At 39.4% G+C, this 115331-nt stretch overlaps 5 protein-coding genes across 10 annotated transcripts; 2 read left to right on the forward strand and 3 right to left on the reverse strand.

Annotated features, from left to right (window-relative positions):
- Nucleotides 1-2226: 2226 nt before the first annotated feature.
- arxa (aristaless related homeobox a) lies at nucleotides 2227-10470 on the forward strand. 2 transcript variants are annotated; one of them, XM_055037611.1, is made up of 5 exons: nucleotides 2227-2657; nucleotides 2967-3537; nucleotides 4850-4895; nucleotides 6355-6686; nucleotides 8696-10470. In XM_055037611.1, the coding sequence occupies exons 1-5, from the start codon at nucleotides 2261-2263 to the stop codon at nucleotides 8964-8966; spliced, it is 1617 nt and encodes a 538-aa protein (XP_054893586.1). In that variant the 5' UTR covers nucleotides 2227-2260; the 3' UTR covers nucleotides 8967-10470. The 2 variants fall into 2 exon arrangements, with proteins under 2 accessions (XP_054893586.1, XP_054893587.1); XM_055037612.1 differs by having other exon boundaries at nucleotides 8670-8822.
- An 8025-nt stretch (nucleotides 10471-18495) lies between these two features.
- Nucleotides 18496-72956, reverse strand: pola1 (polymerase (DNA directed), alpha 1). Of its 2 annotated transcripts, XM_055037614.1 has the most exons (38): nucleotides 72420-72956; nucleotides 71756-71788; nucleotides 70840-70967; nucleotides 70067-70163; nucleotides 69909-69983; nucleotides 69716-69831; nucleotides 69505-69567; nucleotides 69296-69397; nucleotides 69031-69175; nucleotides 68784-68955; nucleotides 68043-68215; nucleotides 67806-67918; nucleotides 67603-67713; nucleotides 67440-67514; nucleotides 67219-67357; nucleotides 66969-67123; nucleotides 66401-66485; nucleotides 65995-66056; nucleotides 65546-65635; nucleotides 64863-64979; nucleotides 64578-64753; nucleotides 64342-64471; nucleotides 63840-63959; nucleotides 63656-63746; nucleotides 63456-63580; nucleotides 63211-63360; nucleotides 62391-62513; nucleotides 50631-50663; nucleotides 50324-50416; nucleotides 50017-50222; nucleotides 49759-49891; nucleotides 49550-49681; nucleotides 49283-49457; nucleotides 48442-48623; nucleotides 45464-45595; nucleotides 36854-36970; nucleotides 27416-27512; nucleotides 18496-19438 (listed from the first exon to the last, which is right to left on the reverse strand). In XM_055037614.1, the coding sequence occupies exons 2-38, from the start codon at nucleotides 71772-71774 to the stop codon at nucleotides 19302-19304; spliced, it is 4389 nt and encodes a 1462-aa protein (XP_054893589.1). In that variant the 5' UTR covers nucleotides 71775-71788; nucleotides 72420-72956; the 3' UTR covers nucleotides 18496-19301. The 2 variants fall into 2 exon arrangements, with proteins under 2 accessions (XP_054893589.1, XP_054893588.1); XM_055037613.1 differs by lacking the exon at nucleotides 72420-72956 and having other exon boundaries at nucleotides 71756-72393.
- A 210-nt stretch (nucleotides 72957-73166) lies between these two features.
- Nucleotides 73167-82262, forward strand: pcyt1ba (phosphate cytidylyltransferase 1B, choline a). Of its 4 annotated transcripts, none has more exons than XM_055037615.1 (9): nucleotides 73167-73423; nucleotides 74033-74169; nucleotides 77067-77166; nucleotides 77762-77878; nucleotides 77979-78130; nucleotides 78493-78571; nucleotides 78675-78817; nucleotides 79004-79192; nucleotides 80524-82262. In XM_055037615.1, the coding sequence occupies exons 1-9, from the start codon at nucleotides 73288-73290 to the stop codon at nucleotides 80746-80748; spliced, it is 1278 nt and encodes a 425-aa protein (XP_054893590.1). In that variant the 5' UTR covers nucleotides 73167-73287; the 3' UTR covers nucleotides 80749-82262. The 4 variants fall into 4 exon arrangements, with proteins under 4 accessions (XP_054893590.1, XP_054893591.1, XP_054893592.1 ...); XM_055037617.1 differs by lacking the exon at nucleotides 73167-73423 and adding an exon at nucleotides 74452-74690 and having other exon boundaries at nucleotides 74114-74169; XM_055037618.1 differs by lacking the exon at nucleotides 73167-73423 and adding an exon at nucleotides 74456-74690 and having other exon boundaries at nucleotides 74130-74169.
- A 306-nt stretch (nucleotides 82263-82568) lies between these two features.
- pdk3a (pyruvate dehydrogenase kinase, isozyme 3a) lies at nucleotides 82569-95225 on the reverse strand. Its single transcript, XM_055037619.1, has 11 exons — nucleotides 94803-95225; nucleotides 90872-91013; nucleotides 90697-90768; nucleotides 89741-89925; nucleotides 89563-89652; nucleotides 87450-87527; nucleotides 87196-87272; nucleotides 86993-87094; nucleotides 86803-86910; nucleotides 86601-86714; nucleotides 82569-85633 (listed from the first exon to the last, which is right to left on the reverse strand). Exons 1-11 carry the CDS (start codon nucleotides 94903-94905, stop codon nucleotides 85484-85486), a joined length of 1221 nt encoding a protein of 406 aa, XP_054893594.1. The 5' UTR covers nucleotides 94906-95225; the 3' UTR covers nucleotides 82569-85483.
- Nucleotides 95226-97217: 1992 nt separating this feature from the next.
- slc51a (solute carrier family 51 subunit alpha) lies at nucleotides 97218-110299 on the reverse strand. The gene is made up of 8 exons (XM_055037620.1): nucleotides 110025-110299; nucleotides 104786-104937; nucleotides 103960-104033; nucleotides 103566-103724; nucleotides 101596-101707; nucleotides 99608-99754; nucleotides 99423-99528; nucleotides 97218-98445 (listed from the first exon to the last, which is right to left on the reverse strand). Exons 1-8 carry the CDS (start codon nucleotides 110095-110097, stop codon nucleotides 98297-98299), a joined length of 972 nt encoding a protein of 323 aa, XP_054893595.1. The 5' UTR covers nucleotides 110098-110299; the 3' UTR covers nucleotides 97218-98296.
- Between the last annotated feature and the right edge of the window lie 5032 nt (nucleotides 110300-115331).

The following is a 115331-nucleotide window of genomic DNA, read 5'->3' on the forward strand; positions in this document are numbered from 1 at the left end:
TTTGCGCGCAAATAAACAATCTCGGGAAGTTTGTGGCGCCACAAAGAAAAAAAAAAGTTAAGGACCTGACACCATTTGTGGAGGTGAAACTAACTGTTTTCGTCACAAATGCGGAAAAGGTCTTGGAGGAAATGTGAGATGTTATAAATGAAGATGTTATTGGTTTTTGGGGGGGTTTCTAACTGATAAAGCACCAAATGTCAATGTAAAATGTGGCGCCAGTGTTACTGGAACATCCTCATTTTTAACTAAACTTTGGAGTTCAATCAAGCGACAATCCCAGCTACAGTGTTTCTTTAAAGTGGAAGAAACGAAAGGGATAAGGGACAGCTCGTGCATTTTTTTTTCTGGAGATATATTTCATTGTTATTGTTCGCTTTTGCTGCGAACCTCTGGGCTGATACATAACGGAGAGAACAGAGGAGAGAGAGAAAGAGAGAGAGAGAAGACGGGAGAGGAGAGAGTGTAAATTGCAGCTTGCTGAAGTTTTTGGATTGAATTCTGAAAATGATCCTTTTAACAGTGATGGGCTCTGAGGCGAGGATGGGGGTCATGCCATTCACAGCGGGTTAAATAGACTTTCATTTAAAATTACATTCTCGGTCCATCTCTCCGTCTCTCCCCCTCTCCACAGCGGAGTCCCCTGCGCTCTATCCCCCCGGCCACCCCGTGCGCTGTCTCATCACCGCCACCCTCACCCCCAATCCCGGCCTCCAGCAGGGCGCAGGCAGATGGACAGAAAGCAAAAACATAGATAGATAGATAGATAGATAGATAGATAGATAGATAGATAGATAGATAGATAGATAGATAGATAGATAGATAGATAGATAGATAGATAGATAGATAGATAGATAGATAGATAGATAGATAGATAGATAGATAGATAGATAGATAGATAGATAGATAGATGGATGGATGGATGGATGGATGGATGGATGGATGGATGGATGGATGGATGGATGGATGGATGGATGGATGGATGGATGGATGGATGGATGGATGGATGGATGGATGGATGGATGGATGGATGGATGGTTTATATTTCTATGTGGCCAACATGGCTTTTGAAGGTGCGTTTCTGGGGTTGAACATAAACTCCTTTCCAGAATTTTCATCCTATTGGCACAAGGATTCAGAAAAGAAATGGTTACATTTGAATAAAGTTGATTCCTATATACATAAATAAATGAAAAAATACATGAATTCATACACACTGTAAAACTCAAATGGCAAATATTTATATTTTTAAGCTGAGTATATGTGAAGAAATAAATAACACTGGATCTACATCTTTGTAAAGCATTATGTGCTACTTATAGGAGTTTTGAAGTAGAGGTGACTCCAAAATGGTATGAAAAGAGGCTACCAGAAGAATATGCAACATCAATTCTGCTGGTAGTTTTATGTTTCTGCTGTTATATTGAGAAGTAAACAAAAATAAATAAACAAATGCATAAGGCATTTCATTCGCTCATATGGGCATTTCTATTCTTTTGGAAACTTTAAAAAGAAAAAACATCTTTAGGTCTTCTGCAATACCACAGCCTTGCTATTTTCCCTCACTGCGTGAATCAAAAATACAATCAACTTTCAGCTGACTTTTGCAACATCATATCCAACGTTTTAGCATTTCAGAAACGATCTGCTTATGATTCACGTTCGAAACACTGACAACAACAAGAAGAAAACATCTCAAAGCATGTTTATTACAGGAGCTCTCAAAGTGAACAGACCAATAAGTTGGGTATTTTGGTCTGTGGTAATTAGACTAAAAGCACAGGTGTTCTTTATAACATAAATAGTGGCCTTGAGAGAGCTGAGTGGAGTTCAGGCACGATGCTTGTTGTTTACACCTGTTATGAACTCTTATGCCAGCAGGCAGGCATTGCAGATTAAGCCATTGTGTTTATGTTCTTGCTGACATTGTAGAACTTCAACAATGACGTTTGATTTTATACTGCACATTGGTGAAAATCCGTTAAATAAATAAGCGGTTTTTGTTTTTGTTTTTTATTTTGTTTTGGGGTTTTTTTTTTTGATCAAACTGAAATCCCATTGACTGTAAAAATGCCCTGGGTGTTTCTTCGCCGAGTTCGTTCCGCGGAGGACCACCGCGTACTCCATGTCGGGTTTTGTCACCTTTCCCTCAAATTAACTTTAATCGTAAAACATATAAAGCAGCTCCGCGCTGTCTCTCTTCAGGCGGACACGCACAGGAGCCAATCAGGCGCGCGGTTCCAGCCTCCTCGCATGTTGAATGAGCGCGCGCGGCACAGGAGCAGAGTGCGGCGCGAGACGGACGAACCGCTGCCTGTCATTAGCTCGGAGAGTGATAGAGCGGCGACAGGGAGAGGAGAGGAGTAGAGGACACGCACCCACACCCACACCGAGCGAGAGGACAGGGGAAGAGGGAGCAGAAGCAGCCCGAGAGGAAGCGGGAGACCGACAGAAGCCAGGCGTGAACATGAGCGCTCAGTTTGAGGACGATATTCTCGACCGGGGTGAGAGAAAGAGCAGCAAATCCCCGACGTTGCTCTCTTCGTACTGCATAGACAGCATTCTGGGCCGCCGCAGTCCCTGTAAGGTCAGGCTGATTGGGGCGCAAAGTTTGACCGGCCTGCCCGGCAGAGGAGAGTTTGACAAGACGACTGACGGTAAGCTGAATCTAAACTTAAAATAAATAAATTTAAAAAAAGAGAGAGAGAGAGACTTTGGAGAGTCAGAGTGGAATTGGTGACGTGTGTGAATAGTAAGTCTGTATGTCTGCTTAAGTTGTTAAATTGTATCAGGTAAGTGCGCACGTTACGTGATTCAATTTAAGTTGTTTCCACTTAGCAGGGCGAATTGCTTAGTGCCATGTGAAATTCCCAACGAGGTATTGACAAATGAATTCCTGCCTGGGTACAGTTTTTGTGTCATTTATTTTTCCTTCCACTGTGTTTCCCGCACTCCAATTACCTCAGGGCCAACGAAAGAGACCCTTTCCCTCGGCGCTGACCTGCACCTGCCTCCCAAACTCCGTCGGCTGTATGGACCCGGCGGGAAATACCTGCACGACCACGCAGAGAAGCTGGAAAGAGAGAGACTGCTCCTGGAGCAGGCCAGCGAGAGCCTCAAAATCAGCCAGGCGCCGCAGGTGAGCATCAGCCGCAGCAAGTCCTACCGGGAGAACGCCTCGCTTCACCGGGGAGACGGCGAGCAGAGTCCCGGGGAGGCCTCGGAGGATGGCGCACTCGGACTGGTGGAGCTCGGGCCCCTCAAGTTCGAGGAGGACGGCGCGAAGGAGGAGGAGGGGAGCTGCGCGGACGCGGCCGCGCTGTCCCCGAAGGACGAGGAGAGGGAGGAGATCTTGAACGCCGGAGACGGGGACGTGAGGGACGGGGAGGACAGCGTATGTCTGTCGGCGGGCAGCGACTCCGAGGAGGGGATGCTGAAAAGGAAGCAGAGAAGATACAGGACTACGTTCACCAGCTACCAGCTGGAGGAGCTGGAGAGGGCTTTCCAGAAGACGCACTACCCCGACGTGTTCACAAGGTTAGAGAATGCAAACGAATAAATATGAATTAAATTCACGAATGATTAAAATATATATATATATATATATATGCAAAATTTAACGAGGATTATATATACAGTAGTACGTGTTTAATATTTGTAAATTAACAATATTACTTAATTTTTCTAGTTCCACGGTATAAGAAACTCCTTGTTATTTAAAAAATTTAAAAGAATCAACAGTAGCGGTACTACTAGTTTTATTAATAGCCTAATAAAATATTACAATTTAACTTTATAAATAATAATAATAATAATAATAATAATAATAATAATAATAATAATAATAATAATGATAATAATAATATACCATTATTATTATTATTATTATTATTATTATTATTATTATTATTATTATTATTGAGGTTTTAACACATTTTGCTATTGCGCAAAAACTCATCAAAAAATCCCTGGAATTTATGTTTATTATTTTATTAACCAAAGTTTTAAATTAATTGCATTTATTAAAAAAAAAAAAAGATCACTTTCTAACAAAGCAATTACAAATAAAAAAAAAATCCATCCCACGCTTCTGTGCGCATCACGTCATAAAACTGCCCACAGTAAACAGGGTTCTTGTCTTTGCTGCTCGTTTTGGGACGTTTGATGAAAACTCGTAAAACGTGCTACTGTCAGCAGGAGGAATTGGATCGGACTAAAGAGCCGACAGGTTCAGGCACACGTCTGGAATACTGGAAAGAAGCGCGGCGTTGTATTGTATTTGTTTATTTATTGTCATTTGGATGTACAGGTTCAATACTTACGTGCAAAACGAAACAAACTCAAAAAGCTTGATACGGTCTTAAGAATATTCTTTTCTGTCCCCTGTGTATTTCCACATTTCCTCTGTCGGCGCAGGATTATTCATATTTTCCAGTCGATTTACTTTAAAGAGAGTCGGTCTAATTTGGACTGCGGGCCCCCATCTCGCTGCTAAATCTGGAGGGAGCGCCAATTGCTTTGTGTCAGGCCAGTTTAGATGTCATTATTCCAACCATTATGTTGTTACAGTGACAGGCCTTGGCTAAGGAAAATCTAACAATCACTAGGCCTATTTCTACCCACGCGTGACAGGGGAAAATAGAATATGGGTATGGCGTCTTTTTGCACAAAAAAGAAAAAGAAAAAGAAAAAAAATTATCCAACCTATTTTGGTCGTCTATTGTTGACAGTTAACAACAGGAGGGGACAAAACAGCAATTCTACGTGCTTCCAAATGATGGCCTGTGACCTCGACTCTTTCCTTTCCACTTTTTCTTCCTTCTATTTTATTTTTTTTATATATTTGCAGAGAGGAGCTCGCAATGCGTCTGGATCTCACCGAGGCCCGCGTTCAGGTGAGTGCTTCCTTCATCTATAAAGTGAATCATGCAGTAATGCAAATCGAAAGAGAGGGAGGGGAAGTGTGTGTGTGGGTGTGGGTGTGTATGTGGGGCGGGGGCGGGGGGGGACAACATCCTCTAATGCTTTATCAGTCCTCTGTGAAATGTCCCCTGGATAATAACCTGCTGATATGCGTCACTGATTGAGGATCAACGATTATGGGCCAATTTGAGGCAATAATTTATTACAGTAAAATGTGTTAAATGGCCCCCAGTCGCTGTGCGGGGAAGGTCCTTCCTGTTATTGAATGTTATTACACGCGAACTGGGGAACGTTTTAGTGGCAATTAAGCCGACGCCGGCGATTCATAAAAGACTCACTTAGTGCAGGAGCAAACAGTGTCTGTATTCCCGGGATGAGTTGGTGTTTGAATTCCCATCAGATGGGGGCACATAGAGGGGGGCGAGGTCGGAATGCGTCCATGTGTGTGTGTGTGTGTGTGTGTGTGTGTGTGTGTGTGTGTGTGTGTGTGTGTGTGTGTGTGTGTGTGTGTGTGTGTGTGTGTGTGAACGAGGGAGAAAAAGGGGAGGGATAATGCTATTTGATTTCCCATTATGTGATTGCAATAGACCTGCATTGATCCGATGCTTTGCACTTGGGAGCGAATGAGAGACCATTAAAGGTGTTTGCACCCCCTCCGCACCCTCCCCACCCGTCCGTGGTTTGGCTCTGAAAGCGTGTCTTGCATGTCCAAAGGCCGGACTCATAACCACAGAGACAGTTCAAACACGATGGGAGCTCCGAGAGGTTATGGCCGACGGTAAAACAACAGATGTCTCTTTAAGGGGAGGCGGGGGCTGGGGGCGAGGGGGGCTGTAGGTGAACAAATCACTTAACGGGCGCCATCAGGAGGTGATAAAAACTCATAAATTCCCGAGGGGCTGTGTAATGCTAAACAGCCCCCTCGGGGAATAATGCACGTTACGTCCCTGTCACTTTCCACATGTTGACATTTTGCTCATTGTGAGAGAGGTTCCTCTGCTGCGTCTGCAGAGCAAACTGTGCAGCGGCGGATGCGTGGGAAAGTTAAATACTCTCCTGCGTGGAAGTTCTGCGGCTCTTAAGAATTTAATTTAAAGCGCATTAATTGTTATTGGAGCCAGTTCAGCGGTAATTTTCTGGATCTTTTGTTAACAACGCTCTTAATTATCTCCCCCCCCTCATCCCCCCCAGAAGCCCGTCTAAAAGGGAGGGAGTTTAATTAGACAGAAAGTAGATTTAAGGAGCCGTGAGCGGCGGGGTTTACCGTGCATGTAATTATTGCTGACTTTCCGCCTGTTGGCCATGCACCTGAACTAGACAGCACTGACAGTGCAACAGAGACTCATTGTGTTGATGACAGTAAAGCTAAATTACTAATCCCTGTAATGATTTCACTCTGTGGAGGACCTTCATCAGCCTTTCCCTCTTTAGGTTTGGTTTCAGAACCGCAGGGCCAAGTGGAGGAAGCGTGAGAAGGCAGGGGTGCAGGCCCACCCATCAGGCCTGCCCTTCCCAGGCCCCCTTGCTGCAGGCCATCCTCTCAGCCACTACCTAGAAGGAGGGCCTTTCCCTCCTCACCCGCATCCAGCCTTGGAGTCTGCCTGGACAGCTGCTGCAGCTGCAGCCGCTGCCTTCCCAGGCCTGGCCCCACCGCCTCACAACAGCTCTGCTCCACCGTTGGCTACCCCACTGGGACTGGGTACCTTCCTGGGCACTGCTGCCATGTTCCGCCACCCTGCCTTTATCGGACCCACTTTTGGCAGGTGAGTTGCTCCTGTAGAGAAATGAACTTTAAGATTTAATCTCCATTTGAGGCATTCATTGTAATGACATTTATTGTAATGGTATCAATTCAAAGTAAAACTTCATTCACATATTGTTTAAACTGCAGACACTCACATGAAACCTTATCATCCAGTATTAATAATTATATTCAGACATATTTTTGAAACATGAATGTAGCGATTGCTGAAACTCTTTTAGAACCAACTCTGAAAAAAAATAAGAAAACAGCACAAGTAAATACAAACTGGTTATTTACTGGTGGTTATGGTATAAATGCCACTCTGGCTGCAGCAGCCTTTCCATCTATTTAACCAAAAAGGAATAGTAACCTAGCGATTACATTACTTAGTTTGTATGAATAAACTGAATGACATTTCATAAATCATCAAAACATCCATAATTCATTGTTTCCACAATAGAAAAATTCAGTTCAGGCTTAGCCTAGCCATGTTTGACCAGTCTTCATATTGTGTTTTCAACATTTGTCTAAATCTAAAGTGTATTTGTAATGCCTTTTTTTTTTTTTTTTTTTTTTTACAAAGAGAAAAGGGTTTTATGAATCTTAAATTGTGCTTTAAAAATGTCTTTAAATCCAGTTCTGGTCTGTTTGGACTCGGTATTTTGTAATTTAAACTAGAGGTTATCAAATGCAGGTTTGATTCAATAGACATTTCTTAGATCTTGACAATTAGACACCAACTTCACCACCTGCAATTTATGATAATATTTTTCTTACAGTGTATGCTGTACACAGTACAGGTGGGAGCCCAATTCCCCATCGATTGGACTTATAAAAAAGCAATAGAAAACTCACTGGGCAACTGACATGCTACCCCATATGTTGTGCTGCCCTGGACAGTGAGCCATAATTGACAACTGATTCCAAGATTTTTATTTGTTTCTGGTTTTTGCAAATATCCTCCAGTAGTTTGTGTTGTTATCATAGTATGATTAATTCTTGTCATGATAATTTTTAAAAAAATAATAACAGAAAAAGATAAAATAATCACTAAACCCCAGTTGATCTGATGCACAGCCCTCCTGCAGCTCTAATATTTGCTTTTTGCTCCTGTTTACATCTCAAGCTACCTATCTTTGCAGCAGGCCGCCAGCCTCCCATGAAATACAAGCCTAACATTCATCCCTGTATTTTAAAGTAAATCACAACAATTGTGCAGGAAAGACCCCAGCAGCAACTCAGCTTAGGATAAACTCCCACTACACAGTGCAGCTCTAATGGGAGGTGGTCTTCAGTCACACTCTTGTCTATGTTTATCTCAGTGTCTGATTATAAATGTGCTGCACTGCTAGCCATTCACAGTTTGGTCTAATCAACTTGTTAAATGTGTTAATAAATTAACCAAATGTGTGAACCTGCAAATCAAGCTGTGAGGAGAGGGTGATGCCCCCCACCCCAACCCTATGAGACTCAATTAGCTTTACCAATATAGAACGCAGAGAACCGTGTTCGCTGCATTTATACTTCCAGTGAACAAAGTAAGGTGAGAAATAAAAAATAAATTATATATATATATATATATATATATATATATATATATATATATATATATATATATATATATATATATATATATATATATATATATATATATATATATATTTGCAAATTAAAACATGTATTAAGATGAAATAAATAAAAAATATCAAATGCACAGCAACTCAAAATATTTAAAACTTTTACATTAGATTAATCAAATAATGCTAAAGTAAAAAAAATAATAATAACATTATAATGTACAAATATTTTGTCAGGATCTAAATTCTGAAGATCTAGTCCCATCATTGATCATTTTTCTGAGAGTGTTAAAGAAAGTTCCTCTTCAGCAACTCTCACACTTCACTCTAATATAAGAGCCAAACACCTTTAGCTTCAAAATAACCACCCTGATGTGCTATCTGACAATGCATAAATCAACCTAAACATGTTTATTTTAATTTAGATGGTTGAACTCTGGTCTTCCTTCAGGCTGTTCTCCAGTATGGGTCCCTTGACAAGTGCTTCCACTGCTGCAGCCCTCCTCCGTCAGCCCGCACCCCCAGTGGAGAACCCCTCCCATGCAGGCTCTATCCTGCCCGACCCTTCCTCTTCTTCCTCTTCCTCATCCTCCTCGGCGGCAGCGGCAGACCGCAGGGCCTCAAGTATTGCCGCGCTGCGCCTCAAGGCCAAGGAACACTCGGCTCAGCTCACCCAACTTAACATCCTGCCAGCGGGAGCCGCGGGGAAGGAGGTGTGCTGAACACTCAGCAGAAGCTCTAGTCCGTCCCGTCCTGGGCTTACGCCCCATTCCATGACACCCCACACCCCTGAGAAAAAACAAAACGAAAAAAAAAAACAAGAAGAGCAAAACATTCATACCTCTAGAGGCTGTCGTCCTGATGATGAGCCCCCCTGCCCCTTGTTAAACCTTCCCAGTTACCTCATGTTTCCCCAACAAAATAGCACGACCAAATGCAGAAGAGCACTGGCTGAGAAAGTGTGTCTGTGTGTCTCTGATAAGCATTGTTACCATTCTTTCATATAGTTTCCAGAAACACATAACATCAAACTCAATATCACGAGAGCTATCAGTTAAAAAGAATATTTTGAAAAACATCCAAAGATTAAATACATTTATATAGCTATCTATTTCAAATACTTATTGCTCCTTCCACGGTCACTCAAACGTGCATTGGGGATTGTTTACAGTGCATACATATACATATATGGTTAACAAAATATAAAGCAAACAAGTCATTAGAGGAGGAATGTAACAAATAAATTAGTTATTAATTAAAAAACAGTTTATAATCTTTCAAACATGAGGTATTGAAACAGCTTTTTGGTGGTTTACCTTTAACAGGACTTTTTTTTTTTTTCATGGTTTCATTTCCTTTCCTGAAGTCGAGACACACACACACTCACCCCGAGCACAGAGCTGAAAAACGGCAGGGGAACCCAGACTTTTATAGAACAGAGTTCCTCGGATGTGGACAACGCGAGTGCTCAACATTAACTCTGCTTAATCTGTATGCATTATTATGTGGGCTGAGCCAGTCTGCATGTTTAACAAAGGCGAGTCGGAGGAGGTCACCCCTCCCTCCCCCCACACCTTCACCCACCCACACAAACACACACACACACATCCACCCACACCACACACACACACATGCACACACACATACACCCTGAACCAAAGGAAAACTTGTCCATAGACCTTCCATAGCCTTCTCGGTAAGCCTGACTCCTCTCCACTGCTCGCTTGTCCGTCTGTCACACTCAGCAGCACCACTGCGAACGTATATCTAATTAAAATTTACCTTCTAGACGCATCTATGTTTCTGTATTTGGTTAAATTTGATTTTCGCAGCAGTGGCATTTCAGCTGACTCTGACTCCAGGACATACGAGCAATGAGACCTGATTGTGTGAGAGAAAAATTGTAAATATTGTGTAAAAAAAAAAGAAAAAAACAAAGAAGAAAAAAAGCTTGAAAAGTAAGAGAAAAAGGATCATTTTCAAAACAAGGTCGTGTATATTTTAAGAGACCCTGTTTTGATCAATTTGCACTCGGTGTAGTGTGTAATGAATGTCGCCCTGTGTAGATTTCCACCTGTGTTTATGAATTATTAGGTTTTTAGATAATTATTTATGTCAAAACTTTTCCCAGAGGAAATGAGTGAAGGATATTTGTTTTTCATATTAAGTGATTGTAATTTCCTGGCTTAATAACATTAATTTGAATAAATGACATTGGTAAAATGAGTTAGTATTATTATTTAAAATTCCCTCGATAATTAGAGGCTTGCTCTAGGAAAAAAAAATATTTTTAAAATATATAAAACAATTAATAAAAGGTGCAAAAAAAAATATGTGCTTTCTGTCTTACCTTGCAATGACAGGTGCTCAAAAGAAGAATATTTTCCCAAAAAGCCAAAATATATTAGTAGGTGTTTTATCCTCCACAGTTCAGTTGACAAAATACTAACCATATATTCATGAGCTTAATCCCTACATAAGAAAGGCCAGACAAAGGCAAGGGGTTTTCAATTAAAGCGCCCACTTTATCTTTGGGGGGCCGTCACAAAACTTGCCTAAAAACCCTTTAAAGGCGCTAAATTGGTCTTAACATCTGTAATGCCTGTAGATGGAAGAGAGTCCCCTTTGTCATTAATGAAGTAACAAACCACTTCATCAAACGGCTTTCACACACACAACCTGGGAGAGTTAATTCCCCCCACCCACCCTCCAAATCCCCACTCTGATGCAGGACTATTACAGCAATCAATGGTTATTCTGCTCAGTTTGACCCAACCATGGTACCCGACCAAACCGCGTGAAATTACCCCACGGATTAATGTAGTCCCCCTTTCTTTTATTAAAAAATATATTGTCTGCATCTGGGAAAAGCCTCCTCTGTAATTCTTCCAGCCCTCCAGTTTTTTTTAAACACCTGTTAATCACTCAGTTATACTGCAGAAAAAAGAAAGACTCATATAATAAGGGGTTGAAGGACGGGCTTAGCGCAGGCGTGCCTCTAGAAACTGGGCAAGCCAATGTTGCACCAAAAGCTGTGGTAGAATTTCAGGAGGTTTAATATTCTCTTTTTATTTACATGTATCAGAGTAAATGCTTGAAAGTAGAACGTGGGGAAAAAAGATTAAATAAACATGAACATTAAGAAATAACTTTTGCAACTGTTTTAGGTTCATTCTGTCTTGACTTCATATTCAAAGGAAAATTATTTGTAGATTTGATGGTACCGCTGATTTACAGCCATTGATATGAACCGATCAGGCCGATCAGTTCTGACTCTTTTTTTTTCTTTATGAAGGACTTTAACACATGAAAAACAGTTTGGTACAGGCACCAATTTTGTAGCTGGTCGATGATTGGTGGGTTTTCTTTGGGGGTCTCACCTGCCAATTCTGATTTTGACCAGTGATTTTTTTATTTATTTTTTTGTCTAACGACTATAACAGATACAGAGGAATCTTAATTAAGCTATATTTGCTTGTAACAAAATATATATATATACAATTGTATAAGGTTTTTTTTTTTCTAAATCTTTACAAAGCATAAAAGAGGAGGTGATTTTTGACTTTTCGTTTTATCCGACCTGTCCGGGACCCAAGGACCAGACTTTTCCTGCATGATATCAATGTTTTGTTTATTAGGTGTGAACTTTGATATTTATATTTTTTATCCAAAAAAACTAGAAAATATCTATAGGGGTAGTAGTTCTTCATTCAACAGAAAATTAAGAAATTGCAAGATTACACTTTTTTTTTAATCCAGGTCTGAGTCCCCGCTCCTTATATATTTATTTGAAGTTAATAAAGAGCAATAAAGTTTGTTGATGCATTTGGAAAGACTAGACACACACAATGGGAGATCCGTTTTGATGCATTTAAAGAGTGGCGAAGATAAAAGAAATGTTTTTAAAACATTTCATCTATTAGGAAAATTGGCCTGTTCCGACATATGGCTGAATGATTGGTGCATTTCTGAACCCCAGCTGCTTCAATGTACAAAAATAATAATAATAATAGCAATAATAATAATAGTAATAAACCCTCCAGTATGCCTCAACCAGCAGACACTATGTGTGAGAGCTGCATGTATTTTTTTAAGCCGTGTTTTGCTGGAACCCAGTGGAGCGTGTGCGCTTTCTCTTCCTCCGTGATGAGACTGTCCGGGAGAACTTGTAATCTCATTGTGAATATAACTAATGAATGGCAAACCAATTTGTCCCTAATATCCGCGGGGGGAACGCCAGGAGGCAGATGACCCGCTGGGAGCGAGGCTTAAAACTTTCTTTGCAGCGCAAAAAATAAAAAAAAAAAAGGCGAGAAAATTGAAATGCTGTCGAAGGTTATAGAGTGGATTTATAAAGTCACACTTGTTGGATTGTGTTCCTTGTCATTCAACAGGGGCTTTGTGTTTGGGATTAAAGCCAGGAGGCTTCTTGTTGCATGAATGATCATAGTGATGACTGTTGATGGGGGGAGAAGTCCAATCAGAAACATGTTGTTGTTGTTGGGGAGGGAGTGGATGACGGGGAATCGTGGTTGGATTCCTCACAGGTAAATCCAGGTGACGGAAAATTTCCACCCATTTTCATCACTGCGTCCCCCACCCACCACCCCACAACCCCACCCTCCAAGTCATCCGGACTTGATTTGGCCCTGATTTGGATTCTCCCGGACCTCGCTGCTCCCACCGCGTCCCTACCGAGGAGAATAGACCAAATCACTCCACAGCCTCCGCCGGATAAAGTCCTCACTCAGCCCCAGTGAGAGGAGAGGAACTCTAAAAGGCGCTTTGATGAACGACTCCCCCCTCTGTTCCTCCCTCAGGCGGAGAACCAGGCCCCCGATGAAAGCCCTAAATAGCGGGGGCCACGGCTCCGCGCTCCCCTCTCGGTTCGCCCCTTGATTCCCCGTCTCTCTTGCTCTCATCCAATTAGCTCAGTGTATTAGGCGGTTTATCGTCTCATAACCGCCCTTTCAGCTCCAACAAGGGAGACATTTTGCAATAGGACCCGCTCTCCTTTTGACACCCTCTCCGGCGCGGCGCTATGAATAACAGGGACAGAATAGGCGACTAATTCCCTCATCAAAGCCTACCTTGTCCATCGCTGGTCAAAACGACAAGCAATAAAGCTTAACGCCACAATACAAAGAGACTTGTTCGACCTTATTAGCTTAGCGGGGTCGAATTAATGCAAGGGACCTCATTTGACTGGGTTGCAGGGGACAAAACTGGGGGCCCCTCACTTAAAAACCTGCGGCGTGACGGCGCACTGAAAAAAAAAAAAAAAAAAAAAACGAGCTGTTAGAGTTTATCCAATGAAACTGCGTCATCCATTCTGTTCCGGGAGGTTTTTAGTTAACTTATATCTTACTGGAAATGATATATAGCTTAGAAATAAATTAGGAAAAGTCCCCCAACTTTTTAAAGACTGCCACAGAATTAAATGTGTTGTGTTTCAGTTAATCTAAAATTAGTTTTACATAAATTAATTCTATTATTGAAATAAAAAGTTTAGTTTTAATTAATTAAGACAGAGTTAGCTGGAGTCAAGAGCAAACTAAGCTGCTGCTTAGATTGCCCAGGGCCCCAGGGGGCCCTCTAGAGGCCAAACACACTTACACAATAATGCAGATGTCAAAACTTCAATTTCTCGCCAAGTGAAACCACTGAAGGGACTGTGATGAAGTCACAGTAGGTGACAAAACAACCGTCTGCCTCATTGTTCAATTCAATGTATTTCTATAAAACCAATTTATAAAAAATGCCATCTCACGGCCCTTTGCACACACAAAAAATCTGAATCAACTCTTAAGCAGTAGTACCTTTAAATAAAGTATGAATAATGTTATTTGTTGTCACATAATAATACCATGTTTGAACAAAAATCTCTTCATTCACAGAACGTTCATTTAATCTGAATCAAGTCAAAGGTGAACTCAAAAATCCTACAGATGATAAAACTTGAAATGGTTCTACGTTTTCTTTATTTGTTCCACAAATGAAGAAAAATATTTGGTTTATGATACCTGTAATGGGACTCCATCAAATTTTATTTTCTTTCAAAACTTTGCTTCCTAATCCATTTTTGTTTCATCCAAACTGCTTTAATCTTCCATGAAGCCTGTTTTTATGCTGATGTCAATCTGGGGAAAGCACAAGCAGAACCGGGTCAAACATGCTGCTGCCTGGAGCCTCCAGTACAGAGGGGGGCCCTCAAGAGCCACGAGGAATCATCCCACTGTGCTGTGTTCTCCAGAGAGCTGAGGGTGATCTGCTCATTGGGGACGAGCTATTAATGAGTATCGGAAATTATTTAAAAATACATAAAAAAAAGAGGAATGGTCATAAGAAGTGTTGGTTCAGAAAATTGAAAATATCAAGTTTTATCAAATGCTAATGCTAAACTCAAAGCATGCGTTGCTTCCTCCTAAGAAATCCAGGGAAAGGGTTGCATCGTGTCAACATGGTAGGACATGTTTATGACCATCTCTGCAGCATTTTATGCTTCAATTACAAACTAATTCATTTTAATAAACACATTTGGAGATGCTCAGTTATGATTCTGCTGCCCAGCAGAGGTTATTGATCCTCTATGTCCTTAAAGCCTGGCGTCAACTGTAAAAGTGTTTCCTTATTGATCACAATTGATCCAAAGTTGTAAGTTTCACATGCATATAAAGATAATTCTGGAAAACACATTTTAGGAACTTACTCTAATCCTGTCCAGCGTTTAACTCATTAAAGTTATTTAGACTTAAGCTTTAGTTATGCAAGATTATTTTAAGAAACATTTAGGTGTTCAATCTAATCAGGCGTAACATTATGACCAACACAGGCACTGTGCTATGCAGCTCTGTAGGCAGTAATCTGGAATTAATTCTGACACTTCTTTTCCGGGACCATCCTTCATTTCGTTTTGCATTTGAGCAACAGCAGCTTGTCTGTTTTATCGGACCACCCAAGCCAGCATCCTGACCCTGTTGTTGGTGCACCACTGTTTGTTCCTTGGACCATTTGGATGCAAACAGGCCCTGCACAAGAGCGTAGCTTTGGAAATAGTCTGAACTCGCGCATTTTCTAACACATCACAGTATCAGTTTGCTGCTGAAAATATCCGCCTGGATTTTTAGCACGGGCCTACAGGGGCCCCAGCCCAGGGCCCCGGCGCTTTGGGGGCCACCGAAAGATGATTTGTATTTTGGTGAATGAATAAGGTTAGAACGCCTTAATTTTATCACTGGCTGAGAGGATTTTGACCGTGTTGTTGAAAAACTGTTTGATTTGTTCTGGCAAACGTAAACCATGAATGCTTGAGCAAGCATGAATGCCAATATTGGTCCAAATTTGAGGCATTTCACGCACTGGGGAGAAGAATCAGTGAATAACTTCTCACAATGGCAGACAACAGAAAGTATGAAACAGAGCGCAGAGACGAAAGAAAAAGAAGAGCGTAACAGAGAGGTGATGAAGAAAATATCCAAGCTGCTAACAGGCTTTGGAGCAGAACCATCGTCCCTCTCCGCTTCTCAAAACGTTAGCCTTGCTAACAGCGGCTTGATGGTCCCACCAGAACCTGGATCTGTGTCTCATCTGGCGCCTGCGAAATCAGAGGCAGCAGGAGGATGATCTTCTTCTAACGATGGTTGATCCGTACAGGTCTGATCCTGTGCTTTGGGTAAAAACTGACGAGTTCGTGTGAGTTTACTGGGCTGAACAAGAAGCAGAGAGCAGTCAAAATATGGAAGCTAATTTTAAAGCAGCGGTACGTGTGTGTGCATGTTAATGTGCAACTGTATAACCAGGGTTCAGTAGGGCCCACACCAGGGGCCCACACCCTCCTAAATCTGGCAAAGAAAAAAAAACAACAGCTTTCTGGATAATCTATCAAATAAACTTTTTAAATATATTCTAATTAGGAGACATGTACTCCGTTTCCCTGACAACACACCAAGGTGTGGTGTTTATTGCTGCAACTCGAAAACTTTCTCAACTTCAAATTAAATCTCCTGAAGTTGAGGAGATATAAACACATCATCCTCACCGCTGAACACGGTGAATTACTGAGCGATACGTTTAGAACAGATGAATAATTTGAATGGCTTACATTTAAAACCTTCCAATGGTTCTTTTTATATCGTGGGGGCCGCACTGTACATTCGGCACTACGCAGTCGACCCTGAAGTTGATTAACTCAAGAAAAGAAAGAAGGAACAAAAAAAAAAAAAAATAGAAAAGCGACTGTGGGAGAAGAAGTGGAGCCAATATGATTTAATAAATATGTAAAGTTCTGAGCAGTTGGATGCAGACGCATGGAGACACTTTCTCACACACAGCATGTTCTATCCGTTGCAGGAGTGAATCACGGTTTAAGTGTTCAGCCCACTTAAGCTTGCCTTTTGCGAGTCACAGAGGTTTGAAGTGATTTGTGAGGCGTGCAGTGTTTATGGAAATGCACACGGCAGGATGGAGAGTTAAAAAAGAAGAAGAATGAAGAAAAAAAAAACAACAGACTATTAACACAAAGGAGTTATTGGGTGAAAGAAAATGCTTACTTTGAGCAGGTGTGTTGAACTTCAGCAGCGGCAGATTAAATCCGGGTAACATTTAGAAATGCAGAGCCATGATATACGACTCGAATGTCACGGTGGAGGGGTCAACTCGCGGATTCGTGTTGTCGGTTTTCATGTTCTTTCACATCAACGGCGTGTATTTGAACAGTTTGCAAAATAAATACAAGAGGAAAATCTTTTATTTGACAACCTACAAATTCAGGAGGTGAAACGTCTAATTGCTCATCGGAGGGATAAGACTCTTTACAATCAGCTCATGAATAAACATATATGTTGCAGACTGATTAGAGCTTATGGTGCACAAAGCAGAAGGGGGCATTAAGGAATGAAACGTCTTAAAATTAAATGTCAGCTATAAGAACAAAAGGCCTTTGACTGTTGCATTTCTAAAGAGATCAGTTTCACACAGAGCTCAGAGACGGAGAGAATGGGTTCTAAATATAGCTGCTAACATTATCTGCCCCCTTTGTTTTAACCAGTCCACCCATCAAATCATTCCAACTGGTTTTCTTTACATTTAGGTCCTTACATTTTCTTAAACCTCTTTCAACATCTGATACTGTAAATATTTGTCTCTCAGAACTAAAAGGATGGATTTACAATTAAATGTAACAAAAGATAATTCCCCTCCATCGAAAATATCTATCAAGCATAAAAAGTGGGAGTCAGTTTGACGCATTTAATGATAGCATTCAGATTTTATCGTATTCGATCTTTTGATCTCTGGCTGGAGCCGACGGGGGGAAAAAATGTGAGATTTTAACCAATGTTCAGTATGCAGGCACATTGTTGTGCATTTCACTTGTTCTTCCATGTTAACTGACAACTCAAGTCACTTCATTTAGTATGGACCCTTCTCTTCACTTTTCTTTTTTTACACAATATAACCATAAACTTCAATTTCATGGATCTTTTGTCTTTTAGACCAACACAAAGTGATTTGTGGTCAGTACTCAAGAAGCAGCTTTTGCAAAGTTCCCTGGTGGATTTTTTTATGTTCTCTCTTTTCCAGGTTTGAACATCTAAAAGATCAAATATTGAATCATTCCTCTGTGCAAAGAGAGGAATGTTGATGTAGAATTTGAAGTCTTTTCATTCGTTCTTAATTGGAATTGGATCCATACTTTGACTAAGCCTTTCCATCGCAAGACCTTCGCTCCGTTAGATGAACCGCACAATCCGCGCCAAGTCTTTCCAGTCTTAACAGATTTTCTTCCAGGATGGCCATGCATTCATTTATTCTGCTGAAAGGAATCCCCGCAGCATCTTTCTGCCACCACCGTGTTGTGAGAGCTATGTGTTTGGGTTGATGTACGGTATTATTACACTCGTGTTGGAAATTTCGGCCAAACATATATTCTCTTTCTCATGGGAAACTCCTACATGTTGGTGGTTACCCCTGAATGATTAGCAGAAAATACAGGGAAAAGTCAGCTACAATTATCCTGAGATGAACTTTCACAAAAAGCAGGATCTTTGGACCAATAAGGTGACGTTCCACATGTTAATGCTCCAATATTAATTGTATAAGATAAGATTGTCTTGTTGCTTTTTTAACAAAACAACTGCATTGTTCTGTTAATATTGTTGTTTTGTTGCATTAAAAACCATTTAATACATGCTTACTGAATAGTAGAAATGAATACATTTATACAACAATAACAAAAGACAGAGTTCTCAATGATTACGTTTTTTATTGAGTTATTATTTTTAAATTTAAAACACCAATATCAAAATATGCCACATTCTGTCCATTACAAAACAAGACTCAGGATTGCTACAGTAACATAGGAAATGTATGAAAACACAGAGAGGGTAGAAGAAGAATGAAAGAGACGACCTGGCCTGAGTTAAACAGAGGCAGTGAGGGAGAAGCAGATCAGATGTTCGATACCGGAACAAAAGAGCCAAGGAGCCGCGCGTGTGGCCTTCCTCACCCCGTCGCTCCCCGCATCCTCCTCAGCCCTTTCTTTCATTCCCTGATCCGACACACACCCCTAACACAGTCACACACACACACACACACGCAGCGTGAATGGTGGTAATCAGAACAAGTGTCCGATCGCTGCAGGCATCCAGTGGTCTCAGTGGCTCGGGGTCACTATCATTGGCTAATTAGCTGCTCCTGGAGTACACCAGCTGCTCTAAGGAGAAGCCATTTTCACACACTCACACACACGCATCTGGGCCCAGCTAGCTTCTGCACATACAATAGACTGTCATTTAGATATGATTGCTGCTCCCCTTTACCATACAGAGTAAGGGTGATGGGGTCAAGTCATGACTGTGAGAGAAAGTGTGTGTATGTGACTGCATGTGCGTGAGGAAGCCGGAGAAAAGGAGAGGTGTGATTGGTGTTTTAAGGAACACAAGAAGCCCATCAGGGCGAAGGAAGAAGATCGGCGGTCCACCAATCACGCTGGTATTTACAAACTGAAGGAGGATTTAAATGTCTGAGGCTCTTGGATGTTTTGTCCTTGCAGATTGTTTTCATTTGAACGACGAGAAAGCTTGGAAGAGTTTGGCCAAGTTAACCTCAGAGTAGCCGCTGGTGGCCAAAGCCTTGTCTGGGACTTCCTTCAGCTTCAGATATGCCTGCCGCATGTGGTTAAGTTTCTTGAAAATCGCTGCAAAGACAGAAAAGAAGCATATTAAGATACAATGCCAGAGTTATACAGTGAGTCTAAGAATCCCACCGCTTGCATCCCTCATCATAAACACTCAGGATAATTTCAGTCGTAAACTGCAAAGCCAACCGATCCAGCTCAGTCTGAAAGTAATGCTATTACTTTGAGGAGCGGATGGATGATCACACAGAATTAGACAGGTGGGTCGATGGCACATGCACCCATGAAGGATCATGAGATCGATGGAAAAGCCCAATGAGAGCATGAAGTCAATACCCCGTCCCTGTTATCTCCTCAGGTGGGCTGTAATAAGGCCAAAGAGAAGACGGAGGGACGGCTCTCCGGGACAGGATGGCAACCACAAGCAAGCAAACCTTTTCAATATACTGACGTAGCAAGTGTGAATGAAACCAAGTAATAACACCATCACCACACAAAGGACATGATGGTGGATATAGCAGTGATCTGAGAGGAGCTGTTTCTTTTTTTTTTTTTTTTTAAAGGAAGTTCTCCATCATAGTAAACATTGTGTTGGGTTTGCCGCATTCCCTACATTACAGTGAAGTTACACTGGTTAAATGAACCATCATCTCCTGGAAATACTTGTTTCAGTGCTGCAATAAACATAAAAAACTACAAATGCCATATCTTCATTTTTCTGATCTTTTGTCAAAACTGAAACATGATTTCACTCGTCAGAAACACGAAAATCTGTGGAGGAAAAGAAACTTATTAAAATGCCACTTTTCTCTGTGTGTGTGTTTATATGCAAGATCAACAAGTTTCAGAAAGCAGTGATGTCACAGCCACACCTCTGGTTTAGCTCTCGACCCGAAGCGCTAGACCATAGCTGTTTGCAGATTCTCCAGGCTTTATTTTTGCATGTTAGTGCATCCATGTGGCGGCCTGGCTCGGGTTTTAGAGTAAAGCTTTTATAAGAAACACTGCTCTGTTTACGTGGATCTTTTTGTGATTGGAAAACAGAAAAGTCATATTTGACTTCTGTTTTGTTTGAACAAAGCCTAAATATTTCTGGCTTTGCACACCACTGATGCAGCAGCACATTTGGATATTTTGACAAGTTTCCAAAAACCCAACTTCCACATGGAAGCACACACCGACCAGAATGACTTTCCTCATTAAAAGGCGATTCTATTATAATGTACCTTTTATATGGGCAAAGGAATGTAGCTGTTTAGACTGGTGAAAAATTAAAGGCACACACATATGTACCTATAAGTCAAGTATTTGTGATTTTTTTCTAAAATGTTTGAAATAAAATCCACTCAGAAGCTGAAATACTGAGTCATAACAGGAAGTCCCAAGCGATTGGTTGCCAATCCAGGAACAGTGTTCATTTTTCTTGCCACTGATTTGCTGCAACCCCAAGAGCGGAGATCAGGAAGACTGTAAATATAATCAGGGCTAAGATGATCTCCATTGTGCATACTGAAGTATATTCAGTGTTTTTATGTACTAAAATAGGCAGTCGTAAGCAATTTTAGAAGGTGACTCAAGTGTTTGCCGATTTTCGTTATTCGTGAGTGACTGTGGTCCTAATGAGACCAAATTATTGTGTTAATCTTTAGAGATGTACTTCAAATAAAGACCAGCTACTCATTTAGAAAAGAGGCCCATAACAGAGTCTGCTATTTGTCTACTGGTCTGTTTTAGTTTCGCTCCAATGTGCACACAAACCAAGTTGTCCATATGGCCAGTTGCTATCTCTTCGCCACCTCCATGTCCATATCTCCCCGTCTCGTCCTTCCTGTCTGCTGCATTAGTGGCTACTGGATAAATACTGGCCCACCGACGGCACAGAGGAACAAAGGTTAGATACACACAGCAGCCACACGCACTAAAAGGACACACACAACAACGCAGGTAGTTAAACACTTAAAAAGCCTAGTAACTCAGCCGCTAAAAAACATCCACGCATCAAACAGCAATCACACATGCATGTGCTCACGTCCATGTGTGGAAGACGGTGTGGTTGACTTAAACGGCAGCAGCAACTATTACCAGATAATCCTCATTTCAGCAGGGAGAGGAGGGGGGAGAGAGGAGAGGAGAGGCAGGGAGAGACTATTTATCCGGGGAATAGAAAGGGGGTGATGATGCATGATCAAGCGAAAGCAATCATGTCATCATTTTCTGAAAGGTAGAAGAAAATAATTCTCCCCTTCCCCTCCCTCCCGCTTCTTCACTCCTTTTTATTCCCCCAACCCAATCACTGTGTGGCGAACAGATAAAAAAGAAAAAAGGAAAAAAAGAACGATTTAAGAGTCACAGAGAAGAAAAGACGGACAGAGAGATGTCTCTGCGAGTCGGAGCACGGTGGGGAGCGTGGTTCAAATAAATAGTCTCCACTGCTGAGGGAGCGGGAGGCGAAAGTAGAGGAGGAAAGGGCCGAGTGTTGGAGAAAGGTTTGGATCAGCACACCGAGGTTTAAAAAAAAAAAAGTAACCGGTTCAAAGACACAAAGATCTTAAGCGACATTCCAGAGCTTCTTCTTAAGGGTGTAAGCAGCACAAACTAGTTAGTGTATTACACCCTTCCCCACCTGTTGCTGCACACTGCTGTTCAGCAGGATGCAGCAACAGAAAAAGGAAAATTCAGCTACTTGAAAGACTTCCAAGTTGCAAAAGTCATTCTGTCGAGCAGAACTAAAGGTAACAATTTTTAAAATATGTTTGTATGATAAAAATTGTTTGTGTGTAAATATCCTGGAGCAAACAACTCAACTAATAAACTGGGCTGCTTTACTCTGACTGTAACTAAAGAGCAGAACAGTAAAACATTCTGTGCGATAAGCACTGAGTAAATCCATGTCAACCTAAACACCATACTTATTATAACTGTTCAAATTGCAAATGGAATCAGGTTTTTATTGACAAATGCTAACTTTCATTTTTCTCTGAGGTTTGATTTGCCAATTCAGACTCGTGAGTTATATTTTTTGGAATCAAAACTGGATGCGAGTGAACAAAGGGGGTTCAGAAAATGGACGGATGCAAATATAAGTTTAGAATACAAATGAAAATTAAGGAATTTTAAGATGATGATCATAAGCGTCACAAGCTGTTTCCTTCAATGCTCTTAATGCACCTTTCAAAGTACGACATTACAAAAAAGGTTGATGAGCTTTACTTTCCTTTTATTGCAGGAAATTAGATGGAAGCATGCCTAATTAGCATTTTTTTGCAACATTTTAAAAGTTTGCTCAAAATTTGCATGACAGTCGGATGAACTTTTAGTAAACAAAAAAGAAATCCAGGTTTCTTATGCAAAACCCAACAATTTTCCCAGAGATTCTGACCATGTTTCCAAGTAATGGGGGATAGATGGATGGCACAGTCAGGCCTTCATATCTTCCCTCAACATACAGACAAAATTGACAAAATGCAATCATTCCTCTACGTTCCATTTAGTCTCAAAACTTGAAAAATACCTCAAACAACGTCCATATCTTAACAGTCTTATTGAAAACCAAACAACATGTCGTCTGATGTGTTCACAGACTGAAGTTTAAAGTTTTAATACATTTAATGAAGAGGGGAAACCCACAACTCTGACATCTATTGTTCAGTAGGAATAATGTAATTTTTTTTCTGCTTTACATACATGCATGTAGATCTTGTCATGTTCAATGTAAACACTGTGATACAATGAAACTTACTTTTCCAGAAGGTGCTGATAGCACTCAATCCTATCTGGGGATCCCCAACCATTCAAATGTGAAAGACAACAAAATCAACAAATGTTTTGGACGCATTATTATGCGCTTCACACGCACGCACACACACACTCATGTTGGGGCCGGCGCGTGCACGCGCGCTCAGTGAGCCTGTCAGAGGTTATCTCTGCTCTAACTAGGTGTTGTCACACACTCGCGCACACTCCGGTGGAGCCGGGCACGAGTAGATCGGGGCTCTGCACGCTCTAACTAGGTGTAAATACAATAACAAGCCTGTAATTAAGTGAGCATGATGAAGTTAATGGAGATCGGCCATTCTGTCGGCCGCCTCCATGAATATTCTATTAGGCTGGTGGCGACGGGCAGCTGGAATAGCAGTTAATTTAATCACTACTCGGAGCACGGGGAAACTTCTTTGTGTGAGTGTAATTGCACAGAATGAATAATTGATTTGACAATCGCACCCGTGGATTTTGCCACCCCGCTTTGTATCAGCGGAGAAAAGGGGAGGAAGACGGGGAGAGGGAAGCGTGGAAGAGGAAGATGGAAAAGGGAAGAAAACAGGGGAAGAGGAGAGGAAAGAGAGAGCGGGAAGAAGAGGAGGAGGGGGAGGAGGAGCGGGACTAAGCGCAGAGCACCCGAGAGGTGGCAGGGAAGCTGTCTGTAAATGGATCATTAGAAAAGCGCAACTCAAGGACAATTTTTATTTTATCAATGCGGCAAAATTACATTATTGCTCACACACGCAATCATACTGCCCACACTCAAGACTGAGACCTAGAGGAGAGGATGGGGGGAGGATGAGGAGAAAAGAAGCAGACAGAGGGAACAAGGGAAGAGATACAAAATGATTTGAAAGTCATTGATACGGGATGTTCCCAGCTAAAGAACGGACAGCGTGCGTTTTTTCCTCTCCATTTCTCTCTGTCTCATTGTGTGCGCACCTCTGTGTGTAATCTATTAGAGATCTCCTGTGGAGGATGAAATTACCTCCATGTTTTACTCAGTCGCAGCAATCAGGCACAAAAACGCAACGTACATGTAGATAAGACAGGTCTGCAGAAGGCACGCACACACACACACACACAGCGGAGGGCTGCAAAAACACACCACTAAATTACAATCTGCGTTGAGTCAGAGCACTTTTGTGTTGTACATACAGTCCGTGCAATTTTCCATTAATGTCTTTTATTATATATGTTCAAAAGCATGGTTGAAAATATACGTTGAGCCTGCATCATGGCTTCCTGCAGCATAAAAACCCAGATATTATATCGAAACTGACGGGTATAGCCATGATACACTTTTACCTTCAGCTAACAGCAGCACATGAAAGGGAAATGCTCACATATTCAGGTCCTTTCTTTCAGATAAATCCCCTCAAAAGACCCAAATCCAGCAACTCTTAAGTCATTTCACCAGCATGTAAATATAGGCATGGAGTGTGTGGCCAGCCTGGAGAGTGACAGATTGAGAGTGTGCTCCTGAGGGGGAGAGCAGGTACAAATACCGGCTCTTTTACCAGTGAGCTTGCAGTTTCCAGTGTTGATCAGTGTCACGGTGTTCCAACACGTTCATAATCACCGCTCTGTCACTCTGCACCTCCATAGCATCCATCCGCCACAGCTAACGCTAAGACTAACCCAACACTCGGAGGAAAATATAGAGTAATGACAGTGATAGCTGAGGCATTTCCAGCGAGCGTGGCTGTTAAAACAAAAGGAAACTGTCTTAAATGGATTACATGTACGTTCAGGAAGCATCCAGCATCCTTAGTTAGCAACATGTGGTTGTTAACTGATGTTGGTAAACTCAAACAGTTTATCAAAACCAGCACCAGAGAGATAAAATATTACTTTTGAATAGACTCCCAGAGTGTGTAGGACTGTATGCTTTCTCCCTGTAATCTAAGTGGTGAGACCCCGGGTGTGTAATGCAGTAATATGGGGTATTACTGCCCCAGGACAGAGGGATAACACCTTCAACCTATACTTTATAGCAGCATGAAGGTGTGTATATGTGTAGCTTTTCTCACTTTGTGTTGGAAATGAATCATTTGGTTTGTGAGTGAGACCGGAGCACTGATTTGTGCAGCCAAAACAGAAGTCATAAAAGCAACAGGTGCTGCTTATTTCTCAACATCAGGGATTTGTACTTTTGTTTTTTGACACCAAACGTTTTCAGGTTTCGCATCTGGCTAGTCAAAATGTTACAAGAGTATCATATATTTATTTAACATGGTTTGCTTTAAAGAAAATTGGTGACACCGCAACAAAAAGCATGCATTTCTGCTTTCTCTTTTTTTTAATCACATTTAAAATATTTCAGATCAGCAAAACTTTCATTTTTTAAGGAATAAAGTTTTCTAAGCCAACCTGGTTTGTGTGTATTTACTGAGGTCATCTTTGTCTTTAACTAAACTTTGTTTGATGATTTGAAACACTTATCAAATGCAAGAACAGAAGACAGAAATGGTTCCTGTAATCAACCAAAGGTCACTGAGTCACTTTGACTGCATTTTCTGATTCAACCACTCCAAATAGTGATTATAGAGTATAGACCATATCAAACTTGTTTGTCCTGTCCTCTATGAAGACCTGTCCAGTATCTCACCTAATGGCTGCAGGAGACAGACACCAGCTCCACTACGAACTTAAGGTCAAACATGTGTAACATAATTGATTGAGAGATGTGAGATTTTAACCTTTTATTAAATATTTATCTCCTCAGGTCTTAGAAAATAGAGGAAAAGAGATGAACTGATAAGCAATGATTGGGTTGACAGTTCAGAGCTGATCAGGTTTAACAGATTTGAAACAGATCATATTCCTGAATTTCTGGCTGCCATCAATCCGGTCCGGCACGTCTTTCTAATAAAAAGCCATTTTTGATTTATTTCCAAGTGAAACTCTTATCAGGGATTTTTCTCTGGGACTTTGACTAGATACAATCTCACAAACTGCTTCATATTGTGCAGCAGGTGTAAAGATTGTTAATGTATGATGATATATGTTGTTAAACATATAGAGTTTAACAAAAGCTCTGGCCTGGGAATGAGGAGTACGTTTCATGCAATGTAGCCCTGAATACAAATGTACTGTATAGGAGTGAGTCTCCAGAAAAGGAGCAGGAAGTGCACACAAATCAACAGCGCCACGTTGCACAAGAGAACCTAAAGAAAAGAGGAAAGTCAGGAATTGATTGGTGATGATTTCTTACATCTGGGCCAAGACGGAAATAAAAGAAAGCAAAAATGGAGGCTATAATCATGTTAGTGCCCCTCCATTCCTCCTCCCCTTCTTCTACCCTGGTCCAATCCCTCTATTTCAGCTCCCTCCATTTTCTGAGTGGTCATCTGTTGATTACACGTTATATTTAAAGTCTGCTGTCTCAATCCTTTGCTGCCTCACTTTGGCCTGAGCTCGCACACTCGCGAGACTCCGGCATACATACATAAATAACATACATACATAAATATTTAATCAAATAAATAAATCACTCGGCCCGGCGGCCCTTTCTAATCAAGTGACATCAATCAGGGAGAACTGTGGGTAAAGAGGCCTTGCGGCTGACGCCTACTGAGTGCACCCGGATCGTTGGAGTAGCGTCTATTTGAGTCCAAGGGGGGAAATATACGCTCCATGTCCCATTACAGGAGAAGGGCTATCCTTTCGTCAGCGCGCCCATTACTCGCCCTATCATTTCCCCAAATCTAAAACCTGTTTTCAATCAACACAGCCAAACGAGTGCCTGTCCAAGAGAGGCAGAGAGAGAGAGACAAAAAAAGAGAGAGGGAGCACGGGCGAGAAAGGAGCAGAGATGGACAGTGAGGGTAGAGGGAGCGAGATGGAGGGCTCTTTCCTTCTTTCTTCCAGTGATTGGAGCGTTTTGCATTCTGTATGTGTGTGTGATTGAATCCGTCTCCTAAATTAGGGCTGTCGACTCGAGGAGCTGAATGTCCTTAACCCCCCTCCCCATAACCAATGCCTGGGTGTCGCAACTTGCAAGTGTGTGTGCGTGTGTCACGTAGCTGGGGAATATTTTAAGTGCAGCCTGGGTAAAAGGTTTATGTTGAGACTTTGATTGCTAATGCTATGTTGTATGTGTGAGAAAGCATTGTTAGGTTATTAAAATTCAAAGTTTCTCAGCGGCTCTGCTAACCTGATTTCAGCTCCAAAGCCATTAAAGCCGAAGAGGCTGGGGGAGACGGTGCAAAAACAAACAGGTATTGTTTCACATTAACTACAAAAAATGGAGTTACAATCAGCCGAGAGTCTTACATTTGTGGCCAGAGTGTGGAGGTTTGGCCGTGGCGTAGTCCCAGTCGAAGATGTAGCTGTAGAAGCAAAGCTGGTTGTACAGGGCCTTCTCCGAGTACTGCGAAGAGAGCACAAGAAATGGTAAATCGAAATTGGTTGAATAAGATCTGTGTATAGTCAATCTTTTCTATACTCCAAAAGATTGACTGATCCCGTCATATTCAAAGTTAGGCACATTCAATGTCACCGGAACGACTTTTCACACTTGGTGAAGGACAGGCCTTCTGTAAAAGAACTGACTAATTTTTTTTTTTTTTATCGTTACATATTCTACTTATATTCCCATAGATACATTGTAGATGTGTTTTTATGTTTTTATTTTTATGTATGATTGTATTTCCTCAACTTATGATCCACTGAAGGATTGTACTGTTTGGTTTTTGCCTCTTCCTGCACTGTTATCGTCATTTTTTTCTTGATGCGTTCTCTCTGTATTTTAATTATGCAACATAAACTAAACATTTACATTTCCTGTCCCGTGTTGCTGAGTAATGCTGGGCTTTTCTCCAACTCCAGGGGCGGACACTCGGGACATAAGATGCAGTGAGCTTATTCAAACACTGACATGTAGCTGATACACACATTTCAAAACACATGTAGTTCTCAGGGCTGTGCAGCTGTCTCTCAAGGTCATATTAGCAGCGGAGAGTATATGTTATTTCATCAAGAGGTTAACAAGTTCATAGCATGCACAAGTGTGAACGCCAGCACTCACCCACCAGATCCAGGATTCAGTTTACTTCAGTCTAACTGTTACCAAAAGTAACATTGATTAGAAATTAATCACTGAGGTTGAAAAAGTAAAATATGTTACAAAAATTTGTCAGTTCGATTTATTTTATAGGAAATACTACGAATGCATACAAATAAGTGTGAAACACAATCTATTTGTATGAACAGGCGTTCTCAACCTGTATAAACTCTTTATGCTCTTTAGGGCCTTAGTTTAACTTCATATTTATGGCAAAGTGAAAAATAGTTCCTGTTTACTTTATTTTATATGATGATATCATTCACTCATTAACATGCAAAACACTGCGTACCCTTCATTCGTCGCTGTTGGGGGTACCTTTCTTTAGCAGTCTAACAAAGCCACTGATGCTACCGTCCTCACAGTTATTCTGCAATGATGTTCTCAATCTGTCACACCTTCATGCCTTAAACGTATAAATGATCCTTATTTTCAAGGATCAAATCAGTTTTATTTGTGACAAATTGTGGATGAAGGACACCATGTATATATGAATCCTTGTTTGAAAAAAATATGTATAATTTTGTATAAAGAGAATAAAGAGTCATGCTAAAATATGCTACCATACTCAATTTTTTTGATTATGAACATTTAACTTGTTCTATAGTCGAACAAGCAGTAAATGGAACTTCCGCATCAAAGATCTTTGCAGTTAAAGCAACTGACCACTTTAGCATTGTGTGTTAACTGACTGGAAAAAAGTCTGGATTTTTAGATTCAATCTGAAAATCTGAGATGGTCAAATTTGTACAGCAACTCGAAAAAACGCACAAAAAAAAATCTAAGTTAAAAAAAGATTTGATGAGGCAAATCAAGGAAGATATAAATGTGAAGCAATGAAAAAAGACTATTCTGATTTTAGTCTATTAATTAGTTGAATAAAGACAAACATTTTACTTTCCATAATTTCTTGAACATAATCATCCAGACTTTGAAAATGATAGAAATTATACCACTCTTAGTGATTATATAAAAGCCCTGAAATGGAGAAAAAAAAAAATAAAAAAACACACATTACAACTTCAACATGTTTTATCAGACCCAGATATAATACGTCATAATGTAAATTCTGAAAACGAGTGTACTAATTTGGACAAAAAATAAATCTGGAATGATTTTTCACTTCTTTAATTTAAATAATGGAGTGCTTTCTATGCTAAATGAAATAAATGAAGAAGCAATAATATTTAGCATTTCGGAGAACATGATGAGCTCTTATTATGGCTGCTACTGTGATAACTATTTCTCTTTAAATCAAAATAATAATAATAAAAAAAAATATTTTGCACCCAAAATATTCAGATCCCTGAAACTTCATGCCTGCTTATAAAACAGCAGTAGCTCACCAGTATTCACCTAGCAAGTAACAAACATTATTTCAGGCTGTTAATAGTGGTTTTGAGATTATGACAGGACAAAAAAAAATCTTGCAAAAGAGAATAATAGACCTGGTAACAAGATTCCCACTCAAATGACTACACCTCCCTGCTAGCATCCCTCTTCCTCTGTGTGACACAGTAAAGCAAGAAAACAAATTTGCTTGCTTTGTTAATTTCCACTGCAATTAAGCGTAGCCACATGACAGCCTGCCAAAGGGAGAGAGGGGGGGAAAGAGACTGAGAGGATGAGCGAGACAGAGCAGTGGGAGGGAAAAAGAGAAGAGCAGCGAAGGAGAGAGAGAAAGACATGAGAGACAGCAAAAACGGAGTGAAGAGGAGAGAGAGAAAGAAGAGGGGGGATCAGACCTGATACACCCTCCCTCATAATAGTTTGTTGTGATAAGCCATTGTGAGAGAGGCATGCGAACAGCCGAGGCTGTCAATTTGATTAGCCATTATACTGCATGTTTAATTGCAGTTATTGGCTTGTCATTTCCCAGCTACACTGCAGAGGGCACGCTAAGCCTCGACCCCACACTGCCGTCAGGTGTGCGCCGAGTGCTTCATTATTGCCACCAGGAAGAATCCCCCGACAATTCCCGCGCGCAAAGCGAGTTTGAGCGTGCCCATTATACCTGCCAATCGGCAACGTGCGTAATTGTAATTTCAGTTTTTACTGCTGTGGCATAATCAAGTGGTGAGAGTATCTAATGCAGCTAAATGCAAACTATGCGATGTGTGTGTGTGTGTGAGCGAGGCCCAGTGTGTGCCTTTAATGGCTTTCTAGCGCTGCCCACATGGCACGCACAGCTGTTGACCGTTGATGCACTGCCTAGTCAACAACCAAACCATGCACATCCCATAATGGAGCCTCGGTTACGGTTGCCAAGGTTGAACGAGCTCAGTCGGCACAAGCGCCGTGCGCCACCTCTTTCTCTCAAAACATAAAACACACGCATGTACACGCACACACACACACACACTACCGTCGGAACAATGTGCTGCTGATTGTGGGCGGGCCGGCCGCTGCACACTGATTGACTGACAGGTGTCAGAGAGGTGTGGCTTAAATGTAACAGGATTGTTATTGAATTTAGAGCCCCGCAACCCCACCTCACTCTCCTCCACACACACACACACACGCACACACACCTACCTCGTCATTCAGCTCGGCGCTTTGTTCCCGCACTGACACCATTTCAATTTGCTCCACAAATCTGCAGCATTTTCAGCCTGACTGCCTAAGGAGCAAACCAGCTGTGAAATTGCCTCTCTCTCGGGAGTGTCGGTACCCCCCAGCCCCCACCTCGTACCCCTTTGCTCCTTTGCCTCCAGCATCCCTGACTCACCACCCCTTACCACCCCTTGCCCCCCCTCAAATACACATATACACATCCTAACCCCTTGTAAGGACTCAAAAACACTAAGATACAAATGTTTAAGAAAGAATGAATAGTATAAAGACAATGGCGAGGAACAGAAAAAGGGCCGTGAAACATAAAAATAATCTAAAACTTTCAAAGCTTCAGGATAAAGTCGCTCACACAATAAAACAACCACTCAAGTCATCTACAGACAGAAAATAACACCTGCTTCTACTAGACACGGCCTGGTTACCAAAACTCAGCTATAGCAAGTTTTTAAAAAGTTGCCCTTTAACATATGCCAAAGAATCATGCCCCATCCCCCACTTGTTGCTGTGCACTGCCAGTCAGCTCGCAAAAAGAAGGCTAATACATTTTCCTACTTGCCTGGTTCCAAAAAAAAAAGCAAAGACAGACTGAAACTCATCGCTATCACTGTTTAGAGTTAATAAAAGACGGCGACTGGGCTTTCCTTTCTTAAAAACAAAAGCAATTGCAGCTGTTTGGAAATCAGAATCACAACGTGGAAACTGAAGGGGTTCCACCAATCACTCTTTTTCGTTAGCTAGCCACCTGCAGAGTCCACCCCACCAGATAAGCCGACAAATTAACCAGCTAATGAATGCTCTTTAGGCTGCCAATGTTATTCTATAAACAGCAAAAACAACTCTGGAAGAGACTCGACACGTCAACCACTGGGTTTGTTTGCTAGTATTTCTTTTGGGACAATATACAAGAATGTATAATAGCAACACCAAGCTAGTCTGCTGCATTTACAAAGGAAAAATTCAAATCTAGGACTACATATCTTAGTTTAAGAAGCTTTATGCTTATTTCTTTCATGAGAAGATACTGTTCCTTTTATGTTAGAATAGAACATCCATTAATTGACTATGCATCAGGTTGGTTTAAGTTATTTGGTTTAATTTCTAAACAAAATCTTACATTGAGAACCACTGCAAAGAGCAAGCTTTCTTAGAAACAACTATTACTACTTATGCTATAACTTTAAGCAGACTTGCATGGAAATGTTACAGGGTAGCATAGCTAATTAGATCAGGTTATACATTTCTAAGCTTAATATACGTTAATACTGTCACATTAGCTAAGAATCTCAGACATGGATTAACACACGACCTGTGAAGATCTTTTCTGCAACATGTTATCTCTCTACTACACGAGATACGCGGTTAATGAAAAGGTAATAACTGACAATGTTTCTGCGAGCAGAGAAAACAAGCTCACGCACCACCAGGTTGAACCGCGTTCACCTCCCTCAAGTGTTCTGCGATTCAAGCACAAACGCGGCCTCTGGCTGCAAGCGTTTTCGTCGATACTCTTCTACAGCGTTCCTGCAAACGTGCCCTCTGAAAATTCTAAAGCTGCAACATCTAAGCCCTCGCAGAACTGCAGCTGCAGGTTAAAAAAATAAATAAATAAATAAATAAAAAAGGAAGAAAGAAAAACGAGAGGGAGGGAGACGGAGGGAAACAAACATACATTTTCTCCCCCTCAGCTGTGAGGCCATGAGGCTTTAAAACTCTTGAGCTTTTCAGATGCGATGAGCATTATTGCCGGTTGTGGTAGTCACGCCGATCAGCTTCACAAGACACCATAATGAGTCAATATATGTAAATCTTTACTAGGCAAACACGGCGGGAAACAAAGGCATTTAACTGGTGCTCTCGCCCGCAAGCCTCAAACGATTCAGCACCGGTAATTTCTCCCCATTGAAAGGCATAATTGCCTGCTATTTGAAGATATTCATGCTCAATTTTTGAAATTAATTTCAATTGGGGGGAAATGTAGAAATGTCAGCTCCAGTGAAAGGGATTTGATTTCAATTATCCTCGCTCAAAGGACTGTGATTTCCAAATACACTTAAGCAAAATTATGACAAGAATTTTTGTTCGGCGAAATTCAGTGTTTAAAGAGCGATTAGGCGATAATGGGGCAGCTTTGAGCCGGCAGTGAATGCAGCCGTCTCCCTCTGAAAGGCACTCAATTATCTCTGATTGCTCCCGCTATAATGTATCAAATAGAGATACCTGCTATTGCCGTAATTTGTGTGAAAATTAACATGCTGCAATTTCCACTAGAGGGAAAAAGGGAGCTCTAATGGGTGCCTGAGCGTACATCAATAAAACGAGGGGAGAAAAAGAGGGAGAGGCAGCGAGGGCGGAGGAGAGAGAGAGAGAGAGAGAGAGAACGTGCCAAGAGAAGACAGAATGAGAATAAGAGCTAAGGAGGGAGGGAAAGAAACGAAAAGAAAGGAGCAGCGAAAGAAAAGGGAAAAGAAAAGGAAAGTCGGGACATATATTTAAGAATGGACAAGGGAAGAAAGGAATTAAGCTCAGAGGAGAGATGGAGAGAGTGAGCGAGAGAGGAAGAGAAAGAAATTTAATTTACTGAAAATATTACAAATTGCACCTGTGCATAACTCCCCCAAATTACCAACCAATCAAGGCAGAGTGCCTATTACTCTCCCATTACATGGAGATCAGATCACGCTCTGAATCTGTGTCCAAAGAGAGAGGGAGTGAGGGAGGGAGAGAGGGGAAAAAAGGGACGAGGCAGAGCGAGAGAGAGATGAAGAGATAGAGGGAGGAAAGGGAAGAGACGGTGGATAATGTACCAGAGGAGGAATGCAGAGACGTAGCTATGTCAGCTCAGATGTTTCTGAACTGAAACTTCCCAGAATGCTGATATTTACTCAATATCCCGACAGATTTCAATAAAGCCAGAGAGCAACAATCAGACGAAGCATTCAAACAACTCCCAACTTCGATTAAAGAAATCACATGTCTGATTGGAAAATGGTGGCTTCGTCTTCTTCCCTTTGAGCAGTCTGACTACCGCCAGCTCAAACAGCCACTGAATGACCTCTTGAGTGCTTCGTATAATTAGCACCAATTAAATATGTAAGCTGCTGGGCTATTACTCTCCGTGCACCGGCTTGATTCAGACAACTGTGTTACCATATACCGAGCAGCCAATATTAGCCGACTATGAGCCATAATATAAATGTTTCCTGGAAAATATGCAACAAGAGAGAGAGTTCGGTGGCAGTAATTAGGGTTTAAGCATTTGGTTTAAGGGCACTTCAGCAGGGCAGATGCTTGTTTTGCTGGATGGCTGATACTTTAAAAAGGAGCATTTAGTGTCCAGATATTAAAGGCTAAAAAGACAAATCAATTAATGAATATTCTGATTATTTGAAAGCTGTAGGTAGTAAGAGGAACCTTTAAATTACAGGGCTGAAAAATGGACTTCAGATTCAAACTGTAGCAGTTGTGTTTAGCAAACCTTGACTACTAAGTTTTAAAGGTAACCTGGAGTTTTATACATTTATGAATGGAGACAAAAAAAAAAAACAATGCTGGAAACTTTTATGTATCATAAAGCATTAGGGATAATTTTACTTCAATTTAAAGACATGCCTTTGAGGGATTTGTGGAAGCTTGCAAAAGACACTGCTCTTCTACGTCAATGTTTAATTTTGAAAACAAATATTGAAACTAAATTATAATACTTTGACTTTATGCTTGTATCCCTCTGCAAAATCTTTAGCTGCAGGTGTTTTTAAAAATGTCCTATTAGTGAAAGATGTAATTATGAAGTTTGTCACAAAAGCATAGAGTAAAACTGATATCTTATGTGTTAATAAAGTGGAAGTGATGGCAGGATAAACACTGAAATAGAGCTTTAAACGGCTGACAACAACATCAGTCAAAGAGAATAAAATCAGAGACAGAAACAGGAAAATTAGGTTACTGATATGACAACTTAAATGTCAAATTGAAGTATTTGGGCTGATTACAGAAGCATTTTAAGAACAAAGCAAATAATCTTTACTCTAAACTTCTGCATATTTATTTGTTCGTCTCATTGTCGCATCTGTTTTTGTTTGTTTAGAAAGTTGTTAAAAGTTTAAGAGTAATTTAGCACAGCGTGATAGTGGGAACTTTCCAAATATATAACAACTATTTATTTACATTCTCCACAGCTGGAAAACAAATAAATCAGATTGTAGAAGGGCTTAAATAAGTAAGTATATCATAACAAGAATTACATTTGGCTGACTTTAAAATTATTGATATCTATATCTGTAAAGATCAATTTCAAGTCTTGCCACAGATTCTCAATTGGGTTTGAGTGTCTGACTGAATCATCCAGACATTGATCTAAACTTTTCAATCATGTCCCTGGCAGAAGGTTAAAGGTCTTTGTCCTAAATGAAAGTTATCTTTGGCTTCAGTTTCAAATGTTTTGCAGCTTTCCTGTGCATGTTAGATGTTTTACCCACTGCATTATGCTGCCACTATTTCGTTTCATAGTGAAGGTGATGCTTTCACAATATTTAGCATAAAATGACTAGTTTGTGTTAGCCCAAAAAAATGATTAATTAAAAATAAAACATACATTGAAGTTTTTGATTGTAATATTGAAAAACGTGAAAACTTTCAAGGAGTACAAATGCGTATACAAGGTGATGCAGGTGGACTGTGTAAGGTTCAGTCCAGCAGTTTAACATAAAATAAAAGAGTTTTTGATGTTTTGCCACGTTAGCAGCATTATAATCGTCAAAATGAATGCATAACACGAATGAACAAATCTAGATTATTCAGTAATTTGCATTAATTACTCCGTGTGAGAAGGTACCATGTCATTCTAATAGGTTGCTGAGTTTGTAAATACAAAAACTGTTGAATTAAATAAGAAAATTGTCTTTGAATAATGTCTCATGATATAGTAAGATTTGTATAACACTGTTTATTTGTGGTTACACTTTCAGCAGTTTGGTTAATGTTTGGGCATGTAAATTATCACCAAATAATATTAAGTCAAATATTTTCTTATTGATTTCAACACTATTTTATAGCAGAAAGAGCATATAAATGTTATGGGATATGTCAAAAAATATCAAAATAAAAAAAGTTCAGACACATTAACTAATGTTAACTGTTAGTTTTATATTTGCAAGGGCAAAATGTGTTAGCCTTAGCGTTTAACTGTGTAACTGTTGAAATAAAACAAAGTCCTCCACATTGGTAAGAGAAATAAACAAATCCAAATGGCTTTTCTTTTTAATAGTCAGTCAAATATGTACATAAAGATATGTCCAAGGACTGAGGAGTTAAAGGAGAAGTCAAATAAAGGCAGCCAGCAAATTTTGGAAAGGAAAATGTTGCATGAGCAAGCAGAGAAAAGTTAAATGTTGTATTCAGCCTGCAGTTTAAAGTGCCACGGCCCTCAGGCACAGCAATGGCCGCCTAAGTGGCTACAGTGACAGCAGAAATTGGCCTTCTGGTTTACAACCTGTCGCCACATCGCTAGACAGAGCAAAGCAGCCGGAATAGGGGGGAGACGCACAGGAGCAGAGCAAATATATATATAAATATATATATAAAAAGACCCTGAAAAGAGAGAGTTAAGAGAGGCGATGGTGGAAACAAGGAGAGTGAGAGTGGGACAGAGAAATGTCATGCTCAAATTGAAAGGAAGAGTGTTTTTCTCAAATCCAGTGGTCAAACTAACAAAGTGTTCATAGGAGCAGAGTCACACAGACAGGTGGTTTTAATGGCTGTACCACCAACCAGCTCTTAGACACACATACACGTGATGCAAGACAAAAAGGATATTATGTCATGCATATGATGAAATGTGACACTAATAAGCAGAGACATCCAGCACATATGAAGAGATGTTAGACTGCAGCTCCATAGCACCATCATCTGGAAAAGATCTACAGAGCACAAAGAGTTCCCAGAGAGCAGCGTCGCCTGAGGAGCAAAGAGGCAGCTTTGTTGTGTTTTCGTGCGCGTTACCTCTATACTAGAGTGCATTTATTCAGCACAGCAGGGAAGTGCAGACCTCCGGTGAGCGTAAAACTGAGGGGCATTACCTCAGCTCTGAGCGTAGCACGGGTGCAGGCAGGGCAGATGGGTCCGTGTCGGGAGAAGGCGATCGGCAGGCGCCTGGTTCTGTTCTGGCAGGCCTGGTCCTCACACACCAACCAGCCCTGTGTGGCGAGCAGACCAGATCAGATTAATTTCTATCTAGTAAGGGAATATTTTCAGGTAGATTTCTGAAAGACCTCAGAAGTTAACATGCATTCAGTTAAGAAAAGGTCTACACACAGATGTTTTCATAGCATTCTGGACATTAGGTGTCAACTTTTGACTGCCTGAACAGTAATTAGGTCACTTTGCTACTTTTTTGGCACCGGAACTAAAATAAATCAACTTAGCTGAAAAATGTCTTAACTTGTAAGCACTTGTAAATAAAGAGTATACTATTCTACACTAAATGCTGATCTTTTGAAGAAGAAAAAGTCTGGTTAGTGAAACATATTTAAAGACAAAAAACAATCATAGATTCAATTCAACTTCATTTTCAGTTTATCAAGACCGCAATAAAAAAGCTCAAAGCAGTTTTTAAATCTCATAGAAAGCATGTACATTCAGATACTAAGTCAAAATGCTAATGTGTAAATCAAACTGTGATGTGGCGACTTAAAGCATAAAATTGAAACATAAACTGACCTTTGTACAAAGTTTGTGCATAACTGCAAAAGTGACACATGCACCAATTTCTTTTTTGTAATTTCTGAATGAATTTCACCATCTGGATATTTTTATTAGTCCAACTTATTTGTCAACCTTAAAAAGAGTATAACTGTTTAAGAAAACACTTTCTTTTAACTGAAAAGATTTTTTTTTTAAAATAAATGTTCCAGCAGCAGCCAACTACTTGCTTATAAAACGTGTTTATGTAGCCATTTATTTGTTCGATAAATATGTTCTACAAAAATTTTTATAAAACTTCTGTTGACTGGAGACACTTAAGGGGAAAAAAAGCAGTTTCTCATAATGAGGAAATTTTGCTGAAAATTGTTGCTTCCATTTAGCCGCTCTAATTCAGCACAACAATCTGACAACAAAAGGACTCTGGAGAAGAGAGAGAAAAAAATGGTTTGTAAATAAAAAAAAAACAAGTGTGTCAAATGGGCAAAGAAAAGGGGAAGAACACAGAGGTGCACGTCTGACTCGACGTCCTGCCTCGCTGTCTTCCTTACGTTTCAGATTATTCAGCGTGTATGAGTGTCAACGTGCTGCTCAGTCACAGGCAGAGCAGTGGACAGCCAAAACGGCAGTAGTTAGGACCCCCTGGGGTGAGGCAGCGACCCTGGGCAGGTGCTACGTTCTAACCCTCTCAATCTCCCCACACTCTTCCAGACTCCTCTTCCCCCTTCTCTGCTTCTTATGCCCTGTCATTACCACAGGGGTTTGGAAAGGAGGGAGCTGGTGGAGGGGGTTAATGCCCAACTAATGACAGAGCATAAGACCCACCGTCATCAACGCCTTTGCTCCTCTGCTGCATCCATCTTCCCTTCCTTCCATTCACTCAAAATAAACCGGAGCACCTGTCTCCCTGTCCACACCCCTTCACTCATAGAAGCTGCACTGGTTCTGTGATTGATTTTTAAGTCTTTGTTTAGTGTCTTGATCAGTTCTGAACACGAGGAGTTGGAAAATAGCGACGAATGTATTTTTGTCTTCAAAGTTTATTCAACCTTCCATACAAACTTGAGTTTCTTTTCATGAAAAAAAAACACCATAACAAACCAGTGCTGATACAAATACAATTTGATTTTTCTATTTTTTTATTATATCAAATGGCATATCATATTTTCTTTTTCATAAAGTTGCAAGCAAAGGGTATAAAAACATTAAAACTTCTTGCTTGATATTTCTTGTCAAAGTTCTTTGCCTGTTGTTAACACAACTTTGGTAAAACACATTTATGTTACTAATATAGCATCCTGATATGGTGCTAGGTGATAAGGTGAGTACTATAAGTTAGAGCTGGGACTCTTATTTTGAAGGAGGGAAGGAAGTCGTTCTCAAATAGCTCCATTGACAGATTCCTGTAAGGCCTAGTCAACAATACTCTGTTATAAGAATGAATTAAAAACCCACAGTTAAGATGTTTTTGATTGAAATGCATTTGATTTTAGTACATGTGACCACTTAATGCTGCACATTCAAAGAATGACCATTTGCAGTTTATTACAATCCATAAAACGTTTAGAAAATCTGCTGTGCATAATAATTTGGAACAGTGCATTTTAAGTTTTTTAGTTTTGAAAAAATTACTGTTCTCATGGGGAGTTTTGTTCAGTAAAATTTGATTTATACTGTAATAGTTCATGACTTGAAAATTATACTGACCATCATTTGCATTGACCATTTAAGAAAATCTGAGAAAATATCACTTGCATAATAATTTGAAACATGGAATAATCGCCAAGTCAGTCTAATCACAATCAAATAAAAGAACACTGTTTTTGATGAGGCTAAAGTAAGTAGTGTGATTTGTTAGGACTGACGGGACGCACGTCTGCTTAAATTATAGCATGCATATAAAAATAATAATAGTTCTTTTAGTGTTAGCACCTAGAAAATGTAAGAGGTATATAAAATTAGCCAACACAGAAACAGGCTGAACACATACAAATACACACGCACCGCCCCACGTGCATGCGCGCGCACACACACAAACACACCAAGCCAATCTCTTCTAAATGAAAACCAAACACACACATGACTAGAATCAATTAGAAAGTCCCAGAGTTCACAGCTTCAGGTCTAATTACCTCAACCTTTAACCACCCTTGTGAAGAAAAAACCCAAAAAACTGGGCATCATGGGAAACAAGGATGTTTCTGCTTCTACAATAAACACAGATGAAGTACAGGGGATCACAAAGATGAAAAAACATATGAAAGTAGGAGGCGGCTGTTTGTAGAGTTTCATCAGTTTTGTGTTGGTGGAAGTACCTTTTGCACACATTCCTGTTCCCGTTATGACACATACACACACAAACAACGTGTTTGTATCACACTCAATCTGTCACCATTCACAGGCATCACAATGAATTAATTAGAACACATTAAAGACTGAGGAGGTTCAAAAGAGGAAAAGCTTCCCACAGTGGCCTTCTGCCCAGCTTCGCTGACCCCACAGCTATTTGCACAAAGCAGAAAAATAAAAATCAAGGTAAGATTAAGTGCATTAGACCTGCGAGCCAGACATAAAGGATTAAAAACAAGAAGCACATCAGTAGTGAGGCAGGATGAAAAGGAAAAAAAAAGAAAAACATCTAATTGAGGCATTTTGCTGGACCGAGGGGGGGATGTTGGGGGGTGTACAGTCGGACGTGAGAGAATAAAGGCTCATAATTGCGTAATTATAGCAGTGTATACCTGACACACTGAATGCAGACGTCAAATGACTTCCACATAATTTAACCAAACAGAGGCAAGACCAGGCCGCGACAGGGCCCACCACGAAATATACCCTCCCTCTGTTCCTCCTCTTTATCCGCATGCTTTCCTTTCTTCCCATTTCCTCCAAAAATGCTTCTGCTCCATCACATTGTTGCAAGTTGTGGTTTGAGATGTGAAAACACTGCATAGTAGTTTTAGTTTTGCATCGCTGTATGAAGCACAAAGTGATGCTCCTGAATTATTCTGTAGTCACAGTAGTCGTCCGTCCGACCCGCAACACTTCACTAAAAAGCTGTTTAAAGCTGACACATTTCACTCGGTTCACTAAAACTTATTTAGCAGTATCTGTAACAAATTGATTGAAATGTATGCCATTTAGTATTTTTGTATTCATGACTGTGAATGGATTTATGCCATTTCTATCAACATAAACTTGTTTTGAATCAATCAACTAATTTGGTTGTGAAATTTTATTATGTTTCTCAAACTGTGGCTCGATAGGCTTGTTTCTTCCACCTACTATTTGGCAGACCTCTGCTGATCCTTTAGTGTGACTTTGTGGCCTTTCAGTCTCGTGTTCTCTTCATTTGAAATGTTCAGTTTTTGCTTTATTATCTCCAAATAGTAATGAATAGATTTGCTGCAAATATGTCTTTAAATATTCTTCAACATAGCAGTAGTAATGCTAATTTACTGCGGTGGTCTTTGTTATAAATAATGAGAACTGATGCAAACTGGTTGTGTTGTGGGTTGGTTGTTCACTTGACAAGCAGATTCAACAAGTTATTTTAAAACCAAGACGTCTGTAATAAATTTGAATTGTTCAGGCTTAGAAGTTAGAAATTCATCTACTGGAAGCACTCAAACTGGGTTCCATGCAAGAGGATCTTCCTTTCCTCGTCACTGTGCAGCATTGCTCATTCTGTTGGCCGGTTGGTATATCTACGTTACTCATCCAAAACCAAACTGAGAGCTGCGATGTCTATTCAAAGGACCGAGAATTCTTCTGTTGATTCTGAAGCATAAAATGATTAAAATGTTCTTCTTTAGATCAAATGACGAAGTTTGAGTCACTGCAGGTTGGCATGTAAAATATTTTCCTCCATTCATCATGATTAAAAAAATAAAAGTGACGCTGAATATCAGATAATTCAAATGCATTTAGTACTCAGAGCCGGTGATGCACCAATCAGACAGCAGGTGATCACAATTTGACAATTTCACCTCAACCACCTGTGACCGGTGATAATCAGATCAAATCTAAAATGAAAAAAAAAAAGTAAAATGGCAATTTGTTTTTAGCTTCTGTGGATAATCTTATGCTCTCGTTATTCTGTTCAACTTCTTCTTCCAGACTTAGGCTTTGTAAGTAACTGGGGAAATATGTTGTATTAAAAAAAGTTTTTGGGATTGAAACTATGATTTTGATATTTTTTCCAAATACGCAACAACAACAAAAAACTAAACCATAGCAGCTAGATTAAACAGTTTTTGGTCAGAGTTCCTCCGAAGGCTGCCTGACAAAAGAAAAAATGGTTTTAAAGTTGTAAGAAATATATTCTCTTAACATGTTCCGTCAATAAAAAAGGACTAATTAAGAAGCTGTTCTCCACTCCTAAAGTGAACCATTCCCACAAGAATCCAACCTGCCAAAGTCCCACACACAGACCAGAAAGACTCCTGTCTGGTTCTTGTGTTTCATCAGTCCACATTTCCAAGGAGATCAGACCTGAAAACCGGTCCACTTTACAAACACACGCTCTCACACAGACAGACCAGCACAGTGGAAAGAGCTCAAACGGCTCCACTTTGTACCTCCTCCGCTTAATCAAAGCTTCACTATTCAACAATTTGACCTTTTGTTCAAAACAGGATTATCACCTTCTCTGGTCTTCATTCACCCTTCTCTTTATCCACCCCTCCCTTTCTTCCCTTGCCCCTCAGCCCGTTTCCAGGGGCGACCCGCATGACGAGGGTAATTGCAATAATTTGTTAAATGCCATGGCAACCGTGGTTAGATGGGAGGGGTTTAAAGGAAAAAAAAAATAGGGGGATTGGGCGGATCAGGAAACAAACAAATCCTTCATTTTGCCAAAGACAGGGGTCCGAGACAACGAAAGGACAGCGTGTGTGTTTGTGTGAGAGGGCTAGTTATGAACAAGTGTTTGCTCTTTCTCAGGGTGCTGGTTTATTGATAATCATGGAGGTGATGGTGAGGAGGGGGATAAGAGGTAATTTCCCTAATGATTAATGTGTCTCTGGTCTCAATTCAAGATGAACACACACACACACACACACACACACCCAGAGGTGCAGAGCTTTCACTCTATCTGGCCAGACAAGCAGCTCTATTTGAACTCTCCCTCGGCCTGAAAGGAATCCTTAATTACACAATATTACCCCTCTTCATTGCCCCGCTGTGTGTGCTATGTCCACTGCAGTGGTGTGTGCATCTAAAAGAGTGTGTGTTGCTGTGTGACATGTAAGTATTCAGTGGTAGCAGCTGTTTCACACATAATAACAAAAGGGGCAGAAGGGGGGAGTCAATCCCCTCACATTCACCACACTAATTGATTTCTGTTCAGCACTGTGGGAGAATTACCCCCCACCCCCACCCCTTCCACACACACACACACACACACACACACACTTTTGCAGACGGTGCATTCCATACACACTGAAAACCAAGGTGTTGGAAGCTGCCCTGGAGAGAGAGGGACGTCACAGGAATCCAGTTTAATTTACTCTCAGGCTGCAGGCTGGCTACAGTCACCAAGCAGTCCTTTATGCTCCTTCATGTCCTATGATCCTAACAAGGTCTAAAGCTGAAGAAAAAAGAAGAATCACTTTATGCTGATAAGTGAGCATAAGCTGAACTAATAAACTAGAGAGAGAGAGAGTAAGAGATGAGTAGAAGACCATCTTTTTTTGCGAGATGCAGATTAGATTTACTTAAAACTGGCCAGCAGATAAGAGCCTCAAAGCGATACACTTTCTGTTAGCCCTGTGCTGGTTTGTTCACTAACAAAATAAATACATTGTAGCCTGATTTTAGTTCTCAGACACTGCAGACTGTCGCTAAAGCTTTGCAACAGACGCTGTGACAAACTTTATAGTGATGCACTTCTAAGTTCTGCCTTTGGCATTTCTCAAAGTTATAAATAACCACAAAAAAACTGAGCTCTGACTATTATTGATCAATTCAGAATTTTCCATATTAGCAACTAAACACAGTAGTGAAAAGTCCCCAATATTTTGTGAATTGATGTTAGATCAATAAACTGAGTTAAAATGAAAGCTTGACTGTTTGTTTTACAATGAAAAATGTTCAAACTGTGGTGTACTTTTGTATTTAGACTCCTTAATGAAATATAGTATAATCTATTGCCTTATAGGTGTGGTTTTATGTATTTTACAGGCACATAGTGCCATTTTATCACACAATCAAGCAAGTATGTTACATTCAGTTGTAACAGAAATGATGTACATATCGAACATGCCTTAAAAGAAACATGACTTCGCCTTGAAATTGGGCCTCTGTCTCTATAAGAAGCCCCTGCTCTGTCCGACAAAAACGTTTCTCCTTTAAGCAAAGAAAGGTGGAATACACTCTGGTCAGATTAGATCTACTATGAACTTTTTGGCAAATAGCTAGATGTGGAGGAAAACTACCAGCCTGATCGTAGCAACCTCCCAGAGAAACATGGCAGTGGCAGGTTTCAACAACCCTGAAATTCAAACCATCCACTGTTATCTAAGCAGTGGACGGTTTAGATAAACTCATATTGATGTGTTACAATGACCCAGTCAAAGTTCAGACGCAAAACCAAATGAAAATCTGTGGCAAGATGTTGCTTAGATACTATCTCAATGCAACATAACTGAGCTTGAGCTGTTCTGCTCTCCAGGTGTGCAAAGCTGGTAGAAAGCTCCCTTAAAAGGCTTGCAGCTGTAATTGTCTGACTCCTTTTATTTCTAATTTTGTTCAGTTGGCAGCTCATCAATCTTCTGGACTGCCAAGTAGATTGGCGGTTATTAAATAAAGCATATAAACATCAAATACAACCTCAAACACAAGAGTAATAAAAGATAAAAAATAAGAACTCACACAAGGTAGAAAAACAAAATACAGCAGCCACTGCTGCCAAATGTGATCACTCCCACAACTCCTTATAGAGCTTCTCCTCATTTTCCACACAGAGTGTGCTCTCTGGCTGAAAATGTCAGCCGTACTGCCCTGCTGGGGTTTTTATCTTTACTGTAACATCTTTATGATGCCTTCTCTTACTGAAGCTGCATCTGTTAGAGCCCCTGTTATTTTAAGCAGTGCTGGAACATTTCAGAGATACTTTTCTGAAAGCATTGGCCCTTTCATTACATTATGCAGTCATTTATCTGACTACTGTAATTTGTCAGTTGGCGCTTTGATTTAATTTACTTAAGAACATGTGTCGCTTGTTATGTGTGCAACATCCGTCGGGTAGAAAAATCCTAATGCTAGAGAGGAAGAGAGAAATTGGCTGGTGACTGAAATGAAACAATTTAGAGCTTGATCGGTGACTAGCTAGTATGAAATTGAAAAATCCAATCGTTTTCCGATGAGTGAAAGCACCACATGTAAATGCTCTGACAACGAAATGACTGAGTAAATAAGAGTTAAACTTAGCTCTGTATCAATTAGATCGCTGTGTTGGAAAAAACTATTCAAAAGGAAATTATGTTTTAAGACAGCTTTGCTTTTCATTTAAGGTTGAGTTAAGTTCTGCCATGTTTTTTTTAGCTTTGGAAGTCACCCTTACTTTGAGGAACTACCATCAAAAATACATGTGAAGACCATCATTTTAGTAATGCTGCTAATTTAAGCTGCGAAAGAAAAATGAATGACGTGCGCAATCATTTAATCAATTTTAAAATATTAAGATGTACCTTGGCTCATACTATAAATTATCTATTGTAATACAGATCAGAAGAACTAAAACAATATTTGAATGCTATTCTTATCTCCCCTTAAAGAAAATCTAAGTAATTGAAAATCAAACTAAATCAGAGTAAATTAGGAGAGAGTATGACATCTGATGGGGAAAAACAGCAGATTCTTTTTTTTCTCAACCCAAGAACAAATAACACAACTGTTGATTAATATATTTGCACTTCTGCATACAAGAAACATGTCTAAATTGTTCATTCATTAGAATTGCTTCAATATCTGTCAAATATACTTACAGAGTAGTATTTTTTGATGTGGCGCCGGATGTCGAGTTGCAGCTTGTTGCTTATGTTGACAATGTTGTTGATGGGACTGTTCGTACAAGGGATGTGACAGCAGCGCATCAAACTGGGCTCAGCCTCATCACCCTGGAAAAGGAAACATGTCAAATCCCAAAATATAAAACAAAAAATTCACTTCGATATTTTTGTAACAGTTCATAAATTGGTTAGGGAATTATAACCCAAAACATCTTATAAGTGCTCTTAAAAATACACTTTAAAAAGAAGAAGAAAGAAAAAAGATGAATAAAAATCCAAATATGTCATACATTTCATTTTTTTAAACCAAGTTTGATTTTAGAGGATGTAAAAGAGAAAGTAGAGCATGCAACACTCATCACAGCTCCATTTTTACTGCAGTAATCAGAAAAAAAACTGTTATGTATTGCAACATGGAAACTAGTCCATTAACTTTAAACCACAACCAAAGAGCATGTCAAACACTGGCAATATAAAAGCTGAAAGTGCCGCCCGCCCATGCCCAGTCAATTTTAACATTAATGTCCCGTGAAGGAAAGAGGTCAGTGTGACCCCCTGAACTGTCCACTTGACAGGACGGTTTATAGTTAATGCAATGAAGAAAGGAAGTCCCGCTACATGACAATTACATTAAATGCTATGACTTTAAACACTTGCCCCTTAGAACCTGAACTCCATTTACCTGTCGCATTGACAGCAGTAAAATAAAAAAAAAAGGTTTCTGCAGAGAAGTCAATGACAGAAAACTAAGCAAGTGACACCCCCCTAGTCAGCCATAAAGAGTGATTTTTGTTTGCTTGCATCACTTCTTTTTAGAGAAAAAAATAGGATAATATTTCACAGTCTGCCTCAAACTTCTGGGCTTTTCTAATAAGAGCCACACTTTCATCCTTCCCCCACGGTTCCACATTATAACCTACTTTTCCAGGTTTAAATTCCAGGTTAAATTTTCTAAACTGTCACTTAAAATAACAGCCAGTTATATTAAAAGTTTAAACCAATTGGGAAGCAACTAACCCAAAAGAACTGGTATCCACGCTGTGTATCTGGGTTCTCAGCAAATAAAAGTCCAGTTCTCTTATTTATTAACTTTAATAAATAAATAAATAAATAAAATAAAAAAAGACAGTCTGCAAAAATTTTTCACCAGTTTTCTTCTTCAGAAAATACATGCCACAACTAGTTTTTTAATTAACTGTCAGGACCAGGACTTGGGATAATATCAGAAATGTTATCCTAAATGAGTTGGATCAAGGTAAAAGAAATCCTGACTGATGCACACATCTAAAAAGAAGTGACAAACTTTTCAAGAGTAAAATCGCTGCATAATATGCTGAATCACAGTAATCGTTGCAGTATCAGGGTATGCAAAGTCACAACTGCAATATCTGGATGTAATATTTGTTAGAATGCAATACATCAAGTCACATCCATTCATATCTAACATATTTTGACTAAAAACCTTTAATGCTGAACCAGATGTATTTCTTTAGTGACTGAAAGTCCTATTCAGAATAGATAAATCATAAACAATATCCTTGATGCAATAGTGTCAAAATAAAATATTTTTTCAGAAATCAAGCAGCCCTAAAGAAACACTTCTTCTCTTTACTTTCCTCCTTTTCTTTTTTTCCAGTCTAGTTTAGATGAAAGAAGACTCCCTTCTTCCCACTCCACAATCTCCTTCCTCTCTTGCTGTTTATCTCTCTTGCTTCATTCCAGACTTCATTTTGATATGCAACCCCCTCTTACTCCCAAGCAAACAAGTTGGATCTAATAAAAATTACACACTATTAACTTGTAAGATAAATTATCAAGAATCAGGTAAATAAACTCGACGAGGTGCTCAGGAAACACAATCAAATGTCCTCTTTGCATTCTGCAGCTTAAAAAGACTTTGGTCTTTTATCACGGTTTGATAATATGCAGCTTTGCATTTTAACTGCCCACACAGGATACCCAACGCTCTTTTCATCCTTCCTCTCTCTAACTACCCCCATCAAACAACCTTCCTCCCCTCTCTGTCCTCCATCGCCCAGCGCCGCCGCCTCCTACCATCTCTGGCTCTGTGTCAGTGCTGGAGTCAAGGACCATCCATCCTCCCCTCTCACAAAGCTGTTAAACCGTGTTCACCACCTTAATTAACTCACAGCCTTATCAGTTTGCAGTGTGTCTGCGTGCATACCAGCCCTCAAACACGTGGTGGATACGGTTAAGATAAACACTGACTTAATAGTTATTTTGAATTTTTGAAATGATTCAGACTGATTATATCCAGGTCATTCTGGTATTAGTAGAAGATTTATGACGCTCAAACAGAAATATGCTTTTCGTTGAAACACGCTCGTTTGTCTGATGGCGTAAAGAGCTCCTCCTTTTATGGTGAGTGCATGCGTGTGTGTGAGATACTCCTCTTTTAATTTAATGCACCTTCTTTCCTCCTGCCGAGGACAGAGGCTCGTCTGTTTTATTAGAGCCTTCCAGACAAGAAAAAGCTGCGCCCTGCTCCTCATTAGAAGCTGATAACACTCCAACTCAGGACCTTGGCCTGACAAATGGTAGGAGATGAGTGTGTACATGTGTACAAGTGTGTGTCCAGAGAGCGGCGGGGTTAGGCTTTTCAAGTTGCAGAGTCCAAGCTATGCCAATGAAAACAAGTCCGCTTCGGAGCCAGGCCGCTATCTAAAAATACAGCCGGAGACACAATATGGAGGACGGCAAAAACATGAATCCCTCACAGGAAGCCTTACTCACAGGCTCCCACACTGAAGCTCCTTATTTGTGTCAATGACATCTTTTTTGGTCAAGGCTTTGTGTGTCCTGCTTCTGATTCTTAATAAAGATATCAACTGATATTGGATTACTACCTGGACCACATAAGTGGCATTAGAGAATAACCCTTTACTTCTTCACTTCGTAGCAGCATCAGAGTGGATTTAGCGTCTGTCACTCACCGCTCCTTCGAAGACGCTGTCGTAGATGTTGTCGGTGCCACACTGGGGACAGGTGAAGGTGAACCTCTCGCAGTCTTTGTAGCGCTCCTCGTCGTTCAGCTGTGCCGCCGACCCCAGCGTGCCGTCGGCCTCCTCCTCCCTCTGATGTTGCTGCTGGGATCTGAACTGACCTGGGTCCAGACCTGGGACACACATCGCCTTTCAATCAGCACGTTTTCACAAACAAGACCTACTCAAGTCTAATCAATATGTAAAAAAAATACCTTTATCTCAACAAAAATTATAGAGAAAAATCCGAATTTATTTATAGATTACCATTTATGAAGACCATTCATTTATATGTTTAGATAAATACCAAATTAGAGAAGACTTATTTTAAGTCAGTGAGTTTATGGTTTTGTAGACTCTAACAAAGCCCTAGAAAAGGACGAGGGGCGGATAATAAAATTCGATTAACTTAGAATTTCATCACAATATTTTATGATACTACCATGAAGATGAAAATATTGACAAAAAACTTATTTACTTATTTTTAGGTAGGTGATAAGAAGATGAATGATAAAAACGATAATTGCCCCTAATTCATTGTTTTATTACAGACCCACAAAGAATGTTTGTTGCAAAAAAAGCTCATTTTTTAGTTCATCTGACCAAATCAGATGGTTCCAGTTAATATATCATACATTTTTATATTCGGGATAGTAGGACAGAGAAAGCGTTTTCTTTGCATGCTTCCCAAACAATTGGGAGGCATGCTTTGTATAGTTACTAACTATACAAAGGTTGAATGTAGCCAACACAAAAAGCTTCCTGAGCATATCATATTGTGTAATGACCTTACCCAACCATGAGGCTATGAGCACCGCATCAATCCCTTCAATGGGGTCGCAAATGCGAGAAACTACAGGGTGAACCTGCTGGGCCAGGTAATACTGTGTGTCCACGCTGAGTCCCTCCTGCTTCTGAAGCTGCTCCAGAGCGTAGGCCCTCTGACTGGCCGCCAACGTGGAGCCATCCTGGAACAAAAGGTAATACACCAATGCATTTCAGGTGGAAAGAAATAGAGAAAAGAATCTGATGAAGATGTTTAGATCTCATATTTAAGCACCTTGCAAATGATGTATGAGATTGTATCTCCGGCTTTGACACGCCGACCTCCCTGTGAGTTTATCCACAGAGCAACGTGCACATGAGGGAGACTCTTCTTATCTGGGTAGTCCTGAGGGTCTTTGGTCAGTGCCTGAAAAAGGAGAAGCAAATCAGAAACGGAACACAAGAGAACTTTGTGATTCCTGCCAAAGTGAGCTGCATCTTTACCTTGTGTATCTCATACTGGTTGAGTGGTATGTCTCCGTTCGCCACTTTCTCTCCAACCTCCACCAGATGCTTCTGGATGTTCTCCACAATGACATCCCGACTCTGGTCTGACAAGATCTGACCAATCACGTAGCTGGGGAAGGAGAAGATGAGTCGAGTTTTCCCAAATCATGAATGAAAACATTCCTTCTGAATTTATGAATGCTAGTTGTGTTTGAATAAAACAGTCACTGGGAACACTGGATCTGTCAAACATACTTCCCACACTCCTTGGCCAGGTCACACCAATCTCTGCGAACGATGTCCAAGCCTTTGAGCTCCTGCTTCACACTGTATCGTCCCTCGCCATGCGGTTCCACCACAAGGGCTGCATATTTCTTCTTCTTCAGAAGCAAAAGAGACTTAAACACTCCATCGATGTCTATCTCCAGGAGTTTGTAGAGCTTGTTGACCTCTGCCTTTATCTAAAAATAAATCAGATTCACAGCAATAACATTAAACACATAAAAACAGCTGAAAACCAGGGACCTTTTCTAAACCAATGAGTGTAAATAAACTCGCAGACCTTTTGTCCAAGTTTGAAGACTTCCTCCAGTGATTTGCTGTTTGTGTTGATCATGATTGAGTCTGTGTCTCCATAAATGACTTCCAGGTTCATCTGAGCCACAAAATCAGCAAATACAGCAATGACTATACATTTTTGCAACAAGTTCACTCACAAAACATAACTAAGAAAAAAAAAATCCAACTGTAAAGACACAAAGGTGGTGGGCAGAGCCACAGAAATGACAACAATCCCAACAAGAAGGAAAAGGAAAAAAAAGAAATGAAACAAACGTGTAGTTCAAGGGAAGAATATGTTTACAACTTACCCTCTGAACCATGTCTTTGGTGTGCATCAGAATCTGAGGGAAAGAAAAGACAACACCATGAATAACAACCAAAATCACACAACAATACAGCTCATACACAAGCTCAGTAAACAAACAAATCACTCAGAGACAAACAATGATTAAATATTAAGCTTCTATGTTATTGTCTGAGTGTGTGTGAGCCTGTGCATTTCCATTCATGTGGACACAGGGAGCAGAGCAGGTGACTTGCTTTTAAATGGGGGATAATTGGCTAAGAGGGCAATTACGAGAGCGTGCTGTGACAGGCATCTTTTCAACCCACACACACAGGCGCGCGCACACACACACCTTGAAGACTCGTAATGGTCTTTATAACCAGCAGGGCGAGTGTCAGAAATAAGAGAATTCTGTTAACGCAGGCCGTCCAATGTGTGTATGAGAGTGAGGAAGGCTCTGAGCTGCAGAGTGATCCTAACAGGTGGGGGCTCCAAGGAAGGAAGGGGGAGAAGGGTTACTGGGTCGATAATCTAGGGGGGGTCAAAGTGACGGAACGCAGTGTGACCTGTCACCAGCAATCTGCTCCTCAATCAACCGCAGCCGCATATATACAACACATCGACTCACACTATGATCCGTGTGGGGACAAGGACGTGACTATTTCAGAGTGTGAGGAAGGGGCGGGGCCGGGCTTCCACTCCCTGAAATCAGAGTGGGATGTAAGCATGCTTTATGGGCTGCTACATACCACCAAACAGTGAGGGGAGTTGGAGTCATTCACAGAACAGCCTCCTACATTAGGGGCTGCAGTCAAGGTCAAGGTCTCACCAAAAACACACACACATCCAAATGTTGGTCTAAGCACAGCACAGACTTCTACCAGTATATTTTATCAAAATCACCCATCATTTTGTTTCAGTAACTTAAAAAATTTACCAGTCCAGGTCGAGTCTGCAAGTGCCAATAAACGAGAAATCGAATGCCAAAGTTGTGCCACATTTATTTATTTATAGGCTCAAAAATGTGAATCTCTGGCCAAGAGGAACACGGTCTTCGCTAAATAAAATGAGGCACATCAAATCACAACGATTTATATTACGACATGCAAAAATTCACGGAAAAGCTATCAGAGTGACCTCATTTAACAGTACATATAATGCACACTAATGAGAAGTTATATGACACTCATTGCTGAGATTCTACTGGCTTGAGAACATTTGACTGTGTTGTCTCAGCAATCAAACATCAAGCAGGGAGCGGTTTAGATTTCATATAAAAGACACCAGAGCGCCCGGACAAGGGTTCAAACTTGAGAGCACGATGTTTGGAGATTCTGCTCGTTTCTGAGTCGGAGCATGGCTGCACAGAGGGTGGACTTTTTTATTTTTTTTGAGTGAAACAGCAGAGGAGAGTTGCACAGTATGTTGAATCACAGTGTCAGTAAATGTTGTATCGCACTTGATAAGTACTTCCCTCATGCAGTCATTGGTAGGCTAATATATTTCAATTGCAAAGCATTCGCACTCTGCGTCCTAATAATATACTTGGCCAACAAGAGGGATTCTTACTGCTCTTAATTCCTGAACCCGATAAAGGTTTGTGTCTCAGTCACTAAAGCACCATGGGAAATGATGATGATAAAACAGACGAGTCAGAAAATTACAAATTAATCAACAAAAATATCAAAAATGCATGTTTTCCTAATTTTGCGCAGCCCTACTGCTGAGTCTTGAAGGTCAGTAGAACAAAATTTGCACTAGCTAAATTTTACCCAGAGTTAATCAAAGTATTTTAAAGGATCGAGGGCGTTTACAGAATCCTATTAGACATGAGTTGCAACACTCAAGTTAAAACGTTTCAGTTTGTTATTGTCATAGGGTACAGATTATAGTGAGGGTAGAAAAAGTTTCAACATGATTCATCACGGTCTCATTTTTCTGAAATTTGACTTTTATACCAACTCGGAATCACAGATTTGGTATTCTACAAATAATGAAACTGAAATAATAAATTTGTCATTTTAAATCAGTATAACTAGCTCATTAAGTAAAATCTCAATAATTTAGTAATAAAAAGTAGCACAACTGGCCATTTGGAATACTTCCCAAAACCATATTACAATCCTGACTGTTTCCAGGTTAACAGCAATACAATTTGGCACAAAAAAAAAATGCAGCCTTGCACAAATTTGACAGGAATCATTGCAGCAGTTGTCAGACAATGTTGTAATTAAAATGATGTTGAGAAAACTGGCAATCGAAATGTTAAATAATTATAAATAAAACACTTGAAGCCAGTCCCATTTGTTTAGCACATGAAAAGTCTTTCACTACGTAATAAAGTGAGGTCAAAGTAAAAGACATAATTATACTATTGGATAATCAATTTTAAATTTAGTCTTTCAGGTTCAACTTGAGGAAAGGATGAGCAAGAAGCCCTGAGGTGAACACATGCGGAGGAGCAAGACTGAACAACAGCAGAGTGAAGCGACGTGGGAAGGCGAGCGAGGCGAGAATGCGACGATGTAATTGATGAGCGGACTCTTTTTGGTTGCTTTTCCATACCCTGTCAGTTCCAGCAGGACGAACGGCTTTAAGGAATGAACTGTGTGAAAGACAAGTCGTTTGACCATGACTCTGGCATGCGTGCGACTGATGGTGCATGAGCGCTCATCTTTAAACACATGCCGACACACACATGCTATACGGACCAATGCAAACACATTTCCCTCGGGGTGGGAGGGCTGGAAGAATTCCTGAGTGTATGTCTTCAAGCCGATGAGTGCCCTCGTCACCACCGGACGTTCCCCCCATACTGGACTAAACAACTGAAAAAGCATTAAAGAGGGCTCTCCTTTTACTTGATGTTAACCAGATATCTAATGTTCAAGGAGGTGACTAGATTTGACTTGAACCAAAATATAAACTCATGTTATAACTGAATCCAACTCTGTTCCGTTTAATTAACGTCAAACAATCTACATGGATCTATAGGCCTAAAACTATATACTTTCAGTGACATTTATTTTTCACTGCTAAATTCCATATATATATTTTTATGTTTGAAATTTAAAAGTTCATTTTGAGTTAATTTAGTGGCAGATGTTTTTTTATGGAAGTTACACTGAAAGAAAGACATAGAAAGAAAGAACATGAAACAGAAAGAAAGAGGAAAATGAGAAAGACAGGAAGATGCTGCAGGTAAATAGATGTACAGAGGAATAATAGGATAAGAATGTTCTCCAGATTTGTTGGTGCTTTTTTGCACATATTTTCATTTCCCATTCTTCTCCAAACTTGAAACTTTTTCCCCCCCAGAGTAAGTAGTTAACAGACAAAGTTCAACATCTCATAAAGCCTTCATGTCTTGTGTGCCGAACATCGCTGGGTTTTATAAGCTGAGAGTTCAGCCTCTCAGCTAGTTGGTGTTAATAAACGGTAATTAGACAGGACAGTAATTGTGCGGCTCACTGAACAACCCAGGCTTGTGAACTGTTTTTTCCCCCACTTGTAGCCACTATTCCTGCTGATTCGGATCATGAAGACAATGGAAAGGGAAGATATTTTTAATCAGTGTAAGTATAATGCCTTTATTACTTATGCCATACGTCAAGTCAGTTTGACATTTCACAAACATGGTTGCCTTAATTATCTTTAATGTAACATGGATTATCCAATTACATCAAATGTTCACTTGAGCTCCAACAAGTAACATAAAAGCATAAAAAGCAAACTGCTAAATTACAACAAGAGACAGGTTCCTTGCAGACCTTATTAAGTTAAAAAACTTGCAGCACACAAAAGCTTCAAAAACATGGCAACCGCAAGCTGTTTTTTTCTTTCCCTTTCAGAAGCACTAAGTTTGGATCAGACATTTCAAACGTGAGTGCTGTGAAGTGTTCTTTTATTACTGCTATATTTCAGCGTACAAGTGACATTTTTTCCTTTGTGCAGCCCATTTTTAAAACATAATGCACCCAACAAATCTACCTTGAGAAAGAAGGGATGCAGGCGTCAAGGCACCAGAAGACATAGTTTGGTTAAGTGGTGCAACAGCAGACTGTGACACTCAGAGTTGCTGCAGAAATAACAGAGACGCATCTACTGGAGTCAAGTTTAATTCTGTTCAGCTGACAGAAAAAAAACAAAACTCCAAATTAAGATTTTTTTAGATGCAATGGATTTAAAGGCTTGATGTGTTAACAAAGCCCCTTAACAAAATGCCTTCCATATTTCTAACACCTGTCCGAATATTTCTCTCTAAGTGCTGCACTTTCCCACAGTCTGCCTTGACTTTTCGCAGCCAGCCATTCCAGTTTCATTTAGTGCTTTTACAATATTTCTTGTGTGTATGCATGTGCACCTGGGTGCCTACTCATGAGCTCTATCCATTAGCTGCAAGTCATTACACCCTGCCGTGCTAATTGACGAGTGCTCCAGCCATATTGTGATAGCTGTCTTTTTCCTCAGTCGCTCCTGAAACTCAGATTTCCAACAGACTTATCTTCAAGATTTGTGTCTCATCATATTATTCGTTTGAATTCTCTTCATGCTTATCTGTATTAATATGCCATTTGTTTTTCCCTGCATTAATGTGACTGGAAAAGTGGCCCAAGCTGGCCTGAGTGAAACAGACAACTGAGCATGCTAGTCGAAAGTCAGAAAAGAGGAAGGAGATCTGAAGGTATTTATGTACACCGTACACCTTTCTGCTAATCAGCAGATCACAAGCGGCTTTTTGAACTTCAGCGGGGCAGAGGGCCCTTGTAAAAAGAGCCTTAACTACTGACGACTGTTTTGAAAAGCACTCAGCTGAAAAGCATTTTGGGATGACAGTCGGCCGACTGAAATAGCACCTGTGGGGGGAACACGGCACTGTCAGAGCCGGGTGGAGGGTGGTTTGGCAACACACATAAAGCCGGAGTATGCGCAGACGAAGCCATGGTTTTAAACACTTATTCACCAAAACAAGCTCACTTACAAAAGTGGAAGGAGGATTTGTAATTTTAAGGTGCATTTTCTTTGTCTGTTTGAAGGTAAAAATCCTTATTTCTTTTGCATGTGATAATGTCTGATCGCAAATCAGACATGTGCGCAAGCAAACACACACAAACACACACACACACCTGTCCTTGCAGATACCATATTTGTGTTCTCATGTCTGCTGCTTGGAAGGTCAATCGGCTGTAAAGCTGCCTCTGATTTAATACAACCGGCTGAGATCACAACAGCCGGCTTTGACTGAAAATAAGCCGACAACGCCAACAATCCTCCTGTTGTTCGCTCAATTAATATGTGTCACTTCCAATGGTAAAGCGGATGTCTTGTGGCATTGCACTACACTGGTTCTGACACAGGCAAGTAAGTCCCAAAATAACGTTTATAGGCTCTGTGTGGGATACTTTATTTATCTTTACATTTCAGGCATTGGTCATTACGTTTAGTTCCTGATGAAACTCATTTACTGTGGCCTCCTGACTATAATTATGCCAGCTAAGCTCCTTCAATTAAAATTGATACAAGCCATTCTGACGAGTCCGTCCCTTCCCTTTCAGTGGCTCATGTGAGCAATAATGGCAGACAAGTAACTAAATCTGGATATTTAAAACTACTGTAAGTGAAACCAAAAAAGCCCCTTTGCAATAATGAATAAATAAAGATAAAACTTGGTTGTTTGTTCCAACAATACAAACATTAACATACCAGTAGCAAAGCAACATCACCCATCACTCTTATTAAGGTCAAACAATTGTCTGTAGGCAGCCTTTTTGAGCAGATACCTAAAACCAGCTTTTTCACTTACAGACTGATGCCCCAAAAGAAATAAAATGAACAAATATGTTATGGTTTACTAAATTAAAACCATTTACTAATTATTCATTCATTTACAGCTCTTTATGTCATCCTGAGAAAGATGGCAGATGCTAGATCAATCTTTTATCAATGATAATCCCAGCCATTAGCCTGGTCTCACATGGCCTCATTAGTAGGTGTTACTAATGTCACAGTTTAAATGCTGAACTCAGCCTTTCCACCGTTAGCCCATCACAGACGAGCTAACGTGGCCAAAATAGCATCGCTGCTGCTCCCATGTGACTATTTGCTAAGTCCAGCTCTATCAGGAGCAAAGCCAGCTCTTTAAGGAGGAGGACCATGGGATCATGGAAACATCACAGCCGCCAGAAACGCACACAAGCATTCAGGTCCAGATCCAGACTCATGAATACCAGTGTGACCGGGCTTATATGCTTAAATCTAATTCACAGAAATGTAAAAATAATTCCTGTGACTCTGAGCTAGCAGTCACAACCGAAACTCTGAATGAAAGAACCGGGTGCAATGTCGCTAAGTTGCAAAGTCTAAAAGACGGCATCGCAAATGAGACGTGATAGCGTGAGTTTAAATATTCCTGGATCTAATTCTGGGAAATGGTTTGTCACTCTCGAGACAAGACAGATGATGGAGCGTCTGAACGATGGACGCCTGGGGCAACAATATTTACTTAGCCTTCATTACAGCTATTTGCACACATGTACGGACAGAGGTTTAACCTAAACCAAACTCTGACCTCTCCCGCCGCCGGGGCTCTGTTACACAAGCCCGCTTCTTCTAGTCTTCCCTTTGCATGCCTCCCTATAAAGTCAGCAACGAGCTCCTGTCAGGCTGTTTTTAAACACAAGGACACAAACTCAATTACAGCAGAATGGCTTTCAGGAGTCATCCACTGTCCTGAGACACACAAACACCTGCTAATGGTTGTCAGATTTGCTGGCAAAAGGGTACAAAGGTCAAAGCAATCTGCAATCCACAACAATCAGCAGCTTCCACAAGCATCAGGGGACATAAACACACGGATGGACTAACAACTCTGCTCAAAGTACAGGAAAAACAACTATTTTGCATCCTGTTTCAGAGAAAAAGACATGAAATTAAGCTGTTTTAGATAAATTATCTATAACAATTGGCCAGAGTTAAACTGTTTTTTTCTACAGCTACAGTGTCCTGAAACTATTCATACCTTAAACATTTTTACATTGAGTCTTTTGAGTTTAATGGTTTAGGATACTATTAATAATAATGAAAAAAACTAAAAAATATTACCCATTTTTAGATTATTGCATGGCTGTAATTACATAGAACAGCATTCATGGCACTACAAATACAAACACTGCTCTTGAAAAATATTCCCATTGAAACAAATTTTTTCAGTATGCCAGAAGTGTAATTTAGCTGAAAATAATAACTGCATTTAAACACTTTTTTTAAATTTACTTATATTTATTGCTGCTCTCTTGGAATAAAGAGTGGAAAAAAATAATAGAAATTTATATTTACGACAAATATGTCAGTTTTGGAAGATTTTTTTTCATCATTAATTCAAATTTATTGAGACAATAAGTCAAAATTCTTAATGTTACAAGAAATTCATAATAAATGCTCATCCCTAATTCCTATGGTCCATTTCTAAAACTGTTTTCTTTTCTCGCTTGTCAGATTTATGGAAAGGAAAATAAATCAATTTGCTCTTGACTCATTAGGTGACTCCTAAGTAGGCATTTACTTTGGAATCCCAAAATAAAGATGGTTGGACAAAAATACTTTATACTGTAAATAAAGATACTATAAATTTTCCTAGACAATAAATTTTCTCAATTATTGCGATAAACAATAACGCTGTTGTTTTGAGTCTATTTTGAAGTAACATATTGATGACGGTATTGTAATGCTGCAAGTCCACTCTATCAAAAACCAATAAAGTGCAACTTTTTAAAGAACACTTCATTGGAACTGGAAGATATTTTAAATATCCAAAATAAAACCTAACAACCAAAAACCATTTAAAAACAGAAATAAAAACACACAATGGAAATCATAAATAAATTTGCCCTACAAAATATTAATCATAAGAATGAAAATTATTAAACTCATTTTAATTTATTATTAAATTAAAATAATAAATTCATAATTGTCGGAATAATTGCTTATTCCGACTGGCTTACAAACACTGAAAACCATCGATAATTAACTCATATTGTGCTAATTTGTGTCTGTTTACCACAAATCTCCAAGAAAGTATACTTAAGCCTTAATGTAAATTAAAACTCAGTAGTTAAACCATCCGGTGATTACAGAGGTCTAATAACCAGCAGTCAGCGGACAATAAAAGTCTGTCTCATGGGATAAATACATTAATCAGCCAGTCGTAACCCACATGTGTGGGAGATATGAGTTACATATATCTGTTCCTCTCTGCATTCAACTGTTCTCTGGCCAACATACAAAAGAACTCAAAATATCACAGAGGGGTTGAGGGGGACATCAATCTGTAGAGGACCCTCAGCCTTGTAATCCTAAACCTTCACCTTCCTCTTAATACCCATCAAGTCCCCCTTTTAATACCCACACATTCCGGGACAGAGTAGGCCCAAAACAAATGGTCCTCCGACAAAGGGCAGAGTTCGGCCAGTAGTACACGGAGGGTGACATGTGTGCGTCTGTGCACATTTCTACAGTCAGGCTCAGAGAAGGGGATAAGTGAGGGGCTTTCGTTACTCTTAAGTAAGCTAATTTGAGGAGCTTCGGCCAAAAGTCTGTCAACTCTCTCTAAGCTTCCACATCTGAAACCCACTGGGGGTCCGAGAAACCACCGTGGCTCCCGGCCCGTTCCGCTCTGCAGAAGCCTCGGTTTAAAACGAGAGTGAGAGAAAGATGAGAGCCGGACCAATCAATAAATACGCGGAACACATGCACATTCACCAGGGACACCCGTCCAAACAGATGAGAGCGGTGGGAGGGGAGGGATTTACACGGCGGACAAAGTGGTGATCAGTGTACATGTTACAATTATAAAAATAAAAAGCCTCCTAAATCATGAGATGAAAGTGGAGTGCAAATGTGATGATTAAAAAGGGGGCAGGAGTGCAAATGGCAATACCCACAAATACACTAGAAACGCAGCTATAAATGCCAGCTGGCTTTTCTGGCTCGCTGCAGATGGAAACTACCGAGAACCACTATTAACTTCAGGCCACCGCAGAAATTCAGTCAAACTTCACCATTTACTCTGTAAATCTGCAGTGAGGGGACACTCAACCCAGTTTCTCTGACTCTTTTAACTTTTACTAACGGAGAGGTCTACCACAGTCTTGTAATAAAAGCGGGAGTCCCTGTGTTGTGTCTCAACATGCAACATAAATAGATCTGCGTGCAGAATCATAGATACAAAGTAAACAAAACACCATGAAGCAGGATCTCCCGCTACATCAGCAAACCGAGGCGCATTTTAAGTACTGAACCCAGAGGGGTTTAGATGTTACTGATGACCTTTTGATGCTCAGCTCTGCAATGTGTCACATCACTCCTCAATGTATGTGATGCACTAATGCAGTAACCCCCCCTAGACCACAGTCCACTTATATTTACTGACCCTTCAGCACACAAGGTAACTTAAGGAAACATCAGAGGTAACCCTGACCAAAAATATACAGCACCCTGAAAAAGTATTCACACCCCTTGAACTTTGAGATTTGTCCCATTAAAAGCACAAACTTTGATGTGTTTTGCTGGGATTTTATTGGTTAGACCAACACAAAGCTCTGCATAACTGAGGAGAAGAAGGACGTCGCCACATTGCCTGAATGTTTTCAAGGAAGACGTAACTAGAAAGTGCAGCATGCATTAATATTCAGTTGTCTTTATTCAGACACCACTAAATAAAATCCAGTGTCGCTAAGTGGTTTCAGAAATGTAATTTATTGCGACTGTCTGTATGTAAGTATTAAATTATCTGTTCTGGGACTTCAAAAGTTTGTTAGAGAACATGGGCAAATAAACAGCATCATTGAAACCAAAAAACATAAGGATAAAGTTAAGTTTCAAGTGGAGTTATGTTATAAAACATTGTTCTTATTGCCAAGTTCTGAACATTTCAGGAAGCTGTGTTCGATTCCCCACAACAAACTTTAGATATTCAAGTTGGGTAACAACATAATTTTAAAAAAAAAGTCTAATTGATAAGTAGGGTTCCTCTATAAAGTGTAAACTACGTGAGGCTGAATTAATAAACATGGCATGCTTTCCAGACTTTAGTTCTGAACATTTCTGAAACTCTCCCATTTATGTGTTAATGTGTGTTGATCTATCAATAAAAATCCCAATAAAATACAAACGTACTTTGTGGTTGTCATGCAACAAAATCAGAAAAAGTTACCAATAGTTCTGCAAATCTCTGTAAATGTGTCCAAATTTATTTTATGGTAAAACTAAAACTCTTAGAGATTACTGTCAGTTTTAGATAAGGGCTCCCTGCAAGACTGTCTAAACTAAATACAACTCAAAACTGTGTAAGACAACTCCTGTGGGAGGAGGCCATATTTTCATTCAAAGGAAAGTGGAAAAATAGCCCACTTATCGTCAAAGACTGTTGATGCAACCAAGATGAAGCAAAGCAGGCAGGAGGGTAAATGTAATTAATCCGTCCACCTCTGGCTGGTGACAGACAGCGGCTGTAAGTGTGCAGGCAGAGAAACTCCCACCTGCACCGGCGAATCAAACACGCAATTTTAACAATGTAGCTCTGTCAGATGAACATCAAGCATGACTGGAGGCACAAATGGACTGACAAAATAACAAACACGCACGGCGAGTTGGTGTCCTGCCCTCCGTCAGACAGCACAATGAGTGTGTAAGGGGATCTTAATGAAGGAGTCCCCCGAGGCAAAGCCTGATGCCTCCGTTGAGGACTTGTACCGTTAGAGCTCATTAAATGAACATGAGTATCATCACTCACATGACGGGAGTGTGTATGTGTGTGTGGTGTTCAGTTACAATGCCGGCTTTAGCTGTTTGTGTCATGCAGAACACACGCTGCTTTGGATACATTTATAGGATGTGCACATCTGTCAGCCCTTAAATGAAGAATGTGAACATTTCCTAACACATCTATTGGCATTTTGTCCCTGGAAAGATGACAGATTCGAAAAATAAAGACACTAAAAACATGGCCTGGGATCTGGCTGAATGGAAGGGGAGAAATTTTCACATTTCATTCAGATTCACACTCATTCAAAGGTGACGAGGACACAAAAAAATTCCTCAAGGAAAATAATACCAAATATGAGGGAAGATAGGCCACACATAAAAGTTCAGAAACCGAAGGAATATATTTTTTTTTAATTGGTGAAAATGTGGACTATGGCTTAACAGTGCCATCTTGTGGATGAAAATCATAGTGCTTCAAGCAAGGTCATTCAATTATTTCATTGATCCCGAGAAGAGGCCAGAGAGGGAGAGATGGTCTAGCTCAGGAAAGGGATGATGAATCAAAAATCATGCAACTTATGTTTCATTTGGAGCTGCATGATTTTAGGAAAACATCATTCCTGCACTTCACAATGCTAACTTCAACAATGTACCCAGGTTTTCACTGGTGCCCTCTATCTTTTTCATCACCACAGAGTTGCCTCCATTTTCCATGTCTATTCTAATCTTGTGCACTTTGTATAAATTGAGAATAAAAAACAAAGTCCTTCTTGTGGCCAAATGTTATTGGTAAGCAGAGTTACACTCCAGGCCACCTTAAAGTGTATTGCTCATTACCATATTATATTTTTTTAATATTATACATATTAAAATTGGTGATGAGGATTTGCTGTTTGATATGTTCTGCAGCTCTAATTCAAATTCCTATGAATATTGTAATTGTCGAAGATTTGAAGGACTTGAATATTAGTTGTGACGCCAGAAGTTAAACACTTATTTGCAGAGAAGCAGCTCAGTTTACCTCTCTTCCCTTGTGGGTGACCAGAGCAGCAAGAGGTTTAGCATAGAAGCGGCTGAAGCTGAATCCCAGACAGCCGTACATGCTGTTAGCTGTCAGCTTCAAGGCCTTCTGACGGATGTCATACTGAGGAGAAAGGAGCAGAAAACAGCTTAAAAACTCACATCTAGTATTTCAACCAGTAAGAAAAACTTACATTTTTTACATTTGTTCCCAGCAGGAAATTATGCTGCTGTGCTCAAGTTTCACCCAGTTAATGTATTTATGTTTTATTATGATACAAACACAAGCTTTAATGTATATTAAAGGGGATTGCTATATTAATTAATGGTCAATACAAAGTTGAACATAATTGTAAAGTGAAAGGAAAAAATGATTTCAGGTTTTCAACATTTTTCTATTTAATAGTAAGTAAAAATAATGTACTGTTAATGCTAAGGATTACTATCAGATTTTTATTCATCAAGTATTTGGATAACTATGCATCCTTTTCTCTCTGCTTTATTATTATCTGTTACGTTAGGCCAGTTTGTCACATAAAATCCAGATGAAATTCATTCATTTTTTCTGATTGTAACATGAAAAAGTAAATATTTAATTCAAGAAAGAGAATACCTCAGAGAGGCACTGGAAATGCTAACTGTTCAAGAAATAAAAGATGGAGCAAATTTAAAGGAATTTGAGAGAATGAATTTAAAAACATCATCAGTCTCTACTTTGCCACACATTGCTAAGTTAAAATGTAGACAAGGCACACACTGATTAAATGCTTACGTTTAACAAGGACTTGTGCATGTGAGCACATGATTATAGAAGGACAAACCTGCATGTAGAGATCTGGATTGATGTCTTGTTGTTTCATGAGCTGCTTAACTTGTTTACGCCGTTCAACCAGTTTTCTGATTTCCTTGGGCAGGATTCCCATTTCCAGGTTAGAATCTGGAATCTCAGGAATCTCTTCTGGCTCATCATCCTGTTACAAAGTGTGCACAAAGGTTGGGACTTATTAATCTGCCTGACGAAGTATATCAGTTGTAATTCATCTGGACGCGAGTGAATTTCACTCACGTCAGTCTTTCTGTGGGAGTTCTGAGCCTGCCTCTGTACAGTGGTGAAGCAAATGTTGAACTCTTGGATGATTGAAGGGTACAAGCTGTTGAAGTCGAGCAGCAGCACAAACTTATCATAGAAACCTGAGTGGACAAATGAGATGGGGTCAGAAAACAGACTCAATTCAAAGCTAATCAACATTTTTGGGAAACGCTTACCGACTTTCGGATCCAGCACCAGACCTCCTGCGTAGGCTGCCTTCTTCTTCCTCTTACCCTTTCCTGCATCTACATCGTCCTCTCCCTCAACCTGGATCAACGCAATCGAAGGGGAAAAAAATTTGTTTGAAAAATGTAATTGAAAAAAAATGTTACATTTTTGTGCAGTTCTATGAGTACTTACAGTGTCCATATGGGCCTTTTTAAAGGACGGTTTGTCTGGGACAATAAAGTTTTTGTCGTGGAAGGCATGAAGCAGCAGGAACTCGTTCCTCTCAGCGCGACCACCCATCAGTGTGCGAGACTGCAGAGAGGCCGCACAGAGAAACTCAGAGTTAGAAACACAAGAGATTAAAATGAGGACAAACAGTACAAAGCCAGACAATAGCTGGATATGTTTTTAGGCAAGATATTTGTCTAAAATATTAACTTTATATCTTTATTTCTCATGTCCAAAATCACTGAAACTGTGACTGCTTTCCTCAATCTAATAATTGTAGTGACTGAGCAGATCATTTGGGTGAGCCTTCAGATCAAAGTTTTATTTAGAAGGATGATTTAAAAAGGTGATTAAAATGCTAATGATCATGATTAACACCAAAGAGACAGACAGAAATTCATAGATTAGGAAAACAAAAGGAACAATGAGTTTTGAAGAGGCATAAGGTTGAATTGTTCATTGTTACCAGGACATTGCCGGCGATGCTGGTGATCTGCAGGGCGAGGGGCAGCACATTAAGCTCACACATAATCTGGAGGATCAGCTTTGCGTCAGTCCATGTCAACTCCAGCAAGTACAGCAGGTGAGGAGAGTCGCTGAGGTAAAAAGAGGCACATTTTACAATAAACAGCTTCACTTCCCTCACTCCGTTCTAATACGGTAGTAGCTCGCTTTGGGTTAGCCGTGAGTTTTGAAACTCACCTGTAGAGATTTCTGATGGTTTCCTGAGGAACTGTGACCCGCTCCACCTTCAGCACCTGAGCTGCGAGCTCCGTCAAATGATAACTTTTACAACGAATCAGCTCTTTGGCCGAGATCTCCACGTCACACACCAGACGGCCACACGTTGCACTCTTCTCAGCAAACGCTCCACGGCCCTGAAAAAGCCAGGAATACAACATAGCAGAGAAAACACAAAATGGAAGATTTATTTATTTACAAATCTACTACGAAAACATATTTCTGCTTCTGATTCGGTTTTCTTACCCCCAATTTGGGCATATTTGCTCTCCTGAGGCGTCCGATCTTAGACCAGTGGGGGACCTTGCACACATTGATCCTCTGCAGGAGAACTTCCAGATCAAAGCCGAAAATATCATGACCCTGCAGGTAAAAGCAAGCGATGATCCAACGGGTCACTGAAAACTGATTTCCCTAAACTCTGCTGTTTAGCTGAACAATAGAAACTTACAGGTGGCACAAAATCTCAGAAAAAATCTATTAGCTGTCCAATTTGTGTCTCACACTAGTGATGCACCAACAAGAGATGTTTGTAGCCCGTAAGTCTGACCCGCCAACAGATTTTATCCAGTTTTATTTAGAAAATTCAAAAATTATTTTTAAGCAGGAAGAACAAGTTACTTCTGCTAAACTACAAGAGATAAAAGAAATCCAGTCAAATTCTGAAGTTTATTGTTGAACAGATGTGTCTGAATAACTACAATAAAAAAATCTATCAGAGAATATCTACGAAAATTAAATCTACCCGATACTGAAAAGGCTAACTGACTCTTCTTTCTCACCAAAGTGTCTTGTAAGTATGGTGCATTCACTGATCAGGAAAAACAGATCATACTTTCAGTTCCCAACCAGATGGACCAGCGTAAATGCCTCCATTTTAAATTAATGTGTATTTTTAGTATCTGCTTGTATGACTGTCTGTTGCTCACCACCAACACATCAGGGTCAATTTTGTGCATCTTGGCCAGGAAGCAGCCGAGCAAGGTCCGCTCTGAAGTTGCCATCTCCACCTTCACTTTCTAAAAAAAAAAAGGATTGAGGTCAGCTGGTCAGTCTATTATTAATTTTATACAGCAAAATGTATTCTTAGTAAAACGTTAGGGCTTCTAGTCGTTATTAGGGTACATCATTTGTTACTGATGTACCCTGCAACTGAGAAATGAGCCTTATATTTAAATGTGTCTTAAAAAAACAGGAGGATAAAAAAAAATTGGCTTAATTATCAGCAGCTGCTTCAAGTGACGATTCAAATTATGCCTACAGAGTATACGAAAATCTTTCTAAGGTATTTATATTTGTCAGTATTGTTCATTAATTATTAAAATAAACAGAAGCAGTGCTGCTGAAACGAGGGTCTTGTCCATGTGTGGTCACTCACCTTCTTCTTGACAGCATCTTTGAAGTCGTAAGGAAAAATGCAGTCAGATGGTTTACTGATCACTGAGGAGAAACATTGTTGCAATCAATGTTTGTTTTATATTTCATCCAAGTTTTCATTGCATTTCATGACAAATTTCTCAACTTCATTCATTAAAAGTGACGGTGGTTCAATGAGGAAAGCATGGCAATCCAAAAACTTGTGGTTAAGTGCCTCGGATCATTAGGCACTTAACCCTAAGTAGCCTAATGACCCAAGCATCCCTTTATGAATGTGTGTTTGTGAGAGTGGCTATGTGAGAGAGTGGAGAGGTCGCTTTAACTATAAAAACACTACTTAAATTCACTGCTTTTTTACCAAGTGAATAACAACAAAATACCAACAGCAGAAAATGTTTAACACATACCACAGAAATGAGTTTGATAGGGAGGCTGAGGAGGAGCTTTATCCATATGGAAGCTGTGGTGGATGAGCGCAACAAGAGACACGATCTGCAGAAAAATGAATGTTGCATTAAGGGAAAATGTGATCAACCCTCTTAATCTACTGTATAAATTACACACACACACACACACACACACACACACACACACACAACACACACACACACACACACACACACACACATATATATATACACAGTTCTATGTAAAAAGGTTTTTTTTACAGTTCTATGTAAAAAAAAATATATTTATGTATTTGGCCACAGAGTTGAAAGCTTCCACCCAAATATTTAGATATTTCTTAGGAATTTCACATATTACTCAAAAAATATAGTATATATATAATTTAAAGACATACATTTGTAATATGAGACTACGATACTATCTAACAAATCGTATATTTGCAAGAAAGCCACTTTATGTGATTATAAAGTCAAACAAATCAAATGTAAATTCATAATGATAAATGGTGACAAACAAAGTTTGACTATTACGTAAATGTTTTCCAAGCACTAAATCGAATATTCCAACCTCATTGTGATGCGTCTTGGGGTTCTGAACCGTCTTGAGGCTTATGGACATTACAGTTATGGGTGGAGGCGGTAGATCTTTAATCACAGAAACCAAGTCACTTCTCACAGCGAGAGCCTCCACCTTACACCAGCTAACCGGTTGGTTCATCAGCTCTAACAAAGACAAGGTAGAGAAGTTAGAGCTGCAGAGAAAATAGTTTAGACGCATGGATCAAAGAAATAAGTGATATTCATGGCATCATTCTTACGTGGTGTCTTTATGTCCAACCAGCATGGGCCTTTAATCTTCCTACTAAGAAGGAAGTGCTCCAGGCTGGAGGTGTTTGTTCCAAAAACATGGGAAAATGTCGTGCCTTTAAGGTCAGATGGCAAAGCAGGAAACTCTGCCTGTAAAAATAAAATTATCCTAATAAACCAGCATCAACCTGGGATGGATTTTAGGACATTTTGCTCATGTGTGTCTGCTTACAGAGTATCTCACTTCCAAGTAGTCGCACTGACTGGGAACGTCAGAAATTTCAAAAGCATAGCTTTTCTCCACTTTCTGCAAAGACAGAATCAAAAAACAGGCATGGATGTCTGTTTTCTAAACTAAATAAATAAGTACAAATCAAGCTGTAACTGACACCGACCTTAGACTTGAACTTCATAATCTTAAACTTCTCAGAAATCTCGCTGAACTCCTGGTAAACCTCCATCCCCACTGGTTGGTCCGACACTTCTCCGGTCTTCGGATTTGTTTTCTTTTTTTTTTTGCAGTAAAAACAGTTTAGTCATAAGCAATTTTCATCAGAAATAAGTCAATTACAGTTTTCACCGAGTCTGTGACACTTACAAATTCCCGAGGAAGGAGGTACATTGTTCTGTCAATGTTCTTCACAGTAACGCAGCAGCTGACATGAGACTGCGCCGACTCGATCCACACTTTCCCGAACAGATACACCACGCCTGGGTTGAAATTTAAAGTCAACCATCAAGTTAGAAAATCTCAACAATGCTTCTTCTATAAAAAAAAACAAAAAACAAAAAAAAACATTTTGTTTATTTTGACAAAAATGCCTAAATACCACACCTGATTGGTTGTATGGGTCTTCAAAAGCGTCCAACCAATAGAATCGGAAGACCTGTTCTCCATCAGGGCCTTCCACTAGTGGGAGCTTGCTGGAGTCGACCTGCACCTCCACTGGGGCTTCACTGACTTCATCTGCCGCCTCCTGTCCCCAAGAGCTTCCAACTCTGTTGGGCCTAAAAACAAGAAAACGCTTTAAGTATAAATATCTTCTAAAAACATAATACATTTCACATGTATTTCAGTAACAGTGATTCTGGTTTATGTCAGCAAGGCGTACAACTAATAAATGACTATTGTTGATTTGGAATAAATGCTAAAAATTCTGAGTATGCATCCTGATGAGACGCATTTGTCAGATTAAAACGACCTATTGAAAAGAACCTTTAAATGGGTATTATCCACTTTTTTATCAAGTCCACAGTTCTGTTTTTGTTTTTCATTGGCCTGCTGTATTTAGACTTTAAATAGTATATTTAATTTGCTGCAACTGGAAAATCATTGTAATTAACCAAAACCGAAGCTGGAAAACATCAGTTTGTGTGTAATTCATCTATATACGATTCTTCTGATAGTGAATTTAGTTATTGAAATAATTTATTGAATGGGACTGTATGTGTCAGATATATCTTAAGAGGACAAATACACAGATATGAATTGAATGGACATGAGAATGAACTTGATCCTTAGGGAAAAACACTGCACTAACTTCTCAGTGCAGCAAAGATCCAGACACAAACTCACAGCAGAACTGGATCCTGACGTTCAGCTTTGTGTTCCACTTTAACTTCAATCGCCGTCAACCCTCTTTCGGGTTCAAGTTTGACTTCATCTTTAGCTACAGCCTTCTGCTCCTCATGCTCAACCTCCATTGGCTCATCAAAATCGACCCCCTCAAAAGCCAGGCTGTCGTCCTCTGCAACAGACAGATTGGTTTTGTCTTATTGTGAAGCATCTCAAGAGTATGAAAGCTCTTGACATTCCATCTAACCTCTGTCTTCGTTTGGCTCTGCTTCATGTTTTTCTGGAAGAACCTCGGTTGTTGCAGGTGGAGGATGGGCTGAAGGCTGGGGAGAGGGGTCCAGAGGCGGAGGTCGCATCACCTTGGGTTTTAACCCTGCAGATGAGGGCTTCTCCTGTGACATTAGGGTGTTTGCATAATTATTCAATTGTGATGTTTGCAGTGATGGATTCTTGCAAAATCTTCACATAAACAGCAATAAAACTGCATGTTGGTCAGGATATGACGGCTTCACCTTTGGCATGTGAGGTTTGATGGAGAAGGGATTCATGCTTGATCCCACTGGCTTCTTTTTCTTCAGGGTAACCAAAGGTGGAGGAGTGAGAGCTGGAGGTTTCTGGAAACACAGATGAATAAGGTATTAGAGAGGTTAAAGGCAGCAGGAACTATTTGTTATTCCTGTCAGTGGGAGAATGTTTGGTCTAATTCTTCACTTATACATACCTCGTTGTGTAGATCTTGTAAAATATCTCCTAACAAGTCATCTTTGGACAGATCCACATCTTTCTGTAAGAGAAAGAAATTACAAAACATGAGAAAAATGTAAGAACATCATCTAATGTCTGACAAACCATCGACAGCATACATGACAAAAAACATTAAGCATCCAGTGAGTTTAGAGAATATTTTGTCAAAGATTCTCAGAAATACTGACCTCTGCAGGTCTCTTAACATTGCTGTTCATGAAGAGACTCTTAATAGTGTTAGGCTTCGCTACAGAAGATTTCTTCAGAGTTTTCTTTGACTCTCTCCCTTTTGCGCCCCCTTTTCCTATAAGCACAAACCAAATACTTAAGCACATGATGTCTGTATTTTTCAATTGTTCCAAAGGATTTTTAGCTTGTTACCTTTGCTTTCTACAACATCATCATCTAAATCATCGTCGAAGATCTCTCGCCCGTCTTCAACATATCCTGTGCCGTCTGAAAGAAGGAAGGCGTTACTTAGAATGAAGAACCCTCCATCAGCCTGTGTTCTGCAGTGGTTTCTCAAAACCAGATCTCACCATCGTCAATAATCCAGTCGTCCTCCTGCCTCTCTCGCACCATTTTCGAGTACTGCTGCTCGTCCACCTCTTCGTACACGCTGGTGATCTCCTCCACCTGCAAAAGGCAAACATCAGCTTAACAAAGACTGAAGAGAAACACAGCAGAAAACCATCTTATGTGCACTACAATTGAGCTTTACAAATTAATATCTGCAAGTATAAATGGGTTTTTCAAAGTTTCTTGAATGGCGAGCACTATGATGAAAGTTGAGTGGAAGAAAAACAGCATAGCAAAAAAATTAAATAAGTACACACGCAGCATCGATAGCCGCAGGTTTGAGTGGATTATGAAGCAAAGTTATAAAGTTTGGGGGACAATTTACAAAACTTGGACTACAGCAGGAGTCAGATCTTTAGAAACCACCACACAGACCTGGGACCAGCAAGCTGATCTGACCTAAGCCTTGTGGAGTCTTTTGAGTACATGAGACTCCCCGGACCAAACCATGCATCTTAACTAGAGGCCACATATACCTGTAACAAACCAAGATCAAATTCTTACCTACACGTAATAAATACCAAAATCAAGAGTAACAAAACGCTTCAAATAAATCACTGTGTTCAGAACCCTGACTTAGAAGTAATTGTTGCTTATTGTAAAATGTTACTGTAAAAGAGCAAAACATTCAAAAAAATAAGTAAATAAAAAAAACTGTCTCAACTTGCCACTGGATTTATGAATTACATAAAGAATCTTCACAAGCAAAACTGAAACAGAATGTCTTTATCACCTCATATTTGATCTTTTCCCCCTTTTTGGCCTTCTTGAGCTGCTCCAGCGCAGACTTCCTGCCCACCTTCTCCCGCTTCTCTCGTCTGGAGCGAGACTTGGCCAGACCGCAGGCATCGACCTTCTCATCTGAGGAAAGTCACACAATGCTTTTATTTATATATATATATATATATAATATATATATATATATATATATATATATATATATATATATATATATATATATAATATTCCAATTCTTCTACATTTACACTCAATTCGAAATAAAATTCTAGAACTCTACATTTTCATGAATAAAAACAGTCACAGTATATTTTTATTCTGATGTGGATTAAGTTAGTGGTGAGTTTCAACAACAAAACTGTCAAAAAAACCCCTTAAAAAGAACCCTAAATTAACATTTACAAAATGTTTGCAAATAGTCTTATGATCCCTACATGTAGCTACAATTGCACTTTAAGGTGACCTTTCTGATTGGCATTGTATGGAAGCACAGCTGTGTGTTTCACACTAAAGGAATTTCTTATTGTCAACCTTAGTAGAAGTTTTTATGACACATTTTTTAATGACTCGCTAACCAGCAAGGTGAATTTGATTAGCAGCGAATGGATGGACACATTGTGTTAAAAATCTTTTGGAAGTAAAGTTGTAATAAGGCTGAAACGAACAATGACGCTGAGTCTGTGTCCTTATGTGGGCCAATAGTACCTTCTGAAGTATCCTAATTGTTAATTTTCCTCTTTTTATCAGATTCACTAATTTGAATCCATCTAATCCTGTCGTAAAGACACAAGCAGTACTCTACGCCAAAGCCTGTTAGCAGGCGTTAAACTGAGCTAGCCATCGTGTTAGCTAATCATTTCATTTTTAACGCCTAAACAAGCAGCTGTGCAAAACCGGAAACACAAACTCACCGCCGTCCGGAACGTCCATGTCTTTATCTGGGTCTGCAACCGGAGCCATTACTTCTGTTATTTGGTCTTTATTTCGACAGCTGAAAGACAGCAGCACAACAACACAACAACCCGCGCCAAAGCGCCTTCCCGGGGAAAGTCATATGCAGGAAATGACGTCACGCTGCTGCTAGTCAATTACCGGAAATGCATTTTATAATGTGGCCAGAAGGGGGCGACATTGGTCTATCTAAATGCAGCCACAAATTGTAAAACGGTTTCACTGTGTGTTATTTATGGGAAATTCACTAGCATTTAATATCATTGTATTAAAATGCAGCTACGCCCAACATCCAAACATCTAAAGATATTATTTTTTAAAAAATTGTATTTGTTTAAGAAATGGAAAGAGAAAATGTTCCTCTTTTGATTCAATCAGAAAGGCTTTTCATTCAGTTGAAAAGCTAATCATAACTCCCCCTTCTCTATTTTGCCAAAGTAAACAAGTTAGTTAAGAGGAAAAGTTTTGTATGCTGTTTAAAGGTACCACTGTAATTGATTTAAAAGAGAAAATATTTTAAAGTAAAATTAATTAAATCTTTACCTTTTACAATCTCGCTGTCTAGTCTATTTCGTGTAATTTTATCCAGTGTAAACGAAGGAAAATATGCCTTTCTTCACATACCATTTGTGACGACAACTTCAGGCTATTGTTCTCCAGCTTTTAGTGTCTGTGTCACTGTACCTCCATGATGTCCGTTGCCACAGAAACGAAGCCGGGCTGTACAGGGCACAATAGATTCCTGTCCCAGACTGGGGCCACAGAGGAACCACAATATAAGCAATAATGAGAACACAAAGCCCAGTTTGTCTTATTCAAGCTGTTCACTTAAGCTTTCTGCGTAAGCACCGTCACCATCTGTAGTACTGTGTTTCACAGCTTATCTAAAAGTTACACACAACAATATTTGATACACGTATTAGTGTGGGAGTGTTTAGAAAGAACAATATGCTCATCATCTTTTTAGCCATAGTATTTTTAAAGAAATGATACGTTTGACTTTCTATCTCATATCTGTTGTTGCTTTTTTCCATGCAGTTTAACTTAACAAAGCATTACTTCTCTCCAGTTTCCTTACCAATATATAGTTATTTATATTTACATATATTGATATAATTGCTCTGATAACCAGGGATATAACCATTTATATAACCATGTATATTTTACAATATTTCATCACAGCACCACTTTTGAATTGAATTACAAGAAAGAGGAAAACAAAAAAAAAAACACTTTTCAAGGATACCCTATTAAGATGAATCTGTGCGTCTCATATGCATTAATAGTTGAAAGCAGTTGCATGTTAACTACAGTAGGAGGAGGATTCGTGCATGTCTGACAGCCGGATTATCTATTGCATGTGGCGCTGTGTGGACTGTGGCCCACACTTATCAGTGGCGAGCAGCTGATCTGTGTCTGGGACGGGCTGGACAGGGAGGGACGTATTTTTTCCTGCTGTACAGGAGCAAAACTGATCAATTCAAATAAATAAATGCATAAGAAAAAGAGGACAGAGCTCACTTATTTCAATCTACCACAGGAGCAGGATGGTGAAACAGCGCCGCGGCAGAGTGAACCCCCGCTGCGCGGCTGTTACTCCTCTTTGTTGCAGAAGAGGATCGTGGAAGGTAAAATAAGGTTAAAACAATGACTGGAAGATTTTTTTTAAAATTCACTAATCTTTTTTAGCTAACAGTTTGACGAGTTTGACGCATTTTCCACGTTTAAGTAAAACTGGAATAAACTGTTTTACCTGGTTTTTTACTGGTTTTGGCAGGGAAGTCGGAGTTTAATATAGTTTATAACGTAAGTAAGTTTATAGTTAGTTCTATATGTATTGAACATTTGACCTAAATATTTAGTATTCATGCTCTGCCTCCTGTTTTGTTTGTAACGGTGAAACAGTTTCGTCCACCAATCACCGCAGTATATGTTGCCAAGGTGGGCGATGATTGGTCCGAATTTGGGAGCTCGCGCCAGTCTCCTCCGTCGCCATAGAAATGGTCCAGATGGTCTCCTTAGACAGACGCTCACTCACATTATTTACCTAATATCTCATATGAAAAGCATAACGCAGTGTTGTGAAGTTGTGACTGTTGGGGTATCTTGAAATTATTGTAGCTCTGATTAATATATTTTTTTACCATTCTCTTTAAATATCAAAATTTTACTCTCAGGCAGGTTGATATTAGAAATAGCCACGGAGTGAGACCTCTTCCATGCGTCTCTGTCTGCAGCAGCTTCGGGGTTACAGTGGGTGCGCCCTATTTATCAACCGGAGAAGCAATCGACGCGCCGTGTATTCGTGGTCGGCACATTCTGTACACATGATGCGCCATACAGACCCAATGGGCAAGAAAACGATTTCGACCATGTGAGTCATAGAAATGCTTGTGAGATGTTTGTATTATTATTATTATTATTATTATTATTATTATTATTATTATTATTATTATTATTATTATTAATGTGTTTTAAAATTATTATTTTTATAAATTTTTTGTGCTTTTTTTAGTCTTTACTTATTGTGAAAGCTTATATTATTAAGTATTTACAGCAATACGATGCATATCTTACATAAATCTCTTGTGGAGAGTGTCTTCTTAAGAAATAAAAATAAGAAACTCCCCTCACTTTGATTCCGCATCGCTTTCAGCCAGGTCTTTCCCCGGCTAACTGTGAAGGACTGCACCCTGTGGGAAGAAGGGCAAGAAGGAGGGAGAGGGAGACAGACAGAGGAGAGAGTGGGCGGGGAAAATAGAGGAGACAGAGTGGTGAGGAGAGCAGCATCTCCTCATTGATGCTGAGTCACAAAACAGAGAGAAATCAGCCGCATCCCATGAGACTTTGGGAATAATGGAGGAGCTAGAACACACTTGCCCTCATCCCCGGACGGTAGGGAAGCTGTGCACGGCTGTTTGCTTGCCTTTCTGTGAGATTAGTGTGTTTACTGACTGTGTGCGTGTGTGTGTGTGTGTGAGTGTGTGTGTGAGAAAGGAAGACAGGAAGTAGGTGGGAAACAAAAGCTTCCTCCTCTGCCTCCTGTTATGAAACAGATCCTGGATTGCATGTGCTTGAGAGAGATGCTCAGAGTGCTGAGTGGACTGTGTTGTTGTTGTTGAGGGGGCTGCCAAAGGAAGAGAAACGTCCTGCTGAGTGAGAACTGTCGCAGTGAAATCACAGAGCCTCCTGCGTTGGGATACTCCGCTTTAATCCTCTCTGACACAAATCATGCTGTCAGCCCTTTTGTCTCCCCTAGTCGTCATTTACCGATTTCTTCTTTGCCTCAGCCTGTTTTCTTTAAGGCAGTCTCTCTTGCATGCAATGGCTATTGGCTTGTGTCCTTTTTTTTTTTTCCTGCCGCTTTAATCCTTCTTAGGCCAGATGCTGTATCTTGTGTCAGATCGGGCTTTGTACTGAGCACGCTCCAGCCGCACGCCCTGATAGGCCGTTGTACTCCCCTGATCACAAAGTTTAACCTTGGCCATCTGCTCTTTGATAACTCTCAATAATCTCACCATGCCCACGGAATCAGGAGTGATGAGGCATCTTCCTGAAGGGATTTTTGTAGCTGGTGCTGTCTGAGCTACGAGTTTTCCTGTTTAGATGACATACAGCAAAATGTTGGAAGAAAAAGCTTCAAGCCAAATGTGTCGTCCGTTGGTGGAGCACAGTCCACAAAATTCTACCCTTTGGACCTAATCGGGTACATTATGTGTTTCAAAAAGTAAAATAATCAGTCCTGCAACATTTATAAGCACCCATATTTTTATGGCATCGGATTTATGTTTTTATTTTCTACTCTTCTACCATCATAAAAGGATTTTAACTGGAATGGCTGATAGAGCTTTTTGGGAATGAAATCTCAAGTTTGGTCAGAGATAAAACAGAAGTTGAACTTCATTCCCTTCATTTGCTAAATAGGATGTGTCAACAGAGCGCAATCGATGCGATTTCTTTTCTTTTTTTCTTTTTTTTTTTGGACTATCGGGATATTTATCTTTTTTTTTGGACTATTTTTATATAAAATCTATGGGTTTTGACTAGAAAAGAGAAAACTCATTTTCAATTAAACATGCAGTCAAATCAACACAGAAATCAGTCTCCTTCTTTGTCCATCATGCTTTCCAGACCTAATAGAAAACCTGTGGCGTGAAAAACGAGCCAGGACTTTGGAGAATCTAAAGAGTTTGTGCAAAGAAGAATCCTCCAAACTACTGAAATATTATAGCAATGTGAAAGCGGAGTTCTATTGGAGGTTGTAGAAAGTACTGAAAGCAGAGTTATTACTTTCTACTAAGTACTAACAGGGGGTTCTGCATCTCCAAAAATGCTCTAATTACATAAAGCAGAGCAAGGATGCACAAAACAAGCGTAAACAAGCTTTGCACCTGTATTACTGTAAAAGCAATGAATTCTATATTTCCATGTGGTGTCGTAATTATTTTTGCTTGTTTAATTACTGCACAACAACAGCTGCGTCCAAACTGCAGCCCATATCTTTGGCTTACTCTGACATTTTTAACTGTATCATCCACAAATTTAATAACAAGCTAGTGTTTCTGCGTTTCTTGCAAAATGCTCGTGTCTAGAACCACCTCGAAGCTTCTGTGCGACTGAAGGTCTATGGAAAACCCCCAACTGATCGCCTCTTTACCCGAAACCCGCCATCGTGCTCCTTGACTTACTCCTGGAGGAGGCGCTGACGTCAGGGGCCTGGCTGAACCTGTTTTCATGTTCTCTTCCTCCTCTCACACTCCCACAGTTTTCTGCTCTGTTCTGTCTCTCTTTCACAGATGAGAATGAGATTTGGTGAATACTCCCCTGCAGTCAACAGATGGCACACACACGCAGTTGTTTTTTTTTGTTGTTGTTTTTTTTAAGGAGGGCTCACATTGCAGCGTTTTGACCTTGATAGTAGTCTTCTTGGCACTTACAAATTAGCATATCCCGTGTCTAATTTGTTCATCTGTGCTCCCTGGTTTTCATTTTCTTTCAGAGAGGGAGAGAGTTCACGTCTCCCTTCAGCGCCACGCTTACCAAGACTTTTGTCCTCTTGCCATGTTCAATACCTGCAGTTGATTGCAGACAGAGGTGAAAGTCAGTGATCAATTGCACTGAGTGCAGCTCTTTCTGTCTCTGCTGTCTCAGAGTGCAGAGTGAGCATCAGCTGTAGTCAATACCTTGATGGTGGTTTGAGTAAGTGGTGAGGGAAGGGGAAAATGGTTGTTCTCCAGGGCCTTCCTTTAACCCAGTCCCTTTCTGACTCAGACTCTCACCGAGCCTGCCATCTTCGCCTCGGAGACCAGCTGCGACTGTCGAGCGCCTCACGAGAAGCTCAGCATCACGCAGGCCCGCAGAGGCACCCCAGGTCCATGTTCACCTTCATGCTGCTTTTATCCTCATTCTTCACTTTGTCTTTGTTTGATTTCCGCCCCTATTTTGAAAGTCATGTTCTACAAGCTTTGTCTGAATCCCTTGCATTCGTAGTGAGTGCCAATCCATTCAAATCTCTGTAACTTTTTCATATCTTCTCACATTACAACCACAGACTTGAATGATTTAGTTTCCACGACTATTTTTTTACCGCCGTAAATATTTCCAAATCTGTATTCCTTTCCATTCGTAGCTTCCATTTTTATCTCTTTTAGAATTTGTATTTTACCTCTAAAATACAAATTTATGTTCATGGGACCAAATTAATTGGTCCCATGAATATAATTATTCTTTATTAGTTATTTAATTGAGTGCAGTTAAAACAACGTAAGTAAGAGCATGAAATAATAAATCATTTGTAAATAATATCAGTATAACCACATTTATACTGATATAGCCACATCAGTTATATGATGTATAACCATACTGATCTTCTCATAACTCCAATTGTTTCCTCTTCTCAGTTTTTCTGAACATTACACCAATTAACTTATGGCGCTGACCGTAGCTGTATTGTTTTTTTTTCCCAGTGGACCGGCCGGTCAGAGTCTACGCAGATGGCATCTTTGACCTGTTCCACTCGGGCCACGCTCGTGCGCTTATGCAGGCCAAGAACTTGTTTCCAAACACCTATCTCATAGTAGGAGGTAAGAGAGGCTACCGAGGCTAACGCTTCCAAACTCTTTCATTAGCGTTTGATGTTTCTGTCTGTGCTCATGTGCTTTCTCTCCATTGCTCCCGGAACAGTGTGCAGCGACGAACTGACCCACAAGTACAAGGGTTTCACGGTCATGACGGAACACGAGCGCTATGAAGCCCTGAGGCATTGCCGCTACGTGGACGAAGTCCTGAGAGATGCACCGTGGACTCTCACGCCGGAGTTCCTGGAGAAACACAAGGTGTGTTTGCGAGGAACATCCAAGTACCAACAAAAACGACACGAAAAAAAGTTGACTCACCACAAATGCAGTTTATGTTGAAATGATGTGACCAAACATTGACCTTTGTTTATTTTACCATCTAATTTCTGAATGAAACGAGTTGGACTGGATGTTATCGAGTAAGGGGGGGTAGAATAAATAGGATGCACTACTCTGAGTTGATGTATCTCACAAAAACCCAAATAAAAAGCATTGAACTGTGAATAGGAACTTAAAGGCCCTACTGCATGTTCCCTTAAGCTCTTCTCATGTTTTATTTTTATTTATTTATTTGTTATTTATTTCTGCCAAACAGTACATGTCCTTTGGTTGTTTCTCAGATCGATTTTGTGGCTCATGATGATATCCCGTACTCCTCAGCAGGATCTGAGGACGTTTACAAACACATCAAAGAAGCAGGTCGGGCGGTGGTCTGTGTGGAATCAGAAAATCATGTCGCAGATTTCGCCACTAAATGAGGATCAGAAATCACCTTCTGCTGGTATCTTTTACTATTAACCAGGGATGTTCGTGCCCACGCAACGGACGGAGGGGATCTCCACCTCTGACATAATTACTAGAATCGTCAGAGACTATGATGTCTACGCCCGACGCAACCTGCAGCGCGGCTACACAGCTAAAGAGCTCAACGTCAGCTACATCAACGTAAGACATTGCAACGGCCAAATCTTAATTCGCTGCAGACAAAGCAAGTTCTGGTCACCTGACTAGAACTTTTACTTATTATTTTAGATTAGATTTTGAACACTTTGGTACTCCTCAAGCATTGTTTTTTGTCACTTTTATAACAATTTTTTCTGAATTTTTTCCTCATTTTTTAAATCCTCTCAGGAGAAGAAGTATCGGCTACAGAACCAGGTAGATCGCATGAAGGAAAAGGTTCGAAACGTCGAAGAAAAGAGTAAACATTTTGTTTACCGTGTGGAGGAGAAGAGTCACGATCTCATCCAGAAATGGGAAGAAAAGTCTAGAGAATTCATTGGCAACTTCTTAGAACTTTTTGGACCTGATGGGACCTGGGTAAGTCAAGCATGGTGCTCAATTATAATGCCACAAACGTGGGAGGCAGACATCCACCACATTAATGGTTCATCATAATTCAAGTCTCCCGTCAAGAAGCTTAAAACTTTTTTAAATTGATCTTTTTACTGTTGTGTATTGAATTTAGTGAAAATGACAGAATTTAGACACTGCTATTTGCTTTAATATTCGCTGACAGATGAAGATGTGTAAAAATTACAGTTGTTACCACACATTGACAAAACATTGGCTTTGTTTTCCTTAGGCCACTTTGTGTTTTATATGGTGCTATGCTTAGGATCATAGTCCGTTTGGAAGATACATTTGATCAACTTTCTGCCAGTTTCTTGCCCGCTTCAGCCGGGACATTCATGAGATCTACTGTTTCAGTTCATACGCACATCTTGCACATCTTTCCTCAGCCATTCCTGAATGGTTTAAACTTGCACCTAATTCTTTTTCAATGGATGATTCTCTGTCTTTTCTGGATGAATCAGACTTGCGAATGTCAACAGTTTTTTTCCCCTGTTGCATTCACTGAGTCATATTTTGTTTTCCATGAAGGAAGCAGTGTGTTTGTGATTTTCCTGTGAAACACATACACACATTTTCCTCTATTTAACTTAATTCAGTTTAAGAAACCCAGTATTATAGACTGAGCTCTTCCAAGTTGTTGACAGGCATTCTTAGTGTATGTAACCCTCTGAGTTAAATTTTTCCCATATTTTTCTTTTCAAGAGTTTTTTTTTGTCTTTCAGTTTTGATTGCATCAGGCAACTTTATCCTATTTCATACCACCAACATACCTAAAACTACATCTGTGCTGTCAAACAACAATCCTCCTGACAAGCAAGAGTTCTGCCTCCTCCTCTTTGTCTTAGCCTTAACCTTTGCAACTCAAATTGTGACCTTTCAGGTGGACAAAATTAAACATCAGTAAGTCGTCATAGGCGTCAAAAGGCAGTCCTCAAGGTTCCTGCTCCATGATAGCTGAATTATGACTTGTACGTTTCATCAAGCTCTGCAGGAGCAAACTAATGAACCAGTCTTTTGATCCAGGCATGTTAAACCAGGGGGGAAAAACGAAAGCATGCAGGACACCAGCCCTTAAGGACCGATTGCGGTTCACCAGTGATTTAGGTGGAATTTTAACAAGCAAGGATCGGAAAAAGAAGCCAGGGGGAGTGTTTTCATTTTTTATAACATCCATCCTGTTGTGTTTACTCATCAGAATTTGTTTCCAGGTCTTTGGGTTTAGAAACTGCACTGCAAATCACAAGCAACACACATACAAACCTTCATTTTCTTCTTCTTCTTTTGCTGTTGAATAGAAACAAGTATTTCAGGAGCGCAGTGGTCGGATGCTGTCCTACGCTCTGTCGCCCAGAGAATCGCCCTGCAACAGCCCCCCGCGTGAACTGTCCCCGCTGCGCTCCCCGTCCCCTCCGTCGCCCCCCGCCCGCTGGTACAACGCCCGGCCCTCGCCCCCCGCCTCCCCCAAAGGCGCATCGGCCTCGATGAGCAGCATGAGCGAAGGCGACGAAGACGAGAAGTAGATGGATTCAGACAGAAACGTTTCACTTCATGGTACACTGCCTGGGAACACCTCACCAAACAGGAACAAAACAAAACAACAGAACCAGGTTTCCTCAAAGACGTTGCAGATTTGCAATGCTGACATTGATCAGGGGAACTGTGGTCCGAACCCGTGGAGCTAATAAAAAAGCCATCGTTCTCTGGAGAGCCAAGCAGATAAAAAAAAAGGGTGAGATGCGAAGACTAGGATGTGGATTTGTTCGATGTATTTAATGACTCTATTTTCTACAAGGACAGGAATCCTGTGCAATATCTGTGAAGAGGACTTGCTTTGGATTGTCCAGGACTAATACAGACACTCAATCAACCTACTTATAATATCACTGGGTTGTTTCTTGTCCTGCTTTTTGTCCTTACTTTGTAAGATGCCATCCTTCCATAAGTTTCACTCTAGAAACCCCCAAACTTAGAGCTTAGAATAGCAGAACAGATACAACGGGCAACACAAAACACATCACAAATGCTAGTTTGGACCATTTTTATTTATATAATACCCCCCCAAGAAACAGTTCAAGCTGTACTAATAAGATCCTTTTGCTTTTTTTAAAGTACTTTTTAATTATTATTCAAATCAAAATTCACATTCACAAATTTGATGACACCACTGGTAAAGATGAATCAAAAGTCCTAATATGCAAAAGCTTAAATTCATAATGAAAAAAAAAGCTGAATGATCCAACCTCTAATTTGACTATTATTTCTTCAGTAAAAGAGCAAATTTTGTGTTAAAAATATTGTTTTTCAACAAAACAATGTCTGGCACAGTACCTCTTTGCACAATCTTCGTACCCAGAGTCCTGGGGTTCTCCATGACGTTCTTATGGATCTCTCTCCTCCAATGGTTTCCTGTGGGTCATACAGTCAAACACTGAAAATGGGAATGAAAGAAGAATGTTTTTGTGTCTGGGGAACCATTTCTGTATTGATTTGGCTGTTTATTTTTGGCTTATCCTCCAGTGAGCGAGATGTTCTTCAGTGTATTTATCCTTGAAGCCAATCCTTTTTACAGAGAAGATCAATGTTAGTTTTGTTGTACCTGATAGCAAGACAAATGCTCTCATCCTAGTGGCGTAGAGATATAGGCATGTGTCTCATGCCATATTTATGCTTAAAGGAAACAAAAACTCACAGAAACTTTTTTTTTAAAGTATTGCATAAATTCAAAAAAAAATCCTCCTTCCTTGGTTGCTATTATTTTAAAGAAATTATTGTCAATATCACAAATTGTGCCTCTGGGTGTTTTGTTGAAAACAATGTCAAAACAAAGTCTTTAAATATGACATCACACTGCTATAATAAATTATTTTACTTTGAGACTTTTTAAGCATCTTTTCTAGGGGTGCCAACCAGATTGTCTGCATCTGTATAATTTATTGCACCATGCATTCTTTTAGTCTTTGAATATATTGATGTCAGCTGTCCATAGAAAAACAGACGATACTTGAATTGTGTTAAAAAAAAAAAAAAGTAAAACTCACCATGTATCTACCTTTAGAAACTTGCATAATATCTGTTTATCTCAGGTCTGCTTGCCCATACCAGCTCAGTGCAGATGAGCTTCCATCCCCAACTAAATTAGAACTTTAAAGCAACATAGACACATTATATGTCCTGTATGCACATGTTAGTCTCCACTATATGTAAAAACTTTGAAATTGTCTTTTTTTTTTAAGTCACCATTGTTCAAAAGGCTTCACGAGTTAATAAAGATCTAGATCAGAAAGTATACTGCCAGACTTGTCTTTCTTACATTACAGCAAAAAAACAAACAAGACAGACGGACCACACAAGAGTTTTCTTTATTGTCAGGTTTGATAGTTTCTACTGTTGATCTCATGCTGACTGACAAGATGAGTTTACTGTCACTTCCAGGTGAATGTGGCGTTATTGGTCTATCTTGCATACAAATATATCATTTAAGCAATTTGTACAGGAGGATGAAAAACACAGTGATCAATCCATACACTATATGTACAGCTTACACGTTAGGTTTATCTGCTTTATATGTATTGTATTCTTTGAAACAGATCAAGTGGATGTTTTGATGACAGCAGAGGTTCACAACAACCGAGCAAGAAAATGGAGGATCTTCTGTGTTGCGGCGTCTTGTTTTGAGTCAAAAAGTACATTTTCTTAGGACCGTTCTAAAGGGAGAGCAAACATTTACCCACACATTTACTGCTATTCAATAACATAGCACTTTTTGACTTTTTTTTTTACAGCAGGTGTGTGATTAAGTGTCCTTTGGTTTGACTGGCAGGTTTCAAAGGTATTGGCAGTGGTGAAATGTGGAGCATCTACAGGAGGTGGAAGGTTTTCCAACACTGCATTCTTCTTTTATTTTACTTCAGGTGACGCTAAAGGAGATGAAAGAAGGAAACTACTTCGGACTGATGGAATTTCCCACAATCTTCTTTTCGAGTAGTTAGTTCAGAACCGTTGAACTTGTGTTCTGTAAAGAGGTAAAATTTTAAGCTCAGTAGGACTCTCTTTGTTTGTATGAAGACAGATTGACTTTGTCCCAGAGGCTGAATGGTGGCGATTCCAAAGGGGGTCTCAAAAGAACTTCAGTCACTAAAATACAAATGATACTTTATGTGCCTGAAAAACATCGCCATGTTTGCAACCACCTTCCTGTGCGAACGCACTCGAAGAGGGGAACATGTAAAGCATTTTTCGATATGCAAAGGAATGTTCAATATTTGCAGATTTTTCTGTGGAACTTTTGAGTAAAGTTTGGAAAGCAACCAATCCTGGAGAGCCTTTCCTTTTTCTTGTTGATTGACAAATGTTAGCTTCTGCTGTAGTCCTAAGATTGTTTCCACTGTTCAAATCTATCCATACAAGAATTTGATGTCTGAACTATTAAAATAGGCAGTTAAAAGCATTTTCAAAGCTGTACAAAACACTCATGAATTTTAACTATTTGCGGGAACCGTGTAAGAAAAAGTGGATGTTTTTATTATTGTTATTTTTATACTGCTTTACTTTTATATTAAGCAGATATACTGACTGTAAGAGCTTTGTAAGCTCTGCTCTCAGCATGTTTCCCATAGGAACAGAACTGGTGATGCAAAACTCCAACCTAAATTTTCTGTGAAAATATTCGTTTCTGCAATCATAAACACCGAATGAAAACATTACGGTGCTGTAATTTTTTTATGCAACTTATATTGTTTTAAGATGGTTTGAGTCTGCATGACAAATTAGATGAGATATTTCACAATCCAGAGTCTTTTCTTTGGACATATTTCCTCTTACTGCCTCTCCAAACAGTGATCTTTATGTGCCGTGTGATGTTTTTTTCCTTTTTCTTAAATAACTTTTTTTTAAAACAACAAAACATAAACTAAATGTTCAAATTATCACCAAAATATCAAAAACGTAAACAACTGCAACATCTAGTTCACTTTAACTCAGCATAAGAAAATGCAAAATTACATTTACAAACTTTGTTCAAACTCATTCAGAAGACTGCAGGGATCAGCAGGAATTCAAGTGAAACACAAGGCCAATCAGATGATGCCAAAAGCACACAAAGCAGTGAGCCTGTGGTTTATCCTCCACAGCAGCATGAAATGATGACAAGCAGAACAGCGTCCGTTGTTCAGGTGCTACAGGTCCATTCGTTCCTATAAACATTGGTACATTACATATTGCTGGTTTTGGGAAAGCTACTCGGCGCACAATGCTGGAATGGCGCGTAAGACAATGTCTTATACATATATGACTCGTTTGGTACTTTTAGTTAATCAGGGTTGGAAGCAGTAGTGTCTGATGAGCGTTATTACTTTTAAGTAATGCTCATTTGTGGCTGGGTAATCTTAGACAATGAAGCTAAGCAAGTCAAATATAATCAATATTTTAGACTACTTTCATTTATATTGCCTCCCTTTAACATTGTTCAAAATCCAATACACCATGAACCATGAAGGCATGGCTATAAAAAAAACAAAAACAAACATATTGTAAGTTCCCAAAAAATAAGGCTTTCTTTCATAGATATAAACAGGTTATGACTTCAAATATGTCTTTGAAGCATTACCTGTTCCATTTTCTTTTTTCAAGAAGGTGCATCTAGTTTCTAATTTATAAATATCTTTTTTAACAATTAACCCTGACTAAAAGTCTTAAAAAGTGCAATCAAAACAAGTAGTTGCCACTTTAACAACAAACTAGCCTACTGGTGCATTTAATCAAACGTGTTTCACAAAGAAAACCACAAATAAAAACCTCTTCCTCTTCTCATTGCACTGAAACATTGCACTGTGTTATGAGAGAAAGAAACAGAATAAGTCTTTCTAAAGCCGAGAAAGAGTCGGGTTTGTCTGGCCAGAGGGAGGAACAGCTTGGTCAGAAAACGGCATGAGACAAGAGGTTAAAGACAGGAGTGTTGCAGTGAATTTAACTTCAACAATGAAATTGATAGAATTTACAATTGGGGTTCGATACGCTGCAGCTACAATACTGAGAATTTTTCACTCTGTTCTGAGCCACAACAACAAAAGCTACGCTAAGGAAGGTTATTGCAATTGGGTGCAAATGTAAATCCGGGTCACAACACCCTAACAAACCTTTCACCAGTGCAATGTGAAAGCAAGTCTCATCCAAAACGAAGCTTTTACCCACGGGCAACATTTCAGCGTGCATGCTCCACTCAGAAAGCAGCAATTTATGCTGGCAGGATATGCAGAGTTATCTGTTGGCTTTGTATATGGACTTGCTGGCATCACGCGGCTCTTTGCTGGGGTTGCTCCAGTCGTCCGCTTCGGGGCTGGTCTTGTAGTGCCGCCAAGCTGACTTGTTGAACACAGGGAGGCGTTCAAAGGACTCACTGGACAGAGCCTTTAAGAGAGAAAAACAGAAGTAGTTCACTGAAAAAACACCGTCAAGAACTAGAAAGAAGCTTGAAAGAGACGAGCTACAGTGAACTTTTTGGTATGTGTTGGTATGCACGGCGTTCACAAGTTATTTTATTTAAGTGCAAATAAAGGCGGACACATAGATTTGAAAGATCAAACTAAAGTTCAAAGGGAACAAATAAATGCTTGAATAAATAAATAACACAAAAAAGCAAAAAGAAATGCATGAAGCCCCACAGAAAAAATTAGGTAAATCATCAGTCCAATGAAAATTAAAATTAATATAAAGTTTAAATTTAAACAATTTGAATGGCTAACATTAAATATCAAATTGTATTCCAGTTAAGAAGTGAGTCGTTTACCAATAACATTCAGTGCAATAAACCAATAGAGTTCAACTAATGTTTGAATCTCAGTGCTAAATACCAGTTTGTCAAAATTCAATAACAATGTAAGAATCGCCGATTGTTTCAGCTGAATCAGTAGTAAAATGTGTTAGAAGTAACTCTTTCAGTCTAAAAAACATATATAATTAGTTAATAATATTTAAAATGGAGACACAATTCCAAACTCTAAAAGTGAAATCAAGCTCATAACATGAATATATTACCTAGAAAACAGGTTTATCAAAATTCCAGACCTTCCTTTAAAAAAAAAAAAAAAGTCTGTTGGAGACTGCCCCTAGTGGCCAGAATACGTTGTTGCACTTGTATGAACTTACAAGTGCAAGGTGAACAAGCAGCAAGACTCTCTAAGAGTTCTGTGCTTTCTAATATTTTTCTGGCTGACAAACAGTTATTGATGTTGCAAACACAAAACACCAGAAATCCTTTCATCCCCATTTTTTTTTCTTTTGGAAACTGAACAAAAGATTCTCTAAACTCCTAACCGTTTACTTAAATCATATTAATAAAAACACTAGTACTGCACATCTGGCTGACCCATGTTACCTTCAGATAGATGACAGCATCTGTGCCCACTCCCTCCATGGAGTAGAGCTTCAGGTCGCCCTGGAAGTATCGAGCATAGAGCCGGGAAATCGGCAAACCGTAACCAAAACCAGCCTGGAATAGAGAAAAGAGAAGGAAAACAAACTTACCATCTAAATGCTAATTTAGATCATCATAAAACCGAATTTGAGAGTGGGTGTACCAATGGGACGGCTCCTGGCTCCAGGCTGGGCGTCGGGGCAGTGGAGTACATGTAGTTAAAGAGTCGGTCTATCTTCCTCAGAGGAACTCCTCCTCCTTTGTCACTGATCTTGACACAGACACCAGAAGAGTTAGAGATGATAAAAACGCGGGAACAAAGCTCGTGTGTCATCAAACACAGATCTGTTTACCTTTATCGACAGATCCTCTTTGCCCAGAGTGACTCTCGCCTTCACTGGCGGCAGCCCCTCCTTGCTGTTTTCATGAAGCTCCACTGTTGCTCTCATGGAGTTCTGCAAACAGCCACATCTATAAACTGAGCTTTTGAGGGAAGAGGGATCTTTACAGAAAATCCAGCCAATTCATTACGTTTAAAGAGAACAGCTCTGCTCACCTTGAAGAGCTCAAACAACATGTGGAACAGATGCGAGGGCACATATACCACCTGGATGGGCTTCTTCGGAGCTTTCACTGGAAACAAAAAGAAAGAAAGTCTCTTTAGTGAACACAGAAAGCTGCTTCTTGGGAAGTTAATGACAGAGTGAATACTTTAACCACTATGGAGCTAAATTCAGAGCATCCAAACACATGTTTTGGTGCAACATCTCCGTGGCAGATTAAAAGAGGCGCAGGGTGTAATGCACTTACTGTTGAACTCCTCAATCTTGAGCTCGGGAGCAGCTAAGTAGTACTTCTCACACAACATCTTGGCAGTGTCATAGGCATCTAGTAGGAGAGCAAATAAATAAATAAAAATAAAACAAAAAAAAAGGCTGAGAACAGAGCAGCTGAATGTCCATTGTTTATATTTGCAGTCATGTTTTGGGTCACTACCGCTTTCTCTGTCCGCTCACGGTTCACTCAGAGTGCAGCTTTGATCCACGCTAATGAAATGTGTTTTGAAACCATCGGTGATGTATGCATGTCTGTGACGGAGGAAGCGACTAATTTCCCAGAAATCCCAAATGCTCAGGAAGCACAGAAATGTTTTTAAACAAGCTCAGGTCAGGCCACATTCTTCACTCCCCCCGATTGCAGGCCAAGAAAAATAAAGGCGATAACAGATACAACCAGAGGCAGCTGTGGCTCAGGTGGAGCAGCAGGTTGGAATAATTGAGAGGCTGGTGGTTGGATTTCCCTTCAGGCAAGGCACAGAGCCTTGTTGGCATTTGTGTGGATTATAAATGGATATAACTATAAAAACAACCGCAGAGCAGTTTGATATACAAAGCAGAGGTCAAAGGTCACCTGTTATGCTTCCTGGAACAGGTTAGGTGGGTCTATGGGCTAGATAAAACATGTTCATAACTTTTTTCATTGCACAAAATTATTCTTGGATTATGAGATTTTCGTCTGTTCAGCTCTGTCCATTTTGAGCTCCTTCCAGAATGAGCTGTTTTAGGGCCTCCTGTCACTTTAAATTCAAATAAGCCCCACAACTCAATGTTTACAATTGCAGGTGAAAATGGCTCCAAACACAACCGTACACCTTTAAAAAAAAACTTTAGTAGAGGGGCCTGCACAACCAGCAAGAATGCAGCAAGTGGTTTCTGAATGGCAAGTCAGCAACAAACCACTCATCTTTTCCAACAGCCATTGTACAGAGCATGCAGCGGGAAAACCAGCTGACTAAACATCTCAGCTCGGGTTGCTAGGTGAGGGTCAGTTCCTGCTAATTTGTGGTATTATATTTCAGAGGTTTTTGAAATGGCTCATTTTCTAGACTCCAAAAAACAGCTGAGTGTGTTTAATTTTTTTAAGCCCCTTGGGCTGTTTCAAAAAATATGCATCAGTATTTATGTATTTAATCAATGGAAAAAAATCAGGAGGAAATTGATTAATTGGTGCATCTCCAGTGACTGCAACTCCAAATAAACAATTATAGATATTCTTCTAGCAGCAGTGAGGAAAGCAGTGGATTATTGTATTTACACTGTAATGCCAGGGGATTTGGAAAGAATATAATCCTAGCGTATTCCTAGTTCTGACAGCTTCTGCTCTGGTCGTCATATTCCCTGAAATAAACATCCAGAAAACAACTTTAGAAATAACAAGAAAGAGTTTACAAGCTGGAATAATTTGCCACGGGGGCCGACAGTCGACACTAACCAGACCGGGTCCCCATTGTTTCTCTTGCAACCTGCAAAGAAACTTAAGAGAAAATGGAAAAAAGGGGAGTGAAGTTCACACCTGGTGGAAAGTTTGTTATTTTCTTTTCTGCAGAGCTCTTTCTCACGTAACCGTACTCTCCTGTATCCTATCCGCAGCTCTGCTGAGCTTTTTACATGCGAGGACTCTGTTCTCTACAACCACATCTGGAAGAAATTTCCTAGAGGTACAGCACGTTATATTGCCTGAAGTGAGCCATTGTGCGAGTATTTTTTTTTTTTTACCCTGTAAACAGCTACACAACACCGTTCTTGAGAGAAAAACAAGAGTAAAGAGCTGAAAAGAGAAATTTTAGGTTGATATGTATGGATGGATTTTGGAAAATAAAACCAGTAATTGATGGAAACCCGTTAATTTGCAGTCTGAACAATAAACAACAAAGTAATCAATCAATCAAAAAAAAAAAAAACTTTCATTACTACGCTTTTGAACATAATGTTTCCATAATAGGCTGTAATTAAAGCCTAATTTAGCCCACAAGTTGGATGGAAGACACTCTTTGTATTTTAAGAAACTGTTCAAGGGCATGTTGGCCTTGGTTAAGTAAACAAAAAACAAACAAACAAAAGAAAAACACAGTTCTTGAACTCACCACTAACAACTTCAGCCACACTGCAGTTGGGATCAATGCTGCCGATGTGTTTGGGATGGGCGGGGTTGGTGTCGTTACCGAACAGCAGAGCTGAACACAAACACAAAGCAGAAATCCAGCTTCGGCTGCAGAGACGGACCAAACGAGGACGTGACGCCGAAGCGAGCGTGAGACTCACTGTGCTGGTTGATGAGCATGCGGAAAGAGATGCGGTTGGTGTAAAAGCGGTCGAGAAAATACTGGATGTTGCTGCTGATGAAGGGGTCAAAGCCAAACTTCTCCTTGTACTCGATGACGCCCTGAGCCATGGTGGGCACGACGTCGTTGTGGCGGTTTCGGATGTCAATCAAGATTTCCAGGAAACTAAACGAGAATGAAAGAAGATAGAGTGAACCCCTCATCAGCTCTGACTTTTTCCATGTTTTGCTACATTGAAACCAAACTCTGGTGTTTTGGAATGGGATTTTATGGATGCAAAAATGATAAAACTCAAAGTATGGAAGTAGGACTTCCTCCATCAATTACCACACTGGAATAAAAGGGCAGATTTTTGTTTGCCTACAAATTCCGGTACCGTGGGTATCCAGGCTTTTTTGTTTTATGTAATAAAAGTCTGATGAATTAGATTTTATTTAGGGGTTCAAGACTATTTGGAATTTTTTTTTAAATCCACTGAAGCCTGTGTATAATGTAATGAGTAAAACTACTTTTTTAATTTTAGAATCCAGAACCATTTAGATTCGTCAAATATGACTTTATGAGAAGATAATCAAACTCAAAAGAAGAAAAAAAACCCTGGGGGAAGGCTGGCACTTGCCTTCCCCCAGGGTTTTTTTCCTTCTTAGTGTTTCTGCTGAGACATTGTCAACAAGCCACTCTTGGAGTTAAGTTCATAATTCAGTCAAGCCTCTCCTTATTCCTTACCATGCTTTTATCAGTCATGTGTGGCTGTTTATCAGAAGGGGTATTGTTATGATATCAATACACCAACGCACACACAGTAAGGGACACAGTCAGCACAGATATATGAGCACAGAGTCAATGTTTCAACTGCTGCTTCTAGATTCGCTGAAAGCTGAACAAACTGTTAATGCATTCTTTAGGTTTTTAATCACAAAGTCAATATTCACTCACTCATTCAGAGTGTGAGGGTCCTCTGCCTTCCTGTTCTCGAAATTCAGCAGCTCCATGAAGCTCTGGATGTACCTGATCACGTCAAACGGAGACCAAAAGTCAACTTTCACACCCTGCAGATCATAAACTTTGTTGCCTGGAACCGACCCAAAAAGAAGACAAAAGAAGACATTACCACTTCTGGACAAGTTTGACAGACGGCTGGCTGAGCAGCTTGTCAGGCAGCAGGTTGACCTCTCTCATGGTGTTGGCCAGCCGTACCGGCAGCTCCTTACGCAGGAACATGTAGGATGTTTTCTCACAGGCATTCTCCCTGCCTGAACAAGAATGAAAAAGTTGCATTTATTAGTGTTAACTCCAATGTTTTCAAATTGTTGTAGAGTTTTCTTAGCTTTTGTGCATACAGAGACTTCCCAGAAGTCACACATTCCAAAGTCACACATTCCAAAACTGCCTGGAAGTGATTTCTATGCAATCCTGGTTTCCAGTTATTTGCTGCAAAATGTCTGCTTCATGGCTATTTGGGCACCATATCATGCTCCAACCAATTAACTGAGCAATCAGTTAACATCCTGACATTCAGGAGAGAATGTTTCTGTCTCTCAGACAGAGACAGAGACAGAAACAAAAGCTCAAAGCGTGTAACCAAAGCTGCAAAAGCAATACCAGTGATTGTGTTCAAGTCATGTAAATATAATCTGTTATGCCCTTATTATGTGTGAAGGAGAACAAAATATTTTTACCCAGGGATGGCCAAAAGTTAGTTGCTGAGGTTCACTGACAAGCTGGTACGCTTAACAAGGAAAGCAGAAATGAAAAAAAGCTTTTGTAAAATAAATAAACAGTTTTAAATGCAGTTTTAAAGACACTTATTTTAAGGAGAGAGCAAACAATTAGTTGTTCGGGCGTTTCCCAAATAAATAATAATAATACGTTCTTTGTTTTTTTTGTTGTTGTTTTTTTTGTTTTTAGCTCTGGGCAATCAACATTAATGTTAGCCAATTAGTTTCTTTCTATTACAATAGATGACAATACTAGAACAGCTATAAAAAATATGATTTTAATACGGCAGATCAGAGGTGAGGTCACACTGCGTGAATCAGAGAGAACAGCTGTAAAAAAAGGGTTAATTATATTTTAAAATTAAGATAAAATGACTGAGTTGACATCCTAAACTGACTTTATGAAGTTATATGAGCAATTACAAACATCATTGCCCCCATTGTATATTGTAGAGATTGAAGGTCATAACTGTGACTTTCGATTTCCAGAACACTCGCAATGTTTCCAAATCCACCTTTTTACAAGACAGAGCCACTAAAAGTCTTGTGCTCTCTCACCGAACCGCAGCCAGAATTATCTGCACACAAGTCACCACATGTTGTGCTTCCTTTCAAATGGCTTAGATTTAGAGTAAGCTGAAGTAAGAAAGCACAAATATCTTTCAGCTTCTGAGATAATATCCAACCTTTGTTATCTGACTGAAGATTCACTCACTCCCTTCCCACTTTAACAGATAACAGATAAAATAAACTGAACTTGGAGATCATAAACCTTCGGAGCAAAAAGAGATGAGGGATCAATGTTTAATTTTGAGTGGAAGAAGCAAATGTCACTCTGCCAGAGTATCTTTCAGATACATCCACAACTCTGTGCACCTTTCACTTTATCTTATTGTATCTGACAGTACACCATGTCCTTCTAGCCCGCCATCTCATGTGTGCAAGAAAGGATTCACGCATCCTACCAAGCCTTTGGAGAGCAAATTTGTGGCACGGTAAAAATCTGCTACTCTCAAGTTACAACCCATTTTAGAAAAACTGCAAACAAGAGTTTCAGAAAACTCTTTTGTGCAGCTGGATTATCTTCAAATAGAGAGAGGCAAAAAAATTTAAGGTAAATAAGCAGAGCTACATCAGATGATGGTTCATCCAGGATCAGCCATATTACTGGAATGTGTGTGGATTGAAAAAACAGAGTCATGAAAAACAGACTGAGCAAGTTTTACTAATGCTGACAAGTTCGTTGGTATTCCTAACTAACTTGAGGAGATGTAGTGTAAAAAAACAAGGCAGTATAAAGCCTGCTTCCAGCAGAATACTCACACTGAAATGGAAAAGCAAATACTAATACTGTGTGTAAAGGACAGAGATGACCATGGAAGATTTAATTTCCATATTGAACTGGCCACATGTGTTGGACATTTATTTTAGTGGGATGTGACCTGAGATCATTAGATCTGAATTTAAAATTTCATGATATTTCAAAATGTTTATGAAATTATGCTTTTTAAGAAGTCTTAAACAGGCCCACAGCATCACACCTCCTCCAACCAATTAAAAATTTTTTCAAACTTAGATCAACTTTGATATGCTAACAATTAAATATATATATTTATTTGCTGACAAGTAAAACAAGGGTTTTGTTGGCTGGGTGACACCAACAAAACCCTTGGTCTTGACTCAACAGCTGTCACTAACTTCCTGTTGCTCAGATCCAAACCGCAGCTGTGGGGACAAATTACATAACAGCTTCTGTTTAATCATATGGATTAAGAAAAGCCTGGAGTGCAAGAGTGTGATCAGAAGAATAACTGTGCTGTATCTTGTTGTATCTAAATCTGAATTTGTTGTTTTTGGAAAATGAAAAGCAGTGACTACGCAATGACTCATGATTTATTTATTTCTTTCGTAGGGGAAACCTATCAGAGGGTTATTAAGCCTTATTGAGTAACTACAACAATGTGAATGGAGGTTCTGTATACCTGCACGCCATGCAGGGCAGTGGCACAGCATGCCACTGCCCTGCATGCTGCTGCTTGTGCAAGCATGGCTGAGTTACAACAGTAACAGCAAATTCAAATCAATTGAAATGCCACCTCTCATTGGGATAGTGTTTCCCTGCAACAGGTGGTGCTCTTATTCTATGTAGAAGTCAATGATTCATGAGAAGTGGGACAAAATGAGTTTAAATTTTCCCAGCATTTTTTTTTATTATTATTATTCCTCAAGCTTATGTATACATAAATAATGTTTTGGAAATGTAAAGATGCTATGTTGCAGGCTCCCAGTTGCGAAATTTTTTTGAAAATTTTATTTTTAATGGACCCGACCGTGAACTTTGTCATCACCATTTAACAAAAAATGAATACAAAATTATTTTCTAAAGACCCTATTATGATGTTTTCACTCAGTCTTACAGACAAATATTTGAGTTTCTCAAGAAACTCAAAAAATGTATTTAAAGCAAAAAAAACAACATATAGTCCATCTGAAGATGTTGATGCAGAACTGAAGGTGGTGACAAACTAGTGAGTAAAAAGAAATACTTCACACATGTGAAATAAAGCCAATTATGTAAAATATGTTAAAATGAACTAACTGCATGCTTAAGTGAGATTTGTGAACACTTGTCACTGAAAGAGTCACACTGTCAGCTAAAAACTGATGGCGTTGACGAAATGCCAAACGACCTCAATTTATATGTTATTCTGAAGGAGGCCATATTGTAGCTCATCAGGTCCATGCAGTCTTTGCAGCATACCAAAATTAAGCATTTATTTCACCACATTTTTTGTAAATTGTGGGTGATGGTGTTGACACATCATAGTTGCGACGAACAACTTGGGAATAAAACAGAAGAAAAAACTAAAGACAGAAAGAAGTTCTGATGCCCCCCAATAATGCCTGATTTTTATTTTTTATTTTTACATTCTTTTTATGTTTCAAGGTGTTGACACAAACTATGGACACATTTTAATTGAGTTGTAAAATATATATTTTTAATTCAATTTATTAGTACTTTTATAATTATCTATGTGAACGCTTATACTTAATTGTCATAATATATTATCTTAGTATTCCTTTAATTGTTTAAAACTATTATAATGTATTGAGTTCTGCTCCATGATAAGGGATTTTAAAGACACGGTCCACCTACTATAATGTTTATTTGTGTACGAAATATTCAAATTTTGTGCTTTATCCATAGGACCGGTTTTGTCCGACTTTAGGAAGAGTTGATATGAGACAATGAAAGGCCCCTGCTGTAGTTGCCATCTCCAATTGCAAGCCATTCTTCAATGTTATTATTATTAGCTTACTCACCAAAATCCAGGAACTGCTTGATGGAGAGCGGAGACGGCGAAAATCGGGAGTAATACTCGATTTTGGGGTTAGTGTATTTCAGCAGACACATGAAGATCCTCATTTTTGAAAGTTTGACGGCGTTCGTCTCCTATTTGTGTGTTTGTTTGGGATGTGACGTTTCAGAGTCAGAAAAAATGACGCGAACGCACCATCGTTGTCATCTTCACCGCCGGCAGCGATGGCAGAAACTCGGCCGGTCCGTGTCTGTCTTCGGCGTCCACATTTCCACCGTCCAGAGGGGACACGAACCGACGGGACTCATTCGTGTGAATAAGACGATGAATGACAAGCGGACACGAAGAGCTCTCGTCGCGGCTTCCTGTGTCTACAATTGTAGATATTCAGGTCGGCTCGTCGTTGTAAAGCCGCAGAGTGGAAGAAACCTGCTTCCTGTTACGTTTTTCAAAGTAAAATGCGGCACGCTGTGACTTTGAAGGAACCAATGACAACCACAAGTCAGTGACGTGCTAGAGTACAGCCTTTTGTTCTCCTGGGGGACAAAAAAAGTGCCCTTCTGAAATTGTTTTTAATTGTATCATATGTAGCTCAAAGTACAATTTCTGGATTTAAAAGCATATATTTCCAATGCCTCAATTCTTTTTTATTTTTTGCATGACAAGATCCCTACAAATAATAAAAAAATAGAGGATAATACACCACTAGACACAATATTCTACATTCTTCTAGCAGTTACGGTCATTTTCATTCTGAAGAAACAGCATATTACCATCTCTTTGTGAAAGGTATTAGGGGACCACTTTACATTTTCATTCTTGTTACTTGATGGAAAATATTTATTCATTAAAGTTTGATCTTATTTACAAAATCAAACTAAATTTAAATGCACATTCCTTTAAATAAGTCCATTATATGAAAGCTGCAAAACCTGTTCTTCATCCAACTAACATTTTACCTCCTATTAAAACACAAAAGTAATCAACCTAATAATTTTTCAAATATATATACAACTGTTAGCAGTTAAAACTGTGTGTCTTTTGTTGATTGTTTGATTATTAAGAAAGAGGCTAGATTAAATAAGCTTGTGTATAATATATTTGGTGTTATATTTATTTGGTTATGTGCTTTAATTTTTACCCCTATTTTAGTGCCTGTTTTTTTTACGTTTTGTGCGTCCTGTGGTGGTCCAATATTCATTACCATATATGATTAGAATCATGTAAATATGGATAATCTTCTGATTCTTTTCTTTATACTCCAGCATTCTCTAACAGTCTAAATATGTTTGTGTAAAATTGTTGAGAAATGACTGGCAAAATGTCTATGAAGGCACTTTTACTTTATTTGCATAAGGTGGGGTCTGCATTCAGTTCGGCAGTGAACGAGACAATTAATTATTTTTCTGTATCTGGATCCAATATTGTTTGCGTTTTAAATCTGACAAATATGACGCCGTGCCCTGTCTCGACTTATTTTGAAGGTCCGACCTATTCAGCATCCGGTCCTGTGGTGACGTTCTGGGAAGCACGTACTTTTCAAGAATGACTCAACCGCACTTGGCGGTGGAGGCGCCGGCTAATGCTGTGCAGTGATTGGCTGAAAACTGGGAAGTGGCCAGCAGAGTCAATTCAATTGGTTAAAAACACGTCCGTCAATATCATTCATTATCACTTGTTTATTTTGTAAAGTAGCAGCTGGTCGGAATGAAGCACCGGTATGGTATGCTTGAATGTCGTCTTGCGGAGTAAGGAAACCTTCATATGGCTTGATTATCAAAATCCGAATCGAGCTTTTTAGCCTATATAAACACCGGGGATATTCAGGTTGTGATCTCTACTTCCCTCTAGTGGCAGAATGGTGAAATCACCAATATGCAACACAAGGGAAAAGCCATTTAGAATCTGACATTTTTATTATTTTAGCTCCTTTTTTAAGAGCAGGTCAAGAGATAATAACAGAGTAAAAGTTAAACAGGGGCGCTTAATAAGTTTATGATAGTGCACAAAAATACGGAGAAATTGTCAAGTTGTTTTATTTGTAATTCATATAAAAATAGACATTGAGGGAGATGGGTTTAATTCCACACTGAGCTCAAGCAGGTTTTGGAGATCATTAATGCATTTACTTCTGTAAATTCTTTTTAGAATTATCAAATGAAATGTCAAAGATATCAAAACAACCTGCATGTGAAGATGAAGTAGAGACATTTAATAGTAAATGTAAAAACAAAAAAAAAAAAATACATGAAAAGTTCTTTTCACATTTAATGCAACTAAACTGAATTCCTCTCTACATCCTTTAAGTGACCAATTTTACTCGATATATTTTATATGGTGTTTTTTTTCTCTTTTTTTGTTTCTCTTATTTTGAGTTGTTTGTTAAAAAACTGGAAGGCAAATGAACCTGAGAGACACAAAGTTTTGTATCCTTTTATTTCCACTCAGAACTAAAAGCAGCACACAAACAAGGAAACAAAATCCTGCGTAAAAATACAAGCAATCTTATCAACAATGGCATTGGTTAACAACTCTAACATGTTCTCCTCTAACAAATATTTGGCTCCTGACTTACACTTTGTTTCGTCATTCGTATGAAACAGCTGTTTCATATGTCACAAAGAGCACACGTCTTTGGAAAATGGAGGGTTATTTAAGGCACAAATTCAATATACACATAATATGCTATGTACTCCCAATAGCAATGAAAAAAAAAAGATAAAAACAAAAACAAACTATTTGATTCTCTTTGAAACATTGATTTGTCATCTGACTAACCAGAGCTGAGAGGGAAAAACGGGGCAGACAGTTGATGTTAGAAAACAACAGCAGGGCAAATATAAACAGTGGACATATTGTCAGAGAGCAGTTTTCTCTGAAGTGTAGTCTTAACTTGATCCAAAGTCAAAATCGGATAATAATAGCAGCGAAAAGTACAGACCAATGACATGCTCCTTGATGAGCTACTAATTCTGCTGTGATGCACAGTGGTGGAGGTGTTATAATTTGGGCTTCACAGTCTGAAGGACTTTAGAAAGAAAGCATGCCTGAGAATAAAACCTGAACAGTTGAACTGAACTTTGAAGGGATCATTTAAAAAAAGCCCATAAGAGCCTCACTTAGTTTGGAAACTAAAGACTAAAACATTTTTTTACATTTGAAAGGTGCCAAAAATTTCAATAAGGTGCCATCAGAGGATGAAGGACAATTATTCACAGCAAATATAGCTAAGTTGGCTCAGCTATATTAGCATCAATAGTGTTTATATCCAAGAGGTTACAGAGAGGAGCTTTCTAACTGAGCTTTCGTCAATCTGGAGATGAAGGCTTACTTGCCAGAACATATTGCTAAAAAGTGACCCAAGTGTTCCAGTTAGCCAGCTGCACAACCTCAAAGTTCATTTACATCAATTTTTATATTTATTGATTGACACAACTTTACATCATTTCCTCATCCAACCCCTGCATAGAGACTCTCAGACACACATTCATCTCGCCCTCACGCAGAAACTGAGAATGTCATCAACTTGGTTTCATTGTCGTCGCCCAGTTCTTCTTCTGGGAGAGGCTCGTACTGTCGTCGATACAGCAGCCGGGTGACCAGAGTGATGATGAACATCTCCAGGATGAGGAGCTGCTGACTCAGCACTGCGGAGACAGACAAAATCATTTCAATGAGTTTGATGATGGAGTGAAACAAACTGACTATTGGTCAGAGTTCACTACAATCCTGGTTGACTTGATCTGTTTCATCCACTCATTTAACAGTAACTCACACCTCTGTTGAAGCAGCGCTTTGCTGCTCGGGCCTAATGAGTTGGACATTTAATTTTTTTACATTATTAAAGTCTTTCTTGCGTTTGCTATGATAACTGCCTGTGCAATACCGCTGAAAAACAAACCAATTTGTTCTGGAGAAAATGTGAAATCTAAAAAAGCTGTCATTAAAATGTTGCACATACGTAAAAAAACTTTGATTTAATTACTCATCTGGTTTATAACATATCAGTTACAGATAATTCTATAAGTCAGACGTCAAGCTTATGCATCCTGGTGACATTTTCTTTAGATTTGCTTAAGGATCGCAATGAAATGATGCCGTTGCACAAAACGTGTCAACATAACAACCTAAAGTTTTACTTCAATATCATAAGATAGAATCCATTCTTTTTTCTTTTTTGGGGGGGCGGGGAATTTCTGAATTTTGTTTAGCAATACCTTTAGCTCCGACAGGATTGATTATACTCTAAAGTGTCAGGAGATCAATAATAAGTAGATGCATTATCTGTGTCGTATCAGACACCATGTCATGGGAGAAACACATTAACTTCACCAAAGAAGGTAAAGTTAATGTGTTTCTCACTAGAGAAACACATTAACTTAACGTTAATGTACGTTAACGTTAATGTGTTTCTCACCAGAGAAACACATTAACTTGGGAAAGTCTTCCTGTTTCTTAATCATTTTAAGAAGAAACTGCTCGGATCTCTGCTCCAACGGCAAACAAATTGGCTGACTGATGAATTAAATCCATCAGCAACGTGTGAGCAGAGAGGCCGAAGACGAAAGCCTGGTTTAACAATGACAAGAGCCCAAAGAAACCGATAGAATATGTTGAGACTCACTGTATCCTCTGGCGGGAGACGAAAAAGGCGGAGAGCAGGCGATAACGCTACTCATGGCCAAGATGTTGATTATAGCTGTCTGCAGCTGGCTCAGGATCAGCACCAGCTATCAACACAAGCACACCGATACTGTTCACTGCTGAGAGCGCGGTGCTGGGAAACTCTGTGTTTGTTTGGGATCTTACCTGATACATGGCATACTTGGGGATGATCCTACGCGTTTGCAAGGTGGTCCTCAGGTGCATGAAAATGATGGAGACGGGCCACAGAGCAATGACAGTCAAGATGCCAACAAGTGGGTTGATCCATGTTGCTGCTCCGGTAATGCTCGTCTGAAAAGATGTAATGCTTAAGTATGCCAACGGATTGGTTCACCATCGCCAAAACTTCTGGGCCTCTAATAAATCGGAAAGATTCCGATTTCCAACAGAGACTAGAGAAAATAACAGTACTCAACATTTTAGGCAGCAATATGATCTCACCACAAAAAGTAAGAAACACAATGCCTTTAAAAAGCATGCTGAAAGAATATGAACAACAACCTTTAAAAACAAAACTAATGACAAACCATGTTTTCTGGGAATATAAAACAGAGTATACATGAAAATCAGCAAATATTTGGAAGTCATCTATGTCTATAAAGTGGATTGTCTCTTTTAAGAAGGAATGACTGAAAGGGATAAATATTTCCTTGGAATTTTATTGGCAAAAAAAAACAAAAAACAAGGCCAACACAAGGAAATGGCTTCTATGTAAGAGCACAATTATTTGCATGTGGATTTTACCAGAAGACTTTACCAGAAATTTGCAGAATGGACAGAATAGGAGCTGAGGTGAATTGTTTTGAGGTTTCTCTCACAGTGGAAGAAATAGATGGACTACAGAACAGAATACCAAGGAAGTCAAACCTTTACTGGGTAAACTGTAGCACAAGAGTGTAGATAAAAAATGTGTTTAAAAAAATCCAGACTTACAGAGAGCAAAAAATTTAAAAAATATATATTTTTTGTAAATATATGTCTTAAAATGCCAACAAAAAAAGATTGATCTTATCTAAAAGACATTAAAGCAGAAAAGTATCCAGTAATTATTGCTATCTAATTTTTAAAGAAAACAAGTAAAGCTCCAAACAAAAGGAAATATCTTCTTCTAAAAGCAAAGAGTTAAAATATTGTTCTCCTTTTGTTTTAGATTAAATACATGTTACTTGTTCACTAGTAACTAGAAACAAAGACCTTGTCAGGTAAAGATGAGACTTAGTGAATCTCTTATTAAAAACAAAGAGAGGAATATGTGACTCCTCCAACAATCACTCACACACTGAAGCATCAGTTATAGATAACTTGCATATTTAGTCCTAATGGCTCTAATGAAGAGTAATCAGAAGTGATTTCCTGACAAAATACAGAGTTAGCTATGACACGACTTGCAGAAGCAATGACACGCCTACTGTGTCCACAAGCTGAAATCTGTTTTATTGGGACTTTGTTTGACTGACAGCTCAGCGCTATGTGAAGTGAAAGAAAAACCATTCAGCTTTAAGCTGCAATTTATTTTAGGCATGAATACTGTAGAAATCAGAAAAGCACTGTGTGAGCTGTTTTTGCCCAATCATTGGAAAAACCCTCAAACCCAGCAAAGATGAATGAAGAGCAACTGAACATCTGTAGATAAGGATGTCAAAAGCTTTTCTCTAACATTCCCAGATAAGCTGGTCTGAGTAAATATGACGTATTTTTCTGTCACCCCCCTGCCCCCACCAAAAGGAAAAACAAACAAACAAACAAAAAAAAGATCCCACAGCATGATGCTCTCTCCTCTTTGTTTCAGTGTGTGGATGGTGTTGCCGGCGACGCCCAAAGAACATCTGGTGCGTGTTTGGATTTTCTCGTTCCAATTTGAATGCTTTCCAAAAAAATTTTTTTTTCTCCATGTCATAAATCTACGTTGTATGAGTATATCCACATCAGATGCTAATAAAACACACTGAGGTTTGTGGTTGTAATGTGACAAATTACGAAAACATTCACGGGGAATGAATTTGTGAGGTGCTACATGTACATATTAAAACTGTCTTAAAAATCATTAAATTGGCATTAAATGAATAACTATTTAAGAATACACACGCATACGAGCTGTGGGAAAATAATGGGCATTAACTTCTTTAACTTACATCTTGCAGATTGAAATTCCCGTTGGTCCACAGGATGACGGAAAGGAGGCTGAAGATAAGCTTCAGAAGGGCAAACTGGAAAGATCCAAGCTTCAGCAGGAAGAGAGTGCGTCTGGAGTTGGAACAGAGGAAATCAATTTACGGGCGCTTTTTGTCTTTTTCTTGAACTTCAACTCAGAAACATAAAGTTACCACAAGTCCGTTGTTGAATCCCTAAATGAACTTCACCATAAAGATGTTTTGTTTGTTTGTTTTTTGTTTTAACAAGACAGAGGAAGGCCTGTTTTATTGGGGATGTGAAAGCCAGATGCCTCTGAGGGATGTCCTATAAACAGATCAGTCGAGAGGTAGCAGAGCGTGCCTTGGCATGATCGTTATCACCAGCACCACTGTGTGTGGGGTGGTAGGGTTCAGATTTTCTGTTGCACAGATTAGGGAAAAAACCCAAAACTCCTCAAATTTACCTCTGTTTCTGTCAGCATGCAATCAACATGAATGGCAGGGTTATTTAATGTTTAATCAAAAACTATCCTGTTAACAATTATTAACAGCAACCAGAAAGCGGGATGGAGGGATCACGACATGATGAGCAGGAGAGGTGAATGACCAGGAGGTTGCTCAACCTGTGTTGTTTGGAAATCCTGCCTTCCTCCTGTTTGAATTCAGCACTGTTTGCACACAGGCTGATTATGTTCAAACAGGCTAAGAACTGCTTCAAAGCTCTCTGACATGACAGGATTCATCACTGACTCCAGGTTGCATCTGTACATAATCAGCGTTGCAAAATCCTCCGCGGAGCGCTCCTCTGTTACATCATAGTCAAGCAGTGCACTACCTTGCAAAAGTTTTCACGCTTCATAACCTCTCTCATACTTTGTAAGAATATAACTATGTACAAAGTTTTTATCGTTTTACTGAAGACAGACAACATTCATGCACTAAAAACAAAATGGAAAACACCACGGTTAAACTTCAATATTGTGTCGTGTTATTGAACAAACAAAAAGGAATTTCAAGGGCCAAAAGCGAGCAGAAAACCATCACGAAACCAAAGGGATGCTGATGATGAAACAAATACAGTGAATCGTAAAGATCCTTGATGCATTCATACGAAACACATTTGTTTTGCGAAAGCAATTCAGTGTTCCTCATGTTTAGTGCTAACATCGATTTCTCCATTGTTTCCCGAAAATAACCTTATTGTTTCCCTGATGTATGACTCGTTTGACTCTTTGTGTTAACATTAGCCATTGAGGCTAACGTCTCACCAAATGTCTCTGGTTTCGCAGTGAGCATCACTACCTTCACCATATAACCGTGTTTGTTTGTCGGAGGTTTGCTCTACTTCCGCAAGGGGGGACGGATCGTTCTTGCCTTGGCATCATGTCAATTGTGCCATAAATTTTCCGTTTTTTTATGATGATGGCTTGAACGTTGCTCCAATGAGATGTTCAAAGCTCGTGGTCTACATTCCAGCTTTACTTAAAATGTCTCTGAAGCTCATATTTGCTCAGCCTGGCAAACAAATCAGCTATTCTCCATCTCCTCTGATTTCCTTCAAATCTCAGATGCTACAAATGTGAAAAAAAAAGAAATAAATTTTATTCACATGAATTCAAACCATTTTGCAGTCTTTCGAAAGTTGTGATTGTTTTTCTTTTATTTATTTATTTTTATAGTCTTTTAAACGAACTCTGAAAGATCTCAACAGGGTTGAATCATGGGAAATAAAACATCTTTTTTCTGATACGTGCTCCCTAGTGGGACCACATAATAGGTAATCGGTTAACTTCCAATGTTTGCCAAGAATATAAGTAAACTGCCTAAAAACAACATGCCAAGGTAATGATATGCTTTCTGTGGAAGCTCCACTCGTGCTTCAGGAAGGAAAAAGCCCTTGGGTGAGTAAGTAAAACACTGAAAGGGTTTATTCTAATGGGTAGAGAGAGGGAATAAATGGGGGAGTTTACCGTGTGATGGCCACGTATGGGAGACAGGGGCAGCAACAGCAGCAAGGCCCAGTGCTGATCTTCAGTTTGTGTTTGCTGGCCCGCTTCAGGAAGGCCTCGTCCCCTCCAATCTCCTCCAGCATCATAATCAGGAACTTAAACACCACGATGGCGAAATAGCTACGAGGACATAAGAGCAACGGAGGCTGTCAAGGGAGGAAGAAAAAAAACTATAGGAAAATGAAAGCATGTTGCACAACAGCACGGCTGTTTTCCATAAAATGTTCCTAGGAATAATGAGGTTCGAGTTTCCCCTTTGATCCCTGAGCAGTCGGGATGTAAGGGTATAACTCACACGACGTGCAAACAGAGAAAGAAGTGAGAAAAAGAGAGGAGGAGGGAAGAGAAGTCTTACGTGGCTGAAGTCAGATCTGTAATCATCACGGCTCTGGGGATCCACATCCCTATGCAGGACATGGTGCTGATCACCTGTGAAAGTCCAGGAGAAAAGAGACATTACTAAACGTTCAACCTGAAATGAAAGACAGCGTATTCATTTTAACAATAAATACCGTTTGTTTTAAAATGAATTTAAGATTCAGTTATTGCTAAATTGTTAAGCTTAGGCCTTGGCCTTGCTAAAAACTAAAGTATTCCCATAGCATAATACGGCTACTGCTATGTTTCTCTTTGAAGATGTCCAATGTGTGCAGGTTTTCAGATGGCCATTTATTCAGAGTATCAGAGTAAAGAAGATTGAATTTATACTAATATATATATATATAAAAAACATTAATCCAGTTAACTATTGTGTTCTTGTTTGTGTTGATTTATTACATAAATTATCAAGGAAGAGTAAAATGTAAGGTATCTACTCTCTCTGCGGGAAAAAGAAAGGATTCCCACAGCATGCCATTGCCAAAACTTAGTTTCCCTGAGGACGGTCTGTTCAGCTTTTCATATTTATGCCGAGATTAAGTTACAAACAGGCTTGATTTAATAAAGCAACTTCTGAAGGCAACAGGTTCCCAGGGACTTTATTTAGGGGTATCAAAAGGGGTAAAAAAGACGGTAAGTAAAGGCATCGCCAACCTTTTCAGATTTAAATTTATCATTAAAGCTCTTGAAAGCTATGCTTAGTTCACAATTCTACACATGTACATATAATTATAACCCAGAGAAGTGTGATACTTTTAAGTGACAAAGTGAGACAAACTTAAACCATCCATTTGTAACTTTACCGGAGCGGCCCCGTTCACCCAGATGATAACACTCTTCTTGTTGGCAGCCACCTTCTTGTAAATGTACACACACTCCTCTAGGAAGACCAGCATTGAAACCGTCGCCATGAAGGTGAGGACTGAATACAAAATAATGCCAAATATGTCTTGATCTGAAGGAAGAGAAGGCAAATTAGATTGAACAATTAGATTTAGGTCCAGAAGACGATCCTGTAGGGAAAAACATTCAAGACAGAAAGAATGTATTGTTTTTTTGTTTTTTTCAGAGCTTGTTGAAAAGAAGTTCATGCTCATACTTGCTTTTACAGGCTTTTACAAAAAAAAAACAGCCTGAAAGTCAAAAGAACTTCAAGTCCTCACAAGTTTTAAGAGGCAAAAATCAGGGAATTGTTGCTAGATTAAAGCGTTTATCTTTGAGCCAAGATAAAACTTAGGCTCTTCTATTGCTTCACTAATGTCAGAAAGATAACCCAATATTGAAAATGTTTTAATCATATTTGCCACAATTAAAACCATATTTTCCAAAAAACCCCAAGAGTTGATGAAGGAAAAGGTTGGCAGATGTGGCAGAATGTTGATGACGATAAAGGCAAGATGACACGGTTGACCGTAATGGGGATGGATGTCAATGAGAAAGGTTTTCGTTCCAGAGAAAGGAAAATGTAAAACAAAGAATGGAAGGAAAGGCAGTAAATAGCTGAAGCTCTTTAGATGTAGCCGAGTCTATTCTTGTAATCTGAGTCATTTATTGTCAGGAATTCAGAGTCATTAGTGGCAGTCAGAGTGAAACAAACCCCACAAACAGGTGTTCCTGTTTTGCTTCAGGTTTTCTGCAATGCATGTCGGCTGTTGTGCCTTTTTGATTTCGCTCAACAACTTCAAGGCTAATCCACACAACTGAACTTTCTGCAGCGTTTCTGGATTCTAATAGTGAAATGCACCGTTTTTGCTACACCACATCAAGGTTCTGCTATTTTAATCTCTAACAGATGTGCAGGACATACTAGAACATTTTTTTTTTTAGAATTTCCTATTTTAATTGCACTTACAGCTCGAGATGCTAGAGAGTAGGATGATCGTTTCAGTGCGTTGAAGCAAAAATACTGTCCGCTTCAAATTTGTTTAGAAATTCTCTAATCAAAATTTTTGAGCTATGTTGTAGAAATTTACTAATCAAGATTTTATTTGGGGCTGCATGATGTCCGGTGGTTAGTGCAGTTGCCCCACAGCATGGAGGTCCAGGGCTTCGCCGGGGCTTTTCTGTGCTCAGTTTAATTGTTGCTTGAGTTTGATTGGTTGTCTCTTCTGTGGAAAGTCTTTGATACAGGCAGTTGCCCAGGGCACCATCAGAAAGGGGCACGCGACCCCCATATTAAAAATAGAACGTATTTATCTGTCAGCTTGAACACCTTTTATCTTTGGCCTCACCAGAGGTGTCCAGGCCATAACATGAAGCTGATCCATCCTCATCTGACCGGGTCATGTTGTTTGACTGTACAATTTCTACAGCGATTCAACAAAAAGGACTTCATCTGAAATATTGATCAGATGTACCGATTCAAATTAAATAAGCCAAAAAAAAAAAAAAAAAAAAAAAAAGCTTATCCCCCTAACTAAAATACATAAAGACCGCTTGTTCCAAAATAAAAGGGACTAAAATCCTGCAAACCGTTTAAAAATCACAAAACTTAGAGAGGAACCAAACAGCTAAGGTGCAGTTAGCTGGAATGAGCAGGAGATGAACTGTGATCTGTAAATGGCAGAATCCTCTTATATGTCACTTTCTCCTATTTAATCACCAATCATGGAGCGACACTGGCAAGATAATGTTTGCTTGCATCCATGTACAATTAGCAAGGAGAATAGGCCCTCTGCTTGAGCTCAAGAATGTGGCGATCATACAGGGGTTGCAGTCAATTAGAGGCAAAACTTGAACAAGATGGAACAAGTTTAAGACAAAGACCAAGAAAATATATTATGGAGAATTGAATAATATAAATACAGAACATGTTGTAGAGTACAAAAAAATATGCAAGGATATGTTTTGAGGAACATGTGAGGAGGACAGATTAAGATGATAAAAAAAGCAAACAAAAAAGATTTGATACAGAAAACACCGACATAAACCTAAAATGCAATCAGTGAGATGATGTAAACAGTATTCATATAAAGAAAGCAGATAGAAATGCCCGGATCTGCCAGTACTCTCCTAACATTTATAATTAGATTAGTTAAAAACTGCATGCTTTTAAGTTAAAGTTCACCAATGTAATGCATTAGTACGCAGACTTTATCAGGTATTTTTTGTTGTTTACATTTCAGCGTCTTCAAACATGATGAATGAGATCATTTGCAAGTGAGATCAAATATCTTTGTGTGTTGTTAAGAATTAAAAAGAGGATTAACTTGATTTAGCTCGTTAATTAATTCTTTGTCCCGAATTCCTGTGTCTGTGTAAGTGTGCAGAGAGAAAAGAGCAATCATAAGACGTCAGACTTCAGATATTCAGAGTTTTATCCAGAGAAATTTAATCCAAGAAGAATGTTACAATAATCATCTCACCTAGAGCAAAAGTCCAAGACATTACAAAACAGAGACAAAGAACTGAGTAAAAAAAGACAAAACAGAAGATGCATCCTCCGGGAAACTCTCACTCAGCACAAAGAGATTCCAACCTCTCCTGTGAAACAAACCATTTTTTATAGACTGTGTATTCTCCTCATTTAAATATATGCATTAGGAGGTGTGTTCTTTTCCTTTGTGTGGGCTGTCTTAATGTTAATTTTATTACCTCTGAGACCCAACCTCCGTACCAGGCTCCGACCTGATTTACAGCGTGGGACTGGAACGTTATCTCTGCCTCAAGATGCTTCAACAAGAATGTAGTTTGTATTTTTAAGCAAGCTTGCACAAAATGTAATGCTAAATAATGACTATAAGTTTGGATCTAATAAGTAACTAATTCGAAACATGCTTAAAGAAATATAGTTAATTCTAATATAGATAAACTTATTTATAAAAAGTTTTAAGATCCTTGTGAACTTTTGAACCATGCTCAGGAATTTGTTAATTACCTGGCAGACAGGCTCCCTATCTAAAGAGATCCAAGGAGTCAAGGCCTGTGTTCTGTCTACTCCTCTTTTAAAGAATTTTATCTTTATCTGCGTTCATAGAGTGAGCCGTTGTTCTAGTATTATCTAAAATTATATGCATTAGAGTGTACTTTAACTTTCTATGTTATATTTCATATGTATCAAAAACTATCCTGTGCAGTATTGTGCTAACTTAAAATTTTATTCCAACAGCGTTAACTGAAGATCAAATGAGAATCTGTTCCAAATCCCAAACCGTTTTGAGTTTTTATGTAGTCAAGAATGAGCAGTGGGTGAGGATCAAAAAACAATAAACTAATGACAGGATGCAATCCCGAATTCGTGGTGTGTCAGTGGTGAGCAACAGGAAACCAAATTAATTATTCAGTTATGATTCATCCTAAGGAACATTAAGGGTGCCTCCAGAAAATGATGCAAGAGGGATACCAGATGTGACCCATTAAAGATCTCCAAAGGATATGCCAAAACCAATAACATTTATAAAGTGTAACAGTTTAATCAGCCTTATAAACTGCAAACAAAAATGTACAAAATAATCAAGTGAGATTGAGGCAAAACGACAGGTAATGGAGGAGCGGGGTCTTCAAAACAGAAGGACCTGGTGAGGAATGAAGAAAACAAAATGGCTCATAAAAACTGTGGAGGCGATCAAAGATGTGTACGAACCAAACCAAACCAAATGTGCAGCAGTCGAGAGGAGAAAACTATAGAACATAAAAATAAACAGAACACTTAATAGAGTGCATCCGGACTACAGCTAAAATGACATTCTAAATACATGAAAACCAAATACTGGATGAGAAATTAAATATTGAACGTAAAAAAAAAACCCAGAAGGAATCACAACACAGTGATTAAAGAACAAACTTAAAAATCACTAAGCCGCAAAGAGTCACGGCTCATAAGAAAGCAAACATTCGACGGCTGCTTTTGTTCAGATAGCTTGAATGTTGATTCTACTGGCTCTCAAAAATAGCTTTTTATTTCCTATTGTGGGCTGCAGCCTTGACAATCACTACAGGTAACATGGCTGTGTATCATTTTCAGTCCTGCTCACATCATATGATTGAAGTGGTCCTTGTTAACAGAAGACAAGCAGGTGTTTTTTTTTTCTCTTAGTAATAGTTTTCAGATATCAATAACCAAAATCAAGCAAAGACCAGTTTTATGCCCAATTGTGCGATTTGATGTTCATTTTGAAAAAGAAAAGGTGAATGTCTGATTGTCTAAAAGTAGGATGTTCACAACCACTGAATTTACTGATTTTTGTATAGTCGTGAATGTAACACCTGGGCTGAAAACTATGGCCTGACACACACACACACACACATATATATATATATATATATATATATATATATATATATATATATATATATATATATATATATATATATATATATACATTTGGTTATATATATATATATATATATGTCTTTGGAACAATTGTTGCTTTATTTCAGATCTAGATGTAAGTTTCAATGCTCTTTCAAGTGAAATGCTTTGTTTTTGCTGGTAAAATACAACTTTGCTAAAATACCTTCTTTACGAACAAAAGAGAAATAAATCATAAATAAATCCATTTTTGAAAAATGAGTAAATAATGCTGTCAGTCATCAAAGTTGATCTTTTCTTCTCTCGAATCCATGCATTAATATTGTGCACACAGGATTCTGTGTCCAGTGAGGAGATGGGCAAACTGCTGGCACACCATGGTAAAATTATGCCTTCTTTTTGAAATGTGATATTCCCCATATTGCATTCTTTTTGTACCAATAAGACACTTCATATCTCCCCCTTTTCCAAAAAAAAAAGAAGAAAATCAAACCAATTTTGAGTCACATAAAGCAGAGATTACGCATGTAAGCCAAGAAAACACCCTTGCGCCAGAGCTTTCTAGTGTCAAAAACAAAATCTCGACCACCTGTATTATTTTATTTCCACGACAGCGCAGTGGAAACGCTGCTTGAAATTTGCCCCAAACTAATTAAAAATCCAGAGGGGGAAACGTGTTGGTGTGTAAAGTGCACATTCTTTATCCGGTCGTTCATCATCAAAAGAAAAAGAAAAAAACCTGCTCAGCGAGCTGAATCTGTGCCACAGAACCAGGTCCAGTCCATACTCACTTTTGATGTTGTCGATGGCGAACGGAGGTTCGCCGTCACACGGGTTGGCGGTTCGGTTGGACACATTGCTCATGTTGGACGATGGTTGATTGGATTCGCTCCCCCTCCCCGCAAAATGCGCGACTTCCAGTCGAGTGCCTTCCCTGCTGCTCGCAGCGACAGACGGCTCGGTGCGTAAAGAGTCGGTGGACGCGCACTTTCTCCGCTGCGGAGTCCGCAAAACTTTTTGTTTTTCGCTCGGAGATGATTCTGCCTCCCTCTGCAACCGGGTCAGAGACACTTAACTGCAGTCTGTGGTCCCGCCCCCCCATCTCCGTTGGCTGACGTGATTTTGCCGTGTTATTTACAATAATGTAAACTTTTTTGGGGGGTTACTGTCAAAAATAAAAACGAAAACAAAACACGATAAATCCCCAAAACATTAATGGTTTTTTTTTGTCTCAAATATGTCTTACACTGTTTCCTTGAAATACTAAGAAACTAGAAAACTTCATCTGTCCCAGTAACAATAACAACAAATGGAGGAGGTATAGTTTAGTCTTGGTAAGCATTGATGGGACATGAATGTTTTGAGCATGTGGACAAATCATACATTCATGCATGCATGAGTGTGCGTACATGGGTTTTCCCCTGGTACTCTGGTTTCGTCCTGTAGTCCAAAGACATACATGTTGCAGTGCCTTGCAAAGGTTTGCACCTCCTTCAGACTGTTTCGCATTTTGTCACGTTACACGTCTAGCTCGTTTTCAGACGTCTCCCAAACTCTTTCTACCTGGCTGGTGTGTCCCACGGTTTTTGTGATGGCATTGGCCGTCACTGAGATTAACTTCTTGTTTTGTTTCATGACTCTTGTTTTTGGCTTTTGAGGGGAATTGTTCGCACTGGATTTCATTTAGGAGTGCCATAGGTCATGGGGTTGAAAACAAAACCTACACTCTCTTCAAATTTCATCACAAACGTGTGCAATTTTGTGCTGGTCTGTCGTTTGAAATCTACTTGAATGTTGCAGAAATGCAAGCAAGTTAAAGCTCACTGAATGCTTTTGCAAGGTACTGTATCTTCGACTGGAACTTCTAAAAATCTTCCATCCTAATGGGAGGGCTGAGAACAGAACTCGTCCTCAGCCCACCCCATGTTTAAAATCTCTCTTTTTCAGGGCGGCGTGCTTGTTCAAGAAAACTTCCTTTATCCTTGTGCCGACTGGCTCATTCCAGGGACATACCCAGCAGGCACAAAAACAGACAAGTGTGGACGAATCGCAGCATGTGACCTAATGCTCCTCTTTTACAAACTACTCCATCTAACGAAGGACGAGGCTTTCACAACATTGTTACAAAATGCAGAGTGTGAGCTACCTACAGATGTTGACTCTTATACAACCATTGATTCATTTATTCAAGTTAGAACAGCTCGACTTAGTGCACACCTTGTTAATATTTCCATATTTGTGATTTATTCAAAAGAATCTGTCCTGACTGGCCTGAATGAGGAGCTATTCAGAAAACAAGTTTTCCAAGAATCCTGTCCAACAAAGCTGACGGTGGTGGGTTACATTTGCAATTCTGAAAAGTTCCCATGTCAGTTCCCCTATGTGCTGAGACAAATCTGATACTGCCGGGACTTGCTCAAAGCTAAATTTACATCTGGACGCCAGATATTTGTCTGTAGTTCAGCAGGAAGCAAAATCAGAAGCAAAGCTCCAGAAAGTATGGCACGGATTTCTGGAGTCCTGCCAGTAGTTGGTATGTTTGCAAAAGCCTGAGATCACTTTCCAGTTTCACAAATAGTTGTTCCGTTAATGGGTGTCTCATGTTGATACACTGTGGCCACTTTGGGTTTAGGTAGTTTTTTTCTATTTCTAAGCAAATTAGTTTATTATCCAACTTTAAAAATGACCCAGAGTTCATGACATTGAGAAGCAAACAGGAGCAGTTTGAGGCTGAAACACGGGAAACGGTCAGATTTAGTTTGGTTCTCGTTCTTTAAAACATGTTAATGCAACACATTTTGGCCTTTTTTTGGTTCTATCAGTACAAAGGGAGTTGAGCTGCAGTCCTGTCTGCAGAGACTTTAAGCTGGAGTTTGGCACGTTCACAAAATCAGCTCTGCAGAGCAGATGTATCAGTTCAATGTCCTGCGCTGATTTGCCAGTAGTTTCATTTGCAGCTACTTCTAGCAAAGGCAATTACAACTGCATCAGAATAACGGGCGGGGCATGCGTTCATAGGAAGGAGCGGGGACGTCTCTCTGCGGCGGGTGTCAAGGGCCGGGGTGCCGTACAGATAACAGGGGTCAATGATCAACTGGGTTCAGGATTTTGAGTGCACAGAATACTAACTGAGTTTGAACCAAAGCTGTGTTTACTGTTCCTAATCAGAGTCGTCTGCTGACAGAACAAGGCTGCCCACCAAATCGCTCCGCTATTACTGCATCAGATGCAAATCTCTTCCCACGAACAGCATCCTGCTTACAAACTTGTGATCGAAGCATTCAATGTAATGTGGGACAATTACAGCATGTTTGGTTCATCCAAGTCGTTTGTCAAGATGTAATTAATATGGCTCTGCCTTTAATTTAACTTCTTGTTTTGTTTCATGACTCTTGTTTTTGGCATTCTCGGCACCACACTTTTACTGTTTTATCCTGTGTGGGGCAAATCTGGTGTTGATGATCTTATCTCGCGTTGCACACTGCAGTGTGCATGTCGGAAACCCATTGCTTTCAGAGGAAAAAAAAAACAAAAACAAACGTGGGTTCAACACCACACATATATTGTTATGCGTATGTGAGTAATAGGGCATTTCCTTAACAAAAAGGTGGCATCATTTCTTCTAAGATGCCTTCATGTTTTTCAGCCAAATGTGAGATCTACCTCATGAAAGGTTTGCGTGTTCTTGCGTTTGTTGGAAAACTGAAAAAGCTGTGAGTTATATCTAATCATCAGTATTTGTTTAGTCCAGTCACAGTGCGCCAAACCATCCCTACTAACATATTTTGGTGTCAAACAAGAAAAGGAGGAGAGATCAAAGGCAAAGTTTTATGCAATTTAACTCTACACATCGCATCTCCCAGCAGTCTTAATATTATGACATGAACGGGTTTTCTTCATTTTTACTTTTTATATATTGATGATGAAAAGTATGAATTATTAAAACAAAAATACACATTAAAAATACATTATAATACATATTGATAAAATAATAATGTTAATTTGGGGGTCTGGTTTTGTCTTGGGGAAAATAAGTATTTAATGCTCTGCTGATTTTCCAACTTACCTTTGTAAGTCTGGAGATGGAGAGGTTTGTCATTTTCATTTTAAGTGTAGCCCAAGTGTGAGAATGTAAAAAAATAAAATCCAGAAAGCAACATTGTGTAATTTCTATGTAATTATCATCTTATTGCATGACATAAGCGTTTGATCACCACGGACATCATGTCCTCCACCCATTACATGTATTTATTGGGGCTGTTGGAACTGGTTACCTATAAAAGACACAACTGTCCATACGTGCCATAAATCAGACTTCAACCTCTCAAATACTTTTTTTTTATCTTAATGTTTTCAATTAAAGTGTTTCTTTTTGGGTACAGAGTTTTTTTTATGTACAGAAATCAAATTGTTTGTCCATTGGAACATTTTTGACATGTAGTGGTGAACATATATGATCGCACTTTTTTATTTTTGTAATATTCAAGAAACCTATATGTAATTGACTGCTTTAAAAAATGAAATGACGATATTGACGGTAATTAACGAGACACTTTATTGCTGCTTTACTCTGGATAAAATCTCAACTCTACAGGATCTCACTGCACTTCACCTGTTTAGGACCTTAAGGGTTTATGAGGTTCCCTTTTGCTTGTTTGTTTCTCTGTATATAGAATGTGGGGTTTATCCTTGTGTGTATTTTTGTTTAAAAATCTGGAAAAGTAATCATGTTTGAAAACAGCAACAAAAAGGAAAGCTCAAAAGGTATTTTGCAAGTCCAAGCCCTATTTGAAATAGTTTATTGTATTTAAAGGTTACAATGCAATGACGTGTATGTCAGTTATTTAACATGACTGTATATAAACCATAATTCTCCCTAGGGCTGTCTGTGGAGTGTTTATGTAAGGGAGTGTCTCATTGCTCATCAGATGACTGACCTGATGACGATCTGAAAAGGAGCCATCTGTTGTGTAGGCGTCCAGTTATGTTGCAACGTTCCTAAATATGTTGTTGAATGACAACCAATATGTAAAAAATGAAAATAAAAAAATGCACAAGAATGACAGTAATTTAAAACAAGCTTAAACAGATTATGGTTAAGTTTGAATAATGCATTCGAAAATGGTCGTACTGAAGCATGAGCCACACTATTCAAGTAAAATGCAACAATGGCAGAAAATACTCAAGTAAAAGAGCATTTTGTAAAAACACTTCTCAAGTATTTTTATTTTATTTTACAATTGTTTTGCCAGGTAAGTTGATTGGGAACAAATTCCCATGTTCAACAACGACCTGTTCAGGAAATGTCACAATAGAACGTCTCAACAACAACAACAAAAAACAAAAGAATATTATAAAACAAAAATATTCAACCCTATTTACACTCTAAACATACTACATACCCGACATACCATATAAATGTATAAGTGCTGAGTATCTGATCAGATTATCTGATAAAATATCTTAAAATGTCAGACAGAAAACAATGTATAGTTATGTAAAAAATCTGGTATTTTAAAGATTACAATGCAATAAGTGCCACAAATAATGTGATTACAAAATAAGTTTCAGGCTCTATTAACACTTGTGCAACTAATTTTTTTCCCATAAAATGCAAAACCAAAACCCTATAAAGCTATCTCTTACAATCCATAATGCTTATATTGATCATATTAGCACACGGTCAAGTATTTCCAGGGCAACAGCAGGTAGAAAATGCCAGAATAACAAAGCATGTGTGCAAACAAAAAAAAGATCTATTATAACTTGACCTGCGACACAAAAATAGTTTTGTTTTTTCTTCATTTGGCAAAGTTACTCATGTTGGGTAGAGTATACAGAAATTTTACTCTGGAGTAACGATACTTTATAAAAGAAAACATTGCTCAAGTAAAACTACTCCTAACAGAAATTTATTTCCAGAAAGTTACACCGGGCGGCGCGGAATGGAGGCGATCAATCATTTGGCTCTTCAAGCAAATGATTAAAGAGCCAAAACATGAATGTCCCCAAACTTTTGAATGGGTTCGGCTTCACGAACAAGAATGTCAAGGATGCTGTTGTCAGTGCTACATGTGTCTTTTTTCCACCGGGGTCTT

The sequence above is a fragment of the Poeciliopsis prolifica genome, unplaced genomic scaffold (genome assembly GCF_027474105.1).
Source record: "Poeciliopsis prolifica strain line A6 unplaced genomic scaffold, Auburn_PproV2 SCAFFOLD012, whole genome shotgun sequence".
In the NCBI taxonomy this organism is placed as follows: Eukaryota; Metazoa; Chordata; class Actinopteri; order Cyprinodontiformes; family Poeciliidae; genus Poeciliopsis; species Poeciliopsis prolifica.

What these genes read in the sequence shown, in the direction of transcription:
- arxa (XM_055037611.1), top strand. Translation starts at nt 2,261, where the DNA reads ATGAGCGCGCGCGGCACAGGAGCAGAGTGCGGCGCGAGACGGACGAAC. An exon ending in GTTTGACAAGACGACTGACG is followed by an intron (nt 2,658 to 2,966) that starts GTAAGCTGAATC and finishes CAATTACCTCAG; the next exon opens with GGCCAACGAAAGAGACCCTT. An exon ending in ATCGGACCCACTTTTGGCAG is followed by an intron (nt 6,687 to 8,695) that starts GTGAGTTGCTCC and finishes GTCTTCCTTCAG; the next exon opens with GCTGTTCTCCAGTATGGGTC.
- pola1 (XM_055037613.1), bottom strand. Translation starts at nt 71,804, where the DNA reads ATGGCTCCGGTTGCAGACCCAGATAAAGACATGGACGTTCCGGACGGC. An exon ending in GCATCGCCGGCAATGTCCTG is followed by an intron (nt 63,960 to 64,341) that starts GTAACAATGAAC and finishes GCCTCTCTGCAG; the next exon opens with TCTCGCACACTGATGGGTGG. An exon ending in GGTGCTGGATCCGAAAGTCG is followed by an intron (nt 63,581 to 63,655) that starts GTAAGCGTTTCC and finishes TTGTCCACTCAG; the next exon opens with GTTTCTATGATAAGTTTGTG.
- pcyt1ba (XM_055037615.1), top strand. Translation starts at nt 73,288, where the DNA reads ATGCATAAGAAAAAGAGGACAGAGCTCACTTATTTCAATCTACCACAG. An exon ending in GCAGAAGAGGATCGTGGAAG is followed by an intron (nt 73,424 to 74,032) that starts GTAAAATAAGGT and finishes CTCTGTCTGCAG; the next exon opens with CAGCTTCGGGGTTACAGTGG. An exon ending in AAGAAAACGATTTCGACCAT is followed by an intron (nt 74,170 to 77,066) that starts GTGAGTCATAGA and finishes TTTCTGACTCAG; the next exon opens with ACTCTCACCGAGCCTGCCAT.
- pdk3a (XM_055037619.1), bottom strand. Translation starts at nt 94,905, where the DNA reads ATGAGGATCTTCATGTGTCTGCTGAAATACACTAACCCCAAAATCGAG. An exon ending in GTCAAACTTGTCCAGAAGTG is followed by an intron (nt 90,769 to 90,871) that starts GTAATGTCTTCT and finishes TGACGTGATCAG; the next exon opens with GTACATCCAGAGCTTCATGG. An exon ending in TGTGGCTGAAGTTGTTAGTG is followed by an intron (nt 87,528 to 89,562) that starts GTGAGTTCAAGA and finishes CTCTCCTACTAG; the next exon opens with ATGCCTATGACACTGCCAAG.
- slc51a (XM_055037620.1), bottom strand. Translation starts at nt 110,097, where the DNA reads ATGAGCAATGTGTCCAACCGAACCGCCAACCCGTGTGACGGCGAACCT. An exon ending in CGCCATCGACAACATCAAAA is followed by an intron (nt 104,938 to 110,024) that starts GTGAGTATGGAC and finishes CTCTTCCTTCAG; the next exon opens with ATCAAGACATATTTGGCATT. An exon ending in GGGTGAACGGGGCCGCTCCG is followed by an intron (nt 104,034 to 104,785) that starts GTAAAGTTACAA and finishes GGACTTTCACAG; the next exon opens with GTGATCAGCACCATGTCCTG.